This window comes from Balaenoptera musculus, chromosome 3 (genome assembly GCF_009873245.2).
Source record: "Balaenoptera musculus isolate JJ_BM4_2016_0621 chromosome 3, mBalMus1.pri.v3, whole genome shotgun sequence".
Taxonomy (NCBI): domain Eukaryota; kingdom Metazoa; phylum Chordata; class Mammalia; order Artiodactyla; family Balaenopteridae; genus Balaenoptera; species Balaenoptera musculus.
The window spans coordinates 163,910,642-164,023,209 of NC_045787.1; the positions used below are offsets into that span (position 1 = coordinate 163,910,642).

At 52.6% G+C, this 112,568-nt stretch overlaps 4 protein-coding genes and 1 non-coding gene across 11 annotated transcripts; 3 read left to right on the top strand and 2 right to left on the bottom strand.

Annotated features, from left to right (window-relative positions):
- Window positions 1-16,209: 16,209 nt before the first annotated feature.
- Window positions 16,210-20,696, top strand: S1PR5 (sphingosine-1-phosphate receptor 5). The gene is made up of 2 exons (XM_036848983.1): window positions 16,210-17,299; window positions 18,722-20,696. The coding sequence occupies exon 2, from the start codon at window positions 18,740-18,742 to the stop codon at window positions 19,934-19,936; it is 1,197 nt and encodes a 398-aa protein (XP_036704878.1). The 5' UTR covers window positions 16,210-17,299; window positions 18,722-18,739; the 3' UTR covers window positions 19,937-20,696.
- A 2,215-nt stretch (window positions 20,697-22,911) lies between these two features.
- On the top strand, window positions 22,912-31,335 carry KEAP1 (kelch like ECH associated protein 1). Of its 3 annotated transcripts, none has more exons than XM_036846967.1 (6): window positions 22,912-23,665; window positions 25,733-26,418; window positions 27,822-28,507; window positions 29,779-29,984; window positions 30,262-30,438; window positions 30,597-31,335. In XM_036846967.1, exons 2-6 carry the CDS (start codon window positions 25,780-25,782, stop codon window positions 30,761-30,763), a joined length of 1,875 nt encoding a protein of 624 aa, XP_036702862.1. In that variant the 5' UTR covers window positions 22,912-23,665; window positions 25,733-25,779; the 3' UTR covers window positions 30,764-31,335. The 3 variants fall into 3 exon arrangements, with proteins under 3 accessions (XP_036702862.1, XP_036702860.1, XP_036702861.1); XM_036846965.1 differs by lacking the exon at window positions 22,912-23,665 and adding an exon at window positions 23,956-24,057; XM_036846966.1 differs by lacking the exon at window positions 22,912-23,665 and having other exon boundaries at window positions 24,071-26,418.
- An 8,274-nt stretch (window positions 31,336-39,609) lies between these two features.
- On the bottom strand, window positions 39,610-39,716 carry LOC118893760. Its single transcript, XR_005019600.1, has one exon. It is a non-coding gene; the product is annotated as a U6 spliceosomal RNA (small nuclear RNA).
- Window positions 39,717-44,081: 4,365 nt separating this feature from the next.
- Window positions 44,082-89,518, bottom strand: PDE4A (phosphodiesterase 4A). Of its 5 annotated transcripts, XM_036848170.1 has the most exons (17): window positions 89,331-89,518; window positions 83,524-83,631; window positions 82,554-82,753; window positions 58,202-58,393; window positions 57,256-57,292; window positions 57,064-57,134; window positions 56,224-56,273; window positions 55,931-56,043; window positions 52,368-52,461; window positions 50,598-50,821; window positions 49,436-49,534; window positions 49,175-49,339; window positions 48,514-48,613; window positions 48,231-48,385; window positions 47,875-47,997; window positions 47,225-47,407; window positions 44,082-45,150 (listed from the first exon to the last, which is right to left on the bottom strand). In XM_036848170.1, exons 2-17 carry the CDS (start codon window positions 83,569-83,571, stop codon window positions 44,470-44,472), a joined length of 2,535 nt encoding a protein of 844 aa, XP_036704065.1. In that variant the 5' UTR covers window positions 83,572-83,631; window positions 89,331-89,518; the 3' UTR covers window positions 44,082-44,469. The 5 variants fall into 5 exon arrangements, with proteins under 5 accessions (XP_036704065.1, XP_036704064.1, XP_036704067.1 ...); XM_036848169.1 differs by lacking the exons at window positions 82,554-82,753; window positions 83,524-83,631; window positions 89,331-89,518 and adding an exon at window positions 79,391-79,938; XM_036848172.1 differs by lacking the exons at window positions 82,554-82,753; window positions 83,524-83,631; window positions 89,331-89,518 and adding an exon at window positions 70,670-71,001 and having other exon boundaries at window positions 44,085-45,150.
- Window positions 89,519-90,823: 1,305 nt separating this feature from the next.
- On the top strand, window positions 90,824-100,517 carry CDC37 (cell division cycle 37, HSP90 cochaperone). Its single transcript, XM_036848306.1, has 8 exons — window positions 90,824-91,031; window positions 96,699-96,980; window positions 97,320-97,428; window positions 97,532-97,647; window positions 97,735-97,857; window positions 98,491-98,673; window positions 98,774-98,845; window positions 99,939-100,517. Exons 1-8 carry the CDS (start codon window positions 90,930-90,932, stop codon window positions 100,089-100,091), a joined length of 1,140 nt encoding a protein of 379 aa, XP_036704201.1. The 5' UTR covers window positions 90,824-90,929; the 3' UTR covers window positions 100,092-100,517.
- Window positions 100,518-112,568: the final 12,051 nt, after the last annotated feature.

The following is a 112,568-nucleotide window of genomic DNA, read 5'->3' on the forward strand; positions in this document are numbered from 1 at the left end:
ACAGGCTTCAGTAGTTGTGGCACGCAGGCTTCAGTAGTTGTGGCTCGCGGGCTCTAGAGCGCAGGCTCAGTAGTTGTGGCGCACGGGCTTAGTTGCTCTGCAGCATGTGGGATCTTCCCGGACCAGGGCTTGAACCCGTGTCCCCTGCACTGGCAGGCAGAGTCTTATCCACTGCGCCACCAGGGAAGTCCCTAATAGAATATTTTAAATGAACTTTACTTCAGTTAAAAAAAAGAAGAACATCCATGGTCACCCTCAGTGTCCTGCACCAGGCCAGCGATGACAAGGAGAGAAAACCAGCCATCCCGGCTCTCTGGTGCCTCTTGTGTTGTTACATGACAGACACACAGTAATTGTTAAATGACTAAATGAACGATTAAGGAACTTAGCTGTCCTAAGAGCCTCCTCTCAGCTTTTTTTTTTTTTAATTTAAGTAGAGTTGATTTACAATGGTATGTTAATTCCTGCTTACAGCAAAGTGATTCAGTTATACATATATATACAATCTTTAAAAAAATTTTTTATGATGATTTTTTAAATACATTTATTTATTTTATTTATTTATTTTTGGCTGCACTGGGTCTTTGTTGCTGCGTGTGGGCTTTCTCTAGTTGCGGGGAGCTGGGGCTACTCTTTGTTGCGGTGCGCAGGCTTCTCATTGCTGTGGCTTCTCTCATTGTGCGGCACGGGCTCTAGGCACGCGGGCTTCAGTAGTTGTGGCACGCAGGCTCTAGAGCACAGGCTCAGCAGTTGTGGCACACGGGCTTAGTTGCTCCACGGCATGTGGGATCTTCCCGGACCAGGGCTCGAACCCGTGTCCCCTGCATTGGAAGGCGGATTGTTAACCACTGTGCCACTAGGGAAGCCCTATAATGATTTTTAAACAATATTTATTTATTATTTATTTTGGCTGCACCAGGTCTTAGTTGCGCCACGTGGGCTCTTCGTGGAAGCATGCAGACTTCTTAGTTGCAGCATGCAGGCTTCTTAGTTGCGGAATGCATGTGGGATCTTAGTTCCCCGACCAGGGATAGAACCCGTGTCCCCTGCATTGGAAGGCAGATTCTTAACCACTGGATCACCAGGGAAGTCCCAGGACCTTGTTGTTCATCCATTCTATATATAAAAGCTTCCATCTGCTAACCCCAAACCACTCCATCCCTCCCCCACACCCTCTCCCCCTTGGCAACCACAAGTTTGTTCTCTATGTCTGAGTCTGTTTCTATTTCATAGATAGGTTCATTTGTGTCATATTTTATATTCCACATATAAGTGATATCATACGGTATTTGTCTCTTTCTGACTTACTTCACTTCAGTCTCTAGTTGCATCCATGTTGCTGCAAATGGCATTATTTCATTCTTTTCTATGGCTGAGTAGTATTCCATTGTATACATGTACCACATCTTCATTATCCATGCACATGTCAAAGGACATTTAGGTTGTTTCCATATCTTGGCTATTGTGAATAGTGCTGCTATGAACATAAGGGTGCATGTATCTTTTTATTTTTATTTATTTATTTATTTATTTTTGGCTGTGTTGGGTCTTCGTTTCTGTGCATGGGCTTTCTCTAGTTGCGGTGAGCAGGGCCACTCTTCATCGCGGTGCACGAGCCTCTCACTGTCGCGGCCTCTCTTGTTGCGGAGCACAAGCTCCAGACGCGCAGGCTCAGTAGTTGCGGCTCACGGGCCTAGTTGCTCTGCGGCATGTGGGATCTTCCCAGACCAGGGCTCGAACCCATGTCCCCTGCATTGGCAGGCAGATTCTCAACCACTGCGCCACCAGGGAAGCCCGCATGTATCTTTTTGAATTAGAGTTTTGTCTGGATATATGCCCAGGAGTGGGATTATCATGGTAATTCTATTTTTAGTTTTCTGAGGAAACTCCATACTGTTTTCCAACGTGGCTCCACCAATTTACATTCTTACCAACAGTGTAGGAGGGTTCCCTTTTCTCCACACCCTCTCTAGCATTTGTTATTTGTAGAGTTTTATTGATGGCCATTCTGACCAGTGTGAGGTGGTACCTCATTGTAGTTTTGACTTGCATTTCTCTAATAATTAGCATTCCCAGCTCTTTCTGAGTCTCCTCAGCTGGCTTCTCCAGGGTTCAAGATCAATTCTCTCAAGACTTGCCCTACTGGCTTTACCTGTCTTAAGTCATTTAACCCTCAGTACAACCTTAGAAGTTAGATATAATTATTTTTTAAATAAATTTATTTATTTATTTATTTATTGTTTGGCTGCATTGGGTCTTCATTGCTGCACACGGGCTTTCTCTAGCTGCAGAGAGCAGGGGCTACTCTTCGTTGCAGTGCGAGGGCTTCTCATCGCGGTGGCTTCTCTTGTTGCGGAGCACAGGCTCTAGGCACGCGGGCTTCAGTAGTTGTGGCACGCAGGCTCAGTAGCTGTGGCTAGCAGGCTCTAGAGCGCAGGCTCAGTAGTTGTGGCACACCGGCTTAGTTGCTCCATGGCATGTGGCATCTTCCCGGACCAGGGATCGAACCCGTGTCCCCTGCATTGGCAGGAGTATTCTTAACCACTGCACCACCAGAGAAGTCCCTAGATACAATTATTAAACCCACTTTACAGACGAGGAAATAAAGTATCAGAAATAGAGGTCAGGGCTTCCCTGGTGGTGCAGTGGTTGAGAATCTGCCTGCCAATGCAGGGGACACGGGTTCGAGCCCTGGTCTGGGAAGATCCCACATGCCGCGGAGCGGCTAGGCCCGTGAGCCACAACTACTGAGCCTGCGCGTCTGGAGCCTGTGCTCCGCAACAAGAGAGGCCGCGATAGTGAGAGGCCCGTGCACCGCGATGAAGAGTGGCCCCCGCTCGCCGCAACTAGAGAAAGCCCTCGCACAGAAATGAAGAACCAACACAGCCAAAATAAATAAATAAATGAATAAATTTATTTAAAAAAAAAGTTAGATTTATTAAAAAAAAAAAAAACAAAAAAAAAACCCCAAAAGAAATAGAGGTCATACAGTGGGCGAACTACTGTTATTCCCAGTGGTCATCTTCATAGTCGTCATACATTTAAAACTCAGAAAGCAACCCAATAAAAGCACAGGCAAAAGATCTATACAGTCTCTTCACAAAAGACAAATGGATGCCAAATAAGCACATGAAAAGATTCTTATCAAAAACCATCAGGAAAATGCAAAATAACATGACAATCAGATACCACCACAAACCCACCAGAACAGCTAAAATGAAAAAGACTCACCCTACCAAGGTGAAGATATAGAGGAACCAAATATTTAAAGGGCATGCAGTTTGTTGTATGTCAATGATACCCCAATAAACTAGGAAAAACAAATCAGTATGGTAACATTAGGACACGGACACAAAATTGCATTTGAGTGGAATCCAGTGAGGTAGGATTGGTGACTGTATTCTGGTGATTGTATTTTGGCGTCAGTGCCTAAATTTCATCCTGGGTCTCTCAGCAATTTAAAGAATGTTTCTGTGCTTCTCCACCCAGTTCCCATGCTCCTTAGCAAAATAATCCCTCCTAGGCTGAGCTGACTAAATTACACACTCTTGAAGGAAACACAAATATGTATAAAGATGCTTTCTCACATAGATCACTTTCCTAGTCAAACTTCCTTGCTTCCTTAGAGCCACCTCGTCCTGCCTCTCATGCCTTTATTGCACCCAGAGTTGTGTGAGAGAATGCTCTAGAAATGAACTCACATTATGGCTGCCTTTTTGGCTGAAAGGATGCCAAACTCTTCTTTCATTCAACAAATGTATCCTGGGGGGAGGGATAGATTAGGAGTTTGGGATTAAAATATACACACTACTGTACATAAAATAGATAACCAACAAGGACCTACTGTATAGCACAGGAAACTATATTCAGTGTCTTGTAATAACCTATAATGAAAAAGAATCTAACAGATAGATAAAGTATAGATAGATATAGATATACATATATAACTGAATCACTTTGCTGTACACCTTAAACTAACACAACATTGTAAATCAACTATATGTCAATAAATTTTTTTTTTTTTTTTGGCCACACTGCATGGCATGTGGGATCTTATTTCCCCGACCAGGGATCTAACCCTCATCCCCTGCATTGGGAGCACAGAGTCTTAACCACTGGACCACCAGGGAAGTCCCTCAATAAAAATTTTTAAAGGTAAAAATAAAAAATAAAAACAATGCTACTAAAAACCAAACAAACAAACAAACAAAAAAACCCCACAAATTTATCCTGAGCATCTACTATGTGCCAAGCTCTATGCTATAGAAAGAGACTATAGAAGGCTATAGAAAGAGGACAAATACCACGGTCTCCTCTTGGGGTCTTGGAGGTAGGATAAAAGAGATAAATGTTGAATTCATTACACAAATAATTACATAGTTATGATTGCAATAAGGGTCACATAGGAAAAGGCAAGCTTACAATAGCAGGAAGTAACCTAGTTTGGGGGCTGTGATCCAGGAGGACTTCTGAGGCAGCCACATTTAAGTTGAGCTCTGTATTAGTCCGAATAGGTCAAGTTTCCCTGCAATAACAAACAAGACCAAAGTCCAATGGTTTAACGCAAAACCAAAGTTAATTCCCCCTTCATGTTACTCATCCTACATGAGCTGGCAGAGGCTCAGCTCTACACAGTCATGCAGGGGTCCAAACTGACCAGGTACGTACCATCTTGTGGCTGTACCATCAGGAACTCACTGCCTCAGTTGCCACAAAGGGACAAGAGAGAGACTGGAGAAGCTTGTGTGGGCTTTTTTTTTTTTTTAATTTAATTATTTAATTAATTAATTAATTTATTTTTGGGCTGCGTTGGGTCTTCGTTGCTATGCATGGGCTTTCTCCAGTTGCGGAGAGTGGGGTCTACTCTTCATTGCGGTGCGCAGGATTCTCATTGTGGTGGCTGCTCTTGTTGCAGAGCATGGGCTCTAGGCGCTGGGGCTTCAGTAGTTGTGGCATGCGAGCTCAGTAGTTGTGGCTCTCGGGCTCTAGAGTGCAGGTTCAGTAGCTGTGGTGCACGGGCTTAGTTGCTCCGTGGCATGTGGGATCTTTCCGGACCAGGGATCAAACCTGTGTCCCCTGCATTGGCAGGCGGATTCTTTTTTTTTTTTTTTTTTTTTAATATTTTGGTATTCCATTTGGTCCACTTTTTTTTTTTAATTTCTTATTTTATTTTATTTATTTATGGCTGTGTTGGGTCTTCGTTTCTGTGCGAGGGCTTTCTCTAGTTGCGGCAAGTGGGGGCCACTCTTCATCGCGGTGCGCAGGCCTCTCACTATCACGGCCTCTCTTGTTGCGGAGCACAGGCTCCAGACGCGCAGGCTCAGCAATTGTGGCTCACGGGCCTAGTTGCTCTTTGGCATGTGGGATCTTCCCAGACCAGGGCTCGAACCTGTGTCCCCTGCATTGACAGGCAGATTCTCAACCACTGCGCCACGAGGGAAGCCCAAGCAGGCGGATTCTTAACCACTATGCCACCAGGGAAGTCCTTGTGTGGGCTTTTTGATGCCTCCTCAGAATTGATTGACTTGCAGGAGTGATGTATGTCATTGCATACATCTCATATTTCAATGGCCAAAATTAGTCAAGAGAGTCACCTAAGTGAAGTAGTTTTTCATTCAATAGATAGTGATCCCCAGAAATGTTTATCGTAGCATCTAAAGGATGAGTGAGAATTAGTCAGAAAAAGAGAAGAAGGAAGGAAGTGCCTTCCTGGTAGAACAGCACATTCAAAGACATGGGAAACAAAGAGACAATGGGGGCTTCCCCGGGGCTTCCCCGGTGGTGCAATGGTTAAGAATCTGCTTGCCAATGTAGGGGACACGGGTTCGATCCCTGGTCCAGGAAGATCTCACATGCCATGGAGCAACTAAGCCCATGCACCATAACTACTGAGCCTGCGTGCCACAACTACTGAAGCCCCTGCACCCAGAGGCCATGCTCCGCAACAAGAGACGCCACTGCAGTGAGAAGCCTGTGCACCACAACGAAGAGTAGCCCCCGCTCGCCGCAATGAGAGAAAGCCCGCGTGCAGCAACGAAGACCCAACACAGTCAAAAATAAATAAATAAAATAAATAAATCTATTAAAGAAAAAGAGAGAGGTTCCTCGTCCCCCTCCTGCTGAGAACCTGCCTTTGCTTCCTGCCCTCAGGTGTGTGAGAGGAGCATGTTTCTTTCCAATAAATACCGATACATCAAAAAAAAAAAAAAAAGAGAGAGAGAGAAAGAGAGACAATGGGGATATGGATTCAAAATTCTGACAGAAAAGGATTTTCAATCCAGACCACTATTTCCAGCCAAAATATTGATCAAGTGTGAGGAGCAAGTAAAGACATTTCAAAACATGGAAGGACTCAGAAATGTTCTCTTTGATGCTCTTATGTTCTCAGAAATTTACTGCAGGATGCACTCCACAAAAACAGAGGGGTAAACAAAGAAAAAAAGAAGACATGAGACTGAGGAAACAGGGATTCCAGCTTAGGAAAGAGATGAAGAGAATTCCTGGGATGGCGGCAGGAGGAATACCCCAGCAAAAAGAACCCAGGAGGAAAGCAGAATGCTACCTATAGATTACCTGATGAATTTTATGATTTGGAAAGTTGAATTGAGATAAATTGCCAGAACTTCTAAGAAAGACAACTAAAGAAAAAAAGAAGGTAATTAACTCCAGGCGGATAAATTATACATCATAATAATTACATTTCTTAATTGTATCCTTCAAAAGGAAATTAAATTACATTTTCATAAAATCAATAAAAAGAATGTGAGCCACCAAGACACCAGGTGAATGCACGTCTCATATTCAGTTGATGACTCAGTGGCACCACCTGATGGCTGGGAGGCATCTCAAACTCAACTGGCCCTAAACTGAACTCTCTGAAATTAACTTCTGCCCCTTCTGTTGTTCCATGCCCTTCCCATCTCAGATGCCTGAAAAGCAACCCACCAAGGTTTGAGGACTCCTAATGGCCCACGTGAAGATGCTCAGACCAATTTTGGGTTGACTCCGCCTACATTCTCCAACCTGACCAATCAGAGCAGTCCACTCCCCAGACCAGGAGATTGGTTTGGTTATGACATGTGATCCTAGCTGGGCCAATGAAATTCAGTACTAGGACTTCTGGTGGAACCTTGGGGTGACTGGATATCTTTTCCCAAGTTGCTACTGAGTGGGAATGATGGATCTGTAGTGCCAGGAAGAATCTCTGCCACCCAAAGGGGAGCTTGATGAGATGAAAGCCCAGCTGAACCAAGAGACAGAGTTAGATTCCTGGTGACATTGGAGCTTCTTGATCCAGGTATGCCTGAAGTTAACCCAACTCCTAGATCCCTAGATTTTCAGCTACGGGAGTCAATTCATTCCTAACCACTGCCCCCACACCGGTTTGAGTTGTTTTTAAGTTGGACTTAATTTTTTTTTTCTGGAACTTTCAACTAAACAAATCCTGATTCATACAGCCCCTACTCAATGCCAGGCATTGCACTAAACAGTTGACATGACCAGTCTCATTGAACCATATGAGAGGGGAATAATTATGATTCCCATTTAACTGATGAGGAAACTGAGGCTCACAGATGTCAATCCATCTGCCCAAGATCAGAGCCAGAATTCCAACCCATGTCTCTCTGACCCCAAATCCTACTTCTCTGACCATGAGGAACAGTTGCCAGATTTGGAGATTTAGAGACAAGAGGTATGGTATGGTAGGGGGTGGGGAGCAGGGCAAGAGCCAGTTGGCAATGGCCTGGGCTGCTTGAGCTTGCTTTCTTTTTTTATTATTTGTTTTAATTGAAGTATAGTTTATTTACAATGTTGTGTTTGTTTCAGATATACAGAAAAGTGATTCAGTTATACATGCATATATATCTTTTCTTTCCAGATTCTTTTCTCTTATAGGTTATTACAAAATATTGAGTATAGTTCCCTGTGCTATATAGTAGGTCCTTGTTGGTTATTTATTCTACGTATAGTAGTGTGTATATGTTTATCCCAAACTCCTAATTTATCCCTTCTCCCCTCTGCTTGAGCTTTCTTCAAAGGGCTCCAAGGAGTTATGGGAGGGTCATGAGTGGGGAAGGACAGGAGGAAGGATGCACTGCAGTGTGGGCATTGGGATCAATAAAAATAATAACAAAAAGTAATAACTATCAAACCACAATGAGATGCCACTTCACGCCCACCAGGATGGCTGTAATAAAAAAGGATGGAAGGGACTTCCCTGGTGGCACAGTGGTTAAGAATCCTCCTGCAGGGGACATGGGTTCGATCCCTGGTCCGGGAAGATCCCACATGCCGTGGAGCAACTAAGCCCGTGTGCCACAACCACTGAGCCCGTGCGCCACAACTACTGAGCCCGTGCGCCACAACTACTGAAGCCCGCGTGCCTATAGCCTGTGCTGCACAAGAAGAGAAGCCACCGCAATGAGAAGCCTGCGCACCGCAACAAAGAGTAGCCCTCGCTCCCCGCAACTAGAGAAAGCCCGCGCGCAGCAACGAAGACCCAACACAGCCAAAAATAAATAAATAAATAAATAATAAAATAAAAAAAGGACAGAAAATAACAAGTGTTAGCAGGATGTGGGGAAATCAGAACCCCTATATATTGCTGGTGGGAATGTAAAACAGGGCAATCACTTTGGAAAAGTTTGGCAGTTCCTCAAGATGTTCAGCATAGAATTACCACATGACACCACCATTCCACTCCTAGATATATTCCCAATAGAAATGAAAATATATGTCCACATAAAAAACCTGTACACAGGGACTTCCCTGGTGGTGCTGTGGATAAGACTCCACGCTCCCAGTGCAGGGGGCCCAGGTTCGATCCCTGATCAGGGAACTAGATCGCACATGCATGCCGCAACTAAGGGGCCCGCCTGCTGCAACTAAGACCCGGTGCAACCAAAAAACAAAACAACCACAACAAAAACAAAAAACCTGTACGCAAAGGTTCATAGCATTTTTCAAGGTAGCCAAAAAAAAAAAAGAAGAAGAATAGAAACAATCCAAGTGTCTGAGAATTCCTTGATGGTCCAGTGGTTAGGACTTCACGCTTTCACAGCAGGGGCCTGGGTTTGATCCCTGGTCAGGAACTAAGATCCTGCGTGCTGCACGGCATGGCCAAAAAAAAAAAAGTCTGACATTTGTCAAGTGGTTAGCTCTGGGCCGAGCAGTGTGTTAGCTCTTTACGCCAATGATTGCCTTCATACTCCCAAGATCACTGTGAGAACGAAAAAGACTTTCATGACTTCATTTTACAGATGAGTAGACTGAGGTCAGAGAGGTTAAGCAAGTCACACAGCAAGATGGTGAACCGACATCATAGGCCTGATATTTGAGGTCCACCAGATCTGCCCTTGCCCCACCCCCAGTTTCACCTCCCACTCCTGCTCTTTCCTCCCCCTAAGCCACAACTCTGCCCTATTGACCTGATTTCTGTTTCTTTTACCCACACATTCTTTTCAGCCTCCACACTTTTGCATGTGCTGATTCAATCCCTCTGCCCAGTTGTTCTTTCCCCTCCCCTCCCTACCTAGTCTGTGAAATGAATGTCTAAGTGTGAGGGGGAAGAGAGAGAGAGAGAGAGAGAGAGGAAGAGAGAGGAGGCTCTGACTCCAAGTTTCCAAACCTCACTTGGAAGTGAGGGATGCAGGGAGGGGGGCACCAAGAGGGCTGCTTGGTGGGAAAGATCAGGGCCTGCCTCCTCTGCCTTCTGAGGACTTGGTCTGCCAACCATGTCTACAGCTTTTGGAGCCCTTGGCCTGGGTTTAACTCAAGCTGTATCTGGGGACATCTGTGCAGGAAGATGAGGTCAGATTTTCCCATGGGCAGTTCACCAGGCCCGGAATGAGCAGGGGAGAAAAGCATGGCTCTGCCCAATTTCTGCGCAGCACCTGGGACAAGGTGATTCCCCCCCCCCCCACCAAGACCCTCACCCTCCCAACTCAAAGCCTCTTCTCGGAGCCTTTTAGAATTTTTAATAAGTACATTAATACAATAGTATTATTCAGTCGTAAAAAGAAATGAAGTCCTGCTGCCTGCGACAACGTGGAAGAACCTCAAAACATTATGCTAAGTGAAAGAAGTCCGGTGCAAAAGGCCACATATTGTATGATTCCATTTATATGAAGTATCCAGAATAGAGAAATCCATAGAGACAGAGTGCAGATCAGTGGTTGCCTCGGGCTGGGGGATGGGGATGGGGAACAACTGTTTAATGGGTGTGAGGTTTCATTTTGGGGTGATAAAAATGCTTTGAAACTAGATAGAGGTGGTGGTTGAATACCATTGTGAATGTCCTCAATGCTACTGAATTGTTCCTTTAAGAGGATTAATTTTATGTTACGTGACTATCACCTCCATTTTTTTTTTTTTTTTTTGGCCGCGCTGCGCAGCCTGCAGGATCTCAGTTCCCTAATCAGGGATTGAACCCAGGCCACTGCGGTGAAAGCGCTGAGTCCGGATTTTCCTGGTGGCGCGGTGGTTAAGATCCGCCTACCAATGCAGGGGAAACGGGTTCAAGCCCTGATCCAGGAAGATGCCACATGCCTTGGCGCAACTAAGTCCGTGCGCCACAACTACTGAGCCTGCGCTCTAGAGCCCACGAGCTACAACTACTGAGCCTACGTGCCACAACTACAGAAGCCCACGCGCCTAGAGCCCGTGCTCTGTGACAAGAGAAGCCACCGCAATGAAGAGTAGCCCCTGCTGGCCGCGACTAGAGAAAGCTCACACACAACAATGAAGACCCAACGCAGCCAAAAATAAATAAATAAAGTTATTAAAAAAAAAAAAAGAAAGCTCTGAGTCCTAACCCCTAGACCACCAGGGAACTCCCTCAATTAAAAAAAAAAAAAGGAAGTACAGTAAGCTAGGCCTTTGCTCATGCTGATTCCTCTTCCAGGAACACCCTTCCCTCTGCCTTCTTGTTATTCTGACCTCAGCTCACTTCACCTCCACAAAGAGGCCTTGCCTGTTCTTGGATCTAAAATGGTCCCCATTCCGGGAATTCCCTGGCGGAAGTGCACACTTTCACTGCCGAGGGCGCGGGTTCCATTCCTGGTTGTGGCCCACAAGCTGCGCGGCCAAAAAAAAAAAAAAAAAAAAATTCCCCATTCACTCCCGTAACACAACATTATATTTTATTTGTTTATATCACACGTCACTATGTGGAATTCTCTTAATAACTTGTGTATGATTTTTTTTGTCCCCCACAAAAATGTGAGCCCCTTATGGGTAGAGGACCATGGTGTTCCCATTTTCAGATGAGGAAGTGGAGGCTCAGGGATGTTTAGAAACTGAAAGTCGCCCTGCCACCTGTCTCCTCTAAAATCCATGCTCCTGGCACTGCAGCCAGGGATTTCAAGCTCAGATACTGTGAGAGGCCAGGCTGGCAATAGAAATGTCCAAAGCCTCCTGGTGGTGTGGCCTGGGAGCATATGTCTTCTCGAGGACCTCTCAGGCTTTTTATCTTTTTTTTTTTTAATTTTAATTTAATTTAATTTAATTTAATTTAATTTAATTTATTTTTTTGGCTGTGTTGGGTCTTCGTTGCTGCACACAAGCTCTCTCTAGTTGTGGCGAGCAGGGGCTACTCTGTTGCGGTTTGTGGGCTTCTCATTATGGTGGCTTCTCTTGTTGCAGAGCACGGGCTCTAGGCACGCGGGCTTCAGTGGTTGTGGTGCACGGGCTTAGTTGCTCCGCGGCATGTGGGATCTTCCTGGACCAGGGATCAAACCTGTGTCCCCTGCATTGGCAGGCAGATTCTTAACCACTGTGCCACCAGGGAAGTCCCTAATTTTTATTTTATATTGGAGTATAGTTGATTTACAATGTGGTGTTAGTTTCAGGTGTACAGCAAAGTGAATCAGTAATACATATACATATATCTACTCTTTTTCAGATTCTTTTCCCATATAGGTTATTACAGAATATTGAGTAGAGTTCCCTGTGCTATACAGTAGGTCCTTGTTGATTATCTATTTTATATAGAGTAGTGTGTGTATGTTAATCCCAAACTCCTAGTTTATCCCTCCCCCCTCTTTTTTTTTGATTAATAAACTCTATTTTTTAGAGCAGTTTTAGGTTCACAGCAAATTGAGCAGAAAGTACAGAGATATCCCATATACTCCCTGTGCCCCATTCCCAACCTCTCCCACTATGGACACCCCACACCACAGTAGTGTATTTAGTACCACTGATGAACCTACATGAACACATCATTATCACCCAAAGTCCATAGGTCCATAGTGGCTCCCCACCCCGTCCCCCCCACACTGCGAGACTGCGAGGCATGCCGGGATCTTATTTCCCAGACCAGGGATCGAGACTGTGCCCCCTGCAGTGGAAGCACGGTCTTAACCACTGGACCACGCGGAGTCCCAAAAGTCCATAGATTTTTTTTTTTTAATTTATTTATTTATTTAGGGCTGTGTTGGGTCTTCGTTTCTGTGCTAGGGCTTTCTCTAGTTGTGGCAAGCGGGGGCCACTCTTCATCGCGGTGCGCCGGCCTCTCACCATCGCGGCCTCTCCCGTTGCGGAGCACAGGCTCCAGACGCGCAGGCTCAGCAATTGTGGCTCACGGGCCCAGCTGCTCTGCGGCATGTGGGATCCTCCCAGACCAGGGCTCGAACCCATGTCCCCTGCATTAGCAGGCAGACTCCCAACCACTGCGCCACCGGGGAAGCCCCATAGATTTTTTACATTGAGGTTCACTCTCTGTGTTACACATTCTATGGGTTTGGACAAATGGATAATGACATGTATCTACCATTACTGTATCATACAGAATGGTTTCACTGCCCTAAAAATCCCCTGTACTCTGCCTATTCATCCCTCCTTCCTCCATAATCCCTGCCAACCACTGATCTGTCCCCGTAGTTTTGCCTTTTCCAGAATGTCACATGGTTGGAACTATACATCATGTAGCCTTTTCACATTGGTTTCTTTCACTTAGGAATATGCATTTACGTTTCCTTCATGTCTTTTCATGGCTTGATAGCTCATCTCTTTTTGAGCTCATCTCTTTTTGAGTCCATTGTCTGGATGTACCAGTTTATTTATCCGTTCACCTACTGAAGGACATCTTGGTTGCTTCCAAGTTTTGACAATTATGGATAAGGCTGCTAGTAACATCCATGTGCAGGTTTTTGTGTGGACAACACTCTATTCTTTGGAAACAAGTCTCCAAGTCCAGCTCCTTCCCTCAAGGAGGGGGGGGGGAACTTAGCTCTCCCCCTTAGAGGGAGTTTCCAAGAATTTTTGGACAAAGATTAAGACCACCTAGGTGATTAATAAATATTTGGGAGGAGAAACTTTGAGGCTATGCGAATGTCGTCTTTCTTCTTAAAGTTTTACCCATTAATTTTCTCATTCATCAGTGGATTCTACATGCAACAATTATCACAGTGGTATTCTAACAGTGATTTTCTATTTTCATCATTCATTATACTTTTTTTTTTTTTTTTTGGCTGCATTACGCAGCTTGTGGGATCTTAGTTCCTTGACCAGGGATCGAACTCGTTCCCCCTGCAGTAGAAGTGCAGAGTCCTAACCACTGGACTGCCAGGGAATTCCCTCATTATACTTTTATTAATTGGAATTCTTCTGTCGGGAAGATTTGTTCCTTCTCCCTCATTTTAAAATAGATTCAATTATGTATTTAAATCGGTATGGATTTGTGGACATTTATTTTATTCTTTGGGTTATAATCCAATTCTATCGCTATTTATTTTGTTCAAATTGTTCCAGCTTTGGCCAGTGGGAGTTCTTTCAGACTGGCTCTGGTGTCTTTTTGGTATTTTTTTTTTTTTAAAAGCACTCTGTCTAGAAGATGCTCCAGGGTCCTTGTGCAGTTTCTCTGCCCCAGCCCTAGAAGTGGTCATTTCTCCAAGAAGCCCTGGTTCCTCACACTGGAAAATGGTATTTAGAAACCAAGATCTGGGTGCTGAGTGTACTCATTGCTACTGGGGTGCCATTGCTCTGAGCCCTCGGCAGACAGAGCTGGGAAATGTGTGTGTACTAATCCGTGTGTACACTCACATCCATATTTACTTTCATATCTAACTGTTAAAATAAACATTTCATAATGATAACCCCATCCGGCACCACACTGCTTATTTGTAGCTTCATTCTCCAACAGTATGGAAACTGGTTGTCAGTATCTACAACATATGTACTTATTTGTTCAGTGCTAGTACATAGCAGTTCCAAAATTAACCCGTACTCCTGTGAGAAACAAATATACCAACCAGACTAGTGTTTCTGTACAGTTCAGACAGATGTTTGAACGGGAAACCTTTGAGCCAAGCAAACAAATCTTGAGGTTGTGAGCCAGAGTTGGCCCTTCAACCTCCAGTTTGAGACAACCCCCCCATCCCCCCCACCCGCCCATCCCCCCCACCCCCACCGAAACCATGAATGCTCTGGTCTCTGGCTGTGGGAAACTTGTCAGTTCACACCTCCCTGCAGCCACATTCATGCCTCAGGACTGGTCACAGGGAGATGGAGAGGGGGGAATGGGAAGTCCTGCTGCAGCCCTCTGACTCTGGATGGGTGGAGGTGTGAGGGTACTGTGGGAGGCATTTTGCTCTTCCAGAGATGAGGATACTGTGCTCAGTGAGAGTGGGCACAGATTGGGTGGGGCGGCCCCTATGGGTGAGGGCCCTGGCAGCAGAACCTGCCAGGCAGGTGTGCCGGCCCAGGCTTGCATCAGGCGGCGGGCTGTGGCAGGAGCGCAGAGGCCAGGGGTGCCCTTCCCCTGGGAAAGAGACCAGGCATGGCTGGGGGGCAGGGGGAGGGGGCGAGTTGGGGTGGTAGTGGTGCCTGGGGTTGATGGGGCCTGAGCTGAACCCCTTCCTAATCCCTCCTCTGGGATACAGTGGTGACCAGTAGCACCTGAGCTAACATTTACTGAACTCTCACCTGTGTCTCACAGCTCTGTTCCACTCCTTCCTCCTCAACAGCATCCCTCGGAGTGGGAACTGTCATTATCCATTTTACAAAAGAGGCCGCCAAGGCTCAGAGTGGGTGTCACTTGCCCAGAGTCCTAGATTACAAAGTAGCTGAGCCCAGCTGCACACTACAAGCTCTTAACCTTTACTCAGTGACTGGGCAGAGGGACAGACAGGGTCCCTGGCTTCCTGGAGCTGGGAGTCTAGGGCAGAGACCCACAGTATGCCAGATGAATAAGTAAATATTCAAGGTAATTTCAGATGGTGCCAACTGCCATGTGAGATTGGGGAGGAGGGGGACACAGCAGGGAAGGCCTCTCTGAGGAGGTGACCGGCTGGAAGGGCTGGAGGAAGGATGTTCCAGGCAGGCTGATCCCCAAGTGCCAAGGTCTTGAAGTGTGTGAGGAACTGGGGGGAAGTCAGTGGGGCTGGAAGGGAGTATGGCAGAGGAATAGCAGAGGTGTCAGGAGGAAAGACTGTGCAAGGCCTTGTGGGTTTTGAAGGCCTTGTAGTGAGGGTTTGGACCTTAACTCTGAGCCACATATGGAGCCATGGGAGGGTCTGGAACAGGAGAGGGCTGTGATCTCGTGGGATCTTGTGTACGAGGTGGCATGAGTTGGGGGTGCTGGGGCCTGAGACCCGTGGCAGGAAGAGCCCCCCTCCACCCTGCGGGGCCCGTGGGAGGTGAGATTGCCGCCTGGGAGGTGAGAAGCAGCCACTTTCCCACCCTGGGGTGTGGCTTCCCCTTTGCAGAATGGGGTCATCTATGGAGCACATGATGTGTGCCAGGCACGGCCCTGCCACGTCTGGGGAATCTTCAGGGCTCATCCCAGCGGGCTTGGTCGCGGGAGGCTGTGGAGCTCTGGCACCCAAACCTTAAGGCGCCCCCCCCCCTTCGCGGGCCCCACTGGCTGCGCTGTCCCTGTGTGTGATCTGTCGGAGCAGGCAGGAGTGGTTCTATTTGGAGCCACGGGGATTCCCTAAGAGGCTACACGGGGATGCGACCCGGCCTGGGTGTCCCACGCAGTCCCTTCCCTGGGGGCACACCTCCGATCCATCCCCAACCTCTGGCTCATGGTCCCTGGGACGCCCTCACCCCACCCGTGACCGTGACCGGCAAAGCCTGAGGCAGCCGGTGCAAAGGGCACAGTCCTGGTGAAGGTCGCGGCAGCCAGGCCCAGCCCCCCTTCCCGGCTGTGGCCTCTGGTAGGACGGAGCTTCCCAGCCTGGAGGCTCCTGGGAACTGGGGGTGCGGGCTGCGGGGCCAGCTGGGACTGGCCCGTCAGAGGAGCGGAGGCCTGGGAGAGACGTGGGAGAGGCACAAACAGAGAAAGACGGAGACGCGACTGAGAGAGACACACACAGAGACGGGGAGAGACAGAGACAGAGAGACCCTGAGAGAACAGAAGAGAGACACACAGAGAGAAAGTGAGGGAGACAGTCATTCATTCATTCACTCACTCAGCGGCTGCTTACTGAGCACAGGCCGTGTCCAGGCAGTGCCCACGACAGAACGCGAATTCCTACCCCTGTGGGGCTGACTGGAGGGGACACAGTCCAGAAACATGACAACCGCGTAAATCACGTTGTCGGGAGTGATAAGGGTGAGAGAGACGGGGTGGGGGAAGCGGGAGAACCAGGGGGACTTACGAGCCAGCTTCTCCTTATCTGGGGAGGAAAAGGTTCCCACCAGAATCCTGACCGCGCCTGCCCCTCCCCCACTCGCCCCAGACCGGGGGTGGGAGCGGGGAAACGGGGTGGGGCCTGAGCCCGGAGGCCGACGGGACCTAGCTGCTGGGGGGAGGGGATTGAGGCTACCGCTGCCGAAGACCCCTCCTGACCCGGGTTGCCGGGGTCCCTCCGCCGGCGGGACGTCCTTGGGGTGCAGCCCAGGAGGGTCAGTTGGAAGGTAGGTGGAATATAGGGAGGGACCAGTGCCCAGAGGACAGAGAGGACCCCTTTACTTCGGTGGGGGCGGGGGCGGGGGGAGAGGCTCGGGTTGCGGCCGCCCCGGCTGAAGAACCCTCCCCTCCTCATGTCTCCGGATCCTCCCACCGCGACGGAGCGTCCCTGGGAGAGCAGCCCAGGCCCGGAGCGGGGAGCTGAGGGCTCGCCTGTGCCAGTCGCCACCAGGGCGCGTTCCGGTGCCGCGGCGAGTGGCACAGGCTGGCAGACACGGGCTGGGAGCCCGGGCCCCAAGGGGAGGGGGCAACTGCTTGCGACCGCCGGCGCTCGGCCTTGCGGGCCCGCCCCCTCGCCTGTCAGCTCCAGCCGCGCCCCCCGAACAGAGGCAGCTCGCTCAGCTCCAGGTCGCTCGACTGCTGAGCGCACACCACCTGGGCGCAGGGGTGAGTGTACAGCACAGGGTCCTTTCGCGTGCGGGGCTCGGCCTGGCCCAGAGGGTGTTGCCCTTGTCACTACCCTTGTCCCCTTGCTTGGGTTCCTTGGCCTTTCCCGAAGGCCTCTCGGGAGGGGAAAACCGGCGACTTCAGGACTGGATGCGGGACCCGGGATGGGGGTGTGTGGGGGGCGCCCGGAATCCCCTGGGGCCTCGCTCCCTCCCAGCCACGCCACTGCAAGTTTCACTACCTCACTGCTGCCTCCAGGCAAGACGAGGCGAGGCGGGCGGTGCACAGGGTGTGAGCCTCTATGCAGTGTCCCCAGCGGAGCGAATGTAACCTGTATCTGCGTGTATTTGATGTCCCCTTCCCCCCAGCGTGCCTGAGTCCGTGACTCCCTGTGAGTCTGTATTTGTGCCTGGTTCCCTGTGTGCAGCTGAAGCTGTCTGGGATGCATTTGTTTCTGCCATGTCCAACTAAGTCCGTTCCCCTCCCTAGGCCTTGGTTTTCTCATCTGTTAAGTGGGACTCCCATGACTGTGTGACTGCTTCTGCGTGGATGTGTTTGTGTGGGAGCATGAAAACCTTTGTGCCTGCTTCTATGCGAGGTACTTTGTTTGAGCCTCAGCTTCCTCGTCTGTAAATTGGGGATGAGGGGATTATAGCGTGCAGTCACAGGTGGGAGGTATTATTATACTTTAATGACATATATGCATTTCTGCAAGAGTCTGTGAGATGTGGATCCTGTCTGCTGCCCTCAGGCTCTGCCTCTGCAAAGTGCGTGGATAGGCTCAGCTTTCTCCCTGAGGTTTTGTGGCGGATGAAGGGGGGTTCGCAGGAAAAAGCCCTGTGTGCAGCGAGGTGTGCAGATTGTGGGGCTCTGGGTTCCAGGCTGGGTGTGGGTGGAGTTTGTGAAATTGTGGCCTGTGAGACTAAGCATAAGATCCCGTCTGCGTGTGGCGGAATTTGTATATCTTTGCCTGTGTCTCTCTGTCCATGTGTGAATGTGCATTCGTGTTTCCCTGATGGGGTGTAACTGCGCATTTTGCCCTAGTTTGTGACTATCTGTGCACATGTCCTTGTCGGTGTATCACTGTATTTGTGTGTCACTTTCTGTGTGTGGCTATTTCTGTCTGTTTATGATTAATATGCCTCTGGATGTCCCTGCTGTGTGTGAATTATTAGTGTACCTTTCCTGTGGGACTGTGTGTTACCCTGTCCCCTTGTGATGTTATTTGTGTGTCTTTGTGTCGGCCTGTCTCCATGGACACCCCCCTGCCATCCCAAACTCCCTCTGGGCCCAGGAGTGCGTGTGGGGTAGGGAGTAGGGGGTTAGGGCCCCCTTCGCAGGTGAGGCGCCGCCCGTGCCCGCCTCCGCAGGCCGCGGGGATGGTGCACGCCAGGCCTGACATTGCACCCAACCTCCCCGCAGTCTTGGGGCGGGCAGCCCATGGAGCTGGGGCTGCTGCGGCCAGCGCCAGTGAGCGAGGTCATCGTCCTGCATTACAACTACACCGGGAAGCTCCGCGGTGCGCGCTACCAGCCCGGCGCGGGGCTGCGCGCCGACGCCGTCGTGTGCCTGGCCGTGTGCGCGCTCATCGTACTCGAGAACTTAGCCGTGCTGATCGTGCTCGGACGCCACCCGCGCTTCCATGCGCCCATGTTCCTGCTCCTGGGTAGCCTCACGCTGTCCGACCTGCTGGCGGGCGCCGCCTATGCAGCCAACATCCTGCTGTCGGGGCCTCTCACGCTGCGCCTGTCGCCCGCGCTCTGGTTCGCTCGTGAGGGTGGCGTCTTCGTGGCGCTCGCCGCGTCCGTGCTGAGCCTCTTGGCCATCGCGCTCGAGCGCCTCCTCACCATGGAGCGCAGGGGACCCGCTCCCGCCGCCCGTCGGGGGCGCACGCTGGCGCTGGCGGCCGCCGCCTGGGGCGTGTCGCTGCTCCTTGGGCTACTGCCCGCGCTCGGCTGGAATTGTCTGGGCCGTCTGGACGCCTGCTCCACGGTCCTGCCGCTCTACGCCAAGGCCTACGTGCTCTTCTGCGTGCTCGCCTTTGTTGGCATCCTGGCTGCCATCTGCGCACTCTACGCGAGGATCTACTGCCAAGTGCGCTCCAAAGCGCGGCGCCTGGGAACCCGCCCCGGGGCTGGCGAGGGCGCCTCGACCCGCGAACGCCGCACGCCGCGCTCGTTGGCGCTGTTGCGCACGCTCAGCGTGGTGCTCCTGGCCTTCGTGGCTTGTTGGGGACCACTCTTCCTGCTGCTTTTGCTGGACGTGGCATGCCCGGCGCGCGCCTGTCCTGTGCTCCTGCAGGCGGACCCCTTCCTGGGCCTGGCCATGGCCAACTCGCTTCTGAACCCCATCATCTACACGTTCACCAACCGCGACATGCGCCAAGCGCTCCTGCGCCTCCTCTGCTGCGGCCGCCACTGGTGCAGCCTAGGCCCGGGTGCCTCCCAGCCGTCGGGGAGCGCCCCTGGGGCTTCGGGCGGCCTGCAGCGCTGGCTGCCTCCTGGCCTGGATGGCAGCTCCAGCCACTCCGAGCGCTCGTCACCCCAGCGGGACGGGCTGGACGCCAGCGGCTCGACCGGCAGCCCTGGCGCGCTCACAGCTGCCTGGACCCTGGTACCCCCGCCAGCCGCAGAGTGACGCCCTTTGGTCCGCCATTGGCCTCCCTAAGAGTCTTTCGCAGACTTTCTTGCTAAATAAAGGAATTTATAGGAAAAGCAGCTGAGGATGGTGGAGGAAGAAAAGACGCAGGAGAATGTATTTTATTGACGCTAAACCCCACGGCAATGAACAAAACAGACAAAAATCCCTTCCCTTGTGGAATTGATGTTCTGGTGGCGGACATAGACAATAATGGAATGAAGAGGTATGGAGATAATTCCAGTGACAATACAGTGATGCGATGGTGGTCAGGGGATGCCTCTCTGCAGAGATGGTGACATGTGATGTGAGATGGACTGTCCTGGGAACTTCTGAAGGAAGATCATTTCAGGGTGGGGCTGCAAAGGCCCTGAGCCTAGAATATGCCTGTGTGTTCTCTGAAAAGCACATATGTCAATGTGGCTGGAGCGGAGAATGGAGAGGGAGAGTGGGAGGAAACAAAGGCAGGGAAATAATGGGACAGATGGGGCAGGGACTTATGAGCCCAGGGGAGGACTTTCTTTTGCTCTGAGTGAAGGGGGATTCATGGAGGGTTCTAGGCAGAGGAGGGACTTAATCTGGCTCACGTGTTTACAGATGCCTCTGGTCTCTGTGGAGGGCGAAGCTAGGAGAACAAGGTGATGGTGACTGCACTGGCCTAGGGGAGTGATGATAAGGAATCAGACCGTGTGGATTCTCCATGGATTTGGGAGGTATTGGACAGAATTCCGGAGGAAATTGGGTGTGGGGGAGAAAGGAGTCAAGGACAGCTCTTCACTTCAGAGGAGGAACCAAAGACAGGGCACCCTAAAATTTGACTCTAGGAGACGCAGCCAATTCCTATCTGAAACAAGATTTCTTTGAATGTGGTGTCAGATCCTTCATAAAGAATAAAAATACAATCGAATAATAAAAGTGATTACAGTTTATTGTGCCTGGATAGCTGCCCCATAGTGCTAGGCCCAGGACAGGCCTTTTTCTCACCCTTACTACAACCTTTCAAGGTAGGTTTCCTCACCCCCATTTGACAGATGAGGAAACTCCAAGAACTAAGTACCTTGTCCCAGTGTCTGAGCCAGGATACTAGACCAGGTGGTCAGGCTCCGAGGTCCGAGGAGGCGCAGGCTTGATGTCTGGCCCCTCTGGAGGGGTCTGTTAAGGCCAAGCAGACACTCCCTCCTTCAACGGTCTGCATTTTCGGCCAGGGGCGATCCTAGGGCCCCGTTTGTGCCCATAAAAGGCTCCAGGAGCGGAGGCCGCGTCTCCCAGCTGTCCCTGGCCCCCAGGTGTCCCCAGGCGTATTCCTAACCTCTAGTGCAGAGGGGCTGGCGGGAGAGGGGCGGGGTGGGTGTGGGGAAAGGACTGGGGGCTTTGGGCTCAGATTGCGGCATGCCGCCTGCCGGGAAACAGCGGAACTGCAGGCAGCTGTAAAGATCGCGGTGTGTTTTGCGGCGGGGTGGGGGGGGGAGGCGGTCACTGACCCAGCCTGGGGACCTGAGTCTCCGTGGGCCACTCTCAGGCCATCCCTGCAGACCGTACGCACGGGGAAACAACCTACTTCCTGGAACACAAACACACTCAAACCTGGGGTCACATCCCAGGGCACTTCGAGAACTGGACCCAATCTCCCACCTGGCCTGGTTCCCCTATCCCCAGGCTCCTGTAATCATCCGGGGCAACCTGAGACACCCCACCCCATTGTTCAGTTGTGTGATGGTGTGATGGCAGACGAGTTATTCACTTGTTCACATCTTACAAAATTCAAAAAGCACCAGTTCCCCCTCCTGGATGCATACACTATTGGGAAACTTCCAGAGCTATTCTGTGGATAAATGAGCTGAAATGTAAATACATCTTCTCTCGTTTTACACTTTAGCACTGCTCTCCACCTTGCTTTGATCACTTAATAGTATATCTTGGAAACTGTTGCACATCTAGATTTTGTACTGTGTTAATTGGCTCTGGCTGCCATAACAAATACCATAGCCTAGGTGGCTTAAACAGCCAAAATTTATTTCTCACAGTTCTGGAGGCTGGAAGTCCAAGATCAAGGTGTCAGCATGGTTGGGTTCTGGTGAGAGCTCTCTTCCTGGCTTGTAGACAGCTGCCTTCTGGCTGTGTCCTCACATGGTGGAGAAAGAGAGCAAGCTCCCTGGTGTCTCCTCTGATAAGGGCACTAATGCCATCATGAGGGCCCCACCCTCATGTCCTCATCTAAACCTAATTACCTTCCTAAATCCCCATCTCCAAATACCATCACCTTGGGGGTTAGGGCTTCAAAATATGATGATGGTGGGGGGGGCACAATTCAGCTCATAGAACTTATTTTTTTCCACATTAAAAAAAATTGAGGTAAACATGTCTTGCTTCTTTTCACTGGCTGCATGGTATTTCACAGCATAGACATACCACCACTTATTATACCAGGGCCCTAGGGAGGGACACGTGTTGAGTCCAACACCTTGCCTTTATACACAGTGTGGCAATAAACATCTGTGTACATACATCCTCCTGCACCTGTGCCAGTGTACCTTGGATAAATTTCTACACGTGGCACTGCTGGGTCACAGGGCTTGTAGATGTTATTTTGAGATACCGGAGGTTTCTTTCGGCCTGTGGAGGAGGGTGCGGGTTTCCCCACAGTCTCAGTCACTCCCTATACAGTATTTGCCGGCTATGCTATTGCGCCCCCTCTGGAGCTACCCAGAACTGCAGCTTCACGCAACTGGAATGGGAGGAGGGGGGAGGAACCCCACTCCAGCCTTGGACACTGGATTAATCCCAGACCCTGGGCAGGGAGGCTGAATCTTCCAGGTTCACCCCGGAAGTGGGTGTAATCCTTTCTTAGACCAACATCTGTTCAGCCTAGTGTTTCATATAGATGGACTCTTTTTAAAAAACTTAAATACATTTACTTAAAAACTAACTTTATATCACAAACAGCAAACTCAGTATCACTTGCCATGAAAAATAACAATCCATATTTATTAGGCCCTAGCGTTCTCATTTAGTTCTCCCGATAACCTAGCAGGTATTAACATTTTACAGGGAGGAAACTGAAGCATGGAGAGGTTAAATTATGGGCCCACCAGCACAGAGATAGAGAGTGGCAGAGCCGTTGTTCGAATGCCCGACCGCGAGCTCCACGCGCCTCCAGACTGGAGATAAAAAATAAAGACAATGCAAATCCAAGTAGGCAGACAATTCTGGCTGGATCCTGAGGCCGCCTTAATGTGAGGCCTGCACTGTGTGGAGTTAAAGGGAGAACAGGTCGTGGAGAGCAGACCTGCGCTGACACGACGAAAGCCGGCGGATGGAAGGGGCTGCGAAGGAGGGACGGGTCGGGTGGGCTTGGCCGTGCGCCCTCGCCCGACGCCCCATTCCTCGCTCACGAGCGCCGGGCAGCTGCGGGAAGGGCGGGGAATCGCGACTCCTTCCCCGCTGCGCCCTCTCCCCGCCTCCTTCCCGGGCGTCCCGAGGCTGCCCCCCATTCGACGGCCGCAATCCCACAGGCCCCGCCGCCCCGAAGCCGAGGCCCCCCAGACGGCGGAAGCGCCCGCGGGACCCTGACAGTGAAGGTTAGGCGGGAGCCGCGCCCGACCGGGCCACGGCCCCTCGGGCTTCCCGGAAGCTCGGTGCGCGTGTGGCACCACCGTCCGCGGAGCCACCGCCGCGCCCCTGGCATCCCCACCCCGCGGCGAGAGCAGCGGAGGCTACGCAGAGACGCAGGTGAGCGCGCCGGCGGCGGCAGCGGCGGGGAGGGGTGTCCACTGATCCCTGGTGCGGGGAAGCGCTGGGCCTCGAACCTGGGGCTCTGATTCTCCGCGGCTCCGACCACGCGGCTGGCTGCGCTGCGGTCCTTGGTCCCGCCGCAATGACCGGCGCTGTGGTCGCCGCGCTGGGGCTGCGCAACAGGGCGACGGCTAGCGTGGGCGGGGGAGGGGGAGCGGCCCCGCCGCGGGAGGCCTGGGGCCGCGGGGACTTTTATTCTGACACGGCCGGCGCCCGGCTCTGCTTAGTCATGGTGACCTGCGCGTGTTCCGCGCCTCCCCCCTGCGCACTGCGATGGAGGCGCCCGGGCCTGGGCGACGGAGGCGGAGCCCGAGCGCGGCCATGGCGGGGTGAGTGGGGCGGCCTGCGCCCGGGCTGAGGGCGCCGCGGGCCGTGAGCGCCCTGCGGCCGTGCCCGGGGGCCGGAGAACCGGGAGATGCGGGCCCGGTCTCGGGGTTTCCGCGGCTCCGCGGAGGGCCAGGAGGGCGCGGCTCGAGTCCTATCCTTTTGTTGGACGGCGCGACTCGCGGGGTGGCCCGGGAGCGACGCAAGCCGAGCGAGAGGCCCAGGGAGCGCCCCTCGGACGGAGGCCCGGGGACCCCGGGGCGTTGGGGGGCTTGGTCTGTGCCCCGGGGCTGGCAGTGGAGAGGCCGCGGCGGGGTTACTTCCTCCCTTCTCCAGGCCTTGGCGGCTCAGGCGTGACATGCGCAGTCCCCCACTTACCGCTTCTTGGGGGGAAGTGCCCGGTGCCCAGGGGGCACCGTTGACCCATTGGCCAAAGACCGAGAGGCAGGCTTGGGCCTCGGCTGGGGAGAGGCGGCCAAGCGGCATCCAGGGCCCGGTGGAGGAGGGTGCTCTGGCAGGGACAGTGGAGTGGGCAGTCAGCCAGCCACAGCTTACTGACTCCTGCGGGGTGCCAGGCCCCAGGCAGGATGCAGGGGAGGCACATGAGAGGGTGGGCATAACCCTGACCTACACAGGTCTACCTGCCCTCTGAAGCCTGGGGCTCAGGGCCAGAGGGACAGGCCATCCTTCAACAAGCAAGCAAAGGAGCTCCTTTCCCTTGCTGACAAGTGCTGTGATGGAAATAAAACAGGGAGGAGGTGACTCTGAGTCGAGCCCAGAGAAAGATAAGATGAAGAACCCAGGGAGCCTCTTGCAGATCCACCACCCGCCCCCCCACTCCCCGCAGGACTTTTCAAAACATAACTCATGCTCTGGCCCTCCAGACTCCACAGGGTTCACCGAAAGCCTCCCTTCACTAGTCAGTCTCTCTCATTACACTCCTCCCTGATTCTCTAGATTGTCTCTCATCATTCTGCCTCTGAGCCTTTGCACTTGCTGTTCCCTCTGCCTGGAAAACTGACTCCCACCCCCAGCTTCTTCATACGTTCACCCTTCTGGTCTCAGCTCCAACAGAGGCCTGGACTACTTGATTTTAAAAAAACTGCCCCCACATCACACTGTCCCAATGCTGTTGTCATTTTCTTCATAACCCCAGTTTCTGCTCCAGTCTTGCTTATTTTACTTATGGCCCTTCCCTCCTCAGTGTCAGCTCCAGCGGGACACAGTGCATGCCTGTCTTGCTCACTGCTGTGTCCCCGGTGCCTAGAACAGTGCCTGGCACACAGTAGGTGCTCAATAAATGTTGGTGAGGTGAATGAAGGAGTGAGTTGAACATGTCCTAGGAAGGGAGGGGCCACCAGAGAGCTGGAACAGAATGAGCAAAGGGCAGAGGTGGACAGGAGCTGACTGTGAAGGGCTTTGCAAGCCATTGAAGAGTTTGGTTTTATTCTTCATGCCACAGGGAGTTGTAGGGGGATTCTGAGCAGGGGAGGGTCACCATCTGACCTATGATTTAGGATGGACCCTTGGGCTGGTGAGGCCATGGGGCAGTTAGGGAGCGCAAATGCACAATGCTTCACCTGGGCTTAGGAGGGAAAACTGGTCTAGGAGTTACTTTACCTTAGGAAAGAAGGCCTGGCCCCAGGCCCTCCCCCCAGCCCTGTGCTCTCCCTCCTCCAGGCCCCTGAGTGCCAGTGGTGGTGTTGTCCCTTGTCACCTGGAACCCCATGCAGCTGGAACCCGGGCCTAGTGGGGCTGGGGCCCACACCCAATTCCTGCCCCTGAGGTCACAGCGCCCTGAGGGGGCAGGGGACACGGTGATGTACGCCTCCACCGAGTGCAAGGCCGAGGTGACGCCCTCCCAGCACGGCAACCGCACCTTTAGCTACACCCTGGAGGATCACACCAAGCAGGCCTTCGGCATCATGAACGAACTGCGGCTCAGCCAGCAGCTGTGTGATGTCACACTGCAGGTCAAGTACCAGGACGCACCAGCCGCCCAGTTCATGGCCCACAAGGTGGTGCTGGCCTCATCCAGCCCCGTCTTCAAGGCCATGTTCACCAATGGGCTGCGGGAGCAGGGCATGGAGGTGGTGTCCATTGAGGGCATCCACCCCAAGGTCATGGAGCGCCTCATTGAGTTCGCCTACACGGCCTCCATCTCCATGGGTGAGAAGTGTGTGCTCCATGTCATGAACGGTGCCGTCATGTACCAGATTGACAGCGTGGTCCGCGCCTGCAGCGACTTCCTGGTGCAGCAGCTGGATCCCAGCAACGCCATTGGCATCGCCAACTTCGCCGAGCAGATCGGCTGTACCGAGCTGCACCAGCGTGCCCGAGAGTACATCTACATGCACTTTGGGGAGGTGAGCAAAGGGAGGGGACGTGGAGCAAGGGCTTGGGAACAGACAGGTGGTCATCACTGTCTCCCCTTAAGATGTGAAGGGTCAAGGCAAGGAGCTGGAGAAAAATGGGGTTCTGGTTTCCTAGGCTACATATCTGGGGCAACTCTGGGAAACAACGAGGAAAGTGAGGGCTTCATGGGTTTCTGGGCTCCCTGGTCTCTCTGGGGTTAAAGGTGGGGATAGGGTGCAGTGAATATGTTGCCAATTCCACTCTGGTGTGCTGAGCAGGGCCTGACCTTTCAGTCAGTCAGCCAGTATTTATTGAACACCCATGACATGCTGTTGACTGCAAGTATGACCCTTACACATGTTTTCTTTGGTCCACGAAGTGTTGTTTTTGCACTATTCTTTGTTTCATTTTCGTTTTTAAGTGGAGGAAGTTGTGAATAGACAAAATAAGTGCTTGTTGAGCACTTGCTGTGAGCCAGCCCCTGTTCTAAGTGATTTTCATCCTTTAAATCACTGAATCTTCCCAGCTCTCCTAGGAGGAGGTATGCTTTGGAATGTCTTCTTGGAAGTTTTCAAAGTCATCCTCCAGTGGCTGGGACCAGCTGGGGTGGACACTACCCTGATCGCCACTCCTCTTCTTCTCTACCACCTTGGGGGTTGACCAGATGCCCCAAGAAGCTCTGGCATTAGTCCTAAGGCCTGTGGCTTCCAGGAAGGTGGTCCAAGAGCAAGGCTCTCCCACTGACCTGCACAGCATTGGTTTCAAGGGGTTGCATGGGCTTGGGGGTACCAGAAAATTGGTAACCCGCTTATGTGGAGTGACTGAAATTATTTACATAGACCAGTGCCTGGCAAGAAATATTTACCCTAGGAGTAGCCCTGCTATGAGATAGCTACTAATTTAATCCCCTTTTTATAGAGGAAGAAAACCAAGACCTGGAATGTTTCAGGTCTTTGCCCAAAGTCACACAGTTAGAAAGTAATGGGCTGAAATTGCAACTCAGGCTGTTTTCTTTGAGGCTGAACTTTTTTTTCTTTCTAGAATATTCTATTGCTATTGCCTTTGTAGTCTGTCTGCTATTTTGAAAAGTAATTTCCTTAAAAGAAAAGGGTAATGTTCTTATAGTTCAAATACAAAATCATACAAAAACGTACATGATACATTGTGTCTTTGCCCATTTACCTGAGTACTTATGCACTACATGCTTGGCTCATGTAATGTAACTCATTTGATCCTCACAAACTGTGAGGTTCATACTGTTCAAATTCCCGTTTCACACCTGAGGAAACTGAGATCGTCAGAGGCAGGTTGAGTGACTTGTCCAAGGTCATAGCACTGTTGAAGGGCGGGCTGGGGGGGTGGGGAGGTGGAGAGAGACATGTAAGTCAGGCCGTCACACAAATGCCCTCTGCAGGTGGCCAAGCAAGAGGAGTTCTTCAACCTGTCCCACTGCCAGCTGGTGACCCTCATCAGCCGGGACGATCTGAACGTGCGCTGCGAGTCCGAGGTCTTCCACGCCTGTATCAACTGGGTCAAGTACGACTGTGAGCAGCGGCGCTTCTACGTGCAGGCGCTGCTGCGGGCTGTGCGCTGCCACTCGCTCACACCCCACTTCCTGCAGATGCAGCTGCAGAAGTGCGAGATCCTGCAGTCGGACTCCCGCTGCAAGGACTACCTGGTGAAGATCTTCCAGGAGCTCACCCTGCACAAGCCCACACAGGTGATGCCCTGCCGGGCGCCCAAGGTGGGCCGGCTCATCTACACGGCCGGCGGTTACTTCCGCCAGTCACTCAGCTACTTGGAGGCCTACAACCCCAGTGATGGCACCTGGCTCCGGTTGGCGGACCTGCAGGTGCCAAGGAGCGGGCTGGCAGGCTGTGTGGTAGGTGGGCTGCTGTATGCCGTGGGTGGCCGGAACAACTCACCCGACGGCAACACTGACTCCAGCGCCCTGGACTGCTACAACCCCATGACCAACCAGTGGTCGCCCTGCGCCTCCATGAGCGTACCTCGAAACCGAATCGGGGTTGGAGTCATCGATGGGCACATCTATGCTGTCGGCGGCTCCCATGGCTGTATCCACCACAACAGTGTGGAGAGGTGAGTGGCGGCGTCTGGAGGGGTGGGCTCCAAGGGTTCCCAAGCCATTGGGATCTGGGGGTTCCCCCTGTTGTTGAGTGCTTTTCTCTGTGCCTTGCCTTCAGGGAGTGGAAGCCTCAAGGTGAAGCTAAACTCCTGGGAGATTTATGGTCATGACCTTGGATGATGTGTCTGGGCCTAGGAACTGTTTACAGGGCCACCACAAATGCACACAGCAACTTTGTGCAGCTTTGGAAAAAGTTCCATCAGTTTGAAATTGTTGTAATATGCTAATTTTGTTAAAACGTGACACCTCACTGCCATCTGTCCACAAATTGTTGTAATAAACATATGTATGAGGCCTGTTACATGGTAGGTCCCCCCTTAGATGTGGTGCCCTTGTGCAGTACACAGTCTGCACAACTGTGCGTGGCGACCCTGTGTTTAGAGGCCAAGTATTTTGGGCTTTTGACTCTCCTATAGCCTAGTCCTCTGCCTTCTTGTTTTCCAGAGGTGTGAGCCAGAATACAGTTCTCACCTGGAACTTGTTAAAACAAACTCCCCGGCCCACCACAGGGGATGCTGGAGATCTGGCATTGGTGGATTTGGAGTGAGGCTGGGGAGTAGGAATTTTAAACAAACACCCCAGAGGCTTCTAATGTACACGGTCTGTGAATAGGATGATGAGATGATGCATCACCCTCAGCAGCCCACTTTCGAGAAAAAAAGGGGCCCTATGAATTATTCCCGGAGCGCAGGCCTGAACTGGAAGTGCCTGGGCCAACTGGGACATGTGGTTACTCCGTCTTTGAGCATCATACTTTGAGAAGAACCATGCCAGGCGGTAGCCTAGTTGTTAGGACTGGGGTTCTGGTGTCCAAGAGAGCTGGATCAGACCCCAGGTCTGCCACTTCCTGGGTGACCATGGGCATGCCATCTCACCTCTCTGTGCCTCCGTCTTGTCATCTGTGAGGTGGGGGACGATAGCGAGGACTCCTTTCCCCACCAGGCTGCGTGGGGCTTTGGTGAGGTAACACACATAACACTCAGCACAGGCAGTTGTATGACGGAGCCATTGGGGTCCAACAGATGTGCATGTGACCTTGAGCAGATGGTGGCTGTGAACCTCAGTTTCCTCATCTGGAAAATGGACTTACTGATAACTTGTGTTTTGGGGAATCCTTGTGAGAATTAAAGAGTTCAAGTGCCTAAAGACGTAGCAGAATATCAGTGGGGGTCAGTGTTCCAGGTCAGCTGTGGTTGCTGTTGTCATTGTTATTATGTCGTTGCAGGTATGAGCCAGAGCGGGATGAGTGGCACTTGGTGGCCCCAATGCTGACGCGAAGGATTGGGGTGGGAGTGGCTGTCCTCAACCGTCTACTCTACGCGGTCGGGGGCTTTGACGGGACGAACCGCCTTAACTCAGCCGAGTGTTACTACCCAGAGAGAAACGAGTGGCGAATGATCACACCCATGAACACCATCCGAAGTGGGGCAGGTGCGCAGGGGCTGTGGGGAGGGGAGAGAAGAGAACACCCTCCCACCCCTGGGCGTGAAACTCGGCCAGGCCTCCTGTTTCAGCCTTAAACCCCGTGGCACACACGGGAGAGCTAGATTCTGATAGAATCCATGCTCTTCTCTCCCGGCTTTGTTTCTAAAGGGTCACTCGGGAGAGGGGAGAAGGGGGAGGGGAGGGCCCCCCCGCCCAAGAAGGTGGTGGCTGGGGCCCGCAAGGCCAGGCCCCGGAGTCACCCTCTCTGCGTGGTACCACTTAGGAGTCTGCGTCCTGCACAACTGCATCTATGCTGCGGGGGGCTACGATGGTCAGGACCAGCTGAACAGCGTGGAACGCTACGATGTGGAGACAGAAACGTGGACTTTCGTAGCCCCCATGAAGCATCGGAGAAGCGCTCTGGGAACTACTGTGCACCAGGGAAGAATCTACGTTCTCGGTGAGGCCCTGGGAGTGGGGGCCTGGGTGGAGAAGCCTACCTAACCCCATCTTTTAGGGGCAGGCTCCAATCCTGGCAGGAAGGCATCTTGTGGTTTCTTCTCCTCTTTTTTCCCCTGCCCTCGGAGGGAGCAACAATCCCTTCTGCTCTCCCTGCAGGAGGCTACGACGGTCACACGTTCTTGGACAGCGTGGAGTGTTACGACCCAGACACGGACACCTGGAGCGAGGTGACCTGCATGACATCTGGCCGGAGTGGGGTTGGCGTCGCTGTCACCATGGAGCCCTGCCGGAAGCAGATCGACCAGCAGAACTGTACCTGTTGAGCCACTTTTGTTTCTCGGGCAAAAAAATGTTCCAATCCAGAGTATTGTCGTCTTTGTACAAAAACAGGGACAAAAGAAAAGGCTACAGAGCAAATGCTTGTCCTCCAGGATGGGAGGCTGGGATGCCTCATTGTTAAAATGACAACTCGAAAGAAAAGAAGGCCAGAATGGGAACCCGTGAGCCCATCAGAGTAGTCCCAGGAATGTCCAAGAGAGCCTGCCCGGGAGGTGGGTGCGGGAAGCACGGGCCCCCCGGGGAGAGGCCCCTACACCTGCTACCCCGAGACCAGGCCTGGGTCCCACACCAGCAGCCACCGCCTCCCTTTGGGATGAAAGCAGGTGCCGAGGACAGGCTGGTTTTTGTTCCCTGCATCTTCGTGATTGGTTCTTGGAGGCCTGGGAAGGAGCCAACTGAGGCCTCAGGGGCTGAGGCCCCTCCAGAGGTGTGGACCCCGGGGATGGGCCTGTACATAGAAACCACTGGGTATCGTTGCCCTGGACAGTCATTTTGTTGATAAGTAACCCTGTAACTTTCCATTGAAAATAAAGAACAAACTAACTAGTGTCTTCCACCCAGGCTGTCAGCTGGAGGTCTCGAACCAGTGGGACAGAAAGGACTCTTCTCCTGAAATGCACTCAAGTCTTTGATTTAGGGCTTGGATTTGAAACCAGTTTGTTATCTCGGCCCGTTGAATTTTGATATGTAGGTTATCTTTCTCCCCATGGGCAAGCCACACAGGGCTCACTTTGTCTATCACTTTTAGCTGCTTTGCAGACAGTGACCCAACTCCTTGACTCATCTCCTAGGGCTCCCTGAGGTTAACTGCACATGCGAACAGTTTATATTTTAAGGCAGACTATCCCTAGCACGCCTTCCAAATGCCGTGAAAGTCCATCTGGTCATCTTTATACACTTCAATAACGTAGACTGAGCCTTTTATTTTATTTAGGTGCCTGGGACAAAGGGGTTCTTGAGAATTTTCTTAGGCAAAGGGTTCAACAGCCTGGTTCCTTCTGAACTATATGTGTGAACAGAGTATGTGGCCTGGATCTTTTCTTCTGCGAGTCAACTCTGTTCGTGCTGGGGGAGTGGAGAAAAGAAGAATGAAGTATGGTCTCAACTATTGGGGATTTCACAGGTTCTTCCAAACAGCTTAGAGGAAACATTTGATTCCTTCCCTGCCAGGAGCAACAAGAGAAGCCACCGCAATGAGAAGCCCGCGCACCGCAACGGAGAGTAGCCCCTGCTCGCGGCAGCTAGAGAGAGCCCACACGCAGCAATGAAGACCTAACACAGCCAAAAATAATAAATAAAAATAAATAAATTTATTTAAAAATACTATACTAATATCAATAAAAATAATAATATATTAAAGTATCCAGTTGGGGAGAAAACAATTTTTATATTAGGTCTCTTCGTTCATGAACTTGGTATATCTGTCTATTTAGTGAAGACTTCGCTGTCCTTTAGGAAAGCTTTATAATTTCTCCACAAAGGGCTTGCAGTGGGTTTTATGGGAGTTTTATAGGCCTTGCTGCTCTTGTCAATGAGATCTTTACTCACTGATCCTTTTAAATTGATACTTCTGTTATGGGGAAGTTGTTGATATAGATGTATTGATCTTCTGCCAGCTTCTTTCTAGTATCTTTTTTTTTTTTAGCAGATAGTCATCTACAAATAATGATAGTGTAATGTCATCTTTCCAATAGTTCTACAACTCATTTCTTTTTCTTGTCTTACAGCAGTAGCTAGGACATTCTATACCATTTTGGTTAGTAATGGTAATAGTGGGCATAGCTGTCTTACTTCTAACTATAAGGTGACTGCTTCTAATGTTCCACCATTAATTCTGATACTTGCCAAAACATTTTCTGTAATCTGTGCCTTAAGTTTTTCTGGAAACTTTATCAAGTTCAGGAAGCTCCCTCCTATACCTAGTTTGCTACATCTTTTTTAAAATCATAAATGGGTGCTGAATTTTCTAGATGTCTCTCATTCAATAGGTGGGTCCCAAGAAACTGCATTTCTAACAAGTTCCCGGTTGATGCTGAAGCTGCTCATCCAGGGACCACATTTTGAGACACTGGCGTCGAACAAGAATAATGGGTTAAAGGCAAATTCTGAGAAACAACATTTAAGGAGTAGAGGGAAGTAAGAGAAGGCCCGATAGAAACACAACAGCAGAAAATTATGAGAAAAACTAAGAAATGTACAGTGTCACAGAAGCCAAGTGGTGAAAAATTTGAGCACAAAAAGTTTAAAAGAATCACACTATTAAATACAAAGCGGTTCAGAAAGAGACCTTCAAATGCTCGCTGGATTTGGCGATTGGAAAGTAAGCTTACTAAGAACCATTTTGGTAGAATCGTGAGGGTAAAGCAATAGATTCTGCAGATGTTTATTGAGTGCCTCCTTAGAACAGGCACTGTTGCCGAGGAGATAAACACTGAATCAGTGAAGGATGCTGAAAGAAGGAACATCTCTTTTGAGACATTTGGGTGAGAAGAGGCAAAGAAAGTACACATGACAGCTAGAGAGGAACGAAGGGTTCAGGGAGGGTTTACGGTTTTGCTTTTGATTGAGAAGATACAGCATGTTTATAAGCTAAGGGGAAGTTCCAGTATAGAAAGAGAAAACAAAGATGAAGGTGAAAGACAGGATGAACTCATGGTGATGATGAGCAAGTAACTTCCCACTCAATTAACTGGACAATGTCTAAGATAACTTTCAGCTCTGTGAAGGCCACTGTAGTTCTGGATGCTAGAATATCTGTGCAATACAACATACCTTCAATTCAAGGACTATCTTCTCCCTTGGGAGTGTATTCTGGTGCGTTTGTTTTTTAATTGGGCGAAGGAAGTATTTATTACTTGCAACAAGTAAGGAGAACACTGGGAATCCTGGTTTTAAAATATAAATGTTAGTGGGAATATACAGTATTGCAGAAGATAGAATATACAGTATTGCAGAAGATAGATAGAATTTAAGAAAATTAAATTTAAAAGAAAAAAGAATAGAGAAAACAGACTAGGTTTGAGACCCATATCTGTCACTTACTAGGTGCAGATCCTCTCTGGGCCTCATTTTCCTCCTCTGTAAAGTGGGGAATAGTAACAGTATCTAGCACCTGGCACACAGTAAGAATACAATAAATGTATTATTATTATTATTATTTAAAATATTTATTATTTTTGGCTGTGTTGGGTCTTTGTTGCTGTGCGCGGGCTTTCTGTAGTTGCAGCGAGCAGGGGCTACTCTTCGTTGCAGTGCGCGGGCTTCTCATTGCGGTGGCTTCTCTTGTTGTGGAGCACAGGCTGTAGAGCGCACGGGCTTCAGTAGATGCGGCACGTGGGCTCAGAAGTTGTGGCTCACGGGCTTAGATGCTCCGCAGCATGTGGGATCTTCGCGGACCAGGGCTTGAACCCGTGTCCCCTGCATTGGCAGGCGGATTCTTAACCACTGCACCACCAGGGAAGCCCAATGTAGTATTATTGACTAGGAACGAGGTAAGTACTAAAAACCTGAAATGCTAACATTAATCTGAATTATTAAGGTTTTCAAAGTCAGAATGATAATGATAACATTTTATTACCTCATAGTACTATACCTGCATTACTTAAAATTCCTCACTGGCTCTCATTACCTGTGAAAAAATCAGTGCTTCCACCAACCCACCTGTCTTATTTTATGATGGTTTTGTAGCTCCCCAAGACCCTCAGGGTTGATACAGGAAGTGTGGCCTAAAAGGAGTGCAGCACCCTCTTGCGGGCCTTTGGGTAAAAAACGGAACTATTTCCAGAAAAGAAAAGGAGCGAGATTGGAGAAGCCCCAGAGTGTAGAATGCCCTGATTTTGGCTTGTTCCTATTTTTTAAAAAATCAGCATTCTTCAGAACTTCTGGGAAAATTATATTTTTATAAATAAACAAGGACTCTCCCTCCTGTGAGCACCGGCACCAAATCCACACCTCAGGGTTGTAACTTTGATTTTATTACACCAAATTTTAAGCCGGACACCCAGGAACACTTTTCAGACTACACATCCCAGGATCCCCTGGAATTTATTCAGTTGATTTAGACAACATTTGTGGGAAATTCGAAACTGCAGCCCGATGCTGACGTCAGCTCCCTCTTTGCCTTCACTTGCCCTCAGCTTCAGGGTCAGGAAAGATTAATAGCATTAGCCAAGGAGTTGGTGTTTCTTAAGTCTCAGCTATCGCAGGTGGATTCTCTTTCATTTCTAGCCCATGTCTTTCCCTTACTGATCATATTTCACCGTCTCTGACCATCTCCCAGTTCCTCTGAGGATTCACCAAGTGAACAGATGAGGCGGGAACAACAAATATTTCAGTGCCTACCATATTCCAGACCCTGTGTAGATACAACTGGGAGCAGAAGACATGGTTTCTGCCCTCCTGTAGCCTATGGTCAAGGGCGGTGAGGGGTGGACAGTTATTTGTATTTTATTAATGTACAACCAGAAACCCTGAGAAGTGCTCTAGGAAAAAGTAGCTTGCAGAAGTCATAAACAATGTATTTTTTTGCCTTGTATTCATAATTATTCCTCTATTCTTCGTCTTGTTCACCATTTTATTTACTGGCACACAATAGGAGCTTCACCCACATTTGAACGTTGAGTAGATGAATTCTTGGTCACAGTGGATGTATGATAAACATTTGTGAGATTAAATGGAATTGGTGAGGTCATGCAGATGCTTCTCCAACGGTGTGGATTTCGCCAGCTCTGTGCAAGAGTAGAGCTACTTAGCCTGTTACGATTTTAGTTCAACCCAAGAAGCCCTTTTGACCTTTCTTTACCTGTTATCATCAGATACCTTGGAACTTCATGGAACAGAGTAATCCCTCTTTCAGGTAACAGCCTGCACATATCCAGTTGCTGAATAAGTACCTACTGATGATGTCAGGAGCTGTGACAAGCACTTGATAAATATTTTAAGGCAGCTTTAGATCCTTCCTCCAGCTCCCATTTTAGGAGAAACAGCCCCAGTTCCTTAAACAACTTCTCATGTGACATGGTGAGTTCCTTTATCAGCTAGTTTCGCTCCCCCGCCCCCAAACATTTTGAGGGTGATTTGAGCCTTGCCTTCTCCCTCTCCCCAGCTGGGGATAGGAAAGCGCAGGAGGGGGCTTTGGGACTTCTCATGTACGGGGACCACCGAAGCCCTTGCCGGGGTCCTTCTTGAATTGCAAGGGAGGGAGAGATTACCCTCAGAGAGAGAAGGGGGATGAGGGGTTCTTTCAGGGTATGGGGATGGCAACGACGACGAACTCTCAGGAAGGGAGGGGACAATGCCAGACCCCTTCTCAGGAAGGAGGAGCAATACGGGGACCCTTGAGGAAGGGGGGGAGTATGACCCTGGGGGGGTCCCCTTAGGAAAGGATGACATAGGAGGGGACCCCTCAAGAAGAGGGGGTGAGGCCAGGGTCGGTCTCCCTCAGGAAGGATAATGCTGGGGCCCCATCAGCAAGGGGCCTGACACCAGGGTTCCCTAAAGAAGTGGGATCGACTCTGGCGTCGCTCTCAGAAAGAAGAGACGCTGCTAGGGTTCACTTCAGGAGGGCGAGAGGATGCTGGGGTCCCCCTCAGCACGGCAGGAATGACGCTAGGGTAACTCTCAGGAAAGGGGGATGACGCCGGGGCCTCCCTAAGAAAATGGGAACGGCGCTGGGGTCACTCTCAAGAAGGGAGTGATGCCAGGTCCCCTCACCCGCCTCAGGGTTCGTCGCACCTGCCTCGGTCCAAGTTCCTCGGCTCCCTCAGTCATCTCGTTCGAAAAGCGCAGCGGCCGCGCCTCTCATTGGCTGCTTTTTTGGCTAATGACAGCTACGACAACCAATCGTAGCTCGGGGAAGAAAATATCCCGCGCGACCTTGGCACGCCTTCTTCCCAGTCTACGCGCCGCGCACCTTCCTGCCTGCTGTAGTTCCTCAGACCCACTCTGGGGGGCGCACAGGGGTTCGAACGCCTAGTCCTACCTCCTTCCTCGCCTGTGACCCATTTTATAGAATAGTACCTACTTAGCAGGGCTGTTAGGAGAGTTAAGTGCAGTCATTTATGTAAAACAGTGCCTGGCACATGGTAATCGCCTGGCAAACCTGAGCTGTTATTATTTGCATTTTACAGCGAGGGAAACTGAAGCACAGCATGAGTAAGTGATCTGCTCAAACTAACTCAGTCATTAACTGGCAGAGTCGCGACCAGAATCCAGAGTCCGTGTGCTTATCTACTATGCTTCTGTGGCTCCCAGATAACAAATACTGGCTATTTCTTTCCTCTGATTATGAAATAACTTCCCCTTGATTATGAAAGTAATACATGTTCATTGCAAAAATTCAGAAAACATCCAAGACTACAGAACAGAAAACACCAGTGTCTTTTAATCCATTCACTGGAGACTGTAAATATTTTGATGAACAAACTGCTTTTTCTATGCACATATGTAGGATGGTATAAAGCAGAACATTTAAAAAAAATTTTATTTATTTATTTATTTATTTTTGGCTGCCTTGGGTCTTCATTGCTGCGCAGGGGCTTTCTCTAGTTGCTGAGAGCGGGGGCTTCTCTTGTTGCGGAGCATGGGCTCTAGGCGCGTGGGCTTCAGTAGTTGTGGCTCGTGGGCTCTAGAGTGCAGGCTCAGTAGTTGTGGCGCTTGGGCTTAGTTGCTCCTTGGCATGTGGGATCTTCCCCAACCAGGGCTTGAACCTGTGTCCGTTGCATTGGCAGACGGATTCTTAACCACTGCGCCACCAGGGAAGCCCATGCAGAACATTTTGAAGCCTGCTCTTCTCATTGTGAACATCTTGTCATTTCAATAAATATAGACCCACCTCATTGTTTTTATTTTTATTTATTTATATTTATTATATTTTATTTTTAAAATTATTACTTATTTTATCTATTTATTTTTGGCTGTGTTGGGTCTTTGTTGCTACACACGGGCTTTCTCTAGTTGCAGCGAGTGGGGGCTACTCTTCATTGCGGTGCTCGGGCTTCTCATTGCGGTGGCTTCTCTTCTTGTGGAGCATGGGCTCTAGGCGTGCAGGCTTCAGTAGTTGTGGCACAAGGGCTCAGTACTTGTGGCTCACGGGCTCTAGAGCGCAGGCTCAGTAGTTGTGGCGCATGGGCTTAGTTGCTCTAAAGCATGTGGGACCTTCCCGGGCCAGGGATCGAACCTGTGTCCCCTGCATTGGCCGGCAGATTCTTAACCACTGCGCCACCAGGGAAGTCTCACCTCATTGTTTTTAATAAGTGCATATCACTCCATCATACAGGAAGCATAATTTCATGACTACCTAGTGTTGGACATCTGGGTTCTTAACAATTCTTCACTATTCTGACCAGCACTAGAATGGGCATTTGGTACCTGTAACTTTAGGTTTTCATCCAACTGGTTCTTTTTTTTTTTAATTTTTTTATTGGAGTAAAATTGCTTTACAACGTTGTGTTAGTTTCTGCTGTACAATGAAGCGAATCAGCTGTATATATATCTATATCCCCTCCCTCTTGGACCTCTCTCCCCACCCACCCCATCCCATCCATCTAGGTCGTCACAGAGCACTAAGCTGAGCTCCTTGTGGTATACAGCAGGTTCCTACTAGCTATTTTACTCCTGGTAGTGTATTTATGTCAAACCTAATCTCCCAATTCGTCCCACCCTTCCCTTCCCCCACTGTGTCCACATATCAGTTCTCTACGTCTACGTTGCTATTCCTGTCCTACAAATAGGTTCATCTGTACCATTTTTCTAGATGCCACATATATGCGTTAAAATACGATATTTTTCTCTTTCTGGCTTACTTCACTCAGTATGACAGACTCTAAGTCCATCCACATCTCTACAAATGACCCAATTTCGTTCCTTTTTATGGCTGAGTAATATTCCATTGTATATATGTACCACATCTTCTTTATCTATTCATCTATCGTTAGACATTTTTTAAAAATTTTATTTATTTATTTTTGGCTGTATTGGGTCTTTGTTGTGGTGCACGGGCTTCTCATTGCAGTGGCTTCTCTTGTTGCAGAGCACGGGCTCTAGGCTTGTGGGCTTCAGTAGTTGTGCCACGCAGGCTCAGTAGTTGTGGCACACGGGTTAGTTGCTCCACGGCATGTGGGATCTTCCCAGACTAGGGCTCGAACCCGTGTTCCCTGCATTGGCAGGCGGATTCTTAACCCCTGGGCCACCAGGGAAGTCCCTGGATATTTTTAAAATAAATTTACTTGTTTTTATTTTTGGCTGTGTTGGGTCTTCGTTGCTGTGCGTGGGCTTTCTCTAGTTGCAGCGGGCGGGGGCTACTATTCGTTGCAGTGCGCGGGCTTCTCATTGTTGTGGCTTCTCTTGTTGCAGAGCACGGGCTCTAGGCCCGCGGACTTCAGTAGTTGTGGTGCATGGGCTTTGTTGCTCTGCGTCATGTGGGATCTTCCTGGGCCAGGGCTCGAACCTGTGTCCCCTGCATTGGCAGGAGGATTCTTAACCACTGTGCCACCAGGGAAGCCCCGCTGGACATTTAGGTTGTTTCCATGTCCTGGCTATTGTAAATCGTGCTGCAATGAACATTGAGGTACATGTGTCCTTTTGAATTATGGTTTTTTCAGGGTATATGCCCAGTATTGGGATTGCTGGGTCATATGGTAGTTCTATTTTTAGTTTTTTAAGGAACCTCCATACTGTTCTCTATAGTGGCTGTATCAATTTACATTCTCACCAACAGTGCAAAAGGGTTCCCTTTTCTCCACACCCTTTCCAGCATATGTTGTTCGTAGATTTTTTGATAATGGCCATTCTGACTGGTGTGAGGTGATACCTCACTGTAGTTTTGATTTGCAAAAATATGGAATGCTTCACGAATTTGCATGTCATCCTTGGGCAGGGGCCATGCTAATCTTCTCTGTATGGTTCCAATTTTAGTATATGTGCTGCTGAAGCGAGCACCAACTGGTTCTTTAGGATAAATATTTTTAAAAGTGCAACGTTTGTGTCAAAATGCATGCACAGTTATGTTTTTGATAAATATTGTCAGACCACTCCTGGAAAGCTGTATGTGCTAATTTCTACCAGCACTAACGAGCTATGAAAGTGCTTTGCCTACCCCTGGATGATCCATCTTTTCATTATTTGCCAATAGGTGAAAAAAGAAAGCTGTCTTCTTTTCATTTTACTTCCATATATTTTTATGCTGAGAAAAGAGGGAGAAATATTACCCACATCTCAGGATTTTGTGCATGTGAACTAAAATAGCGATAATAATATAAAAGTACCAGGCAGCTATCATTGTCAAACAGGCATTGGGTGAAGTGAGATCCCTGCCTTATTTCCCTGAATTTTCTCAACACTGTGAGATCACTTCTCAGCCTCAGTTTCCTCATCTGCAAAATGATAGAATGTATCTCAAGAACAGCTGGAAAGTTGATAAAATAATCTGAGTAATGGGTTTAGTATGGGGCAGAGCCCTCTAAAGGCTGGGCGAGGTGGAGCCATTTGCCCCAGACCCCTGAAGCCTGCAAGTGGCTGATGTCACCTTCAAAGAATGAACCGACTCCACCCCTTCCCAGGGCCCCCTGTCCTGTTCAGATTACACGGCTTCTCTGCCCTTGGCCACCTTTCCCTGAGGAAAGATGAACTCCCCAACAGGAGAATTTTAAAGAGCCAGTTGACGGTCACATGCCACCTCTATCCTTTGACCCACATTCTCAGACTGTCACCAAGTCCCAACTCAGGAGGCATGTGGGACATCACTCCTACCCTTTTACACTTGGGAAAACTGAGGTCCAGAGCAAGAAGGCTCACCCAGAGCCACCCACCTAACCCCTGCAGGCTGGGATTGATACTGTCGCCTCCTGACCCCCAGCCCAACACCCTTTCCCCGACTCTGCTTCCCTTTGAAACACCCTCGGGAAAACAACTGTGTCTCCTCGTTGCTTCTTGCGCAAAATTCAGATTCCCTGGAAACTTCTACCTAGTTTTTCAGCTTTGCTCTTCCCCCCTGGGTCCAGGCTGGCCCCTGCTCCTCTGGCCCAGGATATCTACTATGAATCTTTAAGTCAAAGTCAAGCAGGAGAACCTTTGTATACATTAAACCCTCTACATTAACTCTCTCGCTTAAGTGCCAATACTGCACAGTCAGATATAGTAGCCATTGGCTAAACGTGGCTACTTAACGTAAAGGAAAATTAAAACTCCAGTTCAATTGCACTAGCCGCATTTCAGGTGCTTAATAGCCACGTGTGGCTAGTGGCTGCCTTATTGGATAGCGCAGACATAGAACATTTTTATCGTCATAGAAAGTTTCACTGGACACCCTCTCTAGTCTGGAACTTTTGTTAACCCCATTTTATAAATGAAACAATTGCAGGTCAGAGAGATCACGCCCAAGGTCACACAGCTACAACTGGGATCCAAACCAGTCCTTGGCCACTAGAGACAAATAGCAGAGTAGGTGGGTCGGCCTATCCTCAGATCCAGGGAAGCTGCCATCTTTTTTTTTTTTTTTTTTTTTTCAATATTTTTTATTTGGCTCCGTCGGGTCTTAGTTGTGGTGTGTAGGTTCTTCGTTGCGGCACACGGGCTCTCTAGTTGTGGCTCTCGGGCCCTAAAGCACGCGGGTTTAGTTGCCTCGCGGCACACGGGATCTTAGTTCCCCGACCAGGGATCGAACCCGCATCCCCTGCATTGGAAGGCAGATTCTTAACCACTGGACCACTAGGGAAGTCCCAAGCTGCCATCATTTTGTTTCAGAAGACACATGCTGTGAATATATACCGGTCCCACTGTGCTTAACCACTTAAGGACTGTGTGTGTACGTGTGTATCTCTGTTTATTACACACCAGAGGCAGCCCGTATTCTAATCTGAAAACCTGCATCACAAACACTTCCTCCATCTTCATCTTTATTCACAAGGGAAGTTTTGCTAATTAGCATAATGAATGGCAGAAACGTTTTATTGGTGAAATCGGGGCTTGTTAATTAGGCTGATAAAGGTTAGAAAAATGGGCTCCCAGGGGTGGAGTTAACAGTATTCAAATATGTGGATTGGTTAAAATATCTGAGACTCACTAGCTCCCCGATCTTGTATGAACTCGTTGGAAAAACAGAGCTAAAATCCCAAGCTGGTCCTGTGTGAACTTGGGAGGATTCAGCTTGCCTGATATACATCATAAGGTTCACAGGCTTTAGGATAGTCAAGTCTGTTTGTTTGTTTGTTTTGGTTTTGTTTTAATGCAGCCTGAGGGCTGCAACACTATCATGGCCAGAATTCATGGAACTTACAGATGTAAATTCTCTTGTGCTAATAAATCAAGTTTAATGTCTGCAGGGCAGAATTTGATCCAAGAGCTTTTATCATGACCTGGCAACCAGATGTTGGAGGTGGGGGTCAGTCAGGTTTCCAGGAATGACTTCGTGGTACCAGGAGAACCCGCGTTGCATCAGATATGCTCCACGTGAGAGAAACAAGGCTTACCTGGGTCTGCTGGCCTCTAAAAACTGCGTGGTCTGAACCTCCACTTTACAACCTGCAGCCCCTGTGCCTGGACCTGGCCCAGGCCGGGGGGCTGCCTGCCGCCAAGCTGTCTGCACCCCCTTCAAGTTCTATCTGCTTGGGAAGGGGCAGGGACAGAGGCCGTTCATTTTCCCCACACCTCCCCAGACAGATAGCGAGAGAGACACACACCTTGAGAAACAGGATGGGAAAGGAAGCCACATCAGCCAGGAAGATGGGTGAAAGCCTCGGTTTAATTGGAGACAAGATCGAAGGATTGAGTATCGATCAGCAGACCTACTGACTGATCATCAAAGTGGAGCAGCTCAAGGGGGTACTGACTCCCCCCCCCCCACTCCCCGGGGTCCCTGTCCCCAGCTGCCGATCACTCCTGGCCCTGGGGCCGGGGGAAGGGCAGGCTCTGCCCAGTCCTCCCTCACCCTCTCTGATGACATGACTCGCCGTTCAACAACAGTGCTGAGTCCACACTTCTGGGGTCTATGGTACAGTTTGTATAATACAGCAGGAATGGAGACTCCCATCGGGAGACCCCCAACCCCTCCTTCCCCTGAGTCAGCGGGGGAAGGGCAAGTTTATTTTCCCTTTTTGCCTCTGTAGAATAATTTACAAACCAACCTTACAGTATGTACAAAAAAAAGAAAGAAAGAAAGAAAAAAAACAAAGAAAGAAGGAAAACCAAAAAAAAAAAAAAAAAAGGCCCACTCCGGTGGCCGGCTGGGTCTGAAACTACTTTCACTACAAAAATGAACCCTGTACAGCATCGTGGGGGTGGGAGCGGGTGGTACTCCCCACAGGGAAGGACAGACAGATGGAAGGCTCGGGGGAGCTGGGGGCTACAGTACCGTGTGCTCCGAACTGGAGGGGAGAGAAATGAGAGAGAGAGAGGTCGGTCCTGCCCAGCTGCAGAGCCAGGCTGAGGGGCAGAGCGGAAGGGGAAGAGGGGGTCTTTCTTTCCAAACAGCCCCCCATGGCTTGGAGAAAAATGGCCTTGCATCTGTCTGTCGTATTGCTTGGGGGAAGAGCTAGGGGTAGAGGGGGAGGCTTGGCAAGGTGCGGGCAAAGGAGAGATGACCTTGGCTGCCAGGGTGGGAAGGGCTGCCCAGAAAGGGGACGTGGGTGTACACCGTTATTGCTTCCTCCTAGGGCAAAGAGTCGGGGAGGGGGGCAGGAGGATGCTGGGGAGGGGGCTGTGCCCATGATGGGGACTCTGGGCCTGGCCTTACTCCGCCCAAGGTGCAGGTGGGAGCCACTGCAACCCCCTCCTCCTATGGCCGTGGGAATCGTTAAGGCAGAAACAAGAGGAGAAGCAGCTGGAAGGAGGGGTGCGGCTCCAAGCCATCCCCCGCCCCCGCAAACGGAGAAAATTCAAACGGAAACCAGACTGGAAGGGGAAAGGGGTGGCCAGTGGAGGGGGGTGGTGGATCACGCCCCCCTCAAACCTCAGACCCCAGGTGGGTGGTGTGAATGTCCCTCCAACACCCTACCCCTGCATCCTTAAAATCCCCGTCTCCCCCCTGCCCCTCCCCCAAGTCAGTATTGCCAGGTTTGTGCAAAATGAGGCTGAAGACTTCTGGGGGGAACGTCAGAGAGCTCATGGGGTGCCCCCTCCCCGCCCCCAGAGGCCCCGCCCAGAATGGCTATTCCTGGCTGGGTTCTAGAGACCCTCCCAAATTCAGAAGAAAAGTCTGGAGGGAGACCCTACACCAGGTGAAGAGACCAAAGAGGCCGGAAGACTGAGCCTGGAACCGGGGGCGCGGGGCGGGAGGGGGGAAGGGGGGGGAAGCGGGGGGGGGAAGGGGGAACGTGGGGCTCTGGGGGGGAAGCGGGGGGAGGGGGTTGCAGCTGGCTGAGGGGAGCTGGGAACGGGAGCATCTACAGTTGCTGTGTTTCATCCTGGGTTTTTTTGGTTTTTTTTTGGTTTTTTTTTCTAAAAATGTAACAATTAAAATTCCAAAAATAAAATCCCTTCCGGGACCTCAGCCCCTTGTTCCCCAGCCCCCACCTCCAAAAAGAGGCCCCATGGGAGGGGGTGGGGGGAAAGGGGAAAAAAAGAAAAGAGAAAAAACCCCACTTTTCTGTTTTCTTTTTTCTCAGGAGGCCCAAGAGTCTTTGAGGCAGTGGAGGAGGTGGGGGGGTGATGGTGGTGGCGGGAGGCAGGGAGGCCAACAGGGTGTAGAGGCCGAGGCTCAGGTAGGGCCTCCAGCTGACCCCCACCCTCCAGGAGCTGGGAGTGTGGATGGATCCTCGCCCGATGGTCCTGTGCAGGCACAGCACGCCCTTTTGGCAGCCTGATCCTCTTTTTGGGCCCCCACCTCGGCCGCCGTGGAGGGGAGGCCCAGAAGGCCCGGGTCCTCCTCTGGAGGGGGCGGGGTCCTCAAGACAGGCAGAGGGAGGCTCTCAGGAGACAGGGCAGGGGGGCTGCTGCAGCGTACAGATGCATCTGGGGGCGTGGACGCGTCCTGACCCTCAGCCACACTATCTGCTGAGTCTGCTTGCTGGGTCAAGTACATTTCCTCTACCTCCACCTCCGTAGACTGGTCCTGGCCATTGATCTCCAATGGTTCCTCAGCTGGGAACACATCCTGGGCGGTGGACAATTCCTGCACTTCCGTTGCACCTGGGGCAGTGGACACCTCCTCCTCTTCTTCCTCCTCCAGCGTCAGCTCAAACTGGAACTTATCCAGTGGAGGGGGGTGGCCTGGTCCCCCGGGCTCCTCCTCGGGTGGTGGCGATGGACTCTGCCGAATGGCGCTGTAGTACCAGTCCCGGTTGTCCTCCAAAGTGTCCAGGATCTCTTGGGCATCTGGGTGAACCAAGTCAGCCCACGTCTCCCACAGCGGGTGTACAATGTAGTCGATGAAACCCACCTGAGGGACGGAGAAGGAAGAATAAACCAGGGATCTGCTGGTGCAGATGGCACCGCCATGCTGCGGGATCTAATAAAAAATTTTTTTAAAGTCTTTATTGAATTTGTTACAATATTGCCTCTGTTCTATGTCTTGGTTCCTTGGCCACGAGGCATGTGGGATCCTAGCTCCCCGACCAGGGATCGAACCCACACCAACCCCCACACTGAAAGGTGAAGACCCAACCACTGGGCCGCCAGGGAAGTCCCAAAGATCCCGCATGCTGCGTGGCGCGGCAAAAAATAAAAAAAATAAAAGATGTTGATACCCTTGGACCCAGCAATCTTGCTTCTCCAGGGCCACCCTGGAAAAAGTCTTGCACAAATAAGAAAAAAAGAAAAAAAAACGCGTATGAGATGCAAACAAAAACTGGTAACACCTCCATATATACATCAGTTGGGAATTAGTTTATTTTTTTAAGTTATTTTTTTTTTTTTTGGCCACACCGTGCGGCATGTGGGATCTTAGTTCCCCGACATTCCAGGGAGGAATGGCTGGAGCTTCAACAGCATCTGTGACCACAAGAGACATCTCTGAGGAGAGAAGCCCCAAGCTTCGCATGATAGAAGAGAAACACTGAAAGTTCTGGGGTGCCTGCCAACTATGTGGAGCCAGAGAGAGCCAAATTCTCTTTCTCCAGACTTTCCTTACATAAGAGAAAAAAAAAATCAATAAAGCTTTATCCTGTTTGAGTCACTGTGAATTCCTAACTACTAAACACTTATATGTCCACCAACAGAGCAATCACTACACAACACAAACCATTATCCATCTGTCTCTGTGGGAATACTATATAGCAGTGAAAAAGGATAAGCTTAATCTATGTGTAATAATGTGGACAGATCTCCAAGTCATTTTTGGAAAGAAAAGGCAAGCTGTATAAATATAGGTATACATTGGGATTCCCTGGCGGTCCAGTGGTTAGGACTCCGCACTTTCACTGCCAAGGGCCCAGGTTCAATCCCTGGTCGGGGAACTAAGATCCTGCAAGCCATGCGGTGCTGCCCCCCCCCAAAAAGGTATATATTGATACAGTTTATATTTTTTAAAAAAGCTAAACCCACAAACTATTGCTATTAAGTTGCTTGTGAACATAAATACATAATAAAACAAGCAAAACTGGTTTTCATCAGGGGTTTGGGGCTATGTGCATGCCCTGGGAACATTTGGAAGTGTTTGGAGACATTTTTGGTTGTTACCGCAGGAAGGGGAGGGTGTTCCTGGCATCTGGTGGGTGGAGGCCAGTGATGCTGCTCAACACCCTACAATGCACAGGACGGTCCCACCACAAAGAATGATCCAGCGCCAAACGCCAGCAGTGTTGAGGGTGCATAACCCTGGATGGGAAGGGCATACACACCGAACCGGGAAGAGGAGGTCTCACCAGGGAGGAGGCTGGAAGCAGGGAGAGTGAGAAGCTCTCATAGTCACACTTCAGTGTTGTCTTTTACGAGACTGTGTTTCTGTCCCTCTCGTTAAATTAAAAAGGCATGTGATGAAGACGAGTCACTTAACTTCATTTCAAAATCCACCAAGCGACTTCTCTGGTGGTCCTGTGGTTAAGACTCCGCACTTCCAGTGCAGGGGGGCACGGGTTCAATCCCTGGTCAGGGAACTAAGATCCCGCATGCCACGTGGCGTGGCCAAAAAACAACAACAACAACAACAAAATCCACCAAAACTCAGGCACAAAATGAGTGGCCAGGTTATAGGGAAACCGAGAGGCTGAAAGGACATGAAGTCTGTAACTAAGGGCCAGGTAAGTGTTATTACTGATGTTATGGCAGTTGCTACAAATGAGTTACAACTGTCTGGGTGCAAATCTACAACTTATGAGTCCAGAGGCTCAGTTCAATTGTTTTGTGGCGGAGAAAGTGTTGCCTATTTCCCATCAGGATAGAGAAGGAAAAAACAGACAAAGGCAAACTTCACACTGTGTACGGGCAGGTTAGGCCCTCTTGGGCCTTTGGAGCTCCAGGCCGGTGTGGGGTGAGGAGGCCCGCCCTGCTCTCTGCCAGTGGTGCGGAGACTGTACCTGAGACTTCTCCACCGAGGCCGTGTGCTTGTCGCACATGGGGCTGATCTCCATGCCACGTTCGCGTTCACGGTCGCCCTGCTGGAAGAACTCGGCCATGATGCGGTCGGTCCACTGGCGGTACAGCTCCAGCGGCTTGGTGGGGTTGCTGAGATCTGCACAGTGCACCATGTTCCGTAGGACCTGTATGGGGTGGGGGACCTTCAGAGGCCGTGTCCCCCTCCTAGTCTGAGGCCTCAGGCTTCCTTACTTCCCCTTTGGAAGGAGAGTAGGGGAGAAGGGGTAGCGGGGAGATGGAGAAAGGTAGAAGAGGTGAGGGAAGAGGGTCGATGAGTGGGGGAGAGAAGGGGAGAGATGAGACGAGGTTGATGAGCAAAGGGCAGAGGGAGGGAAGGGAAAAGAGGCGGTGGGGAGACAGGGGTGTGGGGGACATGGAAACGGGTTGATGAGGAAAGGGAAGAGGGAACTGGAGGAGATGGCGGGAGATGGGATGGAGAGGTGGGAGTTGGAAAGGGTTAGATGGGAGAGGAGAGAAAAAGAGACGGGAAGATGGGCAACCTGGGAGCTGGAGCAGAGGGAAGGGCAGCAACCCAGACCTAAGGGGGGAGGGGAGGGTCCAATCTCGCTATACGGTGTGGGGAGGGGGGCACCTGGATGCGGTCGGCATAGTTATCCAGCAAGAGCACCCCCGAGCTGGTCACTTTCTTGGTCTCCACCATGGTCTTCAGGTCAGCCAGGAGGGTCATGTGCTTGGACATGTCCGTGGCCAGCACCTGTGGGCAAGAAGTTGTCACAGGGGCCGTCGAAGCCTGGCCGCCCGCTGTACTGACCTGGGCAGAGCCTCTGGAGTTTTCACTCCGCCCAATCAGCCGCCACGACCCACTCCCAAAGGACGTCTCCCCCACTAGGGGCCCTTCTATCCCAGACTCAGACCTGGCCCTCCCCAATGCCCCCTTGCCCCAAAGGTGACCATTCCCGCTCTGTCCCCGCCCCTCGCCCCGCCCACCATGTCGATGACCATCTTGCGCAGGCTTTGCCGCTGGCGCTTGCTGAGGTTCTGGAAAATGTCGCAGTTGTCTTCCTGCAGCAGCTTGAAGCCCACGGCCAGGTGGTGATTCTCCAGCACCGACTCGTCATTGTACATGAGCGCCAGTTCAGAATCTGTAGCCCAGGCAGGGTCGGGCAGTCAGGGGAGGGGAGGACCCACCCAGGGCGCGTCCCAGCTAAGAGGGGAACCGCAGGCCCCGCCTCCAGCCCAGCAAGCCCCGCCCCCGTGGCGGGCCACTCACTGGTGTTGATGAGGAACTGGTTGGAGACGCCAGGGTGGTCCACATCATGGATGGAAGCTGCGAAGAGGGCGGCGAGAATCTCCAGGTCCGTGAACACGGCCTGGGGGCAGAGGGAGACGGGTTAGAAAGATGGGGAGTCAGAGAGACTGGATGAGAGAGAGATGGGGAGTCAAGAAAGATGGGGAGGGCTTCCCTGGTGGCGCAGTGGTTAAGAATCCGCCTGCCAATGCAGGGGACACGGGTTCGAGCCCTGGTCCGGGAAGATCCCACATGCCGCAGAGCAACTAAGCCCTTGCGCCACAACTACTGAGCCTGCGCTCTAGAGCCCGTGTGCCACAACTACTGAAGCCTGTGCGCCTAGAGCCCATGCTCCACGAAAGAAGCCACCGCAATGAGAAGCCCGCGCACCGCAACGAAGGGTAGCCCCCGCTCGCCGCAACTAGAGAGAGCCCACACGCAGCAACGAAGACCCAACGCAGCCAAAAATAAATAAATAAATTTAAAAAAAAAAAAAAAAAGAAAGATGGGGAGTCAGGAGAGAGAGGAACGGGGTCAGAGAGAGACGGACGTCAGAGACTCAGGGTCAGAGAGATAAACAGAAGGTTGGAGATGGATAGTGTGGGGGGCAGCTGGGGAGACATGGGGGCCAGGCGATGCTCACATCCAGCGCAGGTGTGGCCAGCAGCACGTGGGTGGACTGCAGCACGTCAGCCGCGTGCAGGCTGTTGTGGTAGGCCACATCGGGGTGGTAGTGGTCCTCCAGGGTCAGCATGTATGTCACCATCGTGTCCACCGGGATGCGGAACTTTTTCAGCAGGTCCCGCTCCTGAGGGCAAGAGTAGGGGGCGGTGACCCCCACACCGGCCCTCCGCTCCCCGCCCCGCCCCCTCCCTTGCATCCAGCCCCACTCAGCCCGCCCTACCTGGAATATCGTGTACATGATGCAGCTGAGGGAACGGCCCCCTGCATAGTCCGACACGCAAAAGATGTTCAGGCCCCACTTGTTCAGATTTTCCAATTCCTGGTGGAGATGGAGGCCAGAGGTCAGGAGCCCCCAAGGCCCAGGGCCCTCTAGACTCTTTTCTAGGAGTTCAGAACCCTGGTCTGAATAGTGGCACCATTATCGCTCACCCAGTAGGTGGCATGCTCAGCAGTATAGAATTTACTGCCCAGGTCCTACTGGGCCAGAAAATAACAAAGCAACCCCAGAGTCTACTGAGTGTGTATTATCCACCAAGCACTGCACTAAGCGCTTGATTTCACATAGCAGGTGACGGAACCAAAACTCAGAGCAGCGACATGACTTACCCGAGACCCTGCATCTCACAAGTGGCAAAGCTAGGATGTGAACCGAGCGTGGCTGACCCCAAAGCACAGCTCAGCCTCAGTTAAACTGCTCTTGAGCGCTGAGAGGAAAGGAACATGGGCTAATTTTCCATGTCTCCCCAGAATTCAGAACAGCACCACCACATAGTAGGTGCTCAATAAACACTGAATGACTGAATCTAGCCCTGGCCAGTACTGGCACGCAGAGGGTTACAATAAATGTCAGCTGAGGGAGCCACTGAGCTTGCATCAAGTCCACTGTACAAATCAATGTGGGAGCCCCTTGGCTTAAGATTTCATGGAAAAGCCAGGAGGCAAATCCGGGTCTGGTCTGTAGTGGATGTTGTTTGGGTTCTGCCCAGATTCCCTTCACTGGTCAATGCACCCATCACCCAGCTGCTGGGGCTGTTGCTTACAAAGACTCACAGCTGCCCCTTGTCAAAAATCTGCTCTTCCCCCACAGGAGCTATGTGAAGGGGGTGATGCCATCCACCCTGGGGACAGCCCCCAGCCCATGACTGACACAAGGGTATAAAATGCCAGCACACTTGCCTCAAGGTGGGCTCAACTCAGTGCTGTTGTTCATACTCCAGAGCCCCCTGTGGACACCAGCTGAGACCACTCCCTCTCTCCTGAGAGTCTCATAAAGCAGGTACACCCGAATACTCATCTCAGGCTGATCCAAAGCCCAGTCCTTCTTTGGGCCCCAGGAGAACCCTGCCCCTCTCCAGCCCAGCCCCCGCTGAGGCCCCACCCACTTGGGCCAGGAGTTCCTCTTGATCGGTCTTCACCCCAAAGCGGGGGATGCTGGAATCGTTCAGGCTGCTGCTATGCATCAGCTTCTTCACCCCGGTGATCTGAGACATCGGCTGGAACTGTGGCCCAGGCGGCGGAGGCTGCTGGGAAGGTCTCTGCCGTGGCACTTGCTGTTTTTCTCGATCCTTCATTGCGGGTGATGGGATCTCCACTTCATTCTGCTTGTCTGCAGAAGATAGAGGAGAAGCCAGCATGAGAACCTCACAGAGGCTCCCTCATCTGGCTCTCAGAACCCCCCTCAACTCCTCAAGCCCTGGGAAGTCTCACCCAGGAGGGCAGACCTATTCCGGGTGTCATGCTGTTGGTTACTTATGGACTGGAAACCAGAGAGGAGGTAGGAACTCTTCTGGGAGGTGGTGGGCTGGAGTGGGGACCCTGGGGCCAGCCCAGAGCTATGGGGTAGCCCCAGTCCAATCACCAAGTTTGGCATGGGGGTGGCGTGGGAAGTCAGGAAGCAGGGTGGGGATGCTAGAGAGAGCCACCGCCTGCCTCGGATAGGCAGGGAACCTTATCCAGCAGGCAGGGAAGACACCCCCATGGTGACCCAGAGGCGGGTGGAGGTGGACAGCGCTGGGAGGCGGGAGGGAAGGGTGGTCTCTGGCTCCATGGACCCCCACCCCCACCCCCTGGACACCAGCCTGCCTGGGGGCCAGCCCCAGAAGCCCCTTTCCTGAGCTCTTTAGGGTTTCCAGAGCCCAGCCAGGGCCACTCATTGTGACCTGGGGCCCGCCAGTCAATGACAGGGCCTAAGAGAGCTCATTTGCATGCCGTGCTCTTATTGGCTGGATCTCAGGCACACCACACCCCCATTGGCGGGAGTGTTTGAAACTCTGAAACCTTCTTTCCAGCTTGGTGGGGGGGTACCCTGAATTCCGGGACCTTTGGTGATAAATTCTGAGGGTGAAATTATCCTGAGTTTGTGGGGGATATCCTCAGCTAGGTCTCTTGGGTTCAGGATGAGGTTAGGATGAGTTGGAGATCCCCATGAGCTTGAGGGTTCCAATGAATTTGGGGTATTCTACTGTCTTCAGGGTTCCACTGAGTTAGGAAATTCTCCTAAGTTTGGGGAATCACTTACAGGTTCTTAAGCGGGAGAATCCTATTAAATTTGGGTATCTAAAGTTTGGGGGGGTCTACTGAATTTGGGGGAGTCATACCAAGTTTGGGGATTCTACTGAATTTGGGAGACTTTTCAGCTTGGTGGAAAGGTTTAGGGGTCTTTTATAGGCTCTTAAGGGCAGGGGTTCCCTTAAGTTTGAGAACCCTACTGAGTTCGGACATCTCTCAAGTTTGAGGGGTCTTCTGAATTTGGGGGGGCGGAAATCCAAGTTTGGAGATTCTAGTGAATTTTGGGAGACTTTTCAGCCTGGAGGCATTTTAAAGTTTAGGAATTCTATTTGAGTTTGGGAGTTTCTTGGGGTCTTGAGTTTAAGAGTTCCAATGGGGTTCCCCTGAGTTTGGAGGAGCTTTGCAGCTTGGAGAGATTTTTAAATGTGTGTGTTCTATAGAAGTTGGGGTCCCACTAAATTTGGGGGCATCGCGATATAGGAGCTCTTGAGTGTGGTGACTTTGACCTTTGGGGAGTTGAGTCAGGGTCCCCTGGGCAAATGTGGGCAACAGGACCCAGGGTCTGGGGTGGCCCCCTGCAGTCCAGTTATGCAATGCCTCCCCCCACCCCCATAACCCACACACAAGTGCCGCCCTTCACTCACCTAGGAATGTGGTGGAGATGTACTCAGAGACCTGGTTTCCTGACCTGCTCATCTCTGACAGGTGTGTGAGTTCACGGTTTAGCATTCTCTTGAACTAAGGTGAAGGACGCAAGAAGGAAGGAATGATGGGGTCATGGCAGGTGTGGGTGGGGGGGTGAGGCCAGGCCCTCTCAAGAAACTTCTGAAGAACCCATGAGTCCCTCTCACTTCTCTGCTCAGCCAACAGAGTCCTCAGCAGGCTGCTAGAGGGGAGGGGTCAGTCCTTCCTCTCCTCCCAGCTCTGGATGGGGGTCCCCAGGCTTGGGGAGTCAGGACTCAGCATACCCCTCCCTGTCTGAGGAAGCGGGGCTCCTCTCACCATACTCCCTCCTTCTCCCCCCAAGGAGGAGCCAGAGGGGCACCTGTGGAAGGGAGGGGCTCCTACCTAACGGAGCCAATGGGGTGTCAGGAGAATCCCGTCACCATGGTGATGGGAGTCTCCTTAGCAACTCCCCCTCCAACCAGCTGCTGAGCTGGGGAAAGGGGGGGCAGCCGGCAGGCCCTTTAACCCCTGCCTTCCCAGAGCAACCCCTGGCCCAGGTCTTCCCAGACAGGGACCCTACTCCCTGGGGTCCCAGCCCCCAGCCCCCAGCCTAGTTTGGAAGGAGGGAATGTAGTCCTGAAGTTCTGGGTGGAGAGGTTTGACCAGGGCAGGGAGAATAGTGAGCTGAGGAAACCCTAGTTCAGTCACCCAGGGGAGGGGGTTCCCATCATAGCCCCCTTTCCCCCAACCTCAGAGTGGTGGACAGATGCACAGATGGACGGAGTATACCCAGAACCAGGCTGGGGGCTCCTTCTGGTCCCCCCATAGCACTTCACACAAGCATCTGCTGTGACATTGTGCATGAGGAGAAAGGGCATCGGCTCCCCGCCCCCAAGCTCCACCAAAGCACCCCCAAAGCAGGAGCAGACTCTGTCCAGAGAGGCAAGAGGGACATTCAGCAGGAAGGGTGAGCCCGCATGGCCCACATCAGGACGAGCGCTCCTTCCTCCCAGTGCTGCCAGAGGCCTGGGCACACATAGAGAGTCAGACACACACACACACACACACACAAACACACACTCACACACATACACACAAGATGGACCCACAAAGTCACACAACCGCACACAGAGTCACAGACTCCCATATTACACAGTTCTACACAGCCCCAGACGCACAAACCAAGGAGCATACACAATAAGGCAGTCACTGACACTCAGGGTCACATGCCCCAGAAAAATCACGCCGCTCTGGGCTCATAAACATGGCCCCAAACACAACACCACAATCGGAGCCACGTGATTTCAGCCAGGGCCACCCCCTGGTCCCTGACCCAGGCAAACAAGCATATAGTCAGGCAGCCCCCCACCACTGCAGACACACACGTGTGTGCACTGACAGTCACACCCAGAGAAAGACCCACACCCCCAGCCACCCGCCATCCACGCCCAGCCCTGGGCCACACACAGAGACCCAGTCACAAGGCTTCATGTCCAGGCCGCACACGTGCACAGCTGCACACACAAGCCTAGACCGGGGGCTGGAGGGTCTGAGGTGGGAGGACCAGAGCCGGGTCTCCTGCCCATCCTCCACCCCGAGTTCCCCTACCTGGTCCCACCAGCCCACCAGCCATGGCTTGGAGCAGGTCTCGCAGAAGAAATCCACCAAGGGCATCTTGGAGTCTTAGCCCTGCTCAGGGCTGCCGCACACAGAGGCTGGGCTTGGGGAGTCCCGGGATTAGCAGCTACTGTGCGGGGGGGCGGGGGGGCAGGGTGCTGGGCAGGTGGGCAGTGGAAGGGGGAGCCGCGGAGGGGCCTGGGCCGGCCCAGCAGGGCTGGGGGCTCCCTTCCCCTCCGCGCTCCCGGCAGCAGACCTGGTTACATGGTCCGCCAGCCCCTGGCCCCGATGGGCACTGCGGCAGTGGCGGCTGAAGGCGGCCAGGGACCCCTGCCCATGGGGTGGGGGGGGCAGGGTAAGGGTCCCAGGAGGAGGCCTCGGAGGCTCTGGGCTCCGTGTGTTCGCCTGTGTGTGTGCGTGTGCGTGCTCACTGCAGCGCTGGCAGGCTGCACTCGATGTCAGGTGGTGCTGGAGGTGGGGGGGGCGTTAAAGGGGCATTGGAGCCCACGGGCCTCGGGCAGGACCCGGCTGGGGCTGCTGGGCAGAGGCAGGGAGGCACGCATACCCTGGAGAGGACGTGCCCCCTCCGGGGACACACCCAGAGACAAAGACACACACCCACATGCTCCCCACACAGACACACCCACACTCAGACACACCTTCCACGCCAATACAGCCAGACACTTGACACACTCATGCACTTGAATACACTCCAACACCCAAATGCTCTCCGTCCTTTGCTGACCACACACACACACACACACACACAGAGTCCCAACTCTGTTGTTCAACACATTTATAGGTATATAGTTGACCTCACAGAGATACAAATGCCTTCAGACACACCCCTTCCAAGAACGCAGACTCACACTCAGATGTGGAGACACACACTAAGGGATAAACACCCAGATACTAGACACACTTACAGACACACTCAACACACCCACAGACACACTTGTAAACAAACACAAATACCCATGTGGCCTTAGACACATATGTGCCCTGACAAATCCATAAGGGGATACTCACACTCACACCCACAGATACACACGCACACACCCCATCGCAGAAATACACCCACAGACCTACATTCAGAGACACGGTCACATTCTCGGATGCTCAACACACCCTCAGGGACACAAGCGCCCTCAGACTCACATGTTCACAGACAAACCTCCACCCATGGGTGTATGCACCCCCCAACACAGACACCTCTACCTGCACATTCATTTCCTGATAGGCATCCCCCCACAAGGGCTGCTATCATGCTGCACAACTCCAGGAAGTGTCATTCACATTGCCTGCTTTCTGAATGGTGTCCCCTGGAGTTGTGCAGTGCACAGTCTGCACAGCTGTACATGGAAGCCTTGCACCCTCTCCCGCAGCCCTGCAAGCGCGCACACACACACACAGAGTTACAAACACATGGAGATATACACTCAGATTCACATCTGGACCAACTCACACCTCTAGACATACACACCCCTCTGCCACAGCCCCCCACACTTACAGCCCCGTGTAATCAGCTGTGCACACCTATACACACTCCATAGATACACACGTGCATGCCACTCCTGCTGGATCCTAGTGGAACACACCTTCCCGCGCTGCAAATGTGTAGCCAACAAATCAACAGCCACATAGACCCAAAGCCACAGATGCACATTCATAAACCATACAAACATACAACCCACCCCCCAGGAGAGATGGTCGCCTACGGACACGCACACATACAAACACGCACACACATACACCCCAGGGCCCCCTAGCCCTGGGAAAAGTCAGAATCTATAGGCGCTACAAAGTCCGCCCAGGGATTGACCCCACCCCATAGGCTCTAGCCACAGGCTGACCCCGCCCACCAGCCACGCCCCACAGTTAACCCCGCCCCCGCAGTTGGCCCCACCCCACAGGCCTTGCACACCTTGTGGGACGCCATCTCGCTGACAGAGCGGTAGGTCTGCATGGTCTCCAGCTGCTCCAGACACCAGTCGAGCTCCTCCAGCGTCTCCCGGGCCAACTGCTGACACGTCTCTTCTGGAGAAGGGGCAGCCGGGGCAGTGACTGAGAGGGTCCACATGCAGACCCCCAGAGGTGATGGGGCCCCACCAGGTGAGTAGGGTGCAAGGAGAGGGGGGTGAGACAGGCTCCCCGGGTGAGGGACCCCCCCACTGGGGCAGCAAGAGGGGCCTTTCCCATCCCCCGGGGCTTAGTTACCTGATAGTGTGGCCTTGCAGACGGGGGTTGGGCCGCCCAGCGGGGACCGCCTGCAAAGAAATGGGGCTCCAACAACAGCCTGGTCCTCCCCCATCTCTGCTTCCCCCTGTCTGTGAAGAGTGCTGATTTTCCTTTTTCTGAGCCCTCTCTGTGCTGCCATGTACTCTGCCCGCAGCCTCTCACAGAGCCCCACAAGAACCCATTTTACAGATGAGGAAACTGACGCTCCAGGAGGTGAACTGGCTTCCTCAAGACTACACGGCTGGTAGGGTCAGGTCCTGTGTCTCCGAAGTCCCTGCTTCCCTGATCATCCCTCCCCCCAGCTCCTTGAACTTGAGGATGGCTCTGCCCCCCACTCCCAGAGGGACCAGCAGCTCTCAGCTACACCCCTGCCCCCAAATAATAACAACTACTTCTATTTAGTGAGCACTTACTATGTGCTGGGCAATATTCTAGCACTTTCTATATATCACCTTCTGAACTCCTCATAGCAGCTCTCTAATGGAGACACTATTAAATTCCCGTATTATGGAGGGGAAACCGAGGCACCACAGGATGCTATTTGCCCAGCAAGTTGGCATCAGGGCCAGGAGTGGCCCAGAGGCTGGGGCGGCTGGCCACCCAAGAATTCTGTCCAGACCCCCCCATCTTTATTTATAAAAGTTTCTGCGTCTTAGGCATTCGAATCACAATGATTTACTGGCTCAGAGGGAGCTGTCACCTGAACAGAGGCTCAGAGAGGTCAAGTGCCTGCCTGAGGTCACACAGCAGCACGGAGAGTTGAACCCAGGTGTGCTGAGCCTCATGATCATGGGGCATTGGGGCCCAGCCTCCACTTACTTGTTGCTGGGAATGGGTACATTGGTCAGGAGGGAGAAGTTGCTGCGAACGCTCCGGAGACTGGCCAGCACCTGGGTTGGGGAGCCACAGTGAGGAAAGTGGTCCACCCAGAGGGGCAGCGGGGGCTGGGCCCCTGTCCCCAAGTGTGGGGTAAGGTTAGAGCCCCTTCCCTCCTTAGGGGAAGGGTCTTACCTGGGCGAATGGTGTCACGATGAGGTCCTCTGCGTGCCTACAAGGACAGGGGCAGGTCAGGAGTCCTCACAGTGGGACCCCCAAGGGCCTGGGGTGGAAAGGGGCTGGGGTGCAGGGAAGCAAGTCTCTGGGGGGGTCACTCTGGTGGGGGCTGGGCCCGGGGAGGCTGGTGGGCACGAAGGGGGCTCTGTGGGTCGGTGGGGGGAGGACATTTACACCTCACAAGGGTGGCCACGCTGCGGGGGGCCGGGCAGGGAGAAGGGCTCAGGGGTGTGGGTGGGCGCAGAGACAAAAGGAGGGCGATGAACACACCATAGGGGCTGGGCTTGGGGAGACCAGCGGCGGGGAGGGCGCGGAGGGCCGGAAGGAGCCGCGGGGAGGTGAGATGGATGCCTGATGGGTAGGGGCAGGGCTGGAGGACTGGGTGAGAGGGAAGGGGGCTGAAGAGATCGGGAGTGCGCACACCTCCACAGGTGGTCATGATAAGGGGGGCTGGCTTTGGGAAGCCCGGAGTGGGGGAGGAAGAAGGGGGTCAGCCAAGGTGGACACTCTGGAAGGAAGTGGTGGCCAGGGGGGACTCCCTTCTTGCTGGAGAGACGGGATAACGTGGGCCAGGTCCCCAAAAACCAAGGGGTAGGAGTGGGCTTGGGCAGGTCGGGTGGGCGGGTACTATATGGACTTGAGTCCGGGCTGGGCCTGAGGGAGGGGTTCAGCGTGGCTGGGCAGGGGGCAGAGATAGGGTGGGCGCTCATACGCCACTGCGTGGACATGCTACAGAGGGACTGAGCCCTCGACAGGGGAGAAGGGTGCTGTTTACTTTTCACTAGGGAGGACGGGTGTGCGAGTGGACGGGGACTTGGGCAGTGTCCCCCTCCTTGCTGGGAAGGGCAGCTTGTGCTGGGGCCAGGCCTGGAAGAGCTGGCGGGTAGGGATTGGGGGTGCTCACGCCTCGCTGGTGACCGACGAGTTCCGGGACATGGTCTTGGGTGACATGTCATAGTCGCTGTCTGAGCGGTAAAGAAAGGATTCTCGGCGCTGGCTGGTGGCCGCCCCAGCGTGTAGCACGAGGCCCGGGCTCGCCTGCGAGTCCAGGGGGCTGCGGCCTGGCGATGGCGTCGGCCCATTCTCCGCCTCCAAGCTGCAAGGGGCGGGCAGGAAGAGGGGTCAGGGGGGCTGAGATGGCATTGGGGGGTGGGTCAAGAGGAATAAGGGGACCAAGGAAATTCCTGCCAGAGAGACAGACACCCCAGAAGAGATGGGAGACAGGAAATGACAGAGATGAGTGACTGAGCGCCTTTGTGGGCCAGGTCCTGTTGCAGGAGCTGGAGACACAGCAGGGACTAAGACAGACCATGATCTGCCCTCACAGAGATGACACGGGGAGGGCTAGACTATCAACAGGTTAACCTAGCAGCAACGCACACCCCAAAAGTCGTGGGGTCCTCCTTGGCTCTGTTTTTTCCTTTGCATCTCAAATCAACCAAATCTGTTCAGAATCTGTCCGCTTTGCACCCCTTCCTCGGCCAGCCCCACCTTATCACTTGCCTGGACCAGTACATTCGCCTCTGCCCTGGTCCCCAGGCTCCTGTCTTTGCCCCTCAGTCTGCTCTCCTACAGCGGCCAGAGGGAGCCTGTGAGCACCTGAGTCAGGTCACATCGCTCCTCTGCTCAGAACCTTCTATGGCTCCCAGCTCACTCAAAGCAAAAGCCAAAGTCCTTGCTGTGCCCACAGACCCTGCCCCACGACCTCCCAGTCTACCCCTCACGTACTCTGCTCTAGCCATAATGGCCTCCTTACTGTTCCTTAACATTCCAGATACATTCCTGCCTCAGGGCCTTTGCAAGATCCCTTGCCCAGATCTCCATTGGCTCCTCCTTCACTTCCTTCAGGCCCCTTCTCAAATGTCGCCTCCTCAGGAAGGCCTCTCCTGACCAACCCATCTAAAATGTCAACCCCTGCCCTTATATTTCACATTTCCCTTCCTTAAAATAAATACTACTTACCTGACACATTCTATATTTTACTCTTCACTGTTTGCCTTCCCTTCTAGAACTAAGTTCTGCAGGGCAAGGACTTTTGTCTGCTTTGTTCACTACTGTATACTTTGGGCCAAGAACGTGGCCTGGCACGCAGTGGATGTCCAACAGCTGTCTATCGTATGAATCAATGTATGAGTGAATGAATGAATATACGGACTGCCATGCAGAGAATTAAAACTAGGTGGGTGACTGGAGAGATGATTTTTGCTGATATGGTTGAGGCAGGCCTCTCTGAGGAAGAGATATCTCCAGGATATCTTTCAGGAGCAGGGCCTGAAAGATGAGAAGGAGTAGGCCACAGGTCAGGAGGTAGGAGAAAGTACTCCAGGGTGAGGAAACAGCAAGTGCAAAGGCCCGGTGGCAGGATTTGGTTTTTGTTGGAGGACCAGCAAGGAAACTGGTGTGGCTTGAGCAGAAATACAGACAGATGACATAGACACAGCTACATAAGGACAGGACACAGCCTGGTGGCACTGGCAAGACGGACCCTCAGGATGAGTCAGGGAAAAGCTGGCTGTGCCACTTCCCAGCTGTGTAACTTGAGGGAAAGATGGAATGTCAGTTTCCTCATCTACAAAATGGGGACAACCACCATCTGCCTCAGGTCATCCAGGTGACCAGCGTTAATGCAGGCAAAACGCTCAGAATGGTGCCTAACAAAGAGCTCAAAAAACATTGGCAACTGTAAGTCTATCAGTCCCATATATGCCACTTGGGGAGTGAACTCAGCAAGGCAATCAGTATGAAGATTTGAGGATGAGAGTGGGGAGCTGTGTGCTTGTGACATGCTGTGTGACTTCAAGAAGGTCACTGCCTTCTCTGGTCTGTTACCCTTAAAGTGAGGGGGTTAGTAGACTGGTCAGCCGACTTCAGGCAATGCTCTGGTGGGTACAAGGGGGTAGGGGGAAGAAATAGAACCCCCCCACACACACACACACTTTCTGGTCCTACTACTGAATGTCAGCCTAAGATTTTATTTGAATGTTCCCTCTGCCAAGAAATAAATCTGAAATCTCCTAGGCCAGGACAGTGATATCAACTTCCATATATTGAGCCTTTTTTCCGGGCCAGTCCTGGGGTGAGGGAATGGGGAAGGACTTTATTGCTTCCATTTTACAGATGAAGAAACTAAGGTTCAGAGAGGAGAATGATTGGCTCTATGTCACCCAGCAAGGTCATGGTGGGGTCAGAATTCAAACCAAAGTCTTGTGATTCCTCAGACCAAAATGTTAACTGCTGCCCTCTGCTGACTTGACCCCCATCAGAGCACATTCCTCCCATTAGAGCAAATGTTTCCAGGGGTCAGGTGGCCAACATAAAAAGCAGAGTGGAGCTGGGGACACTGACCAACCAGATGTTCCAATTTTAGGAAAGAAACCAGAAATTTTAAATAGTCAAAAATTCAAACTTCTTTTAGAAACAAACTTCAAAAAACGTTTTAAAAACATTGAAAACTGCTCTGCAGAAGACACTGTCAAGAGAATAAAAAGACAAGCTATAAACTGGAAGAAAATATCTGACAAAGGACTTGTAGCCAGCGTACATAATGAACTCTGAAAACTCAATAATAAGAAGACAAATAACTCAGTGAAAAAATGAGCAAAAGTATGGTCAGTTCACCAAAGAAGATAAACAGATGGCAAATCAGCAGAGGAAACATCATTCCTCCTTAGGCAAATGCAAATTAAAACCATGGACTATCACTTCACATCTACTAGGATGCTAAACAAACAAAAACTGACAACAAAATCAAGTGGTGATAAGGATTCAGAGCAACTGGAACTCCCATTCATTGCTGATGGGAATGCAAAGTGGTACGGCCACTCTGGAAGACAGTTGGTCAGTTTCTTATGAAATTAAACACACGCTTATTGTACAAGCCAACAAATTCGCTCCTATATATTTACCCAAGATAAATAAAAACATACGTCTACTCAAAAACCTGCTGACTGATGTTTATAGCAGTTCTGTTCATAGTCACCAAGAACTAGAAACAACCAAATCAAGTGTGCGTCAATTGGTGAATGGATAAACTGTAGCAGATCCATGCCATGGAATACTATTCAGCAATTTCAAAAACACAAACATGAACTACAGATCTTCCTTGACTTATGACAGGGTTATGTCCTGATAAACCCACCATAAATTGAAAATATCGATAGCTGAAAACGCATTTAATACACCTAAACTACCTACATCGCAGTGTAGCCTAGCCTACCTGAAACATGCTCAGAACACTTACATTAGCCTACGGTTGGGCAAAATCATCTAACACAAAGCGTATTTTATAATAAAGTGCCGAATATCTCATGTAATTTATGGAGTACTGTACTGAAACTGAAAAACAGAGTGGTTGTATGGGTCTAGAACGGTTGTTAAGTATATCAATTGTTTACCCTCATGATTGCGTGGCTGGTTGGGAGCTGCAGCTTGCTGCCACTGCCCAGGATCACAAGAGAGAATCAGACCACATGTTACTAACCCAGGAAAATATCAAAATTTGAGGTACGGTTTCTACTGAATGCGTATTGCTTTCACATCATTATGAAGTTGAAAAATCATAAGTCGAACTATCATAAGTCGGGGACCATAAGTACTGTGAAAGAATAAATATATATATTTGGTCTCAGCCTTGGTTTCCTGGCACACAGTTCCTAAAACCCTGGAAATCTCCACAGTAATAGGTATCTTTTTGTATGCTAACGAGATGACTGACTGCTAGGGACTCCTGGACAGCCTCCGGATGGGGGCTGGTTGCCAGGAGAGCCAACCATGTGATTAGAGGGGCTGGACCAGTTCAGGGACCAGGACTGGAGGTTGAGTTAATCACCAGTGGAATGGTCAATGGTTTAGTCAATCGTGGCTACATAATGAAGCCACCATCAAAATCCCTGAATGACATGGTTTGGAGAGCTGCTGGGTTGCTGAACATATCAAGGTGCTGGGAAGGTGGCGTACCTGGGGAAGCACCAAGTCCCTCCCCCAATTCCTTTTTCTATGTATCGCTTCCATCTGGCTGTTCCTGAGTTGTATCTTTTAAAATAAACCAGGAGGGGAATACAAAAAATAAATTTAAAAAAAAACAACCCAGCAATCTAGTAAGTAAACTGGTTTCCTGAGTTCTGTGAACTGTTCTAGCAAATTATTGAACCAGAGGAGGGGGTTGTAGGTACCTCTGATTTATAGCTGGTCGCCCAAAAGCACAGGCGACAACCTGGATTTGAGACTGACATCTGAAGTGGGGGAGGTCTTGTGGGACTGAGCCCTTAACCTGTGGGATCTGCACGAACTCCAGTTAGTGTCAGAATTGAATTAAACTGTAGTTCACCCAGTTAGTGTCCATAGAGTATTGGAGAATGGGTTGGTGTGGGGAAAACAACCAAACATATTTCGTGTCAGAAGTTTTCTGCAAAAGTAGAAAGAAACAGTTTCCTTTTTAACTACTCAAACACAAAATAATTTGGATGACTCTCAAATGAATTTTGCTAAGAGAAAGAAGCCAGTGGTGGGGATTACATGTGTCAAAACTCATACAACTAATAAATGAATTTAGCAACGTTGCAGGATATAAAATCAACACACAAAAGTCAGTTGCTTTTCTATGCCCTTAACAATGAACAAACCAAAAAGGATATTATGAAAACAATTTCACCTACCATAGCATCAGAATGATTAAGATACTTAGGAATAAACTTAACCAAGGAGGCAAAAGCTTTGTATACTGAAAACTACAAAATGTTGCTGAAAGAAAGTAAAAACACAAATAAATGGAAAGACATACCATATTCATGGATTGGAAGACTTAATAATGTCAAGATGTCCATACTACCCAAAGCAATCTACAGATTCAGTGCCATCTCTATCAAAATCCCAACAATGTTCAGGACTTCCCAGGTGATGCAGTGGTTAAGAATCCACCTGCCAATGCAGGGGACACAGGTTCGATCTCTGGTCCGGGAAGATCCCACATGCCGTGGAGCAACTAAGGCCATGCACCACAACTACTGAGCCCGAGCACCACAACTACTGAAGCCCATGCACCTAGAGCCCGTGCTCCACAACAAGAGAAGCCACCGCAATGAGAAGCCCTCACACCACAATGAAGAGTAGCCCCCACTTGCTGCAACTAAAGAAAGCCCACGTGCAGCAACGAAGACCCAATGCAGCCAAAAAATAAATAAATAAATGAAAAATAATAATAAAAAAATCCCAACAATGTTCTTTGTAGGAAAAAAAAAAAAAACTCAAGGAACCTGAAGAGCCAAAACAACCTTGGAAAAGAAGAACAAAGTTGGGGGACTCACACTTCCTGATTTCAAAACTTATTACAAAGCACAGTAATCAAAACAGTGTGGTACTGTATAAGACAGATGTATAGACCAATGGAATAGAACAGAGAGCCCAGAAATAAACCCTCACATACGTGCGGTCAAATGATTTTCAACAAGGGAGCCAAGACCATTCAATGGAGAAAGGACAGTCTTTTTAACAAATGGTGCTGGGAAAACTGGTTATCCACTTACAAAAGAATGAAGTTGGAACCTTAGCTTACACCATATACAAAAATTAACCCCAACTAGATCAAAGACCTAAACATAAGGGCTAAAACTATAAAACTCTTAGAAGCTTCATGACATTGGATTTGGCAGTGATTTCTTGGATATGACATCAAAAGTACAGGCAACAAAAGAATGAATTGGAATTCATCAAAGTTAAAAACCTTTGTGCATCAAAAGACACTATTCAGGGGCTTCCCTAGCGGCGCAGTGGTTAAGGATCCGCCTGCCAATGCAGGGGACGCGGGTTCGAGCCCTGGTCTGGGAAGATCCCACATGCCTCGGAGCAACTAAGCCCATGCACCACAACTACTGAGCCTGTGCTCTAGAGCCCGTGAGCCACAACTACTGAGCCCGCGTGCCACAACTACCGAAGCCTGCGCACCTAGAGCCCGTGCTTCGCAATGAGAAGCCACTGCAGTGAGAAGCCCGTGCACCGCAATGAAGAGTAGCCCCTGCTCACTGCAACTAGAGAAAGCTGGCGTGCAGCAACGAAGACCCAATGCAGCCAAAAAAAAAAAAAAAAAAAAGACACTATTCGGGGAGTGAAAAGGCAATCCACAGAATGGGAGAACATTTTTTTAAATAGTGTTTTTGTTTGTTTGCTTGTTTTTGCCTGCACCACGGGGCATGCAGGATCTTAGTTCCCCGACCAGGGATTGAACCTGTGCACCCTTCAGTGGAAGCGTGGAGTCTTAACCACTGGACCACCAGGGAAGTCCTGGGAGAATGTTTTTGCAAATCACGTATTTGACAAGGGATTAATGTTCTAGACTATATAAAGAACTCTTAAAACACAACAACAACAACAACAACAAAACAAACAACCCAATTAAAAAGTGGGAGGGAATTCCCTGGTGGTCCAGTGGTTAGAACTCCGTACTCTCACTGCTGAGGGCCCGGATTTGATCCCTTATTGGGGAACTAAGATCCCACAAGCCACGTGCGTGGCCAAAAAAAAAAAAAAAAAGTGGGAAAAGCACTTAAATAAACATTTCTTCACAGAAGATATACAGATGGACAATAAACACATGAGAAGATGCTCAACACCATTGGTCATTAGGGAAATGCAAATCAAAACCCCAATGAGAGGGACTTCCCTGGTGGCGCAGTGGTTAAGAATCCGCCTGCCAGTGCAGCAGACATGGGTTCGATCCCTGATCCGGGAAGATCCCACATGCCACGGAGCAACTAAGCCTGTGTGCTGCAACTACTGAGCCCACATGCCACAACTACTGAAGCCTACGCGCCTAGAACCCATGCTGCACAATAAGAGAAGCCACCGCAATGAGAGGCCCGCGCACTGCAATGAAGACCCAACGCAGCCAAATATAAATAAATTTATATAAAAAGAAATCCCAATGAGATACCACTGCATACCCATTAGGATAGCTATTATTTAAAAAAAGAAAAAGAAAATTGGGGAGCATGTGGAGGAATTGGAATACTTGTGCACTGCTGGTGGGAATACAAAATGGTGAAACCAGTGCAGAAAAGAGTTTGGCAGCTCCTCAAAAACTTGAATACAGAATTACTATGTGATCCAGCAAAGCTACTCCTAAGTATATACACCCCAAAGAATTGAATGGCAGGACTCAAACAGATACTTGTACACCAATGTTCATAGCGGCATTATTTACAACAGCCAAAAGGTAGAAACAACTCAAATGCCCATTAATGGGTGAATAAAGAAAATGTGGTATATATATACAACAAAATATTACTCAGCCTTAAAAAGAAAGGAAATTCTGACGCATGTTTCAACATGAATGAACCTTGAAAACATTACGCTAAATGAAATACGCCAGACACAAAAGGACAAATATTATACAATTCCACTTACATGAGGTCCCTAGAGGAGTCAAATTCATAGAAACAGAAAGTATAATGGTGGGTGCCAGGGGCTGAGGGAGTGGGAATGGGGAGTTAGTGTTTAATGGGGACAGAGTTTCAGCTTAGGAAGATGAAAAAATCCTGGAGATGGATGGTGGTGATGGTTGCACAACAATGTGGTTGTACTTAATGACACTGAATTGCACACTCAAGTTAAAATGGTAAATTTTATTATGCATATTTTACCACAATTAAAAAAAACCCTTATGCAATATATACTAAAAAGGCTGAATTTTGGGAATTCCCTGGCAGTCCAGTGGTTAGGACTCTGTGCTTACACTGCCAGGGCCCTGGTTCGATCCCTGGTCACAGAACTAAGATCCCACAAGCTGTGCAGCGCAGCCAAAAACAAGGTGAATTTTACTTTATGTTAATTTTTTAAAGTAAATTTAAAAAAAAAAAACACTCAGGGACTTCCCTGGTGGCACAGTGGTTAAGAATCCGCCTGCCAATGCAGGGGACACGGGTTCGAGCCCTGGTCCGGGAAGATCCCACATGCCGCGGAGCAACTAAGCCCGTGCGCCACAACTACTGAGCCTGCGCTCTAGAGCCCATGCGCCACAACAAGAGAAGCCACCGCAGTGAGAAGCCCCTGCACTGCAATGAAGAGTAGCCCCCGCTCGCCGCAACTAGAGAGAAAGCCCGCACGCAGCAACAAGGACCAAACGCAGCCAAAAAAAAAAAAAAAAAAACACTCAGGAATGAAAATACTCTTAGATCATGAGCTTGGGCCTTTGGTGATAATGCCCATTTATTGAGCACCTGCTGTGTACTGGGTGCCAGGTTAGATCCTTTAAGTTTATAGTAATAATAACAAGATACTTATTCAGTATCTGCCGTGTGCCTGGCACTATCGAAGTGCTTTGTACACGTGAACCCAATGAGGTCTCCCACTAACTCTGTGAGTTGGGTTCTGTTAACGTCCTGGGTCAATGAGGAGGCTGAGGTGCAGAGAGGCAGCGAGGGGTTGGTGGCCTTGCTGCCTGCGGACCATGTCCTGTCTCCCAAGGCCCAGCGTGGACGTTATGGCTCTGCTGAGAGGCCCTGTGGAAGGGAGAGGAACATAGCTCCATACTGAGGACCTCAACCCCGCCCCAGGAACTGAAGCCACAGTTCATTGGGGGAAGGTGAGACCCAAGTCCAGAGGGCGCCCGACTAGCCTTGTGGGCAGATCCTGCAGCCCCAGGGGACTCAGCTCACGTAAGCAGGAGCCCAGAGGCCAGGATGGGAAGAAGAGGCTCCCTGGGGCCCTGCTGTTTGTGCTTCCAGGAGCGAATGTCCCCTGGGCTGTGGAAGGGCAGAGGAGAGAGAATCGGGCCTGTTGAACTGCAGCCTGAGTGTGTGTGTTTGTGTGTGTGTGTGTGTGTGTGTATGGGGGGGGGTCTCAGCTACCCCTCAGAACCAAACTCCAGAGCTGTGGGGACTCACCCCTCCCTGACCTGCCACTGCTCAGGGTGGCCAAAGTCAGGCTAGAGGCTGTTCCAGCAACGTCCCAATGGGACCTGAAGCCACAAACCAGAGTCAAGGGCAGTCGACAGGCACTGACATCACAGCCACACACCCAGACACTTCATCACAAAGGAAACGACTTGCCCAAGACTCCCCTTTGGACAGGCTGACCACTTGATGGCATTCTCAGTTGAAGTTGCTACCTGCCTCCACCCCCCTGGGGCCCCGAGGCCTGCCCACCTGGGCTCCCAGAGCATCATATTGGGCCTCTGCAGGACTGTGCAGCCCAGGGGCAGATCCAGGCTTCAGAGAGTTCTGCTGCAGGGGCCGATGGGAAAGAAACAAGCAGGGGAGGGGGGTGGCCAGGAAAGGGGACACATCCCAGTTGGTAAAGATCATAACAATGAAAGTAGCCAACTGCTACTGAATGTCACACGCTAGGCACTCTGCTATGCCTGGATGTGTACTGATGCCCCATTTTCCAGAGAAAGAAACTGAGGCACAAACAGGATGAGTAACTTGGCTAGTGGTAAAGCAAGGATTTGAACCAGGGCAGCCAGGCTACAAGGCTGCCCAGTAAATCACTGGGTGTCTGTCTCCCCCAGGCAGGCCTGGCATCTCCCTGGGCTCCCTGCCCCACTCCACCTGACTGCCTTGTAGGAGGTGCCAGGCAGGCTTCATGGAAAGGCCTGGCATTTGCTTTGTGAAGGTCACACGGAGGTTGGGGGCGGGCGCTGGTGTGTGTCTGCCAGGAGGGCGCGTGGTGCCAGGTGACACGGCAGTTTTTGGGGCTGGGTGTGCAAGGAGGGTCTGTGTATGTGTGAGTCGGGGTGTGTGTGCACGCTCAGGAGCCCCTGTGTGCATAGAGTTGTCTGTGTGGATTTGTACGTGTGTGTGTGTGTGTGAGCGGGGTCTGGGTGTTGGTGGTGCCTGTGTGAATCTGTGTATCTATGTCTGTATCTGTGGTCTGTATGACCTTGGGAGAGGGTACCTTTGTGCTGCACATGGGCGGCCCTGACTCCTCAGTGGGTATGAGGTATGAAAGCTCCTGTGTGTGGCCATGTGCAGGTGGGAATCGGGCCTGGGTGTGTGTTGCAGTGACAGTGTGTTCCTGGGGTCAGCGCAGTGTATGCGAGGCTGTGTGAGACCAGGGTTTCTGTGGTGTTTGTCACCATGGCCATGGGTCACCTGTGGGGTTCTCTTTTTGGCCCCATCAGCCAGAAGACCCATGCCTAGCACAGTACACACCAGGTGACCTCGATTACCCTGGGTGTGGGTGTGTCTGTGTTTGTGTCCTATGTGGCTGCATATGTGGAGTGTGTGTATCCATGTGGGAGAGCATGTGCGTGTCTGGGTGTCTGAAGGGACTGGTGCAGGGGAGCAGGTACAAGGCTGGAGCACCCTGAGAATTCTGAGAACCTAAAGACCACTTCTCTGCCTCAGCGTGGTCCAGCTGATTCTAAATACCCCCAGGAGTTCCAGCAGGAACCTCCTCCCCACCCCCACCCCAGCTTGGTTTTCATCCTGGCAGCCCCAGCAAGGAAGAAGGGAGGGTAAGGCTGGAGGCACTGAGCAGAGCAGGGCCGGAGGGACGTGGCTTGAGGCCAGTAGCCCGGGAGTGGAGCCCGGGTGATGCGGGACACCCATATTTGCTGCTACAGTGAATGCCAGAAGCCCAGATTTGGGGCACAAAGAGGGTGAAGGGATCCCATCTTGGGTAAGCAGGAAGGGGGCAGGACCCAGCACCCATTCTGGGGGGGCACCACCTGCAGGAAGCCCTTAGTGGCATCCAGACAGCTTAGGGCCAGGGAAGGGGGTGAGGCTCCAGACCAGACATTGGGGACTCCCCGCAAGGCAGATTGCTCCCCCACCCTACACACACACACACACACACACACACACACACACACACACACACACACACAGCAGCCAGAGCCCTCCGGTGGCAAAGGAGGGGACTGGCCGGAGGCCACCCACCTGACAGATCTGCCTGGAGGGTACCAACAGGTGTCCTCGTCGCTGAAGGAGAAGTGGACCAGGGACTCAGGGCCCGCGGGGGGCAGTGCCAGGGCAGGGGGCCGGGGTCGGGCCCGGGGTGCTGCACTGGAGCGCATGAGTGCCAAGCACCGTCGGGGCGCGCATGGGGACGGCTGCACGGTGGTGTGGCGCGCACTGCTCTCCAGGCCCTAGGTGTCTGCGGCCGCCGCCGGCGCCGCCTCCACACCCGCCCTCCCGGTGACTCCCCCCAGGGACGGCCCCGGGCGTTCGGGCGTCCCCTCGTCCGCAGCGCCTGGGCGGGCTCCGCGCCTGCCTCCTCCTGCGGGGGCCCTGCGGAACTCTGCGCATACTTCCCGCCTGCCTCCCTTCCCCCGGGCCTCGGAGGGTGCCCCGGGCTCCGGTTTCCCGGGTTCCGAGCCCTCCCCTGGCCCCGCCTTTTCCACCCCTTCCCTGACGTCGAGCTGGGCCCGCTGGAGGTCTCCGAACGCCGTGCGTCCTGGGGGGGAACGACTTGCCCGCGGGCGCAGTGCGGGGTCCGGTGACAAAAACCCGGGGGAGGGACGATGGATGCGGGGGAGGTGGAGTTGGGGGCGTGGGGGCGGCGTAACAGAGACAGGAGAGGCAGAGGTGAAGACAGAGACACAGAGAGAAACCGGAGACAGGCACTGATTTCCCCCCCCACACACACACCCTTCCCGACCCCACGCGGGCCTCCCAGAACTGGGGGCCTCGACCCCTCCTCCTTATGTCTTCCCGCCCCGATCTCGTCCCCAAATCCGGACGCGGGCCCGCGTACTGTCCCTGCAGTGCCCTCTCTCAGCCTGTGTCGCCGGACTCAGGTTCTAAACAAGTGCACGCGGAGAGTAGCGAGGAGAAGGGCAACCAGAGGACCTCTCCGGGCTCCGGAGAAGCCCCCGAAGCCAGCCCGTGCCTACCTCCGGACCGCCAAGCTCTGTTTCCAAGATAAACGGACACTGGAAAGCCAGACCGGATGTGGCCTCCAGGCTCCTCACCCCCAGGCTGCCCGCCCCCGCGGCCCACCCCGGGTCTGGCCAGGAAGGGAACTTCCATTTGCCCTCCTTGCTCGGTGCACGCGGTAATATTCCAGCGCCTCCTGGCAAGGCAACCCCCAGAGGGCAGCGCTGGCCCCATTTCACAGGCCTGTAGACTAAGGATAACACAACTGAACACACGTTCCCAGATCACCCTGGATGGCAGGTTGGCTTCACTCCCCCAAAGCCTGACCGCAGCTTCAGGTCTGCACAGAAAGTGGGAGGAACATAGCGTTTATTGAGCGCCTACTGCATGCCTTATCAGATGTCTCCACGGCAACCCTGGCGAGCAGACTTGATTTTTATCGCTGCCCTGTGACGGAAGAAAAAAAGTGAGGCTGACAGAGCCAGCTACGAACCCCAGACCCTGGCGCGCGCCTGATGGCCAGGGGGGACTCGAACCCACAGACACCAGCGCGCACTTACCCGGCCCACGCCTGGCGACCGAAATCCTGAAAGCCGCGGAGAAGCCGAAGGCGCCTGCGGAAAGTTGGGGACGGGCTGGCAAAGAAGACAGGCGAGGAAGGTGGCGATCGTGGGCGGCGGGGCGCGCGCGGGGCCGGGGGCTCGGGTAGGAACGCCTCGTCCTCGGTGGCCGCCGCTGCCGCCGCCGGGAAGACCTCCAGCTGCAGTTCGGGTATGCGGCCCAGGCCGCGCGGCCGCGCCATGGCTTTGGCGGGGGGCGGGGGGGGCCGCAGAGCGGCCCGGCCTCGGCGGGCGCTGGGAAACAGCGCCGCCCGCCCCGCGCGGCCCACGCAGGCCGGCCGCCCTACCCGCGGGACCACGGGCCCCACCCCTCCCGGCCGCCTCGGCCCTTCCGGCTACGCGCTGGGGCCGCCCCTGGGGCGGGGCGGGCCAGGGGCCCCCACGCGGCCGCGGCGGGGACACCCCACAGACGCCAGGGGCCCCCCGCAGTCCCTCTGACGTCCTCACAATCGCCGGAAGCATCTCTACAAACACCTGGGATGCCCCCAGATCTCTGGGGTGCTCTCACACACACACAGCTTCCACGATGTTGAGACGTCCCACAGACCTCAGGGGCATCCCCAGAGTCCCTCAGACTGAGATCTCCACAATCCCAAGGAGTGCCCCTACTATCCCTGAGCTGTCCTCACACAACCCAGAGGTACCCCCCAAATCCCTGGGTTCCCCCACAAAATCCAAAGGTGCTCTGAGAGGCTCCCATAGACACCGGACACTCTCACAGCTCCCCAGATGTCCCCTCATTGTTACTGAAACATGCCCACAAACTCCAGGGGCACCCCAACAATCCCATTATGTACCCACAAATGCCAGAGGTGCTCTGAGAGTCCACGAGAAACCCCTTCAGATCCCAGGACAACCACTATGTTTCCTCAGACGTCCCCCAAATCTCCTGGGGCACTCCCACCATCTCTGAGTCATGCAGAGACCCTCCAAACACCCCAAGAATCCCCCACAGCCACAGAGCATTCCCACAGATCTCCGTGAGGGCCCCCCCAAATCCTGGGGTCCCTTACAGACCTCAGGAATGCTTCCACAATCCCTCAGATCCCCTCCCCCAGTAGCTCCACAGCATTCCTGAGATGCCCCCAGAAGTGCAGAGAACCCAACATTACCTCAGGGGTGTCTTAGGACTCAGGGGATATTCCCATAACCATGGGGATGCCACCAAAATCCTGGGGTGCCCCCCATAGATCCCAGGGGCACAACTAGATTCCTCCACAGCTCCTAAGACAGGCCTACAACCCTAGGCTACCCCCAGAATCCAAGATGTACTCACAATCCTTGGGGCATCCCCAGAATGCCCCCCCCCCACAGGCTCTGAGACATGCCTTATAAGTCTTAGACACCCCTAGAAGCTTGGAGTGTGCTCACAGCCCCTAGACACTCCTAAGAATCCCCCAGTCCTCCCACTCCTTAGCACGAGGCACCTCTCTGAGGCACCTCTTAGAATTGGGGGCCCCACAGCTCATGAGGTGGCTCCAAGAACCCAACCTTCCCTCGGCACTGACTTCTGTGGGGCCCAGTGGTGGTGACTGCATGCCCAGCCACTGTGACTTTGTGAGGGGCATATTATCCCCTCTCACAGATGGGGAAACTGAGACTCAGAGAGATGAAGATTCTTGAATAAAGTCAGCTAGCTAGTTATAATTCCAGAGCCTATCCCTCCTGTCTACAGCTCTTTGGGGTTAGGGAAGGGGGAGAAAATTGTTTAAAATAAGAAAATGGGGCAAATCTCTACTTTAAATCTAAATTGCCTCTGTGAATATCTTTCCCTCTCTACCTGTTGGCTCCCATGTCAAGGGGCCCAAAGTTGGATGACCTAGGCTTGAGTCCGGCCTCCGGCGCTTCTTATCCATTTGACCTTGACCCAGTCACTTCATTTCACTGAGCCTCAGTTTTCCTACCTGTAAAATGGGTAAAATAACACTACATACCTCATGGATGGACACGTAAAAGGCTCAGAAAAGTGTCTGTACATAGTAAGCGCTCACTGAATGTTAGTTACGATTTTTTTTTTTTAGTTTGCTCCAACCACCAAGTGCTGAGGCAGCTGGTGCTGCTTTGAGGAATTTTGAAGGACTAATTCTCAGGACAAGTGGTCCTAGCAGCTGCTAGGGCCTTACCTGAAAATTCCCCAACCAGGGCAGCAAGGCTCCTGACTGGCTGCACCAAAATTTGTTACCAAGTCCAAGCTCGTACTGCTTGCCACACGACAGGCTAATAAATTGAGTGCCAAGATGTTGGGGCAAGGACTCGTGACTTTATTCGGAAAGCCAGCAGACCGAGAAGATGGTGGACTCATGCCCCAAAGAACTATCTACCTACGATTATTATTATTGGACAAAACATTTATGGAGAGCTTATAATGTGCAAGCCATGCACTAGACAGAGGATACAGATGATGGTGATGATGATAATGATGACATAGCAGCTAACCTTCAGAATGCTTCCTGTGCATTTACCGCCTCTACCTATGATCTCATTTAATTCTCACAAAATGCCCATCAAGTGACACTATTGTCCCATTTTACAGATGGGAAAACTGAGTCTTGGAGAGAAACAATCTGCTCAAGGTTACAGAGCCAATGAGTGGCTGAGCCAGGCTCTAGACCAGTGGTTGTCTCCCTTTATTTCAGAATCATCCCCCCGAGTGCTTTTTTAGATGCTCCCTTCCCCACCCACCCCCAAGTTGCCTCCTCCATGAAATGTTAATGCCATAGACATGTTGTATATCTATTTATGTACTGGGTGTTTATCTGGGCTTTATACATAAAAGTAAGCTTTTTTTCACACCTCCATCCCAAGAACCAAATTTCACCCCGTTGGAGGTGATGTCGCCTTGTTGGGAATGCAGGGCTTCCCAACCTTGGCACCATTGACATTTAGCACCAGATGATCCTTTGTCCTGGGGGGCAGTCCTGTGAGATAGTAGCAGTGGCAGAATCCCTGGCTCCTCTCCACTAGATGCCAGTAGCACCCCCTCAGTCACGACGACTAAAATATCTCCAGCGGGGCTTCCCTGGTAGCGCAGTGGTTAAGAATCCGCCTGCCAATGTAGGGGACACGGGTTCGAGCCCTGGTCTGGGAAGATCCCACATGCTGCAGAGCAACTGGGCCCGTGAGCCACAATTACTGAGCCTGCGCATCTGGAGCCTGTGCTCCGCAACAAGAGAGGCTGCGATAGTGAGAGGCCCGTGCACCGCGATGAAGAGTGGCCCCCGCTTGCCACAACTAGAGAAAGCCCTTGCACAGAAACAAAGACACAACACAGCCATAAATTAATTAAAAAAAAAAGAAGTCTCCAGCAATTGCCACATGTTCCCTGGGGGGCAGAATTGCCCCTGGTTGAGAACTGTTGCTCTAAACCCACTAAGACCCATGCCCTGGCCACCGGTACCCCTCAGTCAGGTACAAACAGAAAGGAAGGGCATTTGTATTTACCTGCTCTCAGGGTTCCCTGCATTGTTTTGCTGATTCCTCACATCAGACTTCGGGAATAGGGTTCATATTAGACCCATTTCAGAGACGGGGAAGCTGAGGCCCAGAGAGGGAAGTGACTTGGCCAGGGTCACTCAGCCTGGAAGGAGCACAGCTCGACTATGAGTTGATTATTATTATTATTATTTTCCACGACACGTGGCTTGCAGGATCTTAATTCCCCAACCAGGGATTGAACCCCGGCAGTGAGAGCGCCGAGTCCTAACCACTGGACCACCAGGGAATTCCCTCGATTACAAGTTGAGTTGTCTGACTTCAGAGACGGGAATTCTGGCCAAAAGGGCCTTCACGGTTCAGTTTCCTTCTGGCCCCCTGAAGTCAGATACAAACTGATGTCTAAAGCCAACCCTGACCATGATCTACAAGGCCCTACATGAGCTGCGCTATCACCTCTGTGCCCCATTTCCTCCCAGCACCCCTTGCTCACTCTGCCCCAGTCACACTTGCCTCCCTGCTTTTCCTCCAACATATGAGGCAGGTTCCCACCTCAGAACCTCTGCACCTGCTATTACCTCTGCTTGTCAACCTCATCCTTCAGACACCCACATAGCATCTTCTCTCGCTTCATTTAGGTCTCTGCTCAAATGTCACCTCCTCAGAGAGGCATTCCCTGACCTCAAGGTCCCTCTTTTCTTCACGTCCCATGTGTCACCATCTATAATTATTGAATGCCTTTCCTTATTTCTTCCTCACTCACTAGTCTGAGAACTCCAGGACGGCGGGAACTGGGTCCATTTCAGTCTTCACCACAGCTTGAAGACGCTCAATCAATGTTTTTTGTTTTTTGTTTTATTTTTGGATTTTTTTGGCCGCGATGTAGGGCATGCAGGATCTTAGCTCCCCGACCAGGGATCGAACCCACGCCCCCTGCAGTGGAAGCGCCGAGTCTTAACCACTGGACTGCCAGGGAAGTCCCACTCAGTCAATGTTTTTGGAATGAATGGCGCTGTTGCAGAAGAGGAAACTGAGGCTCAGACAGGTGAATTCCTTTCCCAAGGTGACACAGCAAGTCAAGGGCAAAGGCTGGATTTGGGCTCTTACTCAGGAGTGAAAACAGTGGGCTCAGATGCCCCCCAAAACTCTGCCCTCACCCTGCCGATCTGCAGTTCTCCCAGGCCCAAAGCCCTAGTTTCCTGCAACTCAGAGGAGCTTGCAGTCCATCTGTTACTGCTGAAAGAGGGGGCACGCTGGCAGCCAGAACCCGGGTTTGTGGTTTGGGGGACGCCCCCTTTCTCTCTGCTGAGGAAGTGCATTTTGAGGAAGTGCAGTTCTCAAAACACAAGCTCCTTGCTGCCCAGCCCCAATGTCGGCTATCTCAGCCTTACCGCAGCCCGGGGGGGTGGGCAGATCTTATTCAGCCCGGCTTACTGACCAGGAAACTGAGGCCCAGAGAGGCATGATGCTGGCCCCAGGTCACACAGCGAGTCAGCGGACAGGGCTACAATCTGAATCTCACCCACTGGTCTGCAGTCGAGGAGACCTGGTTTTTAACCCCAATTCCTTCCTCGCTGTGTGACCTTAGGCAAATCACTTGTGTCTCGGTTTCCTCGGCAGGAATGGAAAGCCAAAGATGCCGGGAGTTAAAACGCAGGTTGGTGTTGGGAGGCCCTGGCATGGGCATTGGCTTGGGCAAGCGCGCGCGGAGGCGAGAGGGGAACTCCGCGTCCTCAACTTTTCCGCCAAGTTCCTCTCCATCCGCCAGGCGGCCGTCTCCACCACGCTCGGCTGAAGGTGGAGGATGGAGGTAGCGGCCTGGTACCAACCCCGGGTGGGCGAGGACCTCATCCGCAGCCTGCGGTCGGCCGGCCTGGCGCCCGCTGTCCGGGGCGCTCAATAAACATGAATAATACGGGGCGCCGCGGCAGTGACTGGCGGCGGCGACTTTGCTAGGGGACGAGAGTTCCGGAGGCAGGTCCGGACTCCGAGCGCACACTCAGCCTGTGCCTTTCTTGTCACCCAGCAGAGGGCGTGCGGAGGGAGGGGCGCGAGGAGAGACCTACTCCCGATACACACGCAGGGATGTGGGAGCGCCAGGGACTGGGGGAGGCGAAGACCCCAGTGGAGACCACGGGCCAGAGAGAGACCCCAGTCCGGTATCCACCTCCTCCTGGGGCCAGGCAGAGCCTCCCTCGGTGGGGAGAGTGTGGGGGTTCAAAAGGGGTCGGTACGTTGGCCTCGCCCCCCAGTTCAGGCAAGTCTCCCCACCTCACCACCAGAGTCCTTCTCTTCCTCCCGCTCCATCTGCCTTTTGACAGATTGTGGCGGTGCCGTGACTCAGCCCCACAGGGAGCCGGGAGCGCAGGCTCTTACATCCCCAGGTCTGGAGGGGGGGTTCAGATGCCATCTCAGACGGGGGGACAGTGCCCTCTCTTTGGAGGTTCCTTTGATTCAAGTCTGGAGGGCTCTCTGGATCCCCTTTCTGGTGGCTGCATGAACTCTAACGTGGATAGCACTGGAACCCCCTGTGTGTGCACCCTTTCTGGAGAACTGGGCTGGCAGAATGCTCATTCCTAAGAAGTGAGTTCCCATTAGAGGCCTTTCAGTTTCTCCTTCCTCCTTCTGCCTGGGGGTGGGGGGAGGATGCTGGCACCAGTGCCCTCCCTCCGGCCACAGCCACTGGAGGCTACGCAGGCCCACAGTGAAACAGAAACCTGAGCCCCTGCTGGGATGTGGTTGAGGTTCCTGTTTTTCCTTCCCACCCTACAGGAGCAGGGTCTACGGAGGCCCCACCTCCTCTCCCAAATTCGGGTCCCTGAGTGACTACCAAGCACTCGCTGTGTGAAGTCCTTTACACACATCCCCAAGCTCGCAGAACTCTCGAAATGACCCCCACAGGGCAGTGACAACAACAACCTCACTTTACGGATGGGAAAACTGGGGCTCAGAGAGGGCAAGACACTTGTGCCAGGACACACAGGCATCAGATGGGACCTGTGCTGGAATCTCAGCTCTGCCATTTCCTGGTTGTGTGAGCTTGGGTAAGAAGGAGAAGGGGGGACTTCACTGGCAGTCCAGTGGTTAAGACTCCGCACTTCCACTGCAGGGAGCACGGTTCAATCCCTGGTTAAGGGGAACTAAGATCCTGCATGCTATGTGGCGCGGCCAAAAAAAAAAAAAAAAGAAGGAGAAAGGGCTTTGCCCCTCTGGGCCTCAGTTTACCTCACAGGTCACTAGGGATGAAGATGTGTGGAAAAGTCCCTGGCATGGAGCCCAAGAGTGAGCCATTATGAGATGGATCTCACTAAGATAATGATGATGATTGTCACTCAGCCACTGTCCCCAGAGAGTCAGCACCACAGAGACCAGAGTAGGGGGAGTCCCTGGGGCCTAAAAAGGGACTAATGCCCAGTTCCTATTGCACCCCGCCCCCTCTTGGGTCTCTCAGGACAGTGACCTGCACCAGTTTGGCGCCCTGCCCCTGGTCTTGGCATTTCCTGTTGATTCCAGCTTTGTTTTCCTTCAGCCTCTCTCCAGTTCCCTGTGGGAAACAGCAGGCTGCGAGTGCTGGATCCATGACACTTGCATCCTGGGGGTGGGCAGGGGTGCTGGAGTGCCCCGAATGGAGGGGAGTGGGTGACCTGGAGGCTGTGGTGCCTGCTGGAGATCTCCAGAGAGAGCTAAAATAGTAGGGTCCCAGCCTAGAGGGGCCTCCCTCAGGAACTCCAGGAGAGGCCTGAATCTGACTGTCCCAGTGGTGTTCCAAGTAGAGGGGCACCCATGGGAGTCAGGCAAAGCGCTCAGTCAAAGCCGTCAGTCACACATGTCACCAGGACACAAAGTCAGACCCCATCGGAACACTAGCTGGTTAGAGGACAGCATGCCAGGGAGTTGGGTGCACGCCCTGAAAGTGAGAGCACCAACTCTCAGACACGGGGCACACAAGCAGCCGAGAACATTTCACAGTGTCTCAATCACAGTGTCCCCAGGAATATACACATCACAGTGCCACCATCACTGCATCCCAGAAACACACGCTGTCACAATCACTGTCCTAGGAGCACGCACAGTCACTCTGTCGCAATCACTGTCCTGGGAGCAGACACAGTCACTCTGTGACAATCACCACATCCTACAGTCAGGGACACAATCACAATGTCCTGGGAGCACATACGGCCACGCTGTCACAATCATAGTATTCCAGTGGCACACACAGTCATCCCATCACAATCACAGCATCCCAGGGGCACACTCAGTCACCCAGCAAAATCACTGTGTCCCAGGAGCACTCGATGTCACTGTCACAATCACCATGTCCCTGAAGCACACAAGTCACACTGGCACAATCACTGTCCTGGGAGCACACAGTCAACATGTCACAAACTATACTATCCTGGACACACACACAGTTATGCTGTCACAGTCATAGGACCCCAGAACCCCAGGCAGAGCATGCAGCCAAGGCGGCCACAGCTGGCCATCCCCAACAGCTGGAGCAAACTCAGGTCAGTGAGAGGGTACCCAACTCACACTTCATCACTAACACTGTTACCTAGGGAGCCAGGGACTCCCTCACCCTGTGCTGGGACTGTGCACCCCCTGAACACTGTTCTCTCTCCCTCTGGGCAGCTACTGAACCCTAACACTCCTGCCCTGAGCGGGGGCTCTGACATAGCACACAGGCTCCCAACACAGGGCTCCCCCAAGAGGCCCCCTTTAGATTACTGACCCCAGCTGCAGGGCAAGTCCATGAATCCCGCTCCCAATACAGTCCTCCCCACTCTAGAAGGACCCTGGGAACCCCCCAGCCTGCAGGAAGCATTGTGGTTCTCGCAGGCACTCCCTACAGACTGACCCCTAGGCCATCCCCAAACACAGTGAATCCAGCCCCGTCAAATGGCACCCAGTCTAGTCACTGTCCTGCACTGTCACCGACGAAGGCTACAGACCCCTAAAGCTGCAACCCTCAACCAAGACCCCGTTAATAGCACACGCAGCATGGCGCCCCCATAAATCGATCTCAAGATCATCTTCAGTAGGAAGTCCCGGGTACAGTACACCACCGGGGGTCAGGTCCCAGACGCCCCCGCAGTAGAACTCCTCCCCCCAGCCCCGTCAGTCACACTGATCCCACCCGCATCACAGCGCCCCCCTGCGGTCAGCGGGGCGAGTTGCGTCCTCTCTGCGCGCCTATCCGCTCCGCGCGCGTCCGCCGCGGAGTCTTACCGCCTGCAGCTGCCTCCGCCCGCGCTGCCGCTGCCGGTGCCGGAGCCGTGAAATGACGAGGGCCAGGACATACGGGACGTGCGCAGGCCGGGCCGGTCGCCGGTGTCCACGGCGTCGGCGCGCTCTATGGGCCGGTGTGGCGGCCGCTCGGGCTCGGCGCGCTCCGCGCTGTCCGAGTAGCCGCGCTGCTGGATACGGATGGGGGTCCTCGGCTGCCGCCACAGGTGCTGGGGGGGCGGCTTCAGGGTGGCCTGGCCATCCCGGGGCCCGGGCAGAGACAGAGATAGGCTCCTCTCTGAGGGGACGGCCGGGGGCTCCATGGCCGCAGCCCCCACCTGCACCCCAGGGGGCCCCGGCCCTCTCCAAGCTGCACCCCGTTCAGCTGCGCGCGAGCTGACGCGCCCGGGGCCCCTCAAGTGCGCCTGGCCTCAGTGGGGCCATGGCGCCCCGGGGAGAGACCCGGGGGCGCTACGGGCCGATCGCCCCCGGGCCGGGCGCGGAGGCTTCCTGTCAGCGCCTGGCGCTCTGCTTGACGCGGGGCAGCGCTCTCCGCGCTCGGCGTCCCGCTCGGAGGCAGCCCCGGCTCCCCCGCCCCGTCCCGCCTCTCCCCGCCCCCCGCCCGCCGCGGCTGTCAGCACCGCCCCCCTCCTCCTCCGTCCGGGCCAGTGGGGGGCAGCCACCCAAGGAGGGGGCCCTTCCCGCCCACGCAGAGCCCCGCTCCCGGCGGGGAGGGGGCGCCGGAACTCAGCTCTCTCCAGAGCGCCCTGCCTCAGCCGCGGCGCGCACGGCCACGAAGGAGTTAAACGGTTAATCCGATCGTGAAGGAGACACCCGACTGGTTGCCGGTGTGTCAGTCAGTCCGTCCATCATGGTGGGGGCGGAGCCCAGTGCTGGCTTGTCCTCTTCGCTACCCCTGGCCAGGGGGAGCTTGTGAGAAGTGGTCCCGGTAACACGGATGCGGTCCCTGCAGCGGGCGGCGACGGTGTTCGGGGAATCTCCTGTTGGTGGGTCGGAGGACGGTGATGGTGTGTGCCCGGGGCGGGAGGTGCGCGCACGTGGCCTCTTCCGAGGGATGTCTGTGTTTTCGGTGTCTCCTCGAAGTGTGTGTGCGCACGTGGTTGGCTGCTGCGGTCTGCCTGTTTACCTGGATTTCGCTGTGCGTGTATCTGCGTGTCTGTGGCTGGAGGAGGTGTGTGCACGTGTGCTGCCTGTTTGGAGGGTGTGTGCCTCTTACAGGGTCTGTTCTGGTGGCCTGGGGTCTGTGCTTGTGTTCCCCCGCGATTGGGTGTGTACTGTGGTGGGTCCGCGCTCGCGGAGCTGTGCACTCGATTCAGCCTCTGTTGTTTGACTGTGGTGTCTGAGGGAGTCAGTGTGTGTTGGTGTGTGTGTGTGGTCGGCCTGGGGCCACTCTGAGGTGTTACTGGGGTGTGTCCCTTTGGCTCCTGTGTGGCTCCAGGAGGACACCCCGGCTCTGATACCCCGACTGCCCGCCCACCGCTCTGTGTATCGCTGCTCCTTCTAAAGCGCTTCTGCAGCAGGTAAACTGAGGCAGGTCCCGGGCAGCCGCGGGACGCAGCCCCGTGCCCTTTTCAGGCGAGTAAACAGCCGCGCCTCCTCCCCGCTGCCCCCGCGGGCAGAGCCCCCCTTCCGGCACCTAAATCGGGAGTCGCCGTGACTCACGCTCCCGCCTCCCCCAGCGCCGCGCTGAGCGCGAGCGAGCAGAGAGCTAGCGGGATCCGAGCGCCCTCCCTTTCCCCCGCCCCGGCCCGGGCCGAGCCCTGGTGTCGGTGGCTGCCGGGCACGGGGAGAGCACACACACCAGTGGCCCGCCCCCGGCCGTTGCGCGCTCGGATTAACCAGCTTGGGTGCAAGTACGCGCAACCAGGCCCCGCCCCCGCGCGCCCCCCTCAAGGGCTCCCCCCGGGCAAGCCTTGCGGTCTGCCACCGCCCTCCCTCCGCACTGTTCTTATTGGAAAAAACAAACAAACAAACAAAAAAAACAAAGCCCGTCTCCAACCCTCACAGCCGCTTTTCTCCCCGCCAGAGGGGGCTCCAGGCGTGGGCGAACGCAGAGCCAGAAACGCCCTCCCATTAGCAGCGGCTGGATGTCCCAGAGGCCAGAACTGTGTCCCCCAACTTCTCTCAGGGACCCTCCCCACAAGTGAATACTCAAAAAGGCTTCTAGGGGATCGGTAAGGGCTGGAAGTCCTCCCCAGATCACTTGAGGGTCTTGGGCTGGACCAAATTCTTGGCGGGGGGCGGGGGTTGCTGTTGTCTTGTCAAAGCTCTGGGTGGGGTAACACAGGGTGGGGTTGAGGGTGGGGTCAGGTCACAGCGGGGGCTGCACAAAAAGGAAAGCCCAAGGCAGTGGGCCAGAGCTGGTAGTTGGATCTGTGGCCTGAACCAGGTAGACGCTAGAGGAATTTTCTTTTTGTTGTTTTTTTTTTGGGGGGGGGGTACATTAGACCACTGGAGAGGGGAATGACAGTCAACTCCTCCCCCATTTGGAAATGAACCATTGTACCATGACCCAAGCAGAAACCCTGGGGCCCTCCGATTGAGTAGACAAAGGGGTGGGTGGGGAGATTGAGGCTGCAGAGAACAGTGGCAGCTGTCTGGCTTTCAAATTCATCCTTGGGCCAAGATGGGGGTTGAAGTGCCCTCCGAGGACCCCAGATGAGAAAGAGCAAGGAAGTGCAGTGTGAAGCTGAGCTCAGGAGAAAGAAAAATGCCAGTCCAGACCTCCTCCAGGGTCCCACCATCTCCTTTTAAGGCCTTGAAGAAACTGCATCCTCTCAGAAAGGGAAATAGAGGTGCACAGCGGATTGGTGGGAGGCTCACTCCCTAGCCTGTCCCAGCTCTCTGATTATGGGAGCATCGTTGGGGACTGGAGGGTTGAAACCCTTTCCGAAATCCTGCCCCTTGCTGACTCAGGCAGCTGCAAAATGGAAGAAGGGGTTCCTAGAGGCTGCAAGAGGTGCCTCTTGTGGGGGCGGGGTTATGTCACAACCTGACCCACTAGGCTCCAGGAGAAGTTTCAGCTGCTTTTGCAAAACACAGGGAGCCAGGAGCCTAGAGCACGGGAAAGGGTTGGTGGCTGGACTTAGCCCAGGTGGCCCTGTTCCTCCACCCCACCTCCCAGCCTGCTCCACCTCCTGCCTACCGGTCAGCTTTGGTGATGGAAATCCGCGGGGGGATCAGCAGTGGCAGCGTGGTGGGCCGTGATGGCAGAGGGACCCCAGTGTCCAAGGGCTCAGGCTCAGCCCAGCCCAGGCCTGGGCCTGTGGAGAGGCGTCGGCGAGGGCGTCGGAGGGCAGCCCAGAGCATGTTGGCTCGGCCGGGCTCGGGGGTCTCTCGCGGCCTCTGAGGTGTGACAAGGGCGGGATAGGGGTGCAGCCTGGTCAGGCAGCTCTGAGCCCCTCCCTGCAGTAACGTCCCTCCCTAACCATCTGAGATAGTGGCCGATGGGGATATAGGCTCCTGTGCCCCTCTCACGTCTTAGCCACTCACTAATCTCTCCCACAGAGGGTCCCTTCTCAGCTCTTACATCTGAAGGGTGCCCGTTCTCAGCCATAATTTTTGTGGGACTCCCTTTTTTCCTCTCTTTTTGTGTGTGTGGGCGCACCACGCGGCATGCCGGATCTTAGTTCCCTGACCAGGGATCGAACCCGTGCCCCCTACAGTGGAAGCGCGGATTCTTAACCACTGGACGGCCAGGGCTCTGGACCCTCATGCCTGTACTCTGCCTTTCACTGTGAAACCCCTCTAACACATCACCACCCTCCACGTCCAGGAAGCCCCCTCCTGGCCTAAACGTCTGTGGCCCCCTCTCCTCATATCTGAGACCCTTAAGGCCTCACCCCCGGCACCCTCCACCCTACAATCCTCTCCCTATTTGGAAAGCCCCTTGGAAGACCCTGCCTTCTGTCCCTGGGCTGAGAGCCCTTAATTTGGGCAGCAGGAGAATAATGAAGTCAAGGGAGTAAACTGAGGCACAAGGGGACAAGACTCCTTGCTGCCTGGGGGGAAAGTGAAGCCAGGTTTAGTGAGCAGTCAGTCTTGGTCTGTAGAGGGCTCCCTACTCCCCGTCGCAGCCCAAGCCCCGCCCCCAGCCAGGGCCCCGCCCCTCGCACCTCGTCACCGGTCCGGGCCACCGACAGGACGCTGCGACTCCTCTTCATCCCGCCAGACTAGCGCGCCTTGGGGGCTTCAGGGGCCATGTCGGCCCCGGCCAGTGCCTCCTGCAGGACCAGGCCGAAGGCATCCGCCGTTAGCTCCCGGGGGCTCCCCCTGCCTGTTGAGCATGGAATCCGCACCCGCCCCTCGCCAACTGCCTCTCCTGGGGCGTGACGTCAGCAGGTGGCTGACGCACTGCCTGTCGGTGACGTCACCCGTCTGTTGCCAGAGCGACAGCTGATGCGCGACTGGGCTCTGAACAGCGTCAATGCCTGGATTGGCCACTGGGGGGCCGAGAGCCCCCGGCCCGGGTCGCCCCAGCCCCCACCTGTCCTCTTGCGGGGGCTTCTCCAGCTTGGGGATCCCTCAGAGAAGACAGGGAGCTCCCAGAGCCGGCCGCGTGTGGCGCGTGGTCCGAGTCGGGGGCAGGAGGAAGCGTCTTCTCCGAGCTGTTGGGCTTTTATGCCTAAACCCGAAATAGCTCCGATGTGCGGGGGCCGGGCGCAGCGAGACGGCGGCTTGGGCACAGATGGGGGACGCGCAGGCAGAGGCGCGCAGAGACAGACAGGGACGCGTGGAAATAGAAACAGACAGGGACACAGACGCAACTCCCGATTATGAGTGCGCTCTGCTGCCGGCAATCCCTATCTAAAAGCTTGCGGGAGGGGAAGGCCGGCTCGCTGCACCGTCACACCCAGGCGCTGCAAATTATTGCTGTGTGGCCGTAGGTCAGTGACTTAAACTGTCTAAGCCTCAGTTTCACCTCTGTGAAATGGAATGATAATCCTTGCAGGTTCTATATGAGAATGAAATGAGATCAGACCATATTGAATTCTCGAAGGACAGCGTCTGGCACGCAGTAAGTGCTTAATAAATGCTATTACCATCTGAGCCTGTGGGAGCCTGTTAGAACCCAAGTCAGATCATGTCCCTCTTCTGCTCAGTGCCCTCCATGGCTTTCACCTCCCTCAGAGGAGACGTCAAAGTCCTCAACAAGAGGCTTACACAGTCCTGCTGTCCTCATCCTCCTCCCACCCTCCCCCAGGCTCACTCTGCTCCATCTACACTGGCCTCTCGGCTGTTTCTGGACACACCAGGCAAACTCTAGCCTCAGGGCTTTTGCACTTTCTGTTCCCCCTGCCTGGAACTTTTTCCCCATAAACATCCGCAGGTCCCTCACATCCTTCAGGTCTTTAATCACATCTCACCTTTTCAGCATTTCTCCTGGTGTTTCTCTCCACCCCACCCCTGTTTAAAGTTGCTAGCCCCTCAGGATTCTTAAACTCCCTTATCCTGCTCTATTTTTTCACAGCATTTATCACCTCATAACATACTATGTAATTTACTTATTACATGTATTGTCTGTCTTGTCCCATGCTAGAATATCAGCTGCAGGAGGACAAAATATTTTATCTATTTTATTAATATATCTCCAGTGCCTAGAACTGAATCTGGAACATCATAGGCTCTTAATAAGTATTTATTCAATGTCTAGCTACTGTTTTGAGGACTCAAGAGCATATTAATAATGTTCCTAGAAGGTCTACTAGCTACTAGCTACTTTACCCTCTACCTTGGCTCTTATTTCTTTTTCTTGCCTTATAGCTCTAACTAGCACTTCAGTTCAATATGAACTAGTAGAAGTGAATGTAAACGTCATCTCACCCACGTAGTGCTTAGCACCAGGCAAGTCTATGACAGACAATTGTTGAACAAATGGATGAATGTATAAAGATAGCTTAAAGGTCACCTCCACTTCTCAGCTGGACTGAGCCAGTCCATGTTCTGGGCTCCCACTGCTGTTTGTTCTGCCCCTATTAAAGCACTCATCATTAGGGGTTGTAATTATTTGTATTCCCCACTAGAGCTCTGTGAGGGCAAGAAATGGTACCCATTCATCATGGTCCCCCACACATAGTCTCAATGAATGCTGAATGAATAAATGAAGAAATGAGTTAGACATACAGAGAAAGAGGCACCCTCTCCTCTGTATGCAGACAGACACATATGCTCAGACAGGCAGAGAAACAGCCATGTAGTAAGGACCATGCTTAGGCTCCAGTATTACATTGACAGACATGCATTCAAATCCTGACTGTGCCACTTATTAGCTGTATATTTGGGGGCAAGTTGCCCAGCCTCTTTGAGCTTCAGTTTCCTTATCTGTAAAATGGGGATAATATTCATACCTACCTGAGGAGGTTGTTGTGAGGATGAAATGAAATAATGCATGTAAGGTTCTGAGCACAGTGCCTGGTTCATAGTAGGTGCTCATGAAACAGTAGCCACTATCTTAATAATACTAACAATTATCACTGTTGTTGACTCAGTGGAGCTATGGACATAACATGGGAGACAGCTACACATTCACAGAGACCTCAATTCCTCCCGTCCTCCCCGCTCATCCCGCTGGCCTCCTCGCTGTTCCTCAAACACTTCAAGCATATTTAGACCTCAGGGCCTTTGCACTTGCTTTTCCCTCCCCTGGAAAACCAGCCTCAGATATCCTGTGCTCCTCCCACCCCCGATCTCCCTGGCTCTGCTTTCATTTTGTTTGTTTTAGACTTACAACATTCTAACAAGATATATAATTTACCTATTTTATTATCTATTGCCTGTCCTTTGATTAGGACATGAGGTCAGGATGTTGGTCTGTTTTGTCCCCTGCTGGATCTCCAGGACCTAGGACAATGCTGGTATACAGTAGGTGCTCAACAAATGTCTCGAGTGAATGAATAAATCCACTTGACTCCCTCACCTCCTTCACCTCTCTGCTCAAAGTCACCTCCTTTTAGAGGCCTTCCCTGGCATGGATGCCTCCCCCCACCCCATCACCCTCTGTTTCTCACTCATCTTTATTTCTGTTCTCTGCACTCATCACCCCTGAGGTATCATATGTTTGTTTCTGCTTGCCCCACCCCTTAGTTCCATGAGGGCAGGAGATTTTTCTGTCTTGTTCTAGGGCCAACTTCATGGACACGTGACCTGAGCAGTCCCACTGGGCCCCATGCTTAGAAGGTTTAATGCACTGCTGTCGTCGTCTTGAAATTCTTAATAATTTTAAACAGGGGCCTTGCATTTTTATCTGGCCCTGGGCTCTGCAGAATTCTTTAGCCGGTCCTGGCTGTATCCTCAGCGCCCAGAACAGCCCATGGTAGGTGCTCAAGGATTCGTGGAATGAAGGAAGGAATGGAGGAGGCCAGGGGAGAGAGGTGGAGACACACATGCCACCACTGTCTGGACACCTGTGCACATTTTCAGAAATCATCTCTGGCAGAAACCTGGGCATGGGACACAAGGCCTCAGAAACGGGCCTGAGTGCCCAGGTGGAAGGGAGCCGCTAAGCCTGCCTTCCCCTCCCCTGCGCAGCAGCCAGCTGGCGAGTGGGGTCCAGATGGCAGAGCAGGCGCCAGGCTCAAGCTGAGAAGAGGCCTCTTCCCTCATCCAGCTTGTCAGCGTCCCTGGCCTGGCCTGACAGAGGAGCACTGGCTTCACCCAACTTCCACCGCCTCCAGAAGGACAGGGTGATGGGCCACTGTCTGATGGACAGCCAAAGAGGGATGGAAATGAGGATGAATACCCTTGTCCACAGCTTGCCCCAGGTCATTCAGGCCTGAGGAGGAACAATGACTACCCAAGCTCCATGACTTGGAGCTGGGAAGGACTCTCAGCCCCCCTCCCCACGGGACATGCGTGTGTGTGTGTGTGTGTGTGTGCGTGCGCGTGCGCGTGTGTGAACGTGACTTTGAACACAGCTGCCCACATGCAACCGGACGGGTAGAACTCTCTGGGAGTCTGAGTGTTGTGTAGTTGAGACTAGACCATACCCGCAGGAGTGTGTGTATGTGACAAAGTGACACCATATCAGTCTATGTGGGCATGAGGCTGGCTGTGTCTCTGTGTGACTCTGAGTATGTGTGTGTGTGGAGGCGGGGAGGGTATATGCATGTGGGTGCAGCGGGAAGTACACTGGTTAGAAAGGTGGATTCTGGGTTCAAATCTCTGCACGGCCACCCAGTAGTTATGGGGCCTCAGGCACACTATTAAGGTTCTCACGCTCTAGCCTGTATGTGGTGTTTGTGGGATTACGTTTGTCTGGATCAAAGTGTGTGTGTGTGTGTGTGTGTGTTTGTGTGTGTGTGTTTGAAGAGTAATGCAACTCCTCTGGGAGGTCTTCCTGGATACCCAACCCAAAGTGGATCCCTCCATTTTTCTCTCTTGTCACAAGCTATTTCTATCACCGTCCTAACCACAGTTTGTTGTTATATATTTATTCGTTTGTTTATGTTGTTTCTTCTCTGTTTTCTCTACTAAATGTCAGCTCCATGGGCGTAGGGGGTTTTCTTCTGTTTGCTGTTGTGTCCTGAGCACCTGGCACATAGTAGGCACTGAGTAAATACTTGTTGAATGGATGAGTGCAGGGCTGTGTCTGTGTGGTATGGGGAGAGAGATGGGCACCGGCTGGGTGTCATGGGTTCCTGGAGGGACCTGTGCTCAAGTCTGGTCTCTACTCTCTTCCATTCCCCGCTGTTCAAAACCATTCCTTCAGCCACCCTCACTTGTGTGGGAATGATGACACCCCGTCAACTCCCTTATTGCCTTTGATGACATCTTTCCCCTTTCTGGGTCTTAGGGACTCACTCGCCTCATCCGTAAAATAGGAGAGAGGATGGATTGGTTCATGATAAACCTCCTACCTGCTCTAAAGTGCTATGAAAATAGTCTTAATCTAATTCCCTCTTTAACTCATTCAACATTTACTGAGCACCTATTGTGTACCAGCCACTCTTCTAGACCTGGCCCTCCCCTCATGGAGCTGAAAGTGAATGAGGAAGGCAGATACAAACCGTAAATCTCATTTAATCTTGAACATCCTTCCCTGCAGTCACTCTCTATGCCTCATGAAATTTTAGTCTTCACAGTGTGAAATCACCGTGGATATTTCTCTGTTTACCCACTGATCTTGCTCCCTCACCAGTGTCCAGGGTCAGCAGAGCAGGGACCCAGCTGGTCTTGTTGGTTGCTGTAGCCTGACAGCCTGGTTACAGTGTCCTGCACACAGTAGGCTCTTGGGAAATATGTGTGAAATGAACTGTAAAATAAATGATGGCGTAACGGCAGACTCGCATGCATGACCTCCCCGAATCCTGGGTGTGTCATTACCCACTTTGCAGATGAGGAAATTGAGGCTCACGAAGGCAAAGCCGTTTGCCCAGTCCCACAGCCGCAGCTAAGCAGTGTGTGGCTATGGGATGCAGCAGAGGAAGCTTGGGAGCCTAGAGGAGCATTCCCAGCCCCCCACCCCCACCCCACAGGTACAAGACGCCCAGCAGGGGGTGCGCTGATGGGGGGAGGGCGGTTGGGAGTCCGAGGGACAGTGCAAAGCAACTCAGGGGTCTCTGTCTCAGTCCCCCGGGCTGGAGATGCTGTGTTGTCAGGAGATTAGTAAATGCTTGGCGCTGATCGGGGAGCTTCCGGTGCCCTGTCCCCAATTCTGGGAGCTGGGGCTCCTGGGACCCTGTTTCCCTGGGGCCAGGCAGCTCCGGTCTCCGAAGCCAGGTAGAGACCCCCGCGCCTACCCGGGAATCCGGCATCCGGTGTCCTCCCTACACACCCTCAGCCTGGAGGCCGGCCTGAAGCCCTCAAAGGGCGTACAGGGGGCCCCTGACTTTCTTGGGGGGCGAGGGAAGTCCCCCCCCGTCCAGACCCCCTCCCTCCCGGCGCCTGTCCCCCTCCCCACCGCAGCTTGTGGTCCAAAGCTTACCTTGCAGGGGGGCTGGGCAGGGGATGCCCCGCCCTCTCCGGCCTGGTGGGCGGGAGGGGACGGGGGTGTCCAGACCCTTTGTTTGCTGGTGTGTGTGTGTGTGTGTGTGTGTGTGTGTGTGTGCGCCAGAGAGAGAGAGAGAGAGAGAGAGAGATTGTGAGACCCGCTGAGGTGTGGGTCCTTGCGCGCGCGTGCCCGGGGCTTGACTGCCGCTGTGATGCTGGACTGCCGGGGCTGGAGGGGGAGGAGGAGGAGAGGGGGACTCCCCCGCCCCCGCCCGCCTACTCGCGGGTTTGAATGGAGCGCGAGGGGGAGGGGCGGCAGCAGGCGGGCGCTTTTGTCCGGATGGCCCCTCCCCTTCCGTGGGCAGGGGAATCCCCTACACCCCCACCCTTTTAGAGACCTTTACTCCAGTTGCTCCAGCCCCTCCCTCTAACGCCCGCTCTGGGGGAGTCTGGAAGAGGCTCCCTTCACCAGAGTGGTTGAAGCTCCTCCCGTCCACCCCGTCCCCCCAGCGCCCTTTAATCTGAGATAATCCTGGCCCTAGGCTGCAACGAAGCCTTTTATCCCGGTGTCACAGCGTGGATAGGGATGTATGAAAATGTGTGGCTGGGGTCGGCCCAAGCTCAGTGTAATGGAGTCCTTAGCGCCCAGGACGAGGAAGGGGGCAGGCGCTGCGAGCAGTCCTAGAGTACATCAACGGGTCAAGACCCCCGCGGTGCTGCCAAGATTCCCCCACCCCCACCCGGCGCGAGGCCAAGAGCACGGGCCGCTAGTTAGACACTAGCGACACCCAGCGGCTGCACGGGGGAGACGCAGTGGACAGGCTCCCGAGGCCCGTTAGTGCGGTGCGGTTCGGGTGATTCCAGAGGGGGCGTGTATGCGCGAATCCCCGCTAAAGAGGCAGAAGATGCGGACGCGAGGGGTAGGCTGTGGTCCGAGCCGGGGAAACACCAGCCCTTAAGGCAGGGCCACATCGCCCCCACCTCCGACTCCTCAAGGGCAGGGCCATATCCTTCCTTCACTTAGACCCTCCCAGGGAAGGGCCCTGTACCCCTCGGACTGGGAATGTCCTTTCCTATCAGGCACAAAGTTAAGTTCCTCTTCACAAGGGGCGGGAGCGAGGTCTTCTCGCCGAGGCCCGGCCCCAGCAGTGGGTTCGGGCTGACGTCACTGCGGCGTGGCTAAGGGGACAATCCTCTCCCTCAGTCTCGCCAACTGCCCCCCTCACGGCCGCCGTAAACGCCCACCGTGGGGCAGCGGGAGATAAGGGGAGCTCGAGGATGGAGAATCCACCCGTATACCCCTAGGAGGTGCCTAGCGGAGGCCCCGAGCCCGATAGGGTGAGGTCTCGGCGAAGACTCCCGGGAGCCGGAACACGTGCGCGGGGGTCTTTAAGGCCTCGGTCGCCAGTGCCGCTGCCGCGGTTACTAGGGGTGTGACGTCACGCGCGGGCGGGGGCGTCCGCGCCCGGGCGGAAACGGAAGGGGCGGGACTCTGCGGGCAGAGTCTGTGCGCTGCTGCCGCCGTAGCCGCTGCTGCAGCCGCCGCCGCCGCTGCTGCTGCCAGAGCCGGAGCGGGCTGGGCCGCGGAGGCAAGATGGTGGACTACAGCGTGTGGGACCACATCGAGGTGTCTGACGATGAAGACGAGACGCACCCCAACATCGACACAGCCAGCCTCTTCCGCTGGCGGCATCAGGTAGAGCGCGCGCGCCCAGCGCCTTCCCCCAGTCCCGAGACTCCGCTTCAGAGTTCTGACCCCTGATACTGCCGGGGGCCCAGCCATTGACACCTGGGTTTCCCGCCCTACAGTCTGGACTTTCCGGATCGCCCGGGGTCCCTTGATTCAACTCCGGGGCAACAGAACTGTCGAGACCCTTGAGTTCCTTGCCCGCGATCCCGGGCCCTCCCCCCCTCCCCCCTCCCCTTCCAATTTCTTCTTGGAACTCCCAGTTGACCCCTAGGGCACCTTCTTCACAGTTTAGACTACCAAGACAAGCTTTGGACGTGCCCCCCCAATCCATTTGGGACCTTCCACTTACACCCAGAATTCTACCTCAGAATCTGCACCCTGAATACCCACTTATGATCTTGGATGTCCTACTGGCCTCTCCCAACCCCTAGAGTTCCCAATACTTTAAGTCTAGTCTGTGACCTGCCTTTCGGAATCTTGACGGTGATTCCCATTTAGATCTAGAGGTTCTGCTCCTCTCAACAGAGCAAGGAATTCTGTCCTCCCCTGAGATTTCTGTTCCTGGCCTGGGACTCCAACCCACACCCAGGACCCCTTCCCTAGAACGTAGACCGGTGCCCCACCAGGGCCCTCAGTCCCATCTAGGACTGGAATTTTGAAACCTGGTTCCCCTTCAGACTGAACCACCAGCTCCACCCTGATGGAGCCTCCAATTCCGGCCACTCTCCTTCAGCCTCATGTACTGTAGACCCAATTTCCCATTGCATCAGGAAACCCTACCCACGTGGCGTCCTGCCCAGCCAGAGCCCCTGCCCCTACTTGGTACTGCAGGCCCAGTCACCGCCCACCCCCAAGCCAGGGTTCCTGTAGGAACCTCCGCCAGCATTGAAATGCCTCATTCAAGCCCAAGTCCAGGACCTAAACCCACCCCAGCTTCCTTCTGACCCCTATTTGGTCTGCTGTTCTCAGACACCCACACTGACCCTGCTTTTACCAGGAACCCTCCCAGTCTGATTCCAAATTCCCTGCCCCTTCTTTTATTTATTTTCCCCCAAATCCAGACCCCAGAATCCCAAGTCTGTGTGTTCTCTCACCCCTCTCCCTGACCAGCAGCGCTCTCAGGCCCAACAGAATGGCCCTCATGAGACCTAATGTTCTAATCTCCTGCTCCACCAAATCAGAGCTCCTGCACCCACATTCCTATGCTTGTTGTATTCTCAAACTGAAGGCATATATCTCTCAGAACCTTCCAGTTAGGAATTCCTCACCCCACCTTCCCATATATCAGCTCCCAGTCGTTTATCTAGAAGCTTCTAGAAGGGCCCTTCCCCATCCTGCCAAGACCCAGCATTAGTCCCTACATCTGGTTCCCAGTCCCAGTTCCAACGCATTCCTTAAAGCAGCAGCCTCCTGGGTAGTGTACCTGCCGGGTGGGCCCCTGGAGTGTAAGGAGAAAGTTCTAGCACTTCTCTTTCTTGCCATGTGTAACATTTTATTATGAAATATTGAAGATCTCTGCAAGCTCTCAAGGCGATTCTTGGGAACACCTATTTCTGTCACATAGTTAATCTATATCACCGTGGGGAGGACGGTTTGGTCCTGCTGCGTTGGGAGGCCGATGCCCCCTCTCCTGCAGCGTCCTCCTCCCACCACACCCTTCTCCCTCCTGGCACAAAAGCTTTTCCTGGCCTGCCGCTGGGAGCCCCAGGGCTGGAGTGGAGGCGGGGAGCCTGGTGTCTCCAGCACCCGGTTCAGCGGCCACCAAGCCTGGGTTCTCACCCCAGCCCTGCCACAGGGCCATTGCTGCTTTAGGGGGAGCGAAACCCCGCCTCCATGAGACCATCGTAAGGACGACATGAAATGAGATCTGGAAAGAACTTGGCTCAGGGCCTGGGAGGGAGTAAGCAGGACCAGAGGGGAAAGGGGGATTAGAGAAAAGGTAGCCTGGTGTGCTTCTGAGCATAGGCCTACCCACCCGGGTTCAGATGCTGGCTCCTGCTGAAGCACTGACCTGCTGCATTGCCCCCAGTGAGTTTTGATCTCTCTGTGCCTCAGTTTCTCCAGCTGGGGATCTTATTAGTGTCTGCCTCATAGGGTTGTTGTGAGGGTTGCCTTTTGTATTTAATATGTGTAATGCTCTCAGGACAGCACCTGGCATGCAATAAACTGTGTAGAAACCTTAGCCACTATCATTATTATTACTCAGGTAATTCACGCTCATGGTAAAAAAATAATCCAAAGGTTCCAGAAGGGGACCAGCGAGTCTTCCCAGCTCCAGCTCCAGCTCCCTGGCTCCCTTGCCCAGAAACAGCCACCAGTACTAGTTTCTTGTGGCTCCTCCCAGTGAGCTGTGTGGCATCCAGGTTCTGTGAGCCTCGGGTCCCCTGTCTGTAACGAGGGCAGTGATACCTGTGGCCCCTTCTCGCTGCCAAGGCTTCTGCCCTGCCCAGCCTGCTACAGCCCCTCCTGGAGGCGTAAAGCTCAGGCCGGGCAGGCTGCCACCCCCAGCAGCTCCAGAAGGCCTTTATTTAGCTTTGGCCTCCCTGGCGGCTGCTCAGAGGATGCCGGGAAGATTTTGATGGCCGTCCAGCAGAAACCAGCAGTGTGGTAGATTCCTGCTGCCACCCAAGGCCAGCTATAATGCCAACCGTAACCCTCATAAGGCAGCAGGAAGGCTTCAGGTGACACAGGCCCATCATGGAAAAAGAGAGGAGGCAGAGGCCACAAGGTGTCCTCTGCAAGGCGAGGGCCTTATCCGAGTGGGAAAAGTGAAGCTCAGGGTTGACCATGTCGGTCCTATGGGGCGTTAGAGAAGGATTCAGGTCTCCCGATTCTCACCTGCCGTCTTCCTGGCCCTGTGCTAGAACCTGGAGATACGGCCTCTAGAAAAGCACAGAAGCGAGTTAGCAGACCATTCTGGTGGCCGTGGCCGTGACCATGACGACGGTGATGACAGTTGAGGACACGTATACCGAGGGCCGTGTTGCAAGCAGTTTCCTGGGAGTAACTCATTTAGTCCTCACAACAACGCTGTGAGGTCCCATTTCATAGAGGGGGACACCAAGGCAGGGAGAGACAGGAGACTTGGCCAAGGTCACATCACCAGTAAGTGGTGGAGCTGGGCTGCTCTGGTGCAGTAACAACTGCTCCCAGTTACCAGTTATAAGCATTTACTGGATATCGAGCTAAACACTTGAAGTACATTTTCTTGTTTGAGCCCCAGTACAGTCCCCAGAGAGAGACAGATTGTCCCCTTGGACAGACAGTAATGACAGTAGCCAACGTGGGAATGGTGCTGACTGAGCACCCAGCACGGCTCTGGACTGTCTACTTTTATAACCTTTTTTGCTTTTCCCGATGCAGCCTTGTGAGGTCAGCACTGTTGTCTGCATCTGACAGATGAGGAAACTGAAGTTAGGGGATTGGCCCAGGGACACCCGGCCATTACATGGTGGCTGTGAGATGTGACCCCAGGTCTGGTGCCCCAAGGCCTTCCACTAGCATCTCATCACATCATCTGATGATCACAGAGGGGCCTTTGGGGCTCAGTGACTCTGGGGGTTGGGCACTTGGGGGAGGCTCTGTCGAAGCTGAGACTTGGGGACAAAGCAGATGGAGTAAAGGGAAGAGAGTTCCAGGTGGGAGGAACAGCATGTGCAGAGGCTAAGAGTCAGGAGAGAGCTGGTCCATTCAGGGCTAGCATCAACCACAGGGGCCGGCATCAGCCTGGGACCCAGCCCCCCAAGGAGCCTTGGCCATCTGGCCAGCGTGGGGCAGGGGTCTGGGGTCCCCTCTGAACCCAGACACTCCAGTTTGAGGTAGCAGGGAGGGCTGTGGTCAGACAGGTACATTTCAAAGACTCCTGTGGCAGCTTCCGAGCCTGGATTGGGGCGACAGCGATGGAAGATGCTGGCACCTCTCAGGGTTCAGTCATCGGCTCTGGGTTGAGCAGGCGCTGCTGGGAGGCAAGCAGGGTTGGAGAGCGACAGGGCCCAGTGATCTGATCGGGGTCGGGATGGGGGACTGAGGAGATGGGGTGCAGTGGAAGAGGAGGTCTGAGGAGCGGCGTCTAGGGTGGGGGGGGGCACAGGAGGCTGGTGGGCACTAGGCTGGGCTCAGGAGGGCATGCTGGCCTGGAGACAGAGCTGAGCGGGCCTCCGCAGATCCAGGTGCAGCACTCGGGGTGGAGCAAATTGGAGAAACAACTGGAAATGCAAAGTGTCAGGGGAGTTTCCTGGTAGCCTAGTGGTTAGGATTCTAGGCTTTCACTGCCGTGCCCCGGGTTCAATCCCTGGTCGGGGAACTGTGATCCCACAAGCCACGCAGCGTGGCCAAAAAAAAAGAAAAATAGTGTCAGGATTTGGTGGCAGAGAGGGAGGGACAGGGCTCACAACAGGCCTCAGCTTGGGACAGGAGGCGGGGGCAGGCTCTTTGCTGAGGGAGGACACAGCAGAAAAACAGGTCTGGGGGGCTCCGATGGGGAGTTCAGTTTTGGGCACAGAATTGGAGGTGCCTGTGGGACACCCAGGCAGCGGTGGCTTGAGGGGCGTGGTGGGCACAGGAGGGTGCCCAAGTGTTACTGAGGGTGGCTCCAGGGAGGAGGGGGAACCTGAGACCCTGGGGAGGGGTGAGGCCTCTATCCAGCATCTTATTACTTTATTACATCCAACAAGGCTTTTCTGAGTCCGTACTGTGTGTCAGGCCCAGTTCCTGGCTCTGGAGGCACAACAGTGAACAGATCCCCACCTTGGTGGAGCCAGTATCCTTGGAGGAGGACAGTGCCCGAAACATGATAAATAATCGTCACAGGCTGTTGTCGGGTGACAAGTGTTGAGGAGGAAGATCAAGCAGAGCAGAGTGGGGGGAGGTTGAGACCTTGAGCCGGGTGGTCAAGGAAGCCCTCATCTGTAAGGGATTTTATTTTTATTTATTTATTTATTTTTTGCCGCACTGCGCTGCTTGTGGGATCTTAGTTCCCCAACCAGGGATTGAACCCGGGCCCTTGGCAGTGAAAGCACGAAGTCTTAACCACTGGACCACCAGGGAATTCCCTGTAAGGGACATTTGAAGATGATAAGGGGGACTTCCCTGGTGGTCCAGTGGTTAAGACTCTGTACTCCCAATGCAGCGGGCACAGGTTCAACCCCTGCTCAGGGAACCGCGATCTCGCATGCTGCACGGCATGGCCAATAAATAAATAAATAAATAATATATTTTTTAAAACAAGAAGATGATAAGGATGCCGGGGTGGGGGGTATCTGGGGAGAGGACATTCCAGGCCAAGGGAACAGCCAGTGCAAAGGCCCTGAGGTTTGAAGTGGGTTCAAGAAAAGGTGAGGCAGCCAGTGTGGCTGGAGGGAGGGGGTGAGCAGGAAGAGGTGAGGCCACGGAGGGCACGGGACAGATTGCGCACGGCCCTGTGAGTCACAGGGAGGACTTAGGTTTTTGCTCCAAGTGAGGTGGGAGCCGTAGAGGGTTCTGAGCAGGAGAGGGACCCGCCCTGGCTCAGGGGTACCTGTAGGGGCGAGAGCGGGAGCTGAGAGTCTGGCACGCGGAGGTTGGTGCTGACATTCTCTGGGGTCATCCCAGGTGCAGCTGTTGGGGTCCTGGGGCTGGGGCTGGGGTCAAGGGACAAGCCGTTCCACAGAGTGATGGGCCGTGCCTGTCCCACAGGCCCGGGTAGAGCGCATGGAGCAGTTCCAGAAAGAGAAGGAGGAGCTGGACAGGGGCTGTCGCGAGTGCAAGCGCAAGGTGGCCGAGTGCCAGCGGAAGCTACAGGAGCTGGAGGTGGCCGAGGGCGAGGGCAGCAGGGCCGAGCTGGAACGGCTGCAGGCCGAGGCGCAGCAGCTGCGCAAGGAGGAGCGCAGCTGGGAGCAGAAGCTAGAGGAGATGCGCAAGAAGGAGAAGAGCATGCCCTGGAACGTGGACACGCTCAGCAAGGACGGCTTCAGCAAGGTGTGCGAGGGCCGGGCGCGCTCGGCAGACAGTGGCAGGTGTGGCGGAGGGGACTGCTCAGGTCCAGGGACGGGTGGATGGGGGTGGAGGGTGAGGGGATCAGGGGTGGAGGGCCAGGCAGGTGAGGCACCCCACCGGTACCCGCCCCCTCTGATCTGCCCGAAGGCCCTAGTCCGAGGCCACACCTGCCACGCCCACGCTCCCGCCACGTTGATGTTCATGGCGCCGTCACCACCTCCACCCTGGATGGGATGGGCGCTGCGGCCGCGGCCCACCCGGCCACGCTTGAGGCGCTCCACGGCCTCGCCCCAGCCCACTCCTCTTCTCACCCCACCACAGAGCATGGTCAATACCAAGCCTGAGCAGGCGGAGGAGGAGTCGGAGGAGGTGAGGGAACAGAAACACAAAACCTTCGTGGAGAAGTATGAGAAACAGATCAAGCACTTCGGTGAGTTGGGCCCAGGTCGGGGCCCAGTGGGCGGTGCACGTGACAAGGGGCTGGCCCTCCGCCTCCAGGGCCCTTCCAACACCTTGCCAACGCCTTCTCACAGGCATGCTCCGCCGCTGGGACGACAGCCAGAAGTACCTGTCGGACAACGTCCACCTGGTGTGCGAGGAGACCGCCAACTACCTGGTCATCTGGTGCATTGACCTAGAGGTGGAGGAGGTACGTGGAGCCCCCCCCCCGGGGCTGGGGAAAGGCTCTGCCCTGAGTCCGCCACTTGGCGACGCCGTGCTTGTTTTCCCTTGGCAGAAATGTGCGCTGATGGAGCAGGTGGCCCACCAGACCATCGTCATGCAGTTCATCCTGGAGCTGGCCAAGAGCCTGAAGGTGGACCCCCGTGCCTGCTTCCGGCAGTTCTTCACCAAGATCAAGGTAGGGAGGGGCCCGAGCGGCCAGGGCAGAGTGGAGGGTGGTCCTCCTCAGGGAACCAGCCTGCGGTCCACTGCGGGAGACAGACACGGGTCTACTCGGACTCAAGCCCCTGTGATCAGACCTCTCCTCAGTCAGGAGAGGGCTGGGCCACGGAGGAGCTGACAAGTGGTCGGCTCCTGGGCAGATTTGGAAAGCCGAGCTGGCACGATGTGCTGAAAGTCCTAACCTGGGGTGAGGGCCAGAGTCAAGGACGCCTGTGGGTTTCTTACCTGAGCACCTGAAGAGCAGACCTATCCCTGCTGAGCTGGGGGAGATGCAGGACAGACGGAGGGGTGTGATCTGGAGCTCCGGGGTGGCTGTGTTGCATTTGAGATGCCTGCTAAACTCCACAGGAGGACCTGGAGGAGGTGGGTGTCACGAGTCTGAGGTTCAGGGGGATGTGCAGGCAGGTGGTCGTGAGCACAGAGGTGTCAAGTCGAGCTCAGAGGAGGCAGAGGAGAGCCCTGAGGCCCAGGGTGCCCGTCTTTCAGTTCAGGACCAGATGTGGGGAGCCCTGGGGCATCTCTGAGCACCTGCAGTGGGAGGGTCTTGGGTCCCCCAGTTCAGCCCTGTGCACGCCCCTGCCCCCCGCAGACTGCCGACCGTCAGTACATGGAGGGCTTCAACGACGAGCTGGAGGCCTTCAAAGACCGCGTGCGGGGCCGGGCCAAGCTGCGCATCGAGAAGGCCATGAAGGAGTACGAGGAGGAGGAGCGCAAGAAGCGGCTCGGCCCCGGCGGCCTGGACCCCGTCGAGGTCTACGAGTCCCTCCCTGAGGTGCGGCTCCCTGGGCCCTGGCGGGCAGCAGGCAGGCAGCCAGTGGGGTCCCCGGGGTCCCTGGGAACCAGGCCCTGACCCCGCCCCTCTGCACCCACAGGAACTCCAGAAATGCTTTGACGTGAAGGATGTGCAGATGCTCCAAGATGCCATCAGCAAGATGGACCCCACCGTGAGTAACTGTGCCCAAGCCCACCTGGGCAAGCGATGTGTCTCCCCCGCCCCCTCCAGCTCTGCTGCCCACATCATTGGTAGAAGTGTCCCTCCTGGGCTTCTCAAAGGAACAAGGGACGTTTTGTCACTGTGTGGCCAGCACACGAGGCAGCCAGGCTCTGTGCCACCTGCTCACTTACATTTATTGAGCACCTACTGTGTGCCCAGCATCCAGATTGAGTGTCCCTGTCCCTGTGGGCTGTTTATGAGCACACCCAGGTGACCCCACCTTTGCCAGCAGCTCACAGTGGCCCAAGGAGGGGGTCCCTTTCCAGCCTCAGTTACCTCATCAAACCACTTTCTCTCGATATTAACTCACGAAATCCATGGGGAGGGCTGAGCACGTAGTTGGTGCTGGTAAACAGCAGCTGTTTGGAGCAGTAACCGCGCTGGTAGATAAATACTTTGAGTCTTGATAGACCTCAGTTTGACCCCATTCCTGCTGCCTGGCTCACTGGTTGGCCACATTGCTTTCCTCATCTGTAAAATGAGTCTGGTCGCAAGACCTGGCCCAGGGTTTCTAGACGCTTCTGTGGGAATGAACATCTAGACCAGGGGTCTTCCGCCTGTGGCTTGCAGGCTCATTGCCTGTCTCTGCATAAAACTTGATTGGAATGCAGCAGCCAGGATGGTTTATTTTCATCTTGTCTGTGGCTGATTTTGTGCTACAACCCTAAAGTTGAGGAATGATGGGTTGAGAGGTTTTGACAGAGACCATAGGGCCTGCAAGCCAAAAATATTCACTGTCTGGCCCTTTACAAAAAAGTTTGCTGACCCTTGTTCTAGACTACACTGTTTAAACTTGGATTAAAGTTAAGTAAGATTTAAAGTTCCCCTGCACCAGCCACATTTGAAGTACTCGGTAGCCACACGTGGCTGGTGGCTACCATATTGTACGGCACAGATTACAGGCCATTTCCATCATTGCGGGCAGTTCTTTTGTAAAGCTGTGATCTAGAAAGAGCAGGAAGCAGGCTCGAGGATGTGCAGGGGACAGGCGGGCCACCAGAAGGTGGCAGCCCAGCCTCACCAACCCACCCTTCTCCCTGCAGGACGCGAAGTACCACATGCAGCGCTGCATCGACTCTGGCCTCTGGGTCCCCAACTCCAAGTCCAGTGAGGCCAAAGAAGAGGAGGAGGCGGGTCCCGGGGACCCCTTGCTGGAAGCCTCCAAGCCGGGCGACGAGAAACACGTCAGCGCATGACCCACCTCAGCTGCTGCCCGACTGCCTGCAGGCCCCTGTGTGCCCCTTTTCAGAAAACAAAAATAGACACCATCTCCCCAGCTCCTGGCTTCCTCCACTTTTGCTGCTCCCACACCTAGCCCGGAGGGGCCTGCCCACCCCCCTCCACTGACCCCACTCCCCGAGTGCTCATCCAAGTCTGCTTTGAGTCAAGGGGCTTCAGTGCCTGCAGCTCCCCCTCTTCAGCATTATGCCAAAGGCTCGGGGGTCCAGGGAGGGGTAGAGGTTGCCAGACTGGTCCACGGGGTAGGGGTGGGGTCCCCCGCCGAGGGCCCTGCCCCAGTCACTGTGGGCTCCGTTTTCACTGTTCATCTGCTGTTGAGTCTCCTATATAGTAAACAGCAATTATCTTCCAATAAAGGATTTCAGATGCTCCGCGAGACCTCAGGAGGGCTGGCACAGCTCTTCTCTTGAGGGGGTGGGAGGGAACCCTGGTGAGTGCTGGCGGCTGGGCCTGTGATGCCCCCAGCTTTGCCCTGCAGCAAATGGGCAATGTCCTCCATCCTCACTCCAGGCTCTCCAGGAACGTGCTGTTCCGCCGCCTGGAACACTTCCTCAGGACACCTTTGTGTCAGAGTTCTCACTACCCCCCCCCACCCCGCCCATAAGTCTTGGGCTTATCTCATCCCTCTGAGACCCCCACCACATGAACTTGCACCGTGTCTCACCTTCCACACGGCCAGCTCTGCCTTCAAAACAAATCTTGAGTCCACTGCCCTTCGTCCTCCACCCTGGTTCAGGTCCCTATCACCTCTGGCCTGCATGCCCCCTCCAGCCTCTTCCCTGTCTCCCCTGCCCTCACTGGACCCCAACAGGCAGCCGCCAGTGGGCACCTGTGAACACCTGAGTCCGGGCACATCCCTCCCTCAGAGCAGAAGCCTAAGACCTCCCTGCAGTTCACCAGGCCCTGTACCATCTGCCTGGTCACCTCCCTGCCCTTGTCTCGTGTCCTCCCCTTCTCATCAACTCCCTCCTTGCTGATCCTTAAGCACTTTCAAGTTTTTCTATCAGTGTGACCTTGGGCAACTTCCTCAGCCTCAGTGTCCCCCTCTACAATGAGAGTAATGTTCAGGCCTTCCAGGGTTGCGATGAGGAGTAGGTGAGATAATGTACAGGCACGCATGGCGCCTGGTACTCAGATGCTCAAAATCTGGGCCTCGGTACATGCCTGTCCCTCTGCTTGAACACCCTTCCCTTTAAAAAGTAATCTTTTTAAAGCTGTCTTCCTTTAAAAGTTAATGAAATATTCGGGCTACGGGAAAGGCTTAAAGAATACTATAATAAACAAGGACACATCAGCTTTTAAGACATGAAATGCCAAGGATCCAGTGAAGCCCACTGCCCACCTCTTCTGGGGGACACCAGCCCCTGGCAGCTGCTTCTCACTCCAATCAGAGCTCTGCCACCTCCTCCCAGAGGTCCTCCTTGACCCGCCTTTTGAGTCACCCATCACATCTGGCCATGCAGCTTCTTCACCTGCCTGGCTTTGCTAATGTGTGTACTGCTGTCTCCTTTATGCTGTGAGGACCACCACGGCACAAACTGAGTCTTTCTTGGTCCTAAAATATTCCCAGTGCCCCTAAGGGGTCCTGGCCCTCAGTAAATGTCTTTGTGTTCAAGCTGATCACCACCAGGGGGCAACAGTGAGCTGCAAACCTGAGTGGCATTACCTAATGCTTTCCATATAGATGAGAATGGCTGGTGGGGGGGGGGGGATGGGGGGGCTCTCCTAAGGCCCTGGATAAACCCCATCCATCCAGGATCCACTCAGGATCATCAACTTGTTAATTCTTTACTGCAAAAACTTTCAAAGATAGAATCCATATTCCTGATGTTTTGTTTGACCTCAGGCTTCAATAGAATTCAGCACTGTTACTGATTTTTTTTTTTAATTTATTTATTTTTGGCTGCATTGGGTCTTCGTTGCTGTGCCTGGGCTTTCTCTACTTGCAGCGAGCGGGGGCTACTCTTTGTTGCGGTGCGTGGGCTTCTCATTGCGTTGGCTTTTCTTGTTGCGGAGCACGGGCTCTAGGTGCATGGGCTTCCGTAGTTGTGGCGCACAGGCTCAGTAGTTGTGGTGCACGGGCTTAGTTGTTCCGCGGCATGTGGGATCTTCCCGGACCAGGGCTCAAACCTGTGTTCCCTGCATTGGGAGGCGGATTCTTAATCACTGAGCCACCAGGGAAGCCCTGTTACTGATTTTTGACTTAAAATTTCAGTATTTTGTTCATCATGTTTTTTTTCACATTAATGGTGTTTTTGGAAAATATTACATTAAAATATTTATCTCGATTACTGAGTTGGCGCCCTCTTTGCTTTCATGCCTCACCTGCCTCACCCTAGTGCCGGCTAGGATTTAAAACATCAGCTATTAAGAGAGACACATAGAGTAGGTTCTCTCCCTACTCACTCTCCACCCAGCCTGTTCCCTGCCCCCAACCACGGGAACCCACTGTCTACGGTGTCTCGTGACTCCTTCCAGGGTTTCTTTTTGTAAGTTCAAATGTAATCTTACCCCTTCCGTTCCTTTTTTACACAAAGCTAACACACTCTGCAGTCTGTGACGCGTCTTTGCTGTTTTTCACTGAACCTTGTGGCCCTGCAGATTTTTCCTTATCAGTTCATCAGCACTTCCTCATTCTTTCTACTCTGGTAGAAAGCTCCAGTATGTGCACATCTCAGCATTTATTTCACCAGCGTTTTTTTGTTTTGTTTTTTAACACTTGCAGGTTTTTCCATCTCTACTTTTACAAGCAATGCTGCGAAAAATACCTTTGTGCACCATTTTCCACGAGGACAGGCATCCCACCTATAGAGTAAGCTCCCAGAAGCAGGATTGGCTGGGTCTTAGCGGCAAACAGAAGTCCACTCAAAAGGGTTTCACTGAACAAAATGTAATGATGTGAGTGGGACAGGAGAACCAATAGATGTGTGTTGAGTGGATTCATTTTCTATGACTGCTGTAACAAATCACCACAAACTTAGTGGCTTCAACACAAATGCATTACCTCACACTTCTGCAGGTCAGAAGTCTAACACGGGTCTCGCTGTGCTAAAATCAAGGCATTGGCAGGGCTGTGATCCTTTTGGAGGCTCTGGGTAAGATCCATTTCCTTGCTGTTTCCAGCTTCTAGGGGCTGCCTGTGTTCCTTGGCTCACGGCCCCCTTCCTCCATCTTCAAAGACAGCAAAGGTGAATCAAGTTCTGTCACATCACTCTGACCTCTTTTTCTGCCTCCCCGTTCCACTTTTTTTTAAAAAATAAATTTATTTATTTATTTATTTTTGGCTACATTGGGTCTTTGTTGCTGCACGTGGGCTTTCTCTAGTTGCGGCGAGCGGGGGCTACTCTTCGTTACAGTGCGCGGGCTTCTCATTGCGGTGGCTTCTCTTGTTGCGGAGCACCGGCTCTAGGCGCTCAGGCTTCAGTAGTTGTGGCTCGCGGGCTCTAGAGCACAGGCTCAGTAGTTGTGGCGCACGGGCTTAGTTGCTCTGCGGCATGTGGGATCTTCCCGGACCAGGGCTCGAAACTGTGTCCCCTGCATTGGCAGGAGGATTCTTAACCACTGCGCCACCAGGGAAGTCCAAGTATGAGAATTTCTGTATGCATTAAACACTTAAGTCCCCACTCATAAAATATCTGTAATTTTGTTCCTGGCTTATTTCACTCAGTATAGTGTTTTCAAGGTTCGTCCATGGTGTAGCATGTGCCAGAATGTCCTTCTTTTTTTTTTTTCTTTATGGCTGAATAATATTCCATTGTAGAATACACCACATTTTGTTTATCCATTTGTCCATCAATGGACACTTGGGTTGCTTCCCACCTCTTGACTATTGTGAATAATGATGCTATGAACATGGATGTACAAATCTCTCTCTGAGTCCGTGCTTTCTTTGTGTATACACCCAGAAACGCAACTGCTGGATCATATGGTAATTCTTTTTGAGGAACCATTAAACCATAGCATGTTTTGAATTCAGTAATGAGATGGGTGTCAGGGGGCTGGAAGCAGAGTGGCGACTTGTCCTCAAAACGATTCTGTGGGGCTTCCCTGGTGGCGCAGTGGTTGAGAGTCTGCCTGCCCATGCAGGGGACACGAGTTCGAGCCCTGGTCTGGGAAGATCCCACATGCCGCGGAGCAACTGGGCCCGTGAGCCACAACTACTGAGCCTGCGCATCTGGAGCCTGTGCTCCGCAACAAGAGAGGCCGCGATAGTGAGAGGCCCGCGCACCGCGATGAAGAGTGGCCCCCACTTGCCGCAACTAGAGAAAGCCCTCGCACAGAAACGAAGACCCAACACAGCCATAAATAAATAAATAAAATTAAAAAACACCAACAACAAAAAAACGATTCTGTGCCTTTTCGATTTGGAACTATGTGAATGAATTACTTATTTAAAAAAAAATCCAAAAAAATTAAAAAGAAAAAAAGAGTGGGAAAAGTTTGTTTCCTGGAGACATTGAGACCACAAAATTGGAATTCACATAACTGTCCATTCATGGGGGAAGGGACAAATAAATTATAGCCTATTAATGTGTACAGTGCTGCACGACAGAGCAGTGAAACGAGGGAGAGTAACTCACATCAATATGGATGAAATTCATGAACAAAAATGCGGTGAACAACAAGAGAAGCCACCGCAATGAGAAGCCCACGCACTGCAATGAAGAGTAGCCCCCGCTCGCCGCAGCTAGAGAAAGCCCACGTGCAGCAACAAAGACACAACGCAGACAAAAATAAATAAATGTATTTTCAAAAATTAATTGTTAAAGGAAATAGTGAGGGACTTCCCTGGTGGCGCAGTGGTTAAGAGTCCACCTGCCAATGCAGGGAACATGGGTTCAGTCCCTGGTTGGGGAAGATCCCACATGCCACGGTGCAAATAAGCCCGTGTGTCACAACTACTGAGCCCGCATGCTGCAACTACCGAAGCCCGCATGCCTAGAGCCCATGCTCTGCAACAAGAGAAGCCACCGCAATGAGAAGCCTGCGCGCTGCAGCAAAGAGTAGCCCCCGCTCGCCACAACTAGAGAAAAGCCCGTGCACAGCAACGAAGACACAACACAGCCAAGAATAAATAAATAAATAAATAAATAACTTAAAAAAAATAAAATTAAAAAGAAATAATGAGGGGCTTCCCTGGTGGCGCAGTGGTTGAGAATCTACCTGCCAATGCAGGGCACACGGGTTCGAGCCCTGGGCTGGGAAGATCCCACACGCCACGGAGCGGCTGGGCCCGTGAGCCACAATTACTGAGACTGCGCGTCTGGAGCCTGTGCTCCGCAACAAGAGAGGCTGCGATAGTGAGAGGCCCGCGCACCGCGATGAAGAGTGGCCCCCGCTTGCCACAACTAGAGAAAGCCCTCGCACAGAAACGAAGACCCAACACAGCCAAAAATAAATAAATAAATAAATAAAATTAAAAAAAAAAAAGAAATAATGAAATGAGAAGAAAAAAAAAAGAAATGCAGTGAAGCAAGTTATGGGGCCCAGTAAATAGATAGGAATTGCATCAAGTTCAGAGACAGCCTTCTCCTCCAGACCTTTGCCTCAGCTGTTCCCCCTGCCTGGTACACCCTGCCCCTGACATCCTTGTGTCTCCACCTCAGCTCCTGCAGATCAGAAAGATGGTCCCAGGCCACCCGATCTCCAGTGACGTCACCTCCTTGCTTTGCTTTTTCTATATCGTGTCACCATCTGTCACACTATATATTTTTACTTGTTTATCCTTGTTCTTGGCTGTCGTCCCATCTAGAACGTCACGCCACAAGTGCAGGGAATTTTATCTGTTCTCTTCCCTGCTGTGTTGCCAGGACCTAGAACAAGGCCGAGCATAAAATAGGTGCTCAAGAGATATGTATTGACTAAATGAAAAGTGGCCCTTACTCATTGCTTAGGGGGTGGAATGGACAACATCCACTTCCCTCCAGGGATGAAAGTGGAGAGTGGAACTCTGAGATCCTCCACGGTATTTATGCTGGTTTTGTTTTGTTTTGTTTTTTTACCTCAGTGGATGGCACACAGACAATTTTTTTAGATTTTTAGAAAATTGAGAGGGAATTCCCTGGCAGTCCAGTGGTTAGGACTCTGTGCTTTCACTGACGAGGGTCCGGGTTCAATCCCTGGTCAGGGAAGATCCTGCAAGCCCTGCGGCGCAGCCCAAAAAAAAAAGAAAATTGAGGTATAATTGACATATAACATTATGTTAGTTTCAGGAACAACATAATGATTTGATATTTGTATACACTGTGAAATGATCACCACAATAAGTCCAATTCACATCCATCACCATACATAGTTACAAAAACTTTTTTCTTGTGTTGAGAACTTTTAATATCTACCATCTTAGCAACTTTCAATTATGCAATACTGTATTATTAGTCACCATGCTGTACATTACATCCCCAGGACTTATTTATTTTATAACTGGAAATTTGTACTTTTTGACCACCTTTGTCCATTTCACTAACCTCACTTCCCCCTGATTTTTTAAACATTGTGGTTAAAATACACATAACATAAAATTTCACATTTAAACCATTTTTAAGTTTCTAGTTCAGGGGCACTAAGTACATTCACATTGTTGCGCAACCCTCACCACCATCCATCTCCAAAACTTTCTCATCTTCCCAAACTGAAACTCTGTTCCCGTTAAACACTGACTCCCCATCTCCCTCCCCCTCCCCCTCCCCCTCCCCCAGCCCCTGGCCCCCACCATTCTACTTTCTGTCTCCTCTAGGGACCGCCTATAAAGTGGAATCATACAATACTTGTCTTCTTGTATCTGGCTTCTTGCACTTAATATGTTTTCTTTTTTTTTTTTTTTAATATTTATTTATTTATTTGGCTGCACCAGGTCTTAACTGCGGCCCGCAGGATCTTCATTAGTGGCATGCGGGATCTTTAGTTGCGCATGCGGGATCTAGTTCCCTGACCAGGGATCGAACTCGGGTCTCCGGCGTTGGGAGTGCAGAGTCTTAACCACTGAACCACCAGGGAAGTCCCAGCATTTGACAGGTTTTCAAGTTTCATGCCCACTGTAGCACGTGTCAGAACTTCATTCCTTGTTATGGGTAAATAATACAATCGTCCCTCGGTATCCATGGGGATTCATTCCAGGACCCTCCATGGATACCGAAATCTGCAGGTGCTTAAGCCCCTTATATAAAATGGCATAGTATGTGCATATAAACTATGCACATGGGCTTCCCTGGTGGCACAGTGGTTGAGAATCTGCCTGCCAATGCAGGGGACACGGGTTCGAGCCCTGGTCTGGGAGGATCCCACATGCCGCGGAGCAACTGGGCCCGTGAGCCACAACTACTGAGCCTGCGTGTCTGGAGCTTGTGCTCCGCAACAAGAGAGGCCGCGACAGTGAGAGGCCCGCGCACCACGATGAAGAGTGACCCCCGCTTGCCACAACTAGAGAAAGCCCTCGCACAGAAACGAAGACCCAACACAGCCAAAAAATAAATAAATAAATAAATAAATAATAAATAAACTACGCACATCCTCCTGTACACTTTAAATCATCTCTAGATTACCTACAACACCTAATACAATGTAAATGCTATGTAAATAATTGCTAGCATGTGGCAAATTCAAGTCTTTGCTTTTTTCTGGAATTTCCTTTTCTTTTGATTATTCTTCATCCATGGTTGGTTAAATCCGGGATTCAGAACCCGTGGATACAAAGAGTCGAATGTATTCCATTGTACGGCTATATTACATTTTGTTTGTTCATTCATCTGTTGATGGACACTGGGTTTGTTTCCGTCTGGTGCCTAGGTGATGTTTTTATTTATCTCTACACCTTTTTGGATGCCTGAAATATTTCATATTAAAACAATTCCAGGACAACATTGTAAAGCAACCATACTCCAATAAAAATTGATTAAAAACAAAACAAGCAATTCTGGGGAATTCCCTGGCGGTCCAGTGGTTAGGACTCCAAGCTTTCACTGCCGAAGGACGGGTTCGATCCTTAGTCAGGGAACTAAGATCCCACAAGCTGCGAGGCACAGCAAAAAAAAAAAAAAAAAAAAAAAAAAAATCCACCAAATAGATCTATACACAGTGGAAAAGAAAGATATCTAAGAAATATTGTGAAATGAAAAAGATAATACCAGTTGCTCTGTGCCTGGCTCTTTATGTATATTAATTCATTTGATGATCCTGACACACCTCTGAGTTTGGGACTCCAATCAGCCCCATTTTGCAGAAGAAGAAACTGAGGCATGGTGAGGTTGAGGGATGGCTTGGGATCACACTGGCCTTCTGGCTCCAGCCTTCATGTGTGTAACTCCTCTGTTTCCTCTGGAGTTCAGCACAGAATGTGCTTGTCTGTGGCTACTTATGAGAATGTTCTAGAGGCCATGTGTTCACACACATACAAGGGAAGGATTCCCAACAGACCTCATGGCTATTTTGGGGAGGGGGCTGACTGTTTCCTGAACCCTCCCGTTCAAAAGGACACAAAGAGATTTTTGTTTTAATTTAGCAGCCCTTGACTTTTCCCTGGTTTGGCCGGAGCTCTAGGGAGGTCCCAGCAGGCCTCTCAGAGTCTGGGGAATTCCCCAGTTCTAGCTTCCTCCTAAAAAAAACCCACTGGGGTAGGGTGACCAGTAGTCTCAGTGTGCCCAGGACTGTCCCAATTTTAACCTGGAAAGTCCCTTGCCTGGGAACCCCCCTCGGTCCTAGGCAAACCCCCATGGTTGTCGGGGTAACCCGGAGCCTCCCTGCTGGGGCTGGACCCCAGCTGAGGTGTAGGAGTTCAGGAAAGAGGACTCAGGCCTCGGGGGCAGCACATGAGCCTTCCCAGTGGCCTCCATGGCCTCTTTTTTCTTCAGCTGTCAAGTGGGGTACTCGTTCCACTTTAAAAGAACCTGAGAGGGCTCAGAGAATTCTCGACACCCAGGCCTGGGCCCAGACAACATCCAGCCTAGAAAAATGTGAACTATTATTAGAGTTTATTATTATGGCTGGGTTTATTACCATTATTGTTATTATTAATCACCCTATCTGACACTTCCTGCCGGTCCCTCCTCGGGCGGTAGACAGCAGGTCCCAGGTCCAGCCCGCCCTCTGTAGTCCGGCCTTCAGGTCCAGAGAGGCCAACCGACCTCACCCAGGCTGGCTGTTGAAGAATCTGGCACACTTGGTTTTCTGCTGCTGCGGTCCTAGTGGCAAAGAGGAAGCTGAGGCCGGAAGACCACGGCCAGCCCTTCCACAGCAGAGTAGGACAGTAGCCCCGGCCTAGACATCTCCGTAGATCATTCACTCCACCAGCTTCTTGGAACCTACTGGGTGCCAGGCACAATTCCAGGCACTGAGAACACCGTGGAGAACCCTTGTGGAGCTGACATTCTAGAATGGAAGCCAGGCATTAAAACCAGTGCTCAAAGAGACTTCCAGTGGAATGTCAGACTGTCATAAAGTCTGCTAAGAAAAATATAGCAGGTGAAGGGGACAGGAAGATGGGCATGCTGATTCAGAATGAGGAGCTTCTGGGGAGTGGTAAGGGTTTATTTCTTGGCTTGGGTATTTGGTTTGTTTTATTATTGTTCTTTCTTTAAAATGAGCCCACGGGTGAAGCTCATGAAAGTTTTTTTTTTTCTTTTTATATTTTAAAATATTTATTTATTTATTTGGCTGCGCCGGGTCTTGGTTGCCGCACTCGGGATCTTCGTTGAGGCATGCAGGATCTTTAGTTGCAGCATGCGAACTCTTAGTTGCAGCATGTGGGATCTAGTTCCCTGACCAGGGATCGAACCCGGGCCCCCTGCGTTGGAAGTGTGGAGTCTTAGCCACTGGACCACCAGGGAAGTCCCTTAAATTTTTATTTTATATTGGAGTATAGTTGATTAACAGTGTTGTGTTAGTTTCAGGTGTACAGCAAAGTGATTCAGTTATACATATAAATGTATCTATTCTTTTCCAAATTCTTTTCCCATTTAGGTTATTACAGAGTATTGAGCAGAGTTCCCTGTGCTATACCGTAGGTCCTTGTTGGTTATCTACTCTAAATATAACAGTGTGTACATGTCATTCCCAAACTCCCAGTCTATCCCTCCCCCAACCCTTCCCCCCCCATAACCATAAGTTCGTTCTCTAAGTCTGTGAGTCTGTTTCTGTTTTGTAAATAAGTTTATTTGTATCATTTTTTTTAGATTCCTCATATAAGTGATATCATATGATATTTGTCTTTTTCTATCTGACTTGCTTCACTTAGTTTGACCCTTGAGTCCATCCATGAGTCACCTCAGTAGCATAACCTCGGGTATGGTTGCTCAGGCTTATTACGAAAAACAAAAGATGTTTTTCTCACCTCTCACCTCTGTCACTCAGGAAATTCCAAGGGTTTTAGGAGCTCTGAGCCAGGAACCAGGAACTAAACCCAAATACTATAACAAAACATGATGCTATCAGCTCTTTCACTCAAGAAGTTTCAAGAGTTTTTGAAGTTCTGTGCCAGGAATCAGGGATGAAGACCAAATATATATTTCTTGTTACATCACAATATCACACGTGGAAGGGCCAACTCCTTCAGACAAGTGTATTGATGGGGTCAAAGTTCTCAGGGTCATCTGTGTCTGCCCAATATTCCCATTCCAAACCTCAGAGACTCACTCCTCCCCAGTCAGTGCCCTTACCTTAGCATAAGAGACCCTGAGCATTTAAATGGTTTTACAATTCTGTAACCCACACAATCAGGCTCTGGGCCTGATCACACATATCTATAAAGGATAAGAGATTGTGCTCAGATGCTCACAGATGCCCTGTGGGTGATGCAGGGAGGATAGACAAGGAGGTGGTGGTGGGCAGGGGCAAGGGGAGGAGCCTCAGACCAGGATAGAAGCAACTGCATTGGTCCAGGCAAGTGATGATGGGGGCTGGACCAGGAGGGGTGAGATTTTGCTGATGAACCAAAGGTTGGTGTGAGACAAATGTGAGATTTTTTTCCCTGAGATTCTCTGAAATTTTTTTCCTTGAGCTAACCAATATTTCTATATTTCTCTTGAGTCTTCCCATAGGTGGGCTGAGCAGGCACAGGGAAATATAACACATTCTCTTTATTCTATATATTTCATTCTCTGTTATGAAATATACAGACACTCTGGAGAGGTCTCCATATCAGTACAGAGCTCCTCTTTTTTTTTTTTTTCCCCAGTTGCAAATTATTCCCTTGTCAGGATGCATCACTGTTGATTCCCCAGTTCCCAAGTTCCTAGAACTCACTACCCTCCAGGTGCTAGGCTAAGTCTCTATCTACAACTTCACATTGAATCTCCATAGCTGCCCTGTGAAGAAGAGTCGGTTTGTCCCCACATTTTCTCAGACTGAGATGAGTAGCCACATGCCCTTGGTCACAGCAGTTATGGCTCCAACTTCAGAAATAAACCTGGTTCTGCTCTTTTGTGCTGGGAAACTAACTAACCTGGGAAAGTTACTCAGTCTCTGTTAAAGAAAAAAATTACTCTGACACTTGTTAAAAACTGTCGACTGAAAAAAAAAAAGCATGACCTAAAAGTTGAGAGTTATATTTTATTCAGCAGACAAAACTGAGGATTAAGTATGGGACACAGCATCTCAGATAACTCTGAGAGATTGCTCTGAAGAGGCAAGTGGGGATCTAGGATATATAGGAGTTTTTGCATCAAAGACCAGGTAGTCGGAACATCAAAAGATTATTGTTAATTAAAGAAAACCAGCTATCTCAAGTTAAGGAATTTAGCACTTTTCTATGTATGGGAAGATGCAAGAGTCTGGGCTCACTGAAGTCGTTCCTTTGATAGGCACCTCAGCTATCTAGGGCCAGTATCCTGGGCTTTCTCATCCTGAGTCTCCTCAGGGTGCATCATTGCGGGGGTGGGGGTGTGGTGTGGTGTGGTGTGCTGTGGCTGATGGCTTGATGGTGGGCATCCTGTTTCTATCCTGAGTTCCCTCCGGGGTCACCATCTGGGGGCTGTAATGTGATGGCTTGATAGCTACAACATCCTTTGTTTATTGATATGGCAGGCAATATTTTTCATACACAGAACAGTAAGGAAGACTTTATTCAGGACTATTGCAATAGGCGGATTGCAAAAGGGGAGAGCATTGGGCTCAGCTCTGAATGCAGCAAAGACAGCTGGGGATTGACAGCCAAAGAGCAGAGTGAGGAGGTCCATGGGGACATCGAGGGTAGGGAGATTCTTGCTAAAGAGAGGCCAAGGATGTATACATCAATGGTGGGGAATGAGAAACTTGATCAGATATCAAGGGTTGGGGGATAACTTAGAAGGATTCTTTGCTCAGACTGGACTATGCAGGCCAAAGACAGGACTGCGGCCAAGGTTGAGGAGTAGTCGAGAAGAGGGTTCAGAAGACTACAGTTTGGTCAAGGAGAGAGTCTGCCACCTCTCTGGACCTCAGTTTCTTTCTCTGAGAAATGGGGA

Bases quoted from the DNA above. Each gene is read 5' to 3' on its own strand.
- S1PR5 (XM_036848983.1), top strand. From the start codon at position 18,740: ATGGAGCTGGGGCTGCTGCGGCCAGCGCCAGTGAGCGAGGTCATCGTC.
- KEAP1 (XM_036846967.1), top strand. From the start codon at position 25,780: ATGCAGCTGGAACCCGGGCCTAGTGGGGCTGGGGCCCACACCCAATTC. The intron at 26,419-27,821 runs GTGAGCAAAGGG...TGCCCTCTGCAG, and splicing joins TCTACATGCACTTTGGGGAG to GTGGCCAAGCAAGAGGAGTT. The intron at 29,985-30,261 runs GTGCGCAGGGGC...GGTACCACTTAG, and splicing joins CACCATCCGAAGTGGGGCAG to GAGTCTGCGTCCTGCACAAC.
- PDE4A (XM_036848169.1), bottom strand. From the start codon at position 79,710: ATGGAGCCCCCGGCCGTCCCCTCAGAGAGGAGCCTATCTCTGTCTCTG. The intron at 57,293-58,201 runs GTGAGCACCCCC...CTGTCCTTGTAG, and splicing joins TCGTCGGTCACCAGCGAGGC to GCACGCAGAGGACCTCATCG. The intron at 52,462-55,930 runs GTGTGCAAGGCC...CCTTCACCTTAG, and splicing joins GCGAGATGGCGTCCCACAAG to TTCAAGAGAATGCTAAACCG.
- CDC37 (XM_036848306.1), top strand. From the start codon at position 90,930: ATGGTGGACTACAGCGTGTGGGACCACATCGAGGTGTCTGACGATGAA. The intron at 91,032-96,698 runs GTAGAGCGCGCG...CCTGTCCCACAG, and splicing joins TCTTCCGCTGGCGGCATCAG to GCCCGGGTAGAGCGCATGGA. The intron at 98,674-98,773 runs GTGCGGCTCCCT...CTGCACCCACAG, and splicing joins TCTACGAGTCCCTCCCTGAG to GAACTCCAGAAATGCTTTGA.